The sequence below is a fragment of the Sus scrofa genome, chromosome 6 (genome assembly GCF_000003025.6).
Source record: "Sus scrofa isolate TJ Tabasco breed Duroc chromosome 6, Sscrofa11.1, whole genome shotgun sequence".
Lineage (NCBI taxonomy): Eukaryota > Metazoa > Chordata > Mammalia > Artiodactyla > Suidae > Sus > Sus scrofa.
Genome location: NC_010448.4, coordinates 122,788,578 through 122,932,756, shown reverse-complemented (window position 1 = coordinate 122,932,756; position 144,179 = coordinate 122,788,578).

Below are 144,179 nucleotides of genomic sequence, written 5' to 3'. Positions count from 1 at the left end.
AGTAGGATCTAGAATTGAATAAATTAACAGAGAACAAAGTATCAGAAACTCAACATTCTGTAGGTGTTACATGGAATGTACTACAGTGGCTGTACTCTGTAGGTTGTACTACGGTGGTCACTGAGAGTTTTTATTAAATGCAACTTGAAAAAAATGGGGTATAATTGACTTAAAAGGCAATTCCCTTCCACCTTGCTGATACTTTTACTTCCTGATAATAATCTAGCTATATTGCCTCTAACCTAGACAGAGCTCACCTTTCCCATCACGTCTTCCTTCCTCTTTAGTCACCAAACATTTCTTAATCCATGACGATGATTGGCTGGGCTTGTTAATTCAGCCCACAAGTGTTTTGCTGAAGATAAGATTCTAAGATGTGTTGTAAAACCAAGAGTATCCTTATGTTTTATGCAATAAAATCACTGATCGCCAATAGAGAGTAAACCATGTTTACCTGGGGCCTTGAGCTCTCAAAGGATTTATTCATAGCAATAATACTTACCTATAGGAAACTAGCAGTTTCTCTGCTTTGCCAACTCTGGCCAGTAATGCCCTGTGCAAATGAATTTAGAGATTTTCTCAGCTTGTGTTCATGTGCTACAAAAGGGAAATAGCCCAAATTGTACCTACTTGGGCCTGAATTATTGACTTTAGCTTTGAAGTGCAAATGAGCTGAATGAAAACATACTTAGACTGCAACACAGAAACTATTCCTACCAGTTGATTGATGGTGTATTAACTGTCTTGTAAGGAAAGTCTTGTTTTGCTATGGATTTGTAGTCTCCTTGTCCAATAATCCCACAGATGAAGGCAAACTCTACACATGGTATGAAACTAGTCAGTAGTGGTCATTTCTTAAAATTCGTTACTTTCTCTTTTTTCTAGCAATTGGAGTAGCTAGGTCTCCCATAAAATCGTTCTTTTGTGGTTTATCATTCCTGCTGCTTCTAAAGCTAGACTTACAGACTTGAGCCAGGAAAACAAACTGCTATAAACCACTTCTCTGTAGGCTAAAATCATCAGTATTTATTGTGAATGCAAACTCCTTTGGAAACATCTAATCACCATAATCCGTCTATATAAAAATAATCCCTCACTAAATGAACATGTCTGGAAGGAAAAATGAACAGAGCATTTATATGACCACACAAAATGCCATGTGCAAATTATTAAAGGGTCTTCCATATTTTGCAGCTTCAAAAAAAAATGAAGATTTAAAGATCCTGACCATGTATGATTGACTTTGGAAAATAATATTAGAATTTTTGGTAACTTCTTCAGGAAGTCATAGATATTTAAATGAATAAATATATTCTTTGTTCATCACTTTCATCTGTGCCTCCTTAAATCATGTATAATTGGGAGGCTCGGCACCAAAGTATCTCCAGGGGATCTCTCAGTGATATTAAGATAGTAGGATTTACTTCAGGGGAGGCTCCCTTTCCTTGTTTGTTGTTGTTGTTGTTCTTGTGACCAAATCCAAGGCATATGGAAGTTTCTAGAGCAAAGATTGAATCTGAGTCTCAGCTACTGCTGAAGCAATGCCAGATCTTTTAACCCATTGCACCAGGTTGGGAATCGAACCCACGCTTTCACAGAAACCTGAGCCATTGCATTAGGACTCTTAAATGACTGCACCCATTTCCCTGTTGAAAAGGGTAACAGCTAGGCAAGTTTTAAAATCTGCTGTAAAGATACCATGAACGCCTGTTTTGTAAGATTATGAAGTTTAACAATGCATTTGTTCACTTTTACGATTCATATGAGAAGAGGACTTTATGTGCATATCCTAGACACAGTGCTTAGAGTTTTTAAGAAGCAAAGGAAAGAGATTGAACAGAGGACAAATACATTTACATTAGTTTTCCATTTTGCAGGTTTCTTTGCTTTTTAGGGCCACATCTGTGGGCATATGGAAGTTCCCAGGCTAGTGGTTGAATTGGAGATGCAGCTGGCAGCCACAGCCACAGCCACAGCCACAGCAACTTGGGATCAGAGCTGCATCTGTGACCTACACCACAGCTCACAGTAATGCCAGATCCTGGATCCACTGAGTGAGAACAGGGATCAAACCCGCATCTTCATGGACACTAGTCAGATTTGTTTCTGCCTCACCACAATGGGAACTCCTCCAGTTTTCAGGGAGACAGAATTTAAAATTCCCATGAAAATTTTACTACTGATGGATCTATGTTTTTTTTTTTTAACGTAGAGATTCTTCCCTCCAGAAAAGACAATGACCTCAGAGAGTGCTTGGCTATAGATTCCAACATTGTGTCTCTCACTAATAAGACAAAAGGAGAAGGTGTAGAAGTAATGACATGTGGAGACATCTTCCAAATTCACTGTCCTTCTTCCAATAACTTTCATCACTTCCCTCACGGAATATTCAGGCATACACGTGAGCAAAGAGCAAGATTCATTGAGTTGAAATTCCTTTTGCTCACGCACAAAAAAGAACAGAACAAAGGGGTCTTGCTAGCCAACAAATGAACTAATCAGACTCCAAATAATTAGCAGGTGTCAGTTCAGTGGTGCTGAAGTTTGAATCCTTAATACAGGGGTAAAATTATCATGTGATGGGAATCAAATAAGAAAGAAGGAAAGGAGATGAACCCATTTGACTATAAAATTGTGCCTGAGCCATTTCTCCAGATTAGATAGACCTAAAATTCCACTTTTTTCAGCTTCAAAATGGTTTCAGAAGTTTTTTGTTATTATCATTGTTCAATTTCATGCGTCTCTGCACTTGAACTTCCAGCCAGGAGCAGGAGTCGAACTGCCAGAAACACTGTGAAGAAACAGTGTTTTTCATGGCATTTCCAGCCAACATTTTCAGGCCCAGGAGATTTGAAGACACATCCAAACTTTTGAGTGCTAATATAATTTGAACCTCTGAATCTTGTGAGATTTTTTTTTCTCCCTCAATCAGAACCAAATTATGAGCTAAGGAAGCAGAAGAAGGGAATAAAATTTTAGAAGTTATTTTCTGTACTGGATACAATATTTTCTGGTCTCCAAATTTCTGGTATGTCCTGTATCTTCTCTGAACATTAAATGTTATATCTGTAAAACTAATTGTGATGCATATTATCAAGAGTGACCAATGTTTCTTTTGAATGGCCTCTTTGTGAAATTTCAATCTCTATCTGAATGAGTATTCAGTTTAACAAGAAAATGCTTATGCTTAATAATTGCCATAGATCAGCTGTGTTCTATATAGAACATATTAATTTATCTCCTAATTTATCTGGAATTATAAAGGGGCAGATATTTTCCAGAAAATCAGAATCTAGTTTTACAACTCAAACATAAGCTTATTTCAATATAGTGTGATGGAGATTTTTCTAAGCTGTCTGATTTCAGAGAATGCTAAACATCATTTAACCATTTCTGGATAAATTGCAGTTATCACTCCGATTATTTCTGTGCTGTCTGGAAATATACACTTTATCTTTGGTCTGATTATTTTTAATAACCCTTTTGTTACTAACAGTAATTGCTTACAAATATCAGTATGCTGATTCAAACAAAACCTCTATCTCTGTCTTAATTTGAAACTTAAAATATGCTCTGTTGCTAATAAGTAGATAATCAAGTGCTGTATGATAAAGTTGGTAGGTGTTGAAAGAAGAGCCCAAGTATTTGCCTTATAGTGGGGGTTTTTATGACAATTAATTTGTGTTGTCAGAGGAGTTCTTTTTTCTGCTCATTCCCAGAAATGGGTTTGTATTCTCATGAGACAGAATTACTGTAAGAGTAATCTCTGTACATCTGTATTTAACATTCATCTCTAATGGATATCACTGGACACTGGTGGTACAAAAGCATATGCCTACACTTTAGAGCAAGAAAGAATTAAGCCCACATTAACAAAAGCAAAGAAGACATTTCTCTGCAGAATGTGACTGGAAGGATACTGAAATGATCATAAATAACTGCCCTGGATTCCTTGTGTATTTTTTGGTCATGAGGGTTTCAGAACAACCTCACTTGCTTAGTTTTAACCTCAGGCCTGCTCCGCATAGAATGAAGCATTGCCTTCAAATGGTTAAAACTGTCATGAAAAGATTGCAGCTTCTGGAGTCAGTGTGAGTTCAAAGGCTGTCTCAACTACTTCCTAGCTTTTGATCACATTCAAGAAATCAAATACCCATCATTAGCACTGACCGAGAATGAAACAAATTATTTTGTGCATTAAATCAGTAAACCCTATATGTAGTTTCCTATAGGTAGGATATTGTTCTAAGTTCTTTTTTTTTAAATTTTTAATTGTTATTTCCCCAACACATTTTTTTCTACTGTACAGCATGGTGACCCAATTACACATACACGTACACATTCTATTTTCTCACATTATCATGCTCCATTATACGTGACTAGATACAGTTCCCAGTACTACACAGCAGGATCTCATTGTTCTTTTTATATTTTGAGAAATTGAAGCATGTAATGGCACTATAAAGTTGGTACTACCGGCACCTACATTTCACAGCTGGAAGAATTTAGGTACAGAAGTTAATCACTTGCTAGTGCCATGTGTTTAATAACTGGGGTAGTCAAGAGTCAAGAGTCAAGAGGGTAAACACAGAGAGTGTGATTCCAGAACCTATAATCTTAACCATTCATTGATAATATAATTAGGAGAATGCTGAGTTATATTTTTTTAATGCTTAATGTTATGTTACCCAGGGAGGAAAGGAATTTCTGCTCTCTCCTATGACTTTCTAGAAGTGACTTGCTAGAAGTTTCTGTCTTGCTGGTCAACTATCTCCTTGAAAAGCCTAAGACACTAGTAACAAGGAATGGAATGCCAGCTAATAAAGATTCCAGGGCTGCTGTTGGATAGCTTGTTGCAAGGAGCACATGCTAGGAGCAGAAGAAAGACAAGTTGAAAGTGGAAGACAGGAAGAAAGAAAGGCAAATAAGTCGTGGGTATATAGTCTGAAGACAGTGCATGAAGGGGAGGCAAGAACAGTTTGGAGCAGCCCTTGAAAATGGAGATGAGGTGAGCAAGTTGGTTGGGCGTAGGGTGAGGGAATGAGTCAGCAAACGCAGTTCCCTACTAGTCAGTTTTGTCTTAACTATGATCTTGATTCATCCCAAATTGACCTTTACAATCCTTCTCTTTCCCACCTGTCATAGCACAACAATAGCAAACTCTACACTTCATGGATACCTAATTCTACCTGCTAGAGATATTTCTCAATATAAACAGTGTCTAGTTTGTGTTTGTGAAAAAAAAAAAACTACACTATATATTTACAATGAATTTAAATTTGTTTTTTGAGGAACAAGGCTATGTATAATGAAGAATTTAAACAACTTTGGCTTATGTATAAAAGATACACACATATTCTCACTGACCCTAGTTATGCATTTATTGTAAGCTAAAATAGAATAATTTATAAGAAAGTATTCTTGGAAAGATAAATAATGCTACAGTATTGGTAATGATCATCCTCTTATGTGGTCTGGACAATTCACTTCTGTATATGTAGAGGGATTCCACGCGTGCTTTAAAGGAAGTGTATCACTCTGTGAAACTAACATCTAGAACTTCACCTGACTCCCTGGGTATAAATCATGGTGCCATCACTCTGGGGAATAAAAATCGCAATTTGTAAATGCAATGCAGTGAAACATATTCCTTCCCTCTTCATCCCCATTTTGATCAAATAACTGTGAAGAACATGACAGTATAATCATGGTCACAGGACTGAGTGATCAGGAAACAAGACTTACATGTATTTCTCAGTTCTTTACCTTATTTTGTCTTCAAATCTTATTCATTTCATGATAAGTTTTTCATTTGCAGTGGGACATCAAGTAGCCAGGAATGAATGAATACAAAATAAGACACCCACATTAGAACAATGTGTATGCCAGATTCCTGGGAGAGCTATGTCTTAAAGAAATGGAAAACTCACTTAGTCTCATTTGAAACATCATTTGAAGTATTTTTTTGAACATCAAATTCACAGGAAAAGGGCCAGAGAAGCAATTGTTAAAAAGGCATTAGTCATACTGAGGCTTACATTTTGTTTATGGAAAGATTCTCTTCAGTGTTAGACATGGGCTTCAGATCGATTGTCTCTGATATTTTAAATGGCTCATTGTATATAGAGCAGCCATTCAATTTAAGATTCTTAAAACAAATGTCAAGAGTGGAAATATAGCAGTTTAATTGGAAAGTACCCTGGGCAGAAGTAGAGGATGGTGATTCAAGACCTGGATTTGCTACAAATGTACTTAAGATCTGACTTCAGTTTCTTTATGTATCAAATGTGGTTGATAAGCATGTTTTTTCTAAATATGATAGCCACTGTGAGTAAGGGCCATTGGCATCCATGAACTCTTTGTGTGATACACTAACCATGCTAAAAAACAGTAACTTGTAATTGTTATTGGCCTTAATTCCTAGAAAACAGCACAGCTATTGGCATACAGAAATTGCCAATAAATATGTATTTAACTGAGTTGAATGAAAATGTATAAATAAGAAAATTGCAAACAATTAAGGAGACAAGTCATTTACTTAAACTGCTTGGGTAAGATAACAGTTTAAATTGTGAAGTGTGACGGTCAGAATGTTTTTAAAGAAATGCAGTATCTCTGACACATTCAGTAATGGATTTAACTTTGTATCACTATATATATATATTCCAAGGAAAGTATCTTAAGAATAAATAAATTCACAGTTAAAAAAATCAAACAAATACATTGAAAATTTCTGTGTCTAAAACATATGGAAATAATTATTTGTAGTTTATTCAGACATTATTCTGAGAATTTAGACACTGAATATACTGATAAGCACTTTTTTAAATCACATCCTTTAGATTTCCTACCCCTGATTCAGAATATTAGTACATTAATTCTAAAATAATGGTAAGGCTTTCAGCTTTTCTCCATTGAGTATTATATTTGCTGTGGGTTTATCATAAATGGCTTTAATTATGCTAAGGAATGTTCCCTCTATACCCACTTTGGTAAGCGTTTTGAACATGAATGGATGTTAGACTTTGTCAAATGCTTTTTCTGCATCTATTGAGATGATCATGTTGTTTTTGACTTTTCTTTTGTTAATGTGGTGTATGACATTGATTGATTAGCCTTCCCACTAAAATCTGAAACAAGACAAGGATGTCCAATCTCACCATTTTATTCAACATAGTTTTAGAAGTCCTAGCCACAGCAATCAGACAAACAAAAGAAATAAAAAACATACAAATAGGAAGAGAAGAGATAAAACCATCACTGTATGCAGATGACATAATACTATACATAGAAAACCCTAAGGACTCACCCCAAAAGCTACCTTAACTGATCAACAATTTCAGCAGAGTAACAGGATATAAGATTAACATTCAGAAATCAGTCGTATTTCTGTATACTAACAATGAAATATTAGAAAAGGAATACAAAAATACAATATCTTTTAAAATGGCAACCCAAAAAATCAAATACCTGGGAATACACCCAACCAAGGAGGTAAAGGACTTATATGCCAAGAAGTATAAAACATTAATCAAGGAAATTAAAGAAGATGTAAAGAAATGGAAACCTATTCCATGCTCCTGTGTTGGAAAAATGAATATTGTAACAATGACCATACTACCCAAAGCAATCTACAGATTCAGTGCAATACCTATCAAATTACCCATGACATTTTTCACAGAACTAGAACAAACAATCCAAAAATCCATATGGAGCCACAAAAGACCCTGAAATGCCAAAGCAATTCTGAGGAACAAAAACCATGCAGGAGGCATAACTCTCCCAGACTTCAGGCAATATTACAAAGCCACAGTCATCAAGACAGTGTGGTACTGGTTCCAAAACAGACAGACAGACTAATGGAACAGAATAGAGAACACAGAAATAAACCCTGACACCTATGGCCAATTCATCTTTGACAAAGGAGGCAAGAACATAAAATGGGAAAAAGACAGTCTTTTCATCAAGTATTGCTGGGAAACCTGGACAGCTGCATACAAATCAATGAAACTAGAACACACCATCACACCATGCACCAAAATAAACTCAAAATGTCTGAAAGACTTAAAGATAAGACAAGACACCATCAAACTCCTGGAAGAGAACATAGGCAAAACATTCTCTGATATCAACCTTATGAATATTTTCTCAGGTCAGTCTCCCAAAGCAACAGAAATAAAAGCAAAAATAAATAAACTAATGAGACCTAATCAAACTGACAAGCTTTTGCACAACAAAGGAAACCAAGTACACAACTTACAGAATGGGAGAAAATAGTTGCAAATGATGCAAATGACAAGGGCTCAAATATATAGCAACTTATACAACTCAACAGCAAAAAATATATAGCAACTTATACAACTCAACAGCAAAAAAGCCAACAACCCAATTGAAAAATGGGCAAAAGTCTTGAATAGACATTTTTCCAAGCAAGAGGTACAGATGGTCAACGAGCACATAAAAAATGCTCAATATCACTGATTATTAGAGAAATGCAAATCAAAACTACCATGAGATTCCACCTCACACCATTCAGAATGTCCATCATTAATAAGTCCACAAATAACAAATGCTGGAGAGGGCGTGGAGAAAAGGGAAACTTCCTGCACTGTTGGTGGGAATGTAAACTGGTACAGCCACTATGGAGAACAGTATGGAGGTACCTTAGAAATATATACATAGAACTACCACATGACCCAGCAATCCCACTCTTGGATATGTATCCAGACCAAACTTTCCTTAAAAAAACACACGCAGCCACATGTGCTTTGTAGCACTATTCACAAGAGCCAAGACATGGAAACAACCCAACTGTCCATCAGCAGATGATTGGATTAGGAAGATGTGATATATATATATGTGTGTGTGTGTGTGTGTGTGTGTATACACACACACACACACACACACACAATGAAATACTACTCAGCCATAAAAAAGAATGAAATAATGCCATTTGCAGCAATATGGATGGAACTAGAGACTCTCATCCTGAGTGGAGTAAGTCAGAAAGAGAAAGAAAAATACCGTATGATATCACTTATATCTGGAATCTAATATAGGGCACAAATGAACCTTTCCATAGAATAGAAAATCATGGACTTAGAGAATAGACTTGTGCTTGCCCCGGGGGAAGGGGAGGAAGTGGGGTGGATTGGGAGTTTGGGGTTAATGGATGCAAACTATTGGCTTTGGAATGGATTAGCAATGAGATCCTGCTGTGTAGCACTGGGAACTGTATCTAGTCACTTATGATGGAGCATCATAATATGAGAAAATAGAATGTGTACATGTATGTGTAACTGGGTCACCATGCTGTACAGTAGAAAAAAATTGTTTTAGGGAAATAATTTAAAAAATTAAATTAAAAGAGCAAAAAAAATAAAAATAAATAAAATAATGGAGGAAGTGATGAGGGAGATATTTATCAGATTTCATGGAGTTCTACTTTTTTGGTCTTTTCATCAGAATTGTGGGTGCCTTATAGCAAGGAGAAAATACTAAATGAAATCAGAGGATCAAATCCCTTTTGTGGATAATATGGGAAATGTAAAAGTCAACTTCTTTCCTATCTCCTCTTCTTTTCCTATGCTCTCTGGAGACTCAAATCAGCAATCTACCTGCAGTCCAAACAAGATTAGTAGATGTCTGTGAAAAAGCTCTTTGCCTCCTTGGCTCTTGAAGAATGGCTTTAGCTGAGATAAATAGTGAGATGAATAAATTGATCCAGGTTACTTGAATCCATACCAACAGTGGCCATGATTTTGTGGGTAAACCGAGAGTTAACATAAAATTACTTCCTGATAAAATATATTACTACACTTACTAAAAGAGTTTTTATGTGCTTTGATTACTCACCATACTTTAGAGTGTTTAAGCATTCTTTGTGTTTTATTTGTTGTGACCTGGCAGCCTCAGTAATCTCAGAGTCAGTATAAATTGGTTCTATTTGAATATGGGCTGTAAATCAAAGAACCCAGGCTGCAAGGTAAGTGGAAGAGACTCCAAAGCTGCATTTTTGGTGCAAAAGTATATAAAACTGTCTAAAAGGTGAAATACTTGGGGAAATGTAGGTAACCAGGTTGACTGTTCTTATTCTAGAGCTTCTCAAGCCAAGAGAAGCATGTTATAATAAGCCTGATACCTTTTGTCAAAGCTAAATTACTCCTTCCAGAAAGGATTGGTTTTTAAAGAACTCGTGATGGTGAACAGTGTATTAGAATTATTGTTTACTTGGTCAAAAATACACTACATAATTGGATGTCTTTCTGACCTTGAAATTTTATAAACCTTATATCCTTCTGAAATGAAGGAGGTTGGTGGAAAATGATTGCAAACCAGTGCTTGGGAAACTGAAAAGCTAACAATATTGAAACTATTCTGCTCCTAAATAAGCTTGCCTAATGTTATATTTATGGCTGAATTCATAACTGAACCTTATACAATGCAATTGCCTAACTTCAAAGTTCAGATGTTACTTTATAATGGCAGAATTAATTTCCTTGATTGCTAATCCATCACACCTAAGTGTGATGCATGCGGTATCAAATGTAGGTATTTCTGCTATCATTAATTGTGGCATATTGTCACAACCGATAAGGAAATGCAGTAAGAGAAAAAGAAGAGAGGCCTGGTATTGGCAGGTTAGCCTTATTTTCCCATAAGCAATGGCAGGGACAGCCAGAGCCCTCAAAATAAAGGGAGGGGGCCCTTGCGATTTTCACAAAGAGAAAAGACAGGCATACAGAAGCATCAATCACTGGGTGAGCCTTGCTCTCCATTTGCAAGGCTGTTGTTTATTGTGAGATGATGATTGATAGAGTCTGAACAAATGCTGGGGAGAAATCACCAAAGGTGCAGGCGCTTAGGTGTGACATTTGGCCAAAGGAAATCTGCAGGGAAGAGACCAGCTGGCAAGGAGGACATTCAGAGGAAATTAACATGGATGCATTTAAAAGAAGAGCGAATAATGAACTGTAGGTTAAAAGACAAGCAAGGGAAAATGGCACTTATGGATACCAGGTAGAACATGGGCCAGAGAAGAAAGAAAATGGGAAGAAGTAGGGCAATAAAAACTAGCTGGGTAGATTTCATTTATAAAAAGGGCATCTTTTAAAGCACCCACTCTTAAAAATAGAACATTCAGTTAGGGCAAAAGATTTGAGAAAAAAATGTGGGTAAAAGCAGTAGTCCTGGAAAATTTTGTTATGAATATAGGCACAATTAGAAACAGAAAAGAGTGTGAATTATTGATATACATGTTTTTTTTTTTCCATTAAAATTAAATGACAGGAGGGTGAAGATAGGTAGCAAGTCTTGTTTGCCAGCATCAGAACCATGAGCTCTTCTTAATGCTACCTGGCAACCAGTTACTGAGAAATGTCTGTATGTTGAAGCATAGACAAACATCCATACAACTGACTTTATTTCCCTCTTTACCAGGAGATATGAGCACTGTGCCGACCAGGCTTCAGATCAAGACTTTAATAGAAGATTTACCTGAATGCTGATTAAAGAAGATCTTTCTCCATTGCAAACCCTGTTTGTTTCACACATCACCTTTCAGTTTAGTCATCTATGGCTTTTGCCAATAGCTACAATTAACTCAACTCTTCCTTGATGATCTATTTTCATTTCTCCCTTAAACATGAATCTCTCTTAAGGATCTGTTTTCCCTGGTGTCTTTTGTACATGGCTTTTCTGTCACTTATTCCTTATCTCTCTCTCTTAACTGGCCTTGTTCCATGCCTCTCTCAAAAAAAGTGGTGCCAGGTTTCTTTAACCTTTTCCATTCTTTCTTTTCTTTTTTCTATTTTTCTTCTTTCTTTCTTTCTTTTTTTTTTAATTTCTTAAATGAGAATATATGGAACCCACACAGAGAGTTAGGAACATTGAAATAGTTAAACTTGGTGCATACAGTTCTTGGCTTAACAAATATAGTTTTCATCTGTTCTCATATATTTCTTTAGATGCTGTGGTTAAAGTGGAATGATGAGGTTATTAGACAGTCTGTTATACTGACATACAATTAATGTGTTTATGTAATAAAAGAGATAGAAATAGATTATATTTTATTTCAAATCACTTTTTCTAGCACATTTCTTGCCAGTCTTTATTTTGTTGTTGGCTCTGATTTGTTCACAGCAGCACATGGAACTTGCAACTGTGATTGCTTATATATTCTTTCTGCATGGAAGGTCTCAGTTTCTGTTGTGTTGATGGGTGTTTCATGGGCAATCTTGAGAACTTTCTCTTTTTAAGTTTACTTTTTTTTCCAATTTATTGAGAATGATAGCTTTCTTAAGCAAGAGTTGGAAGACAGAAGACCAGCTTCTCTGAATATGATGTGGAAGCTCACCCATCAAGTGATGGTGAGAACAGTGAAGCAGGATTTAGGAGGTTATGTTGCCAAGTCAAGATATTTTTCTGAAAATAAATGTATTTCTACTTGACAAATTACATTTTTGACATCAGTCCCTGTCACCCATCCCTCTTGCCCCATGCTTTCATTTAGGAAAAAAGAAAATGCATATTGACCCATATTTCTCCATTGGAAAAGATAAGGGCAGAGGTCTCCGTCAGGTAGACAAGCTTCAGAAGTTTTTTTCTGCATGAACTTTAACTTCCTTTATGTGTAAACTTGGAGAAAACACTTAATCTTTTTTAAATTATAGTACAGTACGTGGTAAATAAGCACAGTGATATAATCAGCCTCCTACTAGCAGAACATGTTCTTGAGAGGATAAAATAAACACTTTCCCTGGAAGATATTTGAAAGTTAAAAAGAAAAGAAAGAAATGGAGGAAAGAAGGCTGGAAAGCAGGAAGGAAACAAAGTATGAAACTTTCAGTTGAACATAGTTAATTAAGCATCTCAAGGAGTCTCTTCTCTCTTCCAAACCCAGCTAAGCAATTGAAACAAGGAATAATTTACAAGAAGGAAGAAGTTGCAACAAAAACCGCTGAAGGGTTTCATCAGATCCCTTTTTCTCTATTTCCTATAGACCCCTCCTAGATTCTACTTTCTAACATTCCAATGAGATATGTCTATGTCCTTAAGCTCTGGCTTATAGAATAAGGGTGAAGCTATGCATTGATTCCAGACTAAATACTGAAAAGTTTTTCTTATTAGGGATGAAGTTACCAGGGACCTAATAACATAATATGAACAAGAAAGAAAATGTATTCACAATGCATTCATGGCTCAGTCATGAAGAGTTCTCACAGTATAATGTTAATAGTAAGTACAAAATTGACCTTCCACTGTGTCACGATCATATTGGAAGGTAGAGGAAAGAATGAGTATGAACGTGAGGCTTGTAAGTGTGCAAAATCCCCACCTCCAGCCACAGAGAACCAATCATCACAGCAAAATTTGCTATCAAAATATAGCAATGAAAGCAGATTATTTGAAAGTATGCACATTTAGAAAAATGTGAGTAAAAGGGAAAGAATCTGTTGAACACAGTAAAAATTAGGAACAAAGTGACACTACCACTTCTCATTATGAATCTCATACTGAGATACGACATTAAATGTTAAAATGCATTATTTTAAAGATAGGCAATGTAAGGTGAAGAAAAATATTATAGTATAAAAAAAAGATCTAAGGCATTACAGTTGAGGATAGGTTCACCAAACACTAATAATATGGTATAAGATACATTCCAACCTTGCCAAAATTAAGAAGTTAGAACATTTAAACATTCATACAATTGTCTTAATGCCAAACCACATCTCAAGATCCTAAGTTTTATTAATCCTGGCTCTGCCATAGGCTTAAATCTCACCCACGTCTCATTTATTTCTTGGAAACTCATAAAAAATTAAAAAATAATAACATTTGGGGAGGCATATTTCACCATGAATTTTGAAAACTGAAAAATGGCTTTGGGCATCCAAACTCAATGAAACTTTTTCTGCTGATTGCCTATATCTAGTGTCAAAATACTCTCAATATTTACTCACAATAAAGTTGATTAAGGAGTTTTATTTTATAGTGACTAAGGAGCCTCATGAATTCCATAAAACTCTTAACTACGTCCAATATTCTCAAGCTCCCTTTCATTTAGTTCATAGATGTTGGCATCAATTGAACAATATTCTGACCTTTTTAAAAGGGCAAATATAATACTACATCAGCTTGGTTTGCTGAACTTTAGACTCCTCTGAATTGGAGAGCATTTGGGGGCTCCTGGGTAGATTTCATATATAATGTCATGGCAGAATTAATGATTCATTTCTTATAGGAATTACAAAGCTTTCCTTTAAAAACAAGTTAAAATATATATCATTTAAGCTTGAGTATTCAGACCTATTGTTGAATCAGCAGCCCTCAGGATAAGTGGAACTAGATTTAAAAGAAAATGATTGGATCAAGAAAAATATGCAAGATCAAAGTCATATTGTTCACAATTTTAAAGAAAGAACAAGAATGGCTCTAGGCAGAAATAAAAAGTGGTTAGCACTTACCAGCAACTTCAAATGTATTTTGGGACCCTTCACTTGTTCTTCCCTCTCTGGCCAAAAATCTGTTCCCTATCACTGGCACCCCAGACTTTTTCCTACAGTGTATTTTCATGCATTGAAACTTACTCTTTAAGTATTTCCTCCCATAGCTCTTTCAGCGTTCCAAAGTGACATACAACTGTATGATAAACAGACTGATCATCACCACAATCCATATCTCATGTTTTACTGTTCACAGAATATTATCTCAGTCAATCACCACCATCAACCTGTGAAGGCTGGTGTTAATAATCTGTATATTTTGAAGTTGATGTTGGTAATGTATACACAATTGTAATAATAGTATCTGACAAAAGTGCTTAATAAATACAATTACTTTATTTTTCTCATCCTTCATGACATGGTAGGCAGAAATGAACCATGTATTTAAGAGAGAAACAATCATTTCCTCTTTTGTGCAAAGAAAATAACATGTAGTCCAAGATATATTAAAAGAGGAACCACCTTTTAAATTGGATGAAAAACAGTTTCAGTAATCATTAGTTTCTGGGTATTTATTGACACTATTGTGCAAGATACCATATGAGGTAAAGTGAGGAAGACAAAAAGAATATCTTTTTATGACCATAAGCTCTAGGCAGGGAGTCAAGGCATATCATGTAATAAACTAAATTAAAAAAATTAAGAAGTTAAAAAACAGAAGGTAACAGAATGGCATCTTTTAGTGAACACCTAAAAGATGACAGATGAGTAGAAGATAAAAATAATTGGGAATTCCGGCAGAGAACTACTGCAGTCTCAAGTGACAAGTGAAATGTCAGGTGTGCATGAAGAAGACAAAGGAAGCTTAGCAGGGGTGTGAAGCAGCTCTAAGAGGTGTGTGAACTGGAATGATGCTTATCTATGTGGCTCTAGCTCTGTTTCCAGGGAGGCCCTTGTCTGCACTGGTACACCAAAGCCAACTTTCTTTGAACTAATACTCCAGCATTTGAAGCAAGGTTATTCCCAAAGCTGGGACATACCCATCTGTGTTGATAACCTCAGAAAGTCCAAAAGCAAAGAAGTTTGATGAGTGGAAGATAAGATACCATTCTTTTACCTTCTGTTTTTAACTTTTTAATTTTTTTAATTTAGTTTATTACATGATATGCCTTGACTCCCTGCCTAGAGCTTATGGTCATAAAAAAGCTCTAAACAACAGATGGCAACTGCTGACTTGATTGTGTGAAAATACGAGCTTTTCCTAATCTATTACTGGTGGAGAGAAAGGAATCCTTGGATCAGCTGCTGTAACACCATGGAGCCAGTTTCATACTAACAATCTTCCCTATGAGGTGAAGAGATGGCCGCTGACCGCAGGGAGTTTCCATGTTAGGCTGATAAGATGAAGACCCAAAGGAAAAAAAAAATATTTTGCTACAAAGTAAGAATAAAATTGGATCTTGTTTTGTCCCCGACTAGTGTTTGATCTTGTATAAGTCCCTTTTGATCTGTATACTCATTTACAAAATGAAGGGTTGAGTGAAGTATTCCTTAGCATCCTTGATTGCCTTGTCTTTTAATAAAGGAAAGTGTGAAGTAGAGACATACAAGGAGTATTTGACTACAAAGGATAAATAAGTCAGGAATGTAAGCAGAAGGACTAAGATTCTTAGGGCTTTCTGTCATAAAAGAGGCTCAGTTTCATTTCCCCTTAAGGTAGCTAGTGAATGAGTGTATTGGGAGCTAGAAAGGCACCACTATCATCACTTCCTGCCTTGGGAATTAATTTCTGTAATTCTAGCTATTGCCTAAATTCCTCCCGATTGACTATAAGTTGCAACCACACTAGTCCTACAGGAGACCTTTTCATCTTTCACTACATTCAAACGTGCATGCAAGAAAATAGGAGAGCAGACTTATAATGAAACAATGGGAAGGCTGGATCCTTGGGAGGTAGGGAGCAGTGGCAGGCTGGAAATCAGAGATCAGCTTCCTAGAACTTACCTGTTGGTCTAGAGTTTACTCAGCTTGCCAAACTCAAATCATTAAAGAGCATTAATGTCTAATATTCCTGACTGAGAAAGAAATTAAAGTGCATTAATGTCTAATATTAATGACTGAGGAAGAAATTAAATAACAACCCAGGAAAGCCACATAGAAAGGAGACAGGAGTATCATTTGCAAAGTGACATAGCAACCAACCACCACTTTCTCCTAGTTAGAAAGCTGAGAGAAAGATAAAGTAATGAGATTTAGATCTTCAGATTGCAATTAAATGAGAATGAAGCTACCCTTTACAGATGGATTATGATTTACAATAATCTGTCTTCTCTCCCAGAATTTTATTTTGCCCCCATCTCTGATGCCTCTGTAGCATATAGTCAGTGCTCCTGAAATGCTTCTTATTCTCACTTTCATCCCAACCTCTGTTTAAAACCCTTAGCTGCCTTGGTGGCTGGCTCAAGTGTAACATAGAGTAGTAGGAACAAGTTAGCATGCCAGGTATATATTTCCTTACCTTGACATTCCCCTGCCTGATGATGACTGCCCTTTAAAACTGCAGGAGAGAAAGGACCAAGTTTTTCTGAGCATGTACTGAGTGAGTATCAAGATCTATGCAGGCACTTTAACATTTTTATTTTATTTTAAAAATAATCCTAATTTTTAAAATTATTGCTACAGATTCCTCCTCCTGAAAGAGAAGACTAGAAATGTTCAGTAATACTGATAGAGCCTAAATATTCCCATTTAGTAAAATTTTGTTATTTTTACCTTATCATTTTCTGCCCTTATGGTCCCCAGATGCTTGTGCAATGAGGATATATTGAACCACTATCCTAGCTTAGGATATCAGTTCTCAAACTCAGGCATCCTTTCAGGCATTTCCTTTTCTTCTTTTACTTACCTTTTACTATTATTATTACTATTACTCAAATAAATTTTTCACATCTGTAGTTGTATAATGATCATTCATAGGATTTCCATCCCATAACCCAAGCACATCCCCCAACCCCCCAAACTGTCTCCTCTGTAGACCATAAGTTTTTCAATGTCTGTGAGTCAGCATCTGTTCTGCAAAGAAGTTCAGTCTGTCCTTTTTTCAGATTCCACATGTCAGTGAAAGCATGACGGCATTCCCAAAGAGAGACTAAAGAGTGCAGTCCCAGATGTCTTTGAAGAGGATTCCATAACACAAATAGTGAGAAGTGATCACTGGTAATCAGTTAAGTACAATCAGGTAATCTGTAGATAAATCTACAGCCACTGCACTTGGCTCCTGAGCACTTGAGTGATGTCCCTTGTCCATATAGCTAATACTTACCCCTCTATGGATTTTATGAACTTTTCCTCCATCTCTCTCTTTTATCTGTATATCTTAACCACAGAAATATTCTTTTTTTTTTTTTAACCACAGAAATATTCTTAAAAGCCATTCAATCCATATGAAAATACATGGACTCTATGCCAAAACCTATCTAGGTGAGACAAGAAAAGCCAAAGAAATGACTTCATTTTACAGATATTACAATGTCATTTGACTAAGAAAAATATAAACCCATGAAATAGGGAGAGTCTAAAAAAGATAGTGTGGACTCAAACTCAGTTCGTGAATGATATGTTCAAGATTCTAATTAACCAAACCCATTGATTCTACAGCTTCTCTACTGATTCATGTCACATGGAAATCAGGAACACTGAGTTCATCATGGATTAGTTATATTTGTATTTATACTTGTATATTTTTATGAAAGCTGACCACTATCTAGTGGATATAAGCTCCTATCTGTAGTATTTCTGGCTATTAGCAGAACTGTGATGTTAATCTGAATTATTAATGATTTTATTTCCTTAAGGAATTGCACAAACAGATGTTCATTTATGCATTTATAAAAAGAATATCTAAAACAGACAGCCAGGAAGATCAGAAAAAGAAAAGACTTGGAATCAGGCTACTTTGCCAAGGTACAAAAAAATTGTTTCCCTTGTGATTCTGGCCTTGACTTGTCTGAGAGGAATTTTTTTACCTTTCTCAACTCTTGATATGACTATACACAGCAGAAAGAACAGTTATTGGCACATAGTGCTCAGTAAATAAAAGTTTATGGAGTGGCTGAATAAATGAATACAAATCATGCAACCTGTTTCTTTTAAGCAAATTATTCCATTACATCAACTAAATATATTCTCAAATCTCTTTACATCAAGTACTGCCAAATACTTCTAGATATCGATCCGGTTCATTTTGCCTCTCTCAAATGGACACATTCTTGGTGGTATTGTGTTTATATATTTATGTATTGATTGACTGATCCCTTTAGTTTTGTGTTGCTATTTTGTATATATTAACCTGTGATGTGCAAGGTCTTATTTCCAGTATATATTTAAGCTGAGACATGCCTGTACCAAAGTTAATCGTACATTTACTCTTTCGGGGCTTCTGTTCAGTTCCTCATCACACTTCCTTCCTTCTGTATCTCAACACGTTGTTCTCTTTATTACCTTCATCACTCTAGGGTAGAAAGAAATGTGCGTCTTCCTTGTTCAATTCAGTTTGTTGTAAATGCTATTTTTGACCATCTAATATGTGCTGTACACTGGTATGTGTGAATATAAAATAGCTATTAACACATAACATGGGCACTTCTTGCAGTTTGTTAGAGGAATAGAGATAAGTAAACATATTATTTTGATATGGTTTGGTACATGAAATCAGAAGAATCTAGAATCAGTCAAGAAAAATGATGAGTTTAAATCATGAAGTTAAACATAGTTCATTCTTCAGATAAAACTCAACCAAGATATACCAAAAACACTTATTCATAGAGGTATATGTAAATTAATTTAATGTAAAAATACTTGTTTTCAAAACCTAGGGAACATATATAAGAGATAATTGAGCACTCTTTAAGTTCTCTGAGTATCTTGGTGACCCTGACAAAAATCTTTTCATAGCTGTTCCAGAAATGGTAGCCACAATATTGGAGATGTGACACTTTGTATCTAAAGAGATGGAAATTAAAGGTGGAAACCTAGACCAATAATTCAGCCAACCCCAAGGGTCCAATAGTATCATGGACATGCTACTTGAAAGTCCTTTTCTCCTCCTTTGCAAGCAAACCAAGCTACGCAGACAATGTGTGTGATTTAAGAGTCTTTCCACACATGGCAGAGCTGAAGGGGATTTCTCCTATGGTTGCTCTCCAATCCAGGCATGAATAAACAGTGTCATGAGGCCGAAACTAACTCTCTATGAAGTTACCTAAAATATATTAGAAATAAGAAAAAATACATCATGAAGGATGGCTTCTCTCCACAAAGAGGAGACAGAAATATTTACATGGAGACATTGGATATAAGTGTGATTTTCATTTAAATATTTTCGCTAAAATATATCACAGAAATAATATAGCATTATACTCTGATTTTTTTTCAACAAATGCCCTTCAATGGGCCATATTTGAAACCATCCCAAATCTGTCTTCCTAGCCATGTCCAGAATGTGTCATGTCTGCTAGCTTGGCATCTAACGATGATTCATTGAAACGTGTTGGAAATGTGATTTGTTTGGGAATCAAATAGAAATCAGATTGGCCCCATCCCTTATATCTATATCTCTGCATATACATTTGGCTTTGACATTCATCAAATTACTCTGTCCTAACAAAGCTTTCTTGCACAAAGTAATCTCAAGTGACAGTGCATAGCAATATGTATAATATGAAAGGAGTTGAATGGCTAAGTAGTCAGCTTGACAGTATCTCTGAAATCTTTTATTGCATATATTAGAGAGTTAAACATTGCAATCTGCTTTTCCTGTGAGATCCAATAAGTAAGAAAAAGCCAGGTTTACTCAGGATTAGACTAGTTTTCCTTTGTTTTCTTGCCAAAAAAGAAAAAGTCTTGATTAGCTTATGGAAGGCAAAATTTGCATCTCTATGCTTAGAGGGGTGAAACTTTTCTGCTAGAAATCCATTTTCGAAAGGATCCTCTTGAGCTCAATATTTCATCCCATTCTTCTGCCTGCTAAATTAAAAACAACTTTATTTTCATTTCTGACTTTGTAAATGGGAATTTTATCCACTTCATGAGAATGACTCATATATGAATCACACACTTTGGGGGAACTGCTGAATCGAAAAGTCTTTGTGTATGTTGTTTGTTTATCTCATTGCAGAAAGCAGCTCTTTTCTCAACACAGTTCTCCTGGACATGTCAGCCTCCACACTCTGATAATCAGATGAATATAAATTATAACAATGTCAATAACAATGACAATAGAGAATGGAGAGGAGGCAAGAACTGCCAGTTCTCAAATGACACTGACAGTCTGTAACCATAAGTTCATTGAAGAAAATGTGTGTGTGTATATATATATATATATATACACACACATACACACATACAAACATACATACAAACAAACAAAATCTCCAATGAAATATGCCACTTCTTCATCTTAGGATGGAGTTTGTTCTTTGGGGAAACTATGATAAATTTTTTAGCATTTCTATAATTTTCTAGAATCTTGACTAATTTCCTGAAATTAATTCAAGACACTCTGATTTCTCTGTTTTTTTGTTGTTGTTGTTGTTTTTTCCTTTTTGAGAGCAAAAACAACATGGTATTCTTACATTAGTATATGAACTGCTATAACTACACCAAATCCATAATAGATTAATGTATTTAAGTTGACAATATAATATTTATGAGATATCAAGCACTGTGTTCTCTTTAACAACTACGACTCATGTGCTCTTCATAAAGCCACCATTGAGAAATATGACCATTACCCTCAAGGGAGGAAACGGGGGTGAAAAGGGCTTATGTAACCTGCTCAAGTTCACATAGGTAGGAAATAAGAAACACTCTCTGAACACAGATATTCTGGCTCCAGAGTCCATTTTCTTAACCACCCTGCTAATGCTCAGAAACTAGGAAAACATACTGAGAAATTAAAATGTAAAGAATAAGCACAGGATTAGTGAGAAACATGATCTCAGAGACTAGTATGTGATCCTCCTGAAGAGTATGTCCTCCACCAATCTTTCCCATTATTTGAAGTTATATACTAGCATTCATGGTGGAGTATTAGCCTTTTAGAGTTAAAAGACTGTTGAGAATTTACCTATTATCTTGGCAGGTAAATTGAGAACTACGTCAGCCAAACACATTGATCAAGATAAAAACAGCAAAACATTATAGAACTGGAACAATATTTTTGTGCTTTCTATTCTAGGATAAATGTCCAAAAGGAATCATGAGGGACTAAACTAAGTCTGACCAATTATTTACTTAAGTGGAACGGTTCATGTCAAGATTTTCTTTCGAATTTAATCATTCGTAAATAGTGCATACTACCAAAACAAGCTAATCATATTTTTTGAGTTAATAATAAAATGCCATGAAGACATATTTTACATGCTCTAGAATGCATGGTCCATAATAAAGAAATTCAAAAGACAATATTACTTCTAGATGGGAGCTCTGGGAAGTTATGTAAGACTTTGTCATTTTAATTCATATAGTTTGTGTCTGATAATTTTATAGGCCTTTAAGTTATAATTAAAGCTAAGCATTATAAATGACAAGGTAGAGGACAAATATTCTGAGGAGATAAAACACAAAATGACAAATTGATAAATCAATATATGTGGCCCAGATGTGAAGATAATTATCTTTCTTTTTAACTTTTTGTTTTAAACTAATTTTAGATTTATAGAAAAGTTATAAAATACTAAACAAGGTACTCGTATATGCCTCACCCAGCTACTTCTAATGTTAACACTCTACACAAATATGAACTTATCCAAACCAATTATACACTGTCAAACCATCAGTACACTATTAACAAAATTATACCTCTTTTTCATTTTCACCATTTTTTAATCTATGTTCTTCTATTTGAGGATATCACATCACATTTAGCATTTATTTATTTGTTTATTTAATTTTATTACAGTTGATTTACAATGTTCTGTCTGTTTCTGCTGTACAGCAAACAGACCCAGGCATATATGTATGTATATACATTCTTTTTCTGACATTGTAATCCATAATGTTCCATCACAAGTCACTAGATATAGTTCCCTATGCTATAGAATTTGTTACCTCCAACTGGTAACATTCCATCAATAATTCCTTTTCTTTCATATCGTTGACAATTGAGTATTGGTCAATTGTTGTGTAAAATATCCATCAACTAGGGTGTCTGATATAGGCTTACAGTTATGTTGAAGTTACGTGTTCTCAATCCCAAGGGATTTGTGATAACAGCACTTACTTTTGGTAATGTGAAAAATCATCATTCAATTTTCCTTGTCTGTATAAGTTTCTGCACTATAAAGATTCACTTTTCCTTTCTAGTTAATAAATATTGGAAGACAGATAATTTGAGAATATAGAAGCCCTATTTCTTCACAAACTTTTACCCACAAACTTTACCATACAAGTGACTTTAACGACTACAAATATTGCTCTGCTATTTTCTTGGTGTTACCTTAAATCTACTGTAAGAAGGAATTGAATAAATTCCTTGAACTTAGCTATTAAATGAATTAATATTTAATTAATTATTAAATATTATTTAATTATTTGTTTATATCAGAATGGACTCATAGTATTTATTTTATGGGTTAAAATTCAGTTCTTAATTTTTAATTTCATTGCCTAAATTGTTCCAGGTTTGACCATTAGCAGCCTCTTTAGGTTGAATCTTACTGTTTTAACAGGTGCCTATACTTCCTGAGAATTTTCTTATTTTCTGGTGCTACAAGATGCTCCATCTGGAATTTTCCCTGCCCAAGAGCTGGAATCAAACACTTCTCCAAAGAGACTTTCTTCCTTTTTATTAAAGAATAGTATTTACCAAGCAAGATCTGTACGCTAGGTGTGCTAATCGCTACTGGGGTTTCATTGCTCTAAGCCTTCTTAGGAGACAAGGATAAAAAATATATGGTTATATACTAACTTCATGCATGTGCACACATTTTTCTTTCTTCTCTTCTTTTCTTTCTTCATTTTTCTCTTTCTTCTCCTTCCTCCTTTCCTTCCTTCCTTCATTTTTCTCTCTCTTTCTATATATATGTGTGTGTATGTATATATATGCACACACACACGTGTGTATTTATCTACATAAATATACCTATATTGATAGGAATGCATACAGATATACCCACAGCTATGTCTGTATCTGTATCTATATTTGTCATTATGTGTTCAAACCAGTGCCTTGTATTCTAACACCACAGGGTTATTTTTAGCCCTTTATTTCCTTCTTGGTAACTTCTTTCTCCAACAGAGAGAAACCAGACCTTATTGTTGATGTACTTATTTTTTTAAAATTATACTCTACACATTAAATAGCTTCATGACTACTAAGCTATATTCCCATGAGAAACATATGACTAAATACACTGCTTCCTTTATATAGTAAATTTTATCTCCCTGTATGGTCTTTATCCTTAGAGTATCCAATAAGAAATTTACCTTCACCCTTCTACCCCACCCTACAACTACACTACATTTGGGTAAGATTCAATTGCATATTTGGAGACTTAAAATGGGGATGAAACATTAATTTTTCTTCTAGGAATAGCAGCTCTACAAAAAGATGTAATCAGACAGGTTTCAAGTGCTTTTCATCTGCAGTGACAATCCCTCAGCCTACTTTCCACCCCTTGCTTCCGTCTCCCTGGAGGCAACAAGTCTGTTTAGATTTGGGCATATCTTTCTTGTACTGCTGTTTAAAAATAATCAGATTCCTGTGTATATTTTATATCTCTTCCTATGTGAGGAATACTATATCATTTTATGCTTTTCTTCCACTTGCAGAAATGCTTAGAACTCACTCAATATCTGGCTCATAGAGCTATTTTTTATTCTTTATGTTAAAGAGCATGGTACTCCATTGTGTGAATATATTATAGTTTATTCACCCACTCTTTAAGATACAGCCATTTTTTTTTAGGGCCACCCCTGTGGCATATGGAAGTTCCCAGGCTAAGGGTCAAATCGGAGCTACAGCTCCCAGCCTAGACCACAGCCAGAGCAATGAGGGATCCAAGTGACCTACACCAGAGCTGACGATAATGCCTAATCCCCAACCCACTGAGCAAGTCCAGGGATGGAACCTGCATCCTTATGGATACTACAGAGATCCATTACTGCTGTGCCCCGCAGGAACTCCCTGTATGGTCATTTAGATGGGCTACAGTATTGTAACTGCAAACAATGCTGTAAGAAATAAATTATACATATTTAATATAACACATTGAGTGTGTATAATATATATCATATAATATAATTATATATTATATTATTATATGTAATATATTATATATACATACATAATTCAGAAGATATACCTAGAAGTAGGATTTCCAGGCCAAAAGGCAAATGAATATTACCAATATTTCTCCCAAATGCTGTATCAATTTGTGTACCAATTAGCCATATATTGAGCATGTATGTTTTTTCCCAACTTTGCTGACACAATGTGTTCTCTTTTTTAAAAAAAAATTTTCAGAATAATAGGTGTGAAATCATATCTCACCATTTTAAATGCATTTTTCAAGTTATAAGTAAGTATGAATATTTTATAAGTCCAAGGAACAATTTTGTCTCTATTTTTGTATTTATTTGGGTCATCTCCCTTTTTTGATTACTCTTGTGAAAAGTTTATAAATTTTATTTATCTTTACAAAGAAGCAGCTTTTACTCTCATTAATAATTTCTATTTTTTGTCTCTATTTTTATTTGTGCTCTGCTCTTCATTATTTCTTTCCTTCTAGTAATTTTGAGGGTTTGTTTTCTTATTTTTCTAATTCCTTTTGCTTTAAGGTTAGACTGTTTTTTTAATATTTTTTTTTTTTGTCTACTTAGGTAGGCTTATCATTTCTAGTAAAACTCCCTCTGACAACCACTTTTTCTGTATCCATTAGATTTTGGATCACTGTGTTTCCAGTTTCATTTGTTTCCATGTATTTTTTATCTATTCACTGATTTCTTAAGTGATGCATTTGTTGTTTAGCAGCATATTGTTTGGTCTCTATGTATTTTTTGTTGTTGTTTTTGTGATATTTTAATAGTTGACTTCTAATCTCAGTGTTTTGGTTGGAAAAAACTTGATAAGTTTCAATTTTTTTAAATTAATTGAGACTCGTTTTGTGTCCTAGCATGTGATATGTCATGGAGAATGTTCCATATGCACTTGAAAGAATGTATAATCTGCTGCTTTGAATGAAATGTTTTTTATATACACACACAAATACATAAATATATGTCTTAAATATATATAGTTAAGCCTATCTGATGTAATATGTCATTTAAGGTTAGTGTCTGGATGATCTATGTGTTGATGTAAGTAGGGTGTTAAAATCCCCTACAACTGTTATATTACTATCAAATTTTCCCTTTATGTTTGTTAATATTTGCTTTATGTACTTAGGTGCACCTATATTGAGTACATATACATTTACAATTGTTATATTTTCCTGTTGGATCAATCCCTTTATCATTATGTAATATGTAATATTTATCACTTTTATTCTTGTATCTTATTATAGTCATTGTTTTAAAGGTATTTTGTCTTATGTAAGTATTACTACTCCAGTTTTCTTTTTGTTTCTATCGGCATGAAATATTTTCAGCCCTTTTTATTCTATGTATCTTTAGATGTGAAGTGAATCTTTTTTAGGCCAATATATGTGTGGGTCTTGTTTTCATACCCATTCCGCTGCTCTCTCTTTAAATGACATCATTTAGTTAATGTACATTTAAAATACTTACTGATAGGTATGTACTTATTGCTGTTTTGTTAACTGTGTTCTCTTCTCTTGTAATTTGATGACTTATCTTTCTTGTTATTTTGAGAGTTCTTTCTCTTTGTGTGTGTGTGTGTGTGTGTGTGTGTGTGTGCGTGCACGCACGCGCACATACAGATTACTGGTTTGTGATGATCTGAGGTTCATATATTGTAATATATAAACTTTAAAATTGATTATTTAAATTTGACTTTTGAATTGATAATTTCTTAAGTTCCAATACATTCTAACAACCTGCACTTTTACACACAACCCACATGTTTAATGGTTTTGACATTGTATTTTACATCTTTTTTGTTTTGTGTAACCCTAACTACTCATTGTGGATATAGATGATTTTACACCCTTTTGTTTTTACTAGATTTATTTTATTTATTTATTTTTTGCCTTTTCCAGAGCTGCTCCTTGGCATATGGAGGTTCCCAGGCTACATCTCTAATTGGAGCTGTAGCCCACGGCCTACACCAGGGCCACAGCAACGCGGGATCCAAGCCGAGTCTGCGACCTGCACCACAGCTCACGGCCAACACTGGATCCTTAAGCCAATGAGCAAAGCCAGGGATCGAACCTGCAACCTCATGGTTCCTAGTCGGATTCGTTAACCACTGCCCCACGACGGGAACTCTGTATTTACTAGATTTGTAATGGCTGATCTACATGTAGCTTTGCCTATACCAATGAGTACAATTTCCCTTTTGTACTTTTAATATTTCCATTAGTAGTTTTTTTCTACTTAGAGAAGAACTTTTAATGTTCCTGGCAAAGCTGGTTCAGCAGGGCTGAGCTCTTTTGGCTTTTGCTTGTCTCTAAAACTACTGATTTTCCTTTCAAATATGAATAATATTTTGCCATGTATTCTTGGTTGTAATTTGGTTTTCCTTTCATCATTCTAAATGTATCATGCCACTCCATTCTGGCCTGCAATGTTTTACTTGTTGTGGTCCACATATTGATTTTAAGAGTCTCTCTTCATCTTTGCTTTTTTCTTCATTTTTTAAAAATGTATTTTTTGAGGTATAGATGATTTACAAGGTTGTGGTTCTGGAGTACAGAAAAGTGATTCAGATGTCCAAGTATTTTTATGTATATTTATTTTATATATATCTATATATATATACAATTTCCCTGTGCTATACAGTAGGAACTTGTTTTTTTTTTTTTACTGTAACTGAAGATTTATTTACCCTATATATATATATATATATAATAAATTTTTCCAAAACCTGCCACCAAAATATGCCACATTTATAGAATGCAAAGAATATCAACCCATGATTTTTTTTACTCAATGAATTTTATTACAATTATAGTTGTACAATGATCATCACAACCCAATTTTATAGCATTTCCATCCTAAATTGCCAGCCCATTCCCCAACCTCCCAAACCATCCTTTGAAAACCATAAGTTTTTCAAAGTCTGTGAGTCAGGATCTGTTCTGAAGAGTTCATTGTGTCCCCTTTTCTAGATTCTTAATGTGAGCAATAGCGTATGATATTGGTGTCACATAATAATTTCTAGGTTCATTCATGTTGCTACAAATGTTGTTATTTATTTCCTTTTAATGGATGAACAATATTTCATTGTGTATATATGTACCACATCCTCTTTATCCAGTCCTCTGTCAATGGACATTTAGGTTGTTTCCATGTCTTGGCTATTGTATATAGTGCTGCAATGAAGATTGGAGAACATGTGTCTTTTCAAGTCATGGTTTCCCCTGGATAGATTCCTAGGAGTGGGATTGCTGTATGAAATTCTAATTTTTTAGTTTCTAATTCTATTTTTAGTTTTCTGAGGCATCTCCACACTATTTTCCACAGTGGTTGCACCAATTTATATTCCCACCAACAGTGTAATAGGGTTCCCTTTTCGGCACACCCTCTCCAGCACTTACTGTTTGTAGAGTTTTTGATGATGGCCATTCTGGCTGGTGTAAGGTGATATCTCATGGGGGTTTTGATTTGCATTTCTCTAACAATTAGTGATGTTGAACATCTTTTTGGGTATTTTTTGGCCATCCATATGTCTTTGAAGAATTATCTGTTTCGATCTTCTGCCCATTTTTTGATGGTGTTGTTTGTTTTTTTGGTATTGAGCTGCAGAAAGGTGTTTCTAAATTTTGGAGATTCATCCTTTGTCAGTTGCTTCATTTGCAAATATTTTATCCCATTCCGTGGGTTGTGTTTTCATTTTATTTAGGGTTTCCTTTGCTGTGCATAAACTTTTAAGTTTAATTAAGTCCCATTTGTTTATTTTTTTATTTATTTATTTTTTGTCATTACTCTAAGAGGTGGATCTGAGAAGATGTTGCCATGGTTTATGTCAGAGAGTGTTTGACCCATATTTTCCTCTAAGAGTTTTATAGTATGTGGTCTTACATTAAGTCTTTAATCCATTTTGAGTTTATTTTTGTGTATGGTGTTAGGAAGTGTTATTATTTCATTCTTTTACATGTGGTTGTCCTGTTTTCCTAGCATCACTTATTGAAGGGGCTGCCTTTTCTCCAAAGTATATTCTTGCCTCTTTTGTCATAGATTAGTTGACTGTAGGTATGGGGGTTTAATTCTTGGTTCTCTATCCTGTTCCACTGATCTATGTTTCTGTCTTTGTGCCAATACCAAATGGTTTTGATGACTATAGCTTTGTAGTATAGTCAGAAATCAGGGATCCTGATTCCTTGGGCTCCATTTTTCTTTCCCAGCTTATCTTTGGCTATTTTGGGTCTTTTGCGTTTCCAAAAAACCTTTAAGATATTTTGTTCTAGTTCTGTCAAAAGTGTCCTTGGTAATTTGATAGCGATTGCATTTGTAGATTGCCTTAGGCAGTGTAGTCATTTTGATAATATTGACTCTTCCAATCCAAGAGCATGGTGTGTCTTTCCATCTGTTTGTGTCATCTTTGATTTCTTTCATCAGAGTCTTAAAATTTTCAGAGTACAGGAGTTTTGTCTCTTTAGGTCCATTCATTCCTGAGTATTTTATTCTTTTTCATGTGATTGTAAATGAGATTGTTTCTCCAATTTATCTTTGTGATCTTTCATGATTAGTATATAGAAATGCAGTCTATTTCTGTGTATTAATTTTTTTATACTGACTTTTCCAAATTCACTGATGAGCTCTAAGAGTTTTCTGGTAGCATCTTTAGGATTTTCTATGTATAGAATCATGTCATCTGCAAACAGATAGTTTTACTTCTTCCTCTCCAATCTGAATTCCTCTTATTTCTTTTACTTCTCTGATTGCTGTGGCTAGGACTTCCAAAACCATGTTGAATAGTAGTGTTTAGAACAGATATAGCTGTCTTTCTTGATCTCAGCAGGAATTCTTTTAGATTTTTCACCACTGAGAATGATGTCAGCTGTGGGTTTGTCATATATGGCCTTTATTTATGTTGAGGTAAATTCCCTCTATTCCCACTTTCTGGAGGGTTTTATCAGAAATGTGTGCTGAATTTTGTCAAAAGATTTTTCTTCATCTATTGAGAGAATTGTATGGTTTTTATACTTCAGTTTGTTAATGTGGAGCATTGCACTGAATGGCTTGTGAATATTGAAGAATTCTTGCATCCCTGGGATAAATCCCACTTGATCACAGATGTACAATCCTTTTAATGTATTGTTGGATTCAGTTTGCTGGTTTCGTAGAGGATTTTTTCATCTATGTTTATCAATGATTTTGACCTGTAATTTTCTTTTTTGTGGTATCTTTGTCTGGTTTTGGTATCAGGGTTATGGTGGCCACACAGAATGAGTTTGGGAGTGTTCCTTCTTCTGCAATTTTTTGGCATAGTTTCAGAAAGTAGGTGTTAACACTTCTCTAAATGTTTGACAGAATTCACCTGTGAAGACATCTGATCTGGGAATTTTGTTTGTTGTAAGTTTTTAATCACAGTTTCAATTCTAATACTTGTGATTTGTCCATTCTTCTTTTCTATAACGTCTTGGTTTAGTCTTGGAAGATTGTACTTTTCTAAGAATTTGTGCATTTCTTCTTGGTTTTCCATTTTATTGGCATATAGTTGCATGTAGTAGTAGTAGTAGTAGTAGTAGTAGTAGTGTCTTATGATCCTTTGTATTTCTGTGATATCAGTTGTAACTTCTTCTTTTTCCTTTCTAATTTTATTGCTTTGAGTCCTCTCTCTTTTTTTATTAAGTCTGGCTAAGGTTTTGTCTATTTTGTTGATCTTTTCAAAGACCTAACTTTTAGTTTCATTGTTATTTTCTATGGTTATCTTCATTTCTATTTCATTTATTTCAGCTCTGATCTTTATGATTTTTTCCTCCTACTAATTTTACATTGTCTATTCTGATCTCTCTAGTTTCTTCAGAAGTAAAGTTAGGTTGTTTATTTTAGCATTTTCTCGTTTCCTGAGGTAGGCTTGTATTGCTATAAACTTTCCTCTTAGAACCACTTTTTTGTATCCCATAGGTTTTGTAGTGTTGTGTCTTTGTTGTCATTTGCTTCTAGGTATTTTTTAATTTCCTCTTTGATTTATTCAGTGGTCCATTTGTTGCTTAGTGACATGTTGTTTAGTCTTCATGTGGTTGTGTTTTTTGCAGTTTTTTTCTTGTTGCTTTTCAGTTGTATAGCATTATTGCCAGAAAAGATGCCTGATAGAATTTCAATTTTCTTAAAATTACCAAGGCTTGATTTGTGGCCAAGAATATGATAAATCCTAGAGAATGTTCTGTGTGAACTTGAGAAGAATGCATTCTGTTGCTTTTGGATGGAATGTCCTATAAATATCTATTAAGTCTATCTGGTCTAATGCTTCCTTTAAGGCCTGTGTTACCTTGTTGATTTTCTGTCTAGATGATCTGTCCATTGCTGTAAGTGGAGTCTTAAGGACCCCTGCTATTATTGTGTTATTGTCAATTTCTCCTTTTAAGGTTGCTAGCAGTTGCCTTATATATTGAGGTGATCCTATGTCAAGTACATATATATTTACAATTGTTATGTCGTCATCTTGGATTGATACTTGAATCGTTATGAAATGTCCTTTTTGTCTCCTGTAATATTCTTTATTTTAAAGTCTGTTTCATCTTATATGAATACCGCGACTCCAGCTTTCTTTTGATTCCCCTTTGCATGGAACATTTCCTTCCATCCTCTCACTTTCAACTTGTATGTGTCACTAGAACTGAAGTGGGTCTTGTGATGATAGCATACATATGGGTCTTATTTTTTATCTATTCAGCCAGTCTATGTCTTTTAGTTGGAGCATTTTGTCCATTTACATTTAAGGCAATTATTGATATCTATGTTCTCATTGCCATTTTATTAACTGTTTGGGATTTGTTTTTATTGCTCTTTTTTTCTTCCCTTTTTCTCTTGTTCTCTTCTCTTGGTTTGATGACTATATTTAGGGTTATATTGAAGTTGCTTTTTCATATTTGTGTGTGTATCTATTATGGGTTTTTGGTTTGCAGTTGTGCTGAAGTTTTGACATAAGAGTCTCTATATATACACGATTGTTTTAAGTTGTCTGCCTCTTGATAGCAAGTTCATCTGCATTGTCCTGCATTTCAACCCTCCTCTTCTCATGACTTCTGATTTTAGTAGCACATTTGTTTGTGGATGATTTCACACCTTTACTATATGTATGTCTTTACTGGTGAGCCTTGTCATTTGTGATATTTGTGTTTCTATCCCAACTAGAGAAGTTCATTTAGTATTTGTTGTAAAGCTGGTTTAGTGTTGCTGAGTTCTCTTAGCTCTTGCTTATCTGTGACACTTTCAATTTCTCCTTCAAACCTGAATGAGAGCCTTGCTGCATAAAGCAATCTTGGTTGGAGGTTTTTTCCTTTCATCACATTAAGTATATCATGCCACTCCCTTCTGGCCTACAGAGTTTCTGCTGAAAAATTTGTCAATAACCTTACTGGGTTAACTTGTACCTTTATTTCTTTCCACCAGCTGCTTTCAATATTTTCTCTTGGTTTTTAATTTTGGTCAGTTTGATTAATATTTTCTTGGGGATTTCTTCCTTCATTTTATTTTATTTTATTATTTTTTTTAATTTTTTTTTAATTTTTTGTTATACTTGATTTACAATGTTCAGTCAATATCTGCTGTACAGTAAAGTGACCCAGTTATACATATATATACATTCTCACATTCTTTCTTCTCACATTATCCTCCATTTTCCATCACAAGTGATTAGATGTTGTAGTTTCCTGTGCTATAAAGCAGAATCTCATTGCTTATCCATTCCAAATGCAATAATTTGCATCTCCTAACCACAAACTTGTTTTGTTTTATATGGTACCTGTGCTTCCTGCATTTGAGTGAGTGATTCCTTTCCCATTTTAGGGAAGTTTCTAGCTATTATCTCTTCAATTTTTTTTCTGGACCTTTCTCTCTCTCTTTTGTTTCTGGCACCCCAATAATATGGATATTGGGGTGTTTAACATCCCAGAGTTCTCTTAGATTGTCTTCATTTCTTTTCAATCTGTTTTCTTTTCTGTTCCACATCAGTAATTTCCACTAGCCTCTCCTCCACCTCACTTATTCATTCTTTTGCCTCCCATAATCTGCTTTTGGTTGCTTCTAATGAATTCTTTATTTCAGTTATTGTATTTTTGCATTTCTGCTTGCTTAATCCTTAAATTTTGTATATCTTTGCTCAATGTTTCTATTAATTTATCAGTCTTTGCCTTCAGTTTATTTCCAATATCTTGAATAATCTTCACTATCACAAGTTAAAAGTCTTTTTCATGGAAATTGATAATCTCCAGATCACTTAGCTGTTTTTCTTTTTTTGTTTTGTTTTGTTCTCTTTTCTCTCTTACCTCATAATTCTCTGCTTTTTCATTTTTTTCATTTTGTATGGATTTTTGGTGTGGTCTTTTTGCAGACAATAGAATTGTGCCTCTCTTGCTTTTGATGTCCAGCCACCTTGTAGCTGAATTTAGTACGGAGGCTTGTATATTCTTCCTGATGTGAGGGACTGGTACATGCCCACTGTTAGGGGCAGCTGATTCTTATCCCTCTTGTGGGTGGGTCTTTGTCTCTAGATGAGATTCGAGGTGGCTTGTATCCTTGAGAGCTCTTTAGGCAACCTGTTAACACATGGGTGGGCTGTAATCCCACCTGGATTATTGTTTGGTCTGAGGCTTCCCAGCACTGATGGATGAGTCCATTTTTTTCCAAAAAGGCCATGTCTATAGGAGCACACACTGATGATTTTTCCAGAGAACTTTGCCTCCAATGTCCTACCCCCAAAATGAGCCATAGTCATCTCTGTTCTCCCAGAAGATTCTCCAAGAACTGCAGTGAGGTCTGACCCAGATTCCTATGGAGTCTTGGCTTTGCCCTGGGACCCAATGTACATGAAACCATATGCACCTTTCAATAATGGGGTCTCTATTTCTCTCAGTCCCATGGAGCTCCTGTGCATAAGCCCCACATGCCTTCAATGCCAAATGCTCTGAGGGCTCCTTCTCCCAATGCCAGATCTCAGAACTCTTACTCCCATAGGTGAGTCTCTGTGATAGAGTTACTTTCCAGTCTCTGGGCTGACTACCTGGCAGTTATGGGTAGTTGCTTATATCACGTAATTCCCCCTCCTATAATCTTGATGGGGTTGCTTATATCATGTAATTGCCCCTCCTACAATCTTGATGTGGACTCCTTTGTATTTTGGAATGGGATATCTTTTTTGATAGTTTTCAGTCTATTTGGTTGAAGGTTGTTCAGAGGTTGGTTGTAACTTTTTCCTTTGATGAGAGAAGGTGAGTGCCAGTCTTTTTACTCCACCATCTCAATCCTGTCTCCCTCCCTTCATCTTTAATTCTTGCCATTTTAATTAAAATATGCCTTGCTGTGAACATTTTATGTTGATCTTGTTAGGGACTCTGCTTCCTGGACCTAGATGTCTGTTTCTTTGCCCAGGATAAGGAAATGTTTACGTATTGTGTTTTCAAATATGTATTCTGTCTCTTTCTTTCTCTCTTCTCCCTCTGGTATTCTAATAATGGAAATGTTAGTATCCTTGATGTTGACCCCAAAGTTCTTACTCTATCCTCTTTTCTTTTTAAAATGCTTTCCCTTCAGTTTCATGGATTTCCACAACTCTATTTTTTCATGTCACTGGTCTGTAATTCTCCTGTATTATCTGAACTACTATTGATCCCTTCTAGTATATTTTCTATCTCCATAATTACATATTCAGCTATGTTTAATTCCTTATATTTTCTAACTCTTTGTTAATCTTTTTACTGTGTTCATCCATTCTTCTACTGAGTTAATTAAGCATCTTTATGATCATTATCTTGAACCCCTCATCAGGTAAATTGATTACCTCCATTCACTTATTTCTTCTTTTGGTATTTTTATCTTCTTTTATTTGGAACATATTCTGTCATTGCCTCAATATGCCTAATCTCTTTTTTTGTATGTTGGAGTATATCAATGGCATTTATCAAGCCTGATTTTATATAAGATCTATCCTAGGGGGCCCAGAAGCACACTCTCCTGTGGTTACCAAAGCCATAAAATCACATTTTCCCCTTATTGTGGGCTGCATGGGCCCTTATTTTTGGTGGGGGTGACTACTATGGGTGTGCTTATAGGTGTGGCTAGTTCCCTGACTAGTTGGCTGCCAGGCCCTGCTTTTCTTGGAGGCCACTGATCACTGGTGGGCAAGTCTGAGTACTGGGGCAGCTGGCTGGGTGGCCTGAGTCTCCTAGGGCTGGTGAAAGCCCAATGATTAGTATGGAACTCTAGGTCTTGGTACAGCTAGCTTTGAGTCACTTGGATCCTAGGAATGGTACCTGCCCACTGGTAGACACTCCACGTTCCAACTCAGCTGCATGTAGGTCTTGTTGTGCCCAGAATATGCTACAAAACAATCTTTTTGAAAATAAAATTTCCTCATTCCTTTTTTTGAAACCAGTGTGATATATTTTAGATACTTATTTTCTGCATTGCTTAGGTTTTCTTCCATATTTTTATTTCTTTTCTCTGTATTACACTCTGAAAATCTTTCACAGTTCTTTATTTCATTTCATAATTTTACACTAATCCTCTCTTCACCTGGATTTAATATGTTATTAAATTGGTCATTTAATCATATAATTTTTCTTCTTACATCAAATATCTTTGGAAAATATATTTTTAAGTTTGCTCTACCATTCCTTAGAGCTTTTACTCTTTGCTGCAAAATATTTTCAGTCTTATATTTTATGTATTTATATCCAGCAATCAATTATTTTGTAATTCTCTGAATAAATTTTTATATTTGAAGACTGTAATTTTTTGTCTATTAGATAAATTTCAGGCATTAAAAATCCCAACAAATCATGAACATTATAAATAAAAAGAAATACAAATCTATGTGCTTCAGACTAAAATTTTAAAACTAGAGAAAGAAAGATAACCTTAAAAAAAACAAAGAAACAAAAAAAGATTTTGTGCAAAAATGCAGATTTCACAATGGTAATCATGAAAAATATAAGAAGGAGGAATGAAAATTCCAATGTACTTAGAGAAAATAACTTTAACCTAGAATTCTACATCCAGGCAAAAACATTATTACTGAAACAATGAAGGATTTTTTTCAAGTATATGAAGTAGAAGTATACAGTTTCCAACTATATATCATCAGTAAATTATATAATTTAGGAACAAGAACATTTATTTTATTTTTTGGTTTTCTTTTTATAGCCACACCTGCTGCATATGGAAGTCACCAGGATAGGGGTCAATCAGAGCTGCAGCTGAGGCTTATATCACAGCCACAACTGCACAGGATATGAGCTACCTATCTGCAACCTATGTCACAGCTTGTGGCAACACTGCATCCTTAACCCTCTGAGTGAGGCCAGGGATAGAACCCTTATCTTCACAGAGATATGTCTTTAACCCACTGAGCTGCAATGGGAACTCTATGAATTTTTTAAATTTTTTCCTTAAAATTTTTTATTAGGGTATAGTTGATTTAGTGTTGAGTCAACTTCTGCTGTACAGCATAGGGACCCTGTCATACATAGCTGTACTTTATTTCTCTCATATTATCTTCCATTATGGTGTATGCCAAGAGACTAGATAAAGTTTCCTGTGCTTTAGAATAGGACCTCACTGCTTATCCATTCTAAATGTAATAGTTTGCATCTACTAACCCCAAATTCCCAGTCCATCCACTCCCTCCCCAACCCCCTGGCAATCACGAGTCTGTTCTCCATGTTTGTGAGTCTGTTTCTGTTTTGCAGATAGGTTCAGTTGTGCCATATTTTAGATTCCACATATAAGTGATATTACATGGGATATTTGTCTTTCTCTTTTTGACTTACTTCACTTAGTATGAGAATCTCAATTTGTGTCCACATTTCTTCAAATGGTATTATGTTTTCATTTTTATGGTTGAGTAGTATCCCATTGTGTATAAGCACCACTTCTTCTTAATCCAGTCATCTGTCCATGGACAGTTGTTTCCATGTTTTAGGCATTGTGAATATTGCTTTAATGAATGTCGGAGAACATGTATCTTTTTTAATTTCAGATTTGTCTAGATATACACCCAGGAATGGGATTGCTGGATCATATAATGGTTCTATATTTAGTTTTTTGAGGAATGAAGCTACTGTTTTCTATAGTGGTTTTACCAATTTATATTTCCACCAACAATGGAGGGTTCCCTTTTCTCCACACCTTCTATGGCATTTGTTATTTGTAGTCTTGTTAATGATAGTCAGTCTGAAATGTGTGAGGTGGTACTTAATTGTAGTTTTGATTTTCATTTCTCTAATAATTAGTGATTTTGAACATTTTTTCATGTGCCTACTGGCCAGTGATATATCTTCTTTGGAGGAATATATGTTTAGGTCTTCTGCCCACATTTAAATTGGTTTGTTTGTTTTTGTTTTGTTGAGTCATATGAATTGATTTTATATTTGGGAGATTAGGTCCTTGTTGGATGCACCTTTTGCAAAGATTTTCCCCATTTATGTGGATTGTCTCTTTTTTTAAATAGTTTTCTGTGGAAGGGCTTTTGAGTTTAATTAGTTTCTATTGGTATACTTTGTTTTTGATTGTCATTATTCTAGGAGGTTGATCAAATAAGATGTTGCTGTGGTTTATTTCAAAGAGCATTCTGCCTATGTTTGCCTTTAGGAATTTTATAGTATCTGTCCTAAGGTTTAGGTCTTCACTCTACTTTGAGTTTATATTTGTTTATGGCGTAGGAGAGTGTCCCAATTTTATTTTTTACATGTAGTTGTCCAGTTTTCCCAGCACCACTTATTGAAGAGACTATCTTTCCTTCATGTATATTCTTGTCTCCTTTGACATGGATTAGTTGACCATGGTTCTTTGGTTTATTTCTGGGCTTTCTATCATTTTCTATTGATCTATATTTCTAGGCGTTTTTTGTGCCAAGTCCCTACTATTTTTATGACTGTAGCTTTGCGGTATAGTCTGAGGTCAGCACACCTGATTCCTCCATTTCCACTTTTCTTTTTTAATATGCTTTGGCTATTTTGTGTCTTTTGTGTTTCCATACAACTTTTAAAATATTTTGTTCTAGTTCTGTGAAAAATGTCATTGATAATTTGATAGGCATTGCATTGAAACTGCAGATTCCCTTGGGTGGTATAGCCATTTTGACAATAATGGTTCTTTCTATCCAAGAATGTGGTGTATCTTTCCAACTGTTTTTGTAATCTTTGCTTTCTTTTGTCAGTGTGTTTTCACAGTACAGTTCTTTTGTCTCTCCTAAATATTTTACTCTTTTTGATATGGTGATAAATAGGGTAGTCTCCCTAATTTCTCTTTCTGATTTTTCATTTTTAGTATATAGAAATGCAATCAATTTCAGTGTATTAATTTTGTATCCTGCAACTTGACCAAATTCATTGGTGAGCTCTAATACTTCTGCAACTTGACCAAATTCATTGGTGAGCTCTAATACTTCTCTGGCAGTTTCATTTGGATTTTTTCTATTACATCATCTTCAGTGTTAGTTTTACCTCTTCTTTTCCAAATTATATTCCTTTTATTTCCCTTTCTTCTCTGAATGTCATGGTTAGGACTTCCAAATCTATGTTGAATAACAGTGGTGAAAGTGAATATCCTTGTCTTATTCCTGATCTTAGTGTAAATGATTTCAGATTTTCACCACTGAGAATTGTGTTAGCTGTGGATTTGTCATATATGCCTTTTATTATGTTGAGAGAAGTTCCCTCTGTGCCCACTTTCTGGAGATTTTTTTTTTTGTCAGAAATGGGTATTGAATTTTGTCAAAATATTTTTCTGAATCTCTTGAAAAGATCATATGGTTTTTACTTTTCAGTTTATTCAGGTGGCATATCTCACTGACTGATTTGTGTATATGAAGAATCTTGCATCCCTGGGATAAATCCCATTTAGTCATGGTTTATGATCTTTTTTATATACAGTTGGATTCATTTTGCTAATATTTTGTTAAGATTTTCACATATATGTTCATCAGTGATGTTGCCATGTGATTTTCTTTCTTTTTTTTGTGGTATCTGTCTGATTTTGGTATCAGAGTGATAGTGACCTCATAGATTTAGCTTGCAAGTGTTCCTTCCTTTGCAATTTTTTGGAAAAGTTTCAGAGAATAGGTGTTAACTCCTCTTTGAATGTTTGATAGAATTCAGCTCTGAAGCCATTAAGTTTTGGACTTTCATATTTTGGAAGTTTTAAAATCACATTTTATGGAGTGGGATGGACTGGGAGTCTGGGGTTAATAGATGCAAACTATTGCATTTGGAGTAGATAAGCAATGAGCTCCTGCTGCATAACACAGGAAACAATATCCAGTCACTTGTGATGGAACATGATGGAGGATAATGTGAGACAAAGAATATATGTGTGTGTGTGTTTCTGACTGAGTCACTTTGGTGTACAGTAGAAATTGTCAGAACACTGTAAATAAGTTATAATAGAAAAAAATAAAAATCATAAAATAAAAAAACATTAAAAAATAAAAATAAAATACAAATACTTAAAAAATAAATTGCATTTTCAAATTCCATACTTGTGGTGGGCCTATTCACATTTTCTATTTCTTCCTGGTTCAGTCTTTGTAGTTTGTACCTTTTTACTGCCCATCTTCTAGGTTGTCCATTTTATTGGCATATAGTTGCTTATAGTAGTCTTTTATGATTCTTTTTATTTGTATTATGTCATTTGTAACTTCACTTTAATTTCTAATGTTAATGATTTGAAACCCACCCCCCTTTGGATGAGTCTGGCTAAAGGTTTATCAACATCGTTGATCTTTTGAAAGAATCAACTTTTGATTTCATTGACCTTCTCTATTGTTTTCTTTGTCTCTATGTCATTAATTTCTTCCCTAATATTTACAATTCCTTTCCTTCTACTAAATTTGGGCTTTGTTATTCCTTCTCTAGAGGTTTTAGGGGTAAGATTGATTGTTTATTTGACCTTTTTCTTATTTCCTGAAATAAGAATATATTACTATAAACTTCCTCTCAGAACTACTTTTGCTGTATCCCATAGGTATTGGATTTTTGTATATTCATTGTCATTTGTATAGAAGTATCTTTTGACTTCCTCTTTGATTTATTCAGTAATACATTGGTTGAATATTACCACACTGTTTAGCTTCCAGGGGTCTGTGTTTTATGCTGTTTTTTTTTTTTTTTTTGGTTTCTTTTTTTTTTCCCTTTTGGTTGCTAGCCTCATAGCATTGTGATTGAAGAAAATGTTTAAAATAACTTCATTTTTTTAAATTTATCAAAACTTTATTTGTGGCCCAAGATGTGATCTATCCTAGAGAATGTTCTTTGTGCACTTGAGAAGACTTTATATTATGTTACTTCGAAATGGAATATTCTATAAATATCAGTTAAGTCTATCTGGTCTAGAGTGTCATTTAAGGCTCATTTTTCCTTGTTGATTTTCTGTCTGGATGATCTTTCCTTTGATGTAAGTGGGTGTTCAAGTTTCCCACTATTATTGTTTTGCTGTGGATGTCTCCTTTAATGGCTGTTAGCAGTTGCCTTATATATTGTGGTTCTCCTATATTTGGTGAAAATACATTTACAATTGTTATATCCTCTTCTGGGATTGAAACTTGATCATTATGTACTGCCTTTTTTTTTATCTCCTGTGACTTTCTTTATTTTAAAGACTATTTTGTCTGATATGAGTATTGCTAACCCCTGCTTTTCTTTGATTTTCATTTGCTTGTAATATCTTCTTCATACCTTTACTTTCATTAGGTACATCATGTCCTTAGGTCTGAAGTGGATATCTTGTAAACAGCACGTATATGTGTCTTGTTTTTTGTTTTTGTTTTTTTTTATTTTCCCACTGTACAGCAAGGGGATCAAAGTTATCCTTACATGTATACATTACAATTACGTTTTTTTCCCCACCCTTTGTTCTGTTGCAACATGAGTATCCAGACAAAGTTCTCAATGCTATTCAGCAGGATCTCCTTGTATATCTATTCTAGGTTGTGTCTGATAAGCCCAAGCTCCCAATCCCTCCCACTCCCTCCCCCTCCCATCAGGCAACCACAAGTCTCTTCTCCAAGTCCATGATTTTCTTTTCTAAGGAGATGTTCATTTGTGCTGGATATTAGATTCCAGTTATAAGTGATATCATATGGTATTTCTCTTTGTCTTTCTGGCTCATTTCACTCAGGATGAGAGCCTCTAGTTCCATCCGTGTTTCTGCAAATGGCATTATGTCATTTTTTTATGGCTGAGTAGTATTCCATTGTGTATATATACCACTTCTTCTGAATCCAATCATCTGTTGATGGAAATTTGGATTGTTTCCATGTCCTGGCTATTGTGAATAGGGCTGCAATGAACATGCGGCTGCATGTGTCTCTTTTAAGTAGAGTTTTGTCGGGATAGATGCCCAAGAGTGGGATTGCAGGGTCATATGGAAGTTCTATGTATAGGTTTCTAAGGTATCTCCCAACTGTTCTCCATAGTGGCTGTACCAGTTTACATTCCCACCAACAGTGCAGGAGGGTTCCCTTTTCTTCACAGCCTCTCCAGCACTTGTTATTTGTGGATTTATTAATGATGGCCATTCTGACTGGTGTGAGGTGGTATCTCATGGTAGTTTTGATTTGCATTTCTCTTATAATCAGCGATGTTGAGCATTTTTTCATGTGTTTGCTGGCCATCTGTATAGCTTCCTTGGAGAAATGTCTATTCAGGTCTTTTGCCCATTTTTCATTGGTTGATTGGCTTTTTTTGCTATTGGGTTGTATAAGTTGCTTATATATTCTAGAGATTAAGCTCTTGCCCATTGCATCATTTGAAACTATTTTCTCCCATTCTGAAAGTTGTCTTTTTGTTTTCTTTTTGGTTTCCTTTGCTGTGCAAAAGCTTTTCAGTTTGATGAGGTCCCACGGGTTTATTTTTGCTCTAATTTCTACTGCTTTGGGAGACTGACCTGAGAAAATATTCATGATGTTGATGTCAGAGAGTGTTTTGCCTATGTTTTCTTCCAGGAGTTTGATGGTGTCCTGTCGTATATTTAAGTCTTTCAGCCATTTGGAGTTTATTTTTGTGCATGGTGTGAGGGTGTGTTCTAGTTTCATTGCTTTGCATGCAGCTGTCCAAGTTTCCCAGCAATGCTTGCTGAATAGACTTTCATTTTCCCATTTTATGTTCTTGCCTCCCTTGTCAAAGATTAATTGACCATAGGTGTAGGGTTTATTTCTGGGTTCTCTATTCTGTTCCATTGGTCTGTCTGTCTGTTTTGATACCAGTACCACACTGTTTTGATGACTGTGGCTTTGTAGTATTTCTTGAAGTCTGGGAGAGTTTGTGTCTTGTTTTTAGTATCCATCCAGCCACTGTGTCTTTTAGTTGAAGCATTTAATTTATTTACATAATCAAGGATAAGTATGTACTTATTGTCCTTTTCTTAATTGTTTTGGTTTTTTTGCGGTCTTTTTCTTTTCTTCTATCTTCTTTTGTTGTCTTCCCTTGTGATTTGCTGATTATCTTTAGTGTTGTGTTTGAATTGCTTTTTCTTTTTTATGTGTATGTCCCTTACAGTTTTTTTTGGTTTGTGCTTCCCATTAGATTTTGATATAACCATCTATGTGTGTACATAATTTTTTTTGTTTGTTTTCTGGTCTCTTAATTTCAAACGTATTTTCAGTGTTCCCTCCTCATGCATGCTAGTTCTGATATCATATTTATCAATGGGTGATTTCCTACTTTTATATTATATTTGCTTTTACCAGTGAGTTTCCTAATTTGTTATTTTATCATTTCTAATTGTGGCTATTTATTTTCTGCCTAGAGAATTCCCTTTTATAGTTGTCATAAAGCTGGTTTGGAGGTGCTGAATTCTCTTAGCTTTTGCTTCTCTGAAAAGCTTTTGTCCTATCCATCAAAACTGAAGAAGAGCCTTGCTGGGTAGAGTATTTTTGGTTCTAGGTTCCTCCCCTTTAAAATCTCAATTATATCTTGCCACTCCCTTCTAGATTGCAGTTTCTGCTGAAGAATCAGCTGTTAACCTTACGAGTGTTCTCTTGTATGTTATATTTTTATTTTTCCTGTGGCTTTTAATATTTTTTCTTTGTATTTATTGTTTGTCAGTTTAATTAGAATGTGTCTTGCTGTATTTCTCCTTGAGTTTACCCTAAATGGAATTCTCTGCACGTCCTCTACTTGAGTGAATATTTCCTTTCCCATTTTTGGGAAATTTCAGCTATAATCCCTTCAAATATTTTATCTGGCCCTTTCTCTCTCTCTTCTCTTTCTAGAACCACTATGATGCAAATATTTTTATGTTTAATATTGTCCCTGAAGTCTCTCAGACTCTCATCTGGTTTTTTTTGTTTGTTTGTTTGTTTGTTTGTTTGTTTTGTCTTTTTTTGCTATTTCTTGGGCCACTCCCGAGGCATGTAGAGGTTCCCAGGCTAGAGGTCGAATCAGAGCTGTAGCTGCTGGCCTATGCCAGAGCCACAGCAACACAGGATCCAAGCTGCGTCTGCAACCTACACCACAGCTCACGGCAATGCCAGATCATTAACCCACTGAGCAAGGGCAGGGACTGAACCCTCAACCTCATGGTTCCTAGTTGGATTCGTTAACCACTGCGCCACCACGGGAACTCCTCTGTTTTTTTAAATTCTGTTTTCTTCATCATTTTTTTGTGGCAGTGATTTCCATTGTTCTGTCTTCCACCTAAATTATTTGTTCTTCTCCCTTCATTATCCTGCATTTGATACCTTCTTGTATATTTTTTACTTCAGATATTGTGCTATTTTTCTCAGTTTGCTTTTTCTGTAAATCCTCTAGGTCTTTGTTAAATATTTCTCATGACTTTTTGATGTGTGTCTCCAATCATTTCCTGATGTCTTGGATCACTTGTAATATCATCACTTTGAATTCTTTTTCAGTTAGATTGCATAGCTCCTCTTCATTTAACTGTTTTGTGTGTTTTTGTCTTGGTCCTTTATTTGAGCACTAGTTCTTTGTTGTCTTATATTGTCCACCTTTCTATATTTATCATCCCAATGACAGCAGGTATGTAGATGCAGTAGCTAGTGCCCAGTCCTGAAGTTCTCAGGGGTGGTAGCAGCTCGCATGTGCATAGAGCATATGATGGGAGAAGTATCATGCTACGTCTCCTGGAGCTGTATGCCTGATAGGGATAGGGTTTGTCAGAGAAGTGGCAATGATTCAAAGTTAATGGTATTGCTTTTGTTGCAGGGAGGCATCAATGTCTCCTGTTACCCTTTCTGCTACCAGGCAGCTCTCAGGATGATTTCCTACAAATGAAAGGTCAGCAGCTTCTCCTCCAGTTCTTCCCTTTGCCAGGGAGGCTCTCAAGTATGCTTTCTGTAGCTGTGGGGAAGGAATTTTCCACAGTCACTCCCTTGGTTTGGCCACTCTAGGGAGTACTCTAACCCTAAAGGAGGAGACTATTCACTAACTATTACTAAAAGGCTTTCTCTGTAGTTACATAACCTGTAACATTCCTATGATCTCTCCTCCTGACAGACCATTGGCAGAGTTCTCCATGCAGCTACTGTGGAGCAGAGCATGTGTCAGCAGTCCCTTCAGAGCTTCTTTTGCCAGCCAAACAATATATGCCTCTACTGTGGTATATATATATATGCCTGGATATTGGAAGAGACTGCAGAAATCTTACTATTCCCATGTTTACTCCACCTTCCTGCTGGGCCTTTTGCAGCTTCTGGGGCCATTTGCACTGTTTCTGCTGTCATTCTTCCCCCGACCAGTCCATTATCTGCTGCTGTGGCCAGATGCAGGATGCCAGCACCAGCTCTCTGAGTATGATCTCCAAAGCTTGAATTTCAGTTCCCTACCCCTGCCCACACCAGCATACAATTAAAAAGTGTGAGGCCATCACACTGGCTGTTTGTGAAGGACTGTTTCCATTTTAAATACCTCACATCATTTTCTATTTTCTCCTCCACTACTCTAAAGTTCATCTTGCGTCCCAGCTGGTCTCACTGATGGGGGCACTTCTTAGGGTGCAGGAACTTTTCCTTTTTCCAGCTCCTGCTAGGGTGAAGTCCCATCCCACTTCCTTTCTATTTTGTTCTCTTTTTCTTCTTTCTTTTGTCCTAAATAGTTTCATGAATATTTCCTTAGTATACCAGAATCCTGAGATTTCTGCCAGTGTTCAGCAAATTTTCTGTGTGAATAGTTCCAAATGTAGATGCATTCTCAATGTATTTGTGTGGGTAGGTGAGCCTCATGTCCTACTACTCTACCATCTTCTCTCTTCCTTCTACAGGAAATTTATTTTGAATGTAAATTCTGAAAAGCTATAGAGAGTGAAGAACAAAGGAAATGGTACATATGCTGTTAAATCTAAACATCATTGACTGCAAAAAAATTAAAATAATATATTTTGTGATTAAATGTGACAGAATGTTATTACACAAACCAAAATATTTAAATATGATTACAATGAAGAAAGAATAATAAAATTTGTATTACATAAAGAAGCTGATTGTTAAGGCTTTAATAAATTAAGTGCTCTAGAATAATCTTTAAAACAATAGACAGAATTCATAAAATTCAATTGCCAAAAGCAAAAGGAAATATTATAAAGAATAATTAATCTAAAAGAAAAAATATAAGAAAAATTGAAAAGACAAACCAGTAACAAAATAGGATGATTAAGTGGTAGACATAAACTCAAGTATTGTTAATGGTCATTGATTATTAAAGAAACATAAGAACCAAGTAAAAGTATCAAATTATATTTTTAAGATGTAGGTTGGTTATTTACATGATACTCATCCAAGCCATATATATACATGAGTAAGAGAGTAAAAGAGAAAGAAAGAGAGAGAGAGAGAAAGTTGAAAAATAAAAAATGGAAAATACAGACTCAATGAATCACTAAAAAAATTTAATCAGTATTGATATATTATTATCAGTCAAAATATTTTATGCTAAAAAACATTAAAGTTCAAGAGGGCTACTTTATAATAAAATATATAACAATTACATGTTAGCATATACCTACTAATATAGTACCAAAATATAAAAGGAAATATTGACATGTTTGTAGGAGATAGAAATATATTACAGTAAGAAATCCAAATAAACAATTATTAGTAATTGAGTAAATAAGTAAAATTATTACATAGGTAGAGGATTTTAACAGACTTGGTCTAATGGATATTATATATATATATGTATTTAGATACATGCATACAATACATGCACACACATGTGTGTATATATATATATGTGTGTGTGTGTGTGTTTGTGTGTAAGTATATGGATATATATTTTTTCTAGGTTTTGGTTGGAGTGTCATATACATAACATTTATGTACATACTACACACATGAGATATGTGTATATGCGTATAATGTTATCTAATGACTGGAAAGTAAATAATATTACCTATATATATGGGAATGTTGTAAGAAATCATCATATAGTCTAACAAATCAATTCTCACAATGCTGTAAGCAAATTGAAACTAAGTTAAAACTACACACTAATAATATAAAAAGAAATACATACCCACAATTTCAGTTTCTGGTTCTACACTTAAAGCCCTTGGGATTCATTATTCCCATCATTGTGACAAGAAAAAGCTGAAGAAACTGAATAGCAACAACTTTTCTTTTCCCACCCCTGAAAGAAATCTCAGGATACAAAACAAACTACTACTTCATGCTCTGGAAACAGGTCCTCCCAGAAAAATGCTTACCTAGAGGAAGTATGGCCAGATGCCCTATATAAACTTGTTAAACCCTTAACCAGCGACTTTAGTGAATTATTGGAGACTGAATGTATACTTGCCTGAGAGAAACTCCTGGGGGCTGTAATATTACTTGACCTCACACTCATCTCCTGGAAACCCACCAAGTACCATGAGGAGGATTGTCTGCCTCTGTAGGGGTAGAGGAAGAGAAGAAATAGTGAAACAAACTCCATCCGAGACTCTTCTCTCCAACAAGTACTTAATTTACAGGATGAAAGGCTTTGCTAGAGAATAAGACTACAATCTCACCAGGAGAAGGAAACTCTCTTCCATTCCCTTACTTTAACTTTTTTTTTTTTTTTTTTTTTTTTTTTTTTTTTTTTTGTCTTTTTGCGATTTCTTGGGCCGCTCCCACAGCATATGGAGTTTCCCAGGCTAGGGGTGGAATCGGAGCTGTAGCTGATGGCCTACACCAGAGCCACAGCATGTGGGATCCCAGCCATGTCTGCGACCTATACCACAGCTCATGGCAACACCGGATGACCTCAACCCACTGAGCAAGGCCAGGGATCGAACCCGCAACCTCATAGTTCCTAGTCGGATTCATTAACGACTGCGCCACGACAGGAACTCCTACTTTAGCTTTTTTAGCTCACGTAAGGGGTAAAAAAATGATTTAAAATCTTGCTAAAACAATTTAGTATAGGAAAAATGGATTCTCTTATTTTTTAATGCTAATGTGCATTTGATAACAAGAAATTTTTAAAGCTAAAGTGAGTAAAAATAAGAAATGCTAATTTAAATTGTATATGTGATCCACGATTATTAACAAAACATTAATACCCATAATTCAATAACATGTGAAGGGGAAAATTTCTGATATCCAACTTGGATGTTCTCTAGAAATGTTAGAGAAGTTTTTCTTGAGGATATCAGTTCAGATTGGGTCAGTAAACAAAATGTCCTGAAATATAGAGCCAGATAGCATGGAGTCTGTCACTTCCCTTAAGATGGTAACTTAAAAACTTCGGTGGATCAAAAAGATCATTAGCTACGAAACTAAATAAGATGCAGATTCCAGGGCTCCACTCAGAGAAATTCTTGATTTAGTGGATCTGAATGGAACAGAGAAAGATACAATTTTAACTAGTATACTGATGTTTACATTTCTCAGTGTTTTTAGGCTGTTGTGTAGAAATATAGCTGACTCTTGTGTATAGACCTCATATACTGCCAACTTACCAAACTCCAAGTATTTTTAATTTGCTATAGAGACTTTGTACTTTTTATTTAGACAACTGTATGATGCAAAATGATAACATAATATCTCTGTCTTTCTAATATCTCTAATTGTTTCTTGTCTTATTGTGCTGGGTAGTGTCCCCAGTACCATTTTGAATTAAAAGAGTGATAGATGATATGTTTGCTTTTTCCTTTATTTTAAAGTAAATGCTTTCAAATTTTTTCCCATTTAGGATAACGTTAGATTTGTATCATAGATAGCCTAAAAAACACAAATCAAAACAATACGAACAAACACAAACTCAAGGTCATTTCTAATAGTCATACTTTTCTAAATACTTGTAATCATCAATATATGATTATTTTCAGTATCTATTGTGAAAATTTTAGAGTTCCCTACTAGTAGTCATAAACAAAAAGAGATCTTTAGACCTCATTAGAAAAACTGCCTGAAGAAAATGTATTTTCTAGGAGACTCCTTAGAGTTTAGGAAGCCCCAAAATGTCTTCTAGAATCTCTTATGCCAGTTTACCAGACGTGCCTAGAAAAGTCTAATCCTTGCAGAGGACAAATATAGAAACTCAAACTGGGACTGAGCTGGCATGTAGTGCACTTTTAGGAAGGGATAGTCTATTTTCAAATGATAACTGCTTTAGGGGGCTTTGATTCTATGTGACTTGATATATATGTGTGTGTGTCTGTGTGTGTGTGTGTGTGTGTGTGTGTGTGCGTGTGCGCATTGTTTATGACTGAGACAACCTGGATCTCAGGTTGTCAGTTTGGCCCCACTGCTGGTTTGATCCCACTGAACCTCATGCTATCCTAGTTTGTTCTAACTCAATAAGAGAGAAGTAATCATATTCATCCTATTCATAGTATCATTCAACTGATTAACCTCAATAATGATTATGACAGCTCTAAATGTATAACATGCAACAGTAATTTAAACAATTTGTTTGGACAGTGGGGAGGAAGAACACTGATAAACCTGAGAAAATAGGTAAGGTGGTAGGGACTGGGGGATAGGTAATAACACAAGATCAGAGAAAGAGCAAGGTGAAGGGTACAAAGTAAGTACAAACCCAGGAACTGAGGTAAATTACACCATCTATTTTTTTTTTCCAATTTTTGTTGGCGGAATTACTGTTTCAGGAGAATTTAATTATACTCTTTACTTTATTCACACCCAGTGTCTTTCCCTATCATTCCACAGATGATCAGCTATGTGATAGGTATAACGTATGTGGACCAGATCCCTTAACAAATATAAAATACATATGGCAACCCCAATACTCAGCTTCTCAAAAATTGAATCACTGAAAATCCTGAAAGCCAGGAGTTTCAGTAAACTCACAGGCAGCTCAAACTATTTCAATGATGGAGGTATTGTCTTGGGGATTGACATGTAGCTTATAAGTATTAGGTGAAAGGGAAAAAAATTTATTAAAAAAAAGAATTAATGAAAATCTAATTAAAGTTTTATAGAAAATTTTCTCTTCAGATGGAACTGGCAATAGTCAGATCTGAAGACAAAACAGTATGAAGGGTCACAAATAAATAGCAGGATTGACCAGAGGAAAAGGTCAGTAGAGGAAAGGAAAAGGACCCTGGGCTCAGTGCCAAGCCATGGTAATCATGAGAAGCAGCTCCAATCTCTGGATTGTGGGAACACAGGGGAGATCAGGGCTGGGTGATTTACATGGTTTGTTCAGTCCATCTCCGTTCCTCCTTCCTCAACAGTTTGCACCATTTCATCCACTAGAAAGAAAATAAAATTCCCTGCTTCACATTTTTACCTGCCAGCTTTTCATTTGTCCATAACCTATCCCTCTTTGTTTGAGAGTTGCATACAATACACCTATAGATAAATAGTGGAAAAATTGTGTTGGTCCCTTTTTTCAGTCACTAATTCTTTTATCCAATACATGTTATTGAGAGTCATTATGCTAGCTGCTAAATCACACTAAACCAAGGCAGACCTGATCTCTGCTCTTCTGCTGTAAGGAATTTTTTTTAAATGCAATCAGTGAATAATGAATAATTTTCAATAATGAACCTTGTTGGAATAACTCTTTGCTCATGGTGACATTTTTCTTTGGTCAGCACAGTTACTGAACCAAACCTGGTTTGCTCACCTGCATGCAATAAAGCCAATCTACTGACTCCAGGTTTTGGTGATGGAAAGTGCAGTTTTTATTGTGAGAGCTAAACAAGGAGTTCTGGTAGCTAATTCTCAAATGCCCTGAAGTCCCCCAATGACTTTCAGGGAAAGGTGTTTAAAGACAGGTTGAGGAAGAGGATTGAGGAGTGCATGCTCAGCTAGTGGACATTAGTTGGTAGTGAGGCAATTGGGAGCCAATATCATCAACCTTTTGGTTACAACCTGCCTGGGATCTAGATGCTTGTTGTCAGTATACAGTTAACTTCCCCTCCCCCCTGGTAGGGGTTTCTGTATCTGCAAAATAGCCTTAAAGGATATGGCTCAGAATATTATTTATAGTCCTTAAGGAAAAACTAAAGGTCCTTGACTTTAATGACTAAACCATTATTATTTTGTCTTGCTTGACTGTTTTCCTTTGTTTCTGCATTTCCTAACTTCTCTAATTAAAATTATTCTTTGGAACCTGGGAAAGGCCCATAGGCTAAATTTTTTCTATAAATCTGAGGCAGGCAGAGATTTCTAATCCTGGAAAGTCCCATAGGCTCCTGCTCAAATATAGCCCCACTTCCAATCTGAGCCCCTTCTCCCTTGCTCACCTCCAACAATAGAGTACATAAAGTCATACAGCTGGTCTTCCAACCACAACCAAGAGAGGCATGAGATACAGTTTCTGATAAGAATATAAAAATATAAATATTAGAGGGTATTTTAATTTCTTAATAGGAACAAAGGAAACAAGAGGAAGCATGCTGGCTACATCTCTTTTCCCTTTCTCTGCCTTGAATGTAAAGTTATACCTTCAGATGAGTCAGTCATTATGTGATCTTAGGGCAACAAATAATTGTCAAAGTCATTGTGATCTGGATAGCAAAACAAAAAAAAAAAATAGAAAATAACTTTGCTTTTATTATCACAGCATAGGTGATCCAATACCAGCAGATTTTTTGTTTTAAAGGAAAAATAAACCTATTTCTTGATAATACTGGTAGTTGGATTTTTTATTTTATTATATCAATATAATCCTAATTGATACAATAACTTTTTTGTTGGCCACTTTCAGGATTTATGTTCTTTGAATGAGTATATTCTACTATATTTTCTTGAAAAATCAATCTCATTTCCTTATAATCTTACTTCAGACACCAATATTCCTTTTACCAACACAGCACCATATTTGCAATCATTGACTTCTTAAGGTTGAACAAAGACACTTTGCCCCTCAAAATTCATATTATTCAGGACTATATTAAAATCATAACAAACTAAACAAGTCATTATTGTTATATCTCCTTTGGGACGATCTGTGGAAATTTGGAATTGGGTCTGTCCATTTCTTAGGAATGCCCTGGAGGTGCATTTTTCTATGACACTGCCCCTAATGAGTCAACAGGAGAAATTATCTTTGGAAGTGCAAGGCAATTGAATTATGAATAAAAGATCCCTTTCCTTGTGTGTAGAGGAGAGTGAGAGGGGGGAAAAAAACCTTCACTCACTGCTCAGCTTTGTACTTATTAGTATTAGTTCCAGAGCCAGTGCTAAGTCAAGTATTTTGAGATGCCAGTCCATGAATAATAATATCATCCAAGCACAATAATTAATAGAACAGGAGAATGCTCCCTGAAGAGGAACAAGGAGAGAAAGAAGACCTTGCTTTTCAAATGCGTCTGATACAGACACTTGAACTTTGATTTCTAAAGGTGGGGGTGGGTTGAAATGAATTACATTTCATTAGCAATATGGAGGAAGACACAACCTCCAGTCTCTAGAGAAGCAGCCTTTAATTGTTAAATTCCCAGCATTCTCTGGTGGATGGCAAGGCAGATTCTCTGTCCTGATTTTGCAGAATACAGGTAGTAGCTTTTTCCAAGAAGGGTTATAATTTTCTTCTCCTGTCTGTCATAATTATTGCTGTTAGTTATTAAATTATGCAGCACTGTTCATACATAGAACACAGGGTTTTGTGGCCAAATTAGCAGCTGATAAGCACATACCTGTCTATTACCCTCTAGTACTCAACTTCCATTCTGGTTAGACAGCATCTCCAATCACGTTATCTCAACCTCAGTGCCTCATCTATAAAATGGAAAAGCACAGTAACATATGTTTTTATATTATGTGAAGAAGAGCATTCTTTGTTTTTATTCCACTTAATTACAAAATAGAACTTCAGCAGCCTGTGGAATATATGAAGAAATAAGTATTAGGTGGAGGGACTATAAAATAAAAATAAACAAAAATAAAAGTAAAAATAAATCAAAGTGGAAAATAACAAATTGGAAAGAATAAAATACACAATGTTTAAAATTGTTATTCTGAGATATGTGTACAATGAGAATTGTCAAACCTTCTGGGAAAGAGTGATAAAGGTATCTCTGAACTACTAGGAGAAAATCAGAAAATGCGAAGAGGAATATTCCACAGGATATAGAATTCACAAATGAAATAATATAGTTAGTCTACCTCTCAAGAACCTAGGAAGAATAGTGATTTCTTCACAAGATTTTACTGTGACGGTTCCAAAATATTTTTTAAGTATGATAACAGACTCTAAAATTAAAAGCAATAATAAGCAATTAGAATGTTGGAACAGAAAATTTTCAAAGTAAGCCTCTTTGGCCATAGAAAAATCTTGATCAAATACCTATAAAATCTGTATTTTTAAATAAATAACTTCTTGGTGATTCCTTGGTGGTAAATTTCACACAAACATTATTCCTCAGTAATTAAATCAAATTATTTTATGCTATGTGGATTTTAGATATAAACCTAATGAATTTTCATAAGAATTTGACAGAAAAGCTGTTTCTTTTTCAGGTTTTAGTTTCAGCTGTTCTTTTAAGATAGCTATTTAACAGTACAAGTATTCATTTTTCCACATAATTTAGAGTTGTTGACAGTAACACTGTATCACCAGGTTTTGTTTTTGTTTTTGTTTTTGTTTAGGGACACACCTGTGGCATTTGGAAGTTCCCAGAGCGACAGCTGCAGGCCTATGTCACAGCCACAGCAATGCCAGATCCAAACCACATCTGTGACCTACACCACAGCTGGTGGCAGCACAGAATCCTTAACCCACTGATCAGTGCCAGGGATTGAACCCACACCTTCATGGATATAAATTAGGTTCACTTCCAATGAGCCACAATAGGAACTCCCCATATCACCAGTTTTGATGGGAACAACTAACTAAATACTTTTTATAGCCTGACAAAGGGGAAGGAGTTAAATACTAGGATGCTCAAAATAATTACTAACTAAATGGGCAATTTAATAATGACATTTTGGTGTAGAGAATTTTGATATTTATAACAATATTATTGCTCCAAAATACATCAACCTTTATTGCTATCATTACCTAATATTTGTCACAATACAAATATTTACCCAACTAACTCACTCTCCAGCCCTGAGCTTCAAACCATCTGTCACCCTACCCAACACTGATCTACCACATAGCCTTTGTTTTTTTATTTCACGAAGCTGCTAAACCTACTTAATCCTATTTGCTCTTATTTGAACATGCCAGGACCTCTCACACCTCCTTTCCATGTGCTGTTTTCATGATTCTCTTCAGTCAAGTTGGCCACCTTTGTTAACCTGTGTGCCTGTGACTTCTTCAGTGAAGCCTCTGTCATTTCCTTGTGCTCCAGGAACATTTTGTTTATATGGCTATTAGAGCTTTTAAAATTATGCTTTATAATTTTGTGTGTATTTTATCTCCACTATACATCATGCTCTTGAATGTTAAGAAAAGTAAATATTACCTCTTTGAATTTGAAGAACAAAACAGAAACCATAAATATATAATTGTAGTTACAAGTCTTTTTATAAATATAAGAGAATGAATGAATAAATGAATGAATGGAATGAAAGTCAGTGAATTCTTTTGAAAAAATGCCAGAAACCAGCTTTCATGTAGGAAGCAGTTGAAGGTCGAGTTGGACAGATTGGCATAGGAGAAAACAAAGAGAGGTCGTTAGAGCTCCTAAAATCCTACGGTTTGTCCCTTTCACGTCTACATGTCTTAGCCTCTAACTAGGGCTCTACCTCTTTCAATGAAGGATGGTACATTTCATTTATTTAAATCACTAGACACCTAATAAGTAATAATGACTTTCATTTTAATACCAACACTTCTCCTAGTTCAGTGTGAAGAAATCCAAAGCATTGCTGGCACTCGGCAGATAGAACTACAAAGAAAATGATAACCTTCTAATGAGAATGAGTGCATATGATTAAACATAATAAAATATTTCTAGGAACAGTCAGTAAAAAAAGACACTGTAGAAAATACAGTTCGGTGATATGGTACAATAAAACATCCTGGTTCCAACCATTAACTAACTTCACTTGAAGTGAAGACATCCCCACTGGATGACTGGCCTTGAATTAGGCCATCCGTATAATGCACAGTGACATAAATTGCCATTACAAGCAAATGAACATTTACAAAGTGGGACATGGGGGAATAGTCACAAAGCTGGGAGGCTAGGCCTGAGATCTTTGTATCTATGGAGATGTTTGCATAAAAAAGACATTAGGACTATAAGGGATCATTGACACTTCTAAAAATGGATATTAACAGCAACATTGCATTTACCTGTGCTGCTATTGATTTTAACACATTCATACTCTCAAAAGAAACCACGTCATTAAAAATAATTAAATAATAATACTTGAAATTTTTGACAAGTATATATTCATCAAAATAATAATACATATTATATTTTTCATTATCAATAATTTATATTTTCATTTTAATGCCTGAAAATCATTTAACATTTATAACAAAGTATACTTAATTATTTGGGAAGATTCTGTGGATAAGTTATGTTTTTAATGGAAATATACTCTAAAATAAATCCAACTTACTCCATGTGATGCAAAGTAAATCATATATATATATATATATATATTATTTTCTCATTCTTTTCCTATACAGGTTATTATATACTATTGAATACATTTTTCCCATGACATACAGTAAATTTTTGTTACCTGTATATTGTATATATAGTAGTGTGTATATGTTACTCCCAAACTCAATTTATCCCTCCACCCCATTTCCCCCTTGATAACAATAAGTTCGATTTTGAAAGTTTTGAGTCTTTCTCTTTTTGTAAGATCTTTTGTATCATTTTTATTGTATTCCACATATTAATGATCTCATATGATACTTGTCTTTCTTTGTCTGTATTACATCATTTAGTATGATAATTTCAAGGTATATACATGTTGCTGTAATTGGCAATATTTTGTTATATTTTATGGCTGAGTAATATTCCATTACATATATGTACAATATCTTTATCCAGTCCTCTGTTAATGGACATTTAGGTTGCTTTCATGTTTTGGCTATTGTAAATAGTGCTACAATGAACATTGGGGTGCATGTGTCATTTCAAATAATGATATTATCTGGATATATGTCCAGGAGTGGGATTTCTAAGTCACATGGTAGTTCTAGATTTGGTTTGTAAGTAACCTCCGTACTGTTCCCTGTAGTGATTGTACTAACTTTTATTCCCATCAACAGTGTAGGAGAATTTCCTTTTCTCCACACCATCTCCAGCATTTATTTGTTTATAAATTTTTGATCATGGCCATTCTAACATGTGTAAGGCGATACCTCATTGTAAGCTTTGATTTCCATTTCTCTAATAATTACTGACTTGGGCATTATTTTATGTGTTTTTTGGCCATTGGTCTGGTTTCTTCAGGGAAATGTCTGTTTAGTTCTTCTGACCACTTTTTAATTGCGTTTTTTTAATATAAAGCTGTATGAGATGTTCATATAATTTGGAGATTAATTCCCTGTTGGTCTCTTTGCTTTCAAATATTTTCTCCCATTCTGTGGGCTTTTTTCATTTTGTTTATGGATTCCTTTACAGTGCAAAAACTTTTAAATTTAACTAGGTTCCATTTATTTATTTATTTATTTTTATTTCTAATACTCTTAGGAGGTGGATAAAAAAAGATATTGCTGTGACTTATGTCAGAGTGTTCTGCTTCTGTTTTCCTCTGAGTGTTTTATAGTATCTGGTTTTATGTTTAGGTCTTTAATCCATTTTGAGTTTATTTTGTCATATGATTTTTTTTTTTTTTTTTTTTTGTCTTTTTGCTATCTCTTGGGCCACTCCCACGGCATATGGAGGTTCTCAGGCTAGGGGTCGAATCGGAGCTGTAGCTGCCAGCCTACGCCAGAGCCACAGCAATGCACCATCCGAGCTGCGTCTGCAACCTACACCACAGCTCACGGCAACGCCAGATCATTAACCCACTGAGCAAGGGCAGGGACCAAAACGGCAACCTCATGGTTCCTAGTCGCGTTCATTAACCACTGCGCCATGACGGGAACTCCTGTCATATGATGTTAATAAGTGTTCTAGTTTCATTCATTTACATGTAGCTGTCCAGTTTTCCCAGCACTACTTATTGAAGAGATTACCTTTAATCCACTGTATATTCTTGCCTCCTTTGTCAATGATTAATTGACCTTAGGTGCATGGATTTATTTCTGGGCTTTCTACGCAGTTTCACTGATTTATATTTCTGTTTTTGTGCCAGTACCATACTGTTTTGATAACTGAAGATTTGTAGTATAGTCTGAAGCCAGGGAACATATTTTTTTTTTTTTCTTTCTCAAGATTGCTTTGGCTCTACAGAATCTTTTGTGTTTCCATTAAAATACATTTTTTTTCTAGTTCTGTGACAAATGTCATTCGTAATTTAATAGATATTGCACTACATCTGTATATTATCTTGGGTAGTATAGTCATTTTGATGAAATTGATTTTTCCAAGCCAAGAGCATGATATATATTTCCATTTTTTTCTGTTATCTTTAATGTCCTTCATTAGTGTCTTATAGTTTTCAGGGTATAGGTATTTTGCCTCTTTAGGTAGGCTTATTCCAAGTTTTTTTTTTTCTTTTTTTATGCAATGGTAAATGGGATCCTTGCTTTAATTTCATTTTCTTATTTTTCATTTTTAATATATAGAAATCCAAGAGATTCCTGTATCTTAATTTTGCATCCTGAAACTTTACCAAATTCATTGATAAGCTCTAGTAGTTTTCTGGTAGCATCTTTAGGGTTTTCTCTGTAGAATATCATGTCATCTGCAAAGACTGATTGTTTTACTTCTTTTCCAATTCATTTTATTTATTTTTCTTCTCTGATTGCCATAGCAAGGACTTCCAAAACCACATTGAGTGGCGAGAGTGGACATCCTTGTGTTGTTTCTGATCTTAGAGGAAATGTTTTCAACTTTTCACCACTGAGAATGATAATGGGTTTTTCTTATATGGCCTTTATTATTTTGAGGCAGGTTCCCTCTATGCCCACTTTCTGGAGAGTTTTTATCAGAAACTGGTGCTGAATTTTGTCAAAAGATTTTTCAGCATATATTAAGATGACCATATATTTTTTACCCTTCAGTTTGTTGATGTAGTGTATAATATTGATTAATGTACATATATTGAAAAATCCTTGAATCCTGGGGATGAATCCCATTTGATCATGGTTTATGATCCTTTTAATGAATACTGTATTTGATTTGTTATTATTTTATTGAGGATTTTTGCTTCTATGTTCATTAATTATATTAGACTACAGTTTTCTCTTTTTTGTAGTATCTTTGTCTAGTTTTGGTATCAAAGTGATGGTAACCTCATAGAATGAGTTTGGGAGTATTCCTTTCTCTGCAAGTTTTTGGAATAGTTTCAGAAGGATAGGTGTTTACTGTTCTCTAAATGTTTGATAAAATATGCCTGTGAAGCCATATGGTCCAGGACTTTTGTTTTATGGATGTTTTTACATTACATTTTCAATTTCAGCACTTCTTATTGACCTATTCATATTTTCTGTTTCTTCCTTACTAAGTCTTGGAACGTTGTGTCTTTCTAAGAATTTGTCTATTTCTTCCAGATTGTCCAGTTTATTGGCATATAGTTCCTTGTAATAGTCTCTTACAATCCTTTGTATTTCTGTGGTGTCATTTGTAATTCCAAAAGGAGAGAAATTTTTTTAAAACCCTCACACATATGAAATATTCCTCATGCAATTATCATATTTTGTTATTTTATATCTAAGCTTATGTAATTATCAAGATAATCTGACCAGGTATCTTTTCATATGAGGAGAACTGAGGTCAGAATGGTTTAAAAACTAACCCAAGTTCTGAGAGCTGCTATATACCTAATACAGCACTTGCACATTGGTTTTTCAGGCTTCAAACCTAATCTTCATTGCATCACTACATTATTCACTTACATATTCTAGTGAGATCAAAATGGTTTTCCTGTATGTGAACAAGGGAACTTGCATGTCATTTTTCATATCTATTCTTCTCTCCACTGCAAGACAAGTCTCGGGATGCAAAATACAGGACAAAAGAAGAGAATAAATATCAAGCCAGATGCCTCGAATTCCTATTACAATGTTTGGAAATAATACAGATTTATTCCCATGTTTACTTCCAAGCCTCTTTGAGCATCTCCATAGGAGGCATTGTTTGGAAGTTTTCCTGCAAAGTAGGTACTATCTCACAGTCCTTTACTGCTATTACTCTAGGAAGGTAAAAACAGTTAATCTAGTTGGCCAGGTATACTCTGCCTACCTCAGAGTGTGACCCAAGCATACACCATTTTCTTTTCTTTCTCTACTTTGTTTTTCCCTATCATCAGGATGTCACATGGAGGGACAATGATCCTGGGTAATTCATTCAATGTCCTGTATTACTATTTGTATCTTTCTGATAAATAAACAATTTTGTCTGGGTAAATCTGTTTCACAATTTTTATCAAATAAATCTCATCTTTTTGCAAGGTGTTTCTGTCCACCTATCCAAATCCTATCTGCCTTTTAACTCCAAGATAACATTCCAGTTACTTTTGAGACTCCAGACTACGCAGGCTACAGTCACTCTACTTTGTCGATTATGTCTTCCTGGTATTTGGAAAGTTTTACATTTTTTCTATGTTGATAACCTATTAGTCATCTAAGATTGGCATAACTAAATATCATAAACAGGATGGATTAAACAACAAAAATTAATTTTCTTACAGTTCTGAAGGCTTAAAGTCTGAGATCTGGGTACAAGTTTGGTCAAATTCTAGTGAGAACTCTTTTGCAGATGGCCACCTTAACTGAGTACTTAAGTCCCTTACTTTTCTTGTGAGGAAAACAGGTCTATCAGATAAAGGCTCTACTCTTATGACTTCATCCAACTTTAATCACCTCTTTAAAGACCTTATCATCAATAGGCATAGGGTGGGGCTTAAGCCTTCAGCATATGTGTTTGTGTGAATGGGGGTGTGTAATTCAGTCCAAGTAGATGGTTAAGGTTTCATGATTGCTTTTCTGGTATATTTTGTGGTCAAGACTTTTTTAATCCTCCTAAACCGTAAGCTCACCAAACAACACTCCTGAACTAGTTGTATAGCTATGCAATTCAGACTAAAAAAGTAGCTTCAAAATATCACAAAGTCCAACTGAAATTGTCATAATGGAGCTCATTGTTGCTAATCCTATCTCACATTCAATAAAAGTTTTTCATTGTTCTTTACTGCCAATTTTTAAAGTTAAACATATTTTTTTTTGTTCATTTCCAGCACTGCTCTGGCACTTTTACCACTTTAAGCCCATTCATAGGAGGATAGGGAGTGGCAGAATGGGAGAATGTGTATATCTATGTTACACAATCAAACACCCCTGCCTGAACAGTGTAATATAAATGCAAATAAACTGATTGACTGACAAGAGGAGTCCTTGATTAAATACTACAAGGGAATGAAACTAAAAGTTAAGTCCTATTTCTTGGAACAACAATTGATAATTCCAATAATGCTAGTCTAACCAAAAGACATGAAATGAATTCAAATTGTAATTATGATAAACTTTATAACTTTGACCTAACAAGGAAGATGAAAAAAAAAAAAAAAAAGGAAAATATGTCTCTAAACTCTCATAGGCTGCAAAGAAAATTATTCACTGAGGATAAGAGAAGAAAGCTGTCTTTCAAGACAGCACCAAAAAATACTATGCTGTCAAGGAGAACAGGAAAATATAAAACAGGAAACATTCAACACCAACTTTCATTCATACTTAAAGAGTAAGTGGGCCAAAACTAAGATCTCTGGTTCTGAGACAGAGAATGTCAATTTTCTGAAAGTGCTCTGCAAAGAAATTAAAAAGGAAGCAGATAATGTTATCAAATAATATTCCTACATCTTTGACTTAAAGACAAAGTCCCTGAATCTCCATTGTGTTCTGCAGTAGAGGGGATTTTGATTCCATATGACCCAGATCACTAAATACACTAAATATACTGCCTCACAAAAAGCAACAAAGTCTAGTCTTCATTAGGAGAGAGAGACAACTTATTAAGCATGGAGTTAGGCAAATCTCTAAGATATTTCTGCTGTCATAGAGGTGAAATGATTAACCCTTCACCCCAGACTCAAATACTGTTTGCTTTTTCTACCAATGAAATTACCCAGCAGGTAGGAGACATACTTAAGAATTCCTCACAATACCAGCCAAAAAAGAGCCACGTGAGTTTTAAGGAAGCTGCTCAATCAAATGGATTTATGAATTTCACAGTTGAGTAGACAAATAGATTTACTTAATATTTTATGATTAAAATAAACCACTGCTCTTGGTCCTTTAGTAAATTGAAGGCTTTGGTAATGCAATTTAACTGATAGTCTAGATAAACTGTTTAACCAGCATGGCCTTTCTAAGCACCGAAATTGTGATTCCTCCTGGTATAGGCACTGTTTGACAGCACCTAGAACTGAAAGAAGAAGCAGTTATTACTCTCGTGTTGCTTATTATATAGCTACAGGTAACACTATGAACCGGCCAAAGTGTAAATAACACCTTACAAAACAAATGAGTGCCCAGACCAACATGTCTTAGGAGACAATAAGAAGAAGGAAATCATTACAAGCCAGGAATGGGTGAAAAAAGTTTTAATAAAGATTAAAGAAGAGATTTAGCATGGACATTGGAGAGTGGCTTAATTATGCATAAAGAGCAGAGAGATAAACCCATGAATGATGGAGCTCAATGTAGGATAACTGTTCTGAGCATAGGATTGGCTCAGTTGGAGAAGGTTTGCATTATATAGGTTTGGAGAAAGAATGAAAATTGACAGCTATTACTAGTGTGAAGAGCATTTTAAGACTCTAAGTGAGAGTTCAGAAATCAGTGCTATAATTGAGAACTGCTAGCTTTTGAGAAGGGTACTGTCATTTTTGGGTAGTATTCAGAAGGAGGACTGGATAACTTTGCCTTACAGTGAATATATAGAGACTTGAAGGGATTGAGAACATATATTGTAAAGTTAGACACACCTTCATTTTAATATTAATCCTACTTCTTGCTAAGAAATGCTTGAAGTTATTTAATCTTCAAGGCATAGTTCCTAATACATAACACAGGGCTAGTAGTAGTTGCAATGCATTTTTGAAATGATCACTTTATTATTTCTATTCTCTCCCTATGAAATCCAGGATAATGTATAGAAATATATGATCTAGATAAATTCTTCTGTGGTCCTGGAAAATTATGTACCCTCTTCTTTGTGAGATGTTAATTTACCAATATCCTAGCATCTTCTTTAAATTGATTTAAAATAAATTTTAAAAAGATTATTGCTAAAAATATCTGTAAATTTAAAACAAATACTAGCAGGAATATTAATCACTATTTTCCTAGACATAAAATAATATTAATGGAGCTATTTCTTAATCCAGACAAGCAGTGTGCTATATTACCAGAAGAGAGGAGAGTTTCTCAATCATAGTTAAAGGCATTAGGGCTTTTGATGTCTGAATGCATTGGAGGGTAAGGAAAGACACAATGTTAAGGACAGAGATCAATAAAAAGTCCCCTGATTTCTAGTTCAAATTACTAAGGAGAGGTTCTCTATTCTTGGGTTTAACAAGTCCGTCAAATGATTTGCATGCACATTAAGTTTGAAACCATCAGACTAAAGGAAAGGTACTCAACTGATTAGTATGACTGTGCAGAGAAGTGGCCTCATAGCACAATGAGAAGGAAAAAAAAAAAAAAAAAGAAAAGAAAAGAAAGAATGATAAAAAGCAAGAAGCCAAAGAAAATTGATGCCAAGAGTCTAAATGATCAAAAATCGAACAAGGAGGTCAAGTTTGAAAAAGTGTCAAATGGACTGAGACGTCAGAATTTATAGACTGAAAAGATGTCCCTTGGCTCTAGCACACTGAGAACTGCTGTTGATTACAAGACAAAACATTCAGTGGATTGAGAGTTTAAGCCAGACAACAGCAGGCTGATGAACAATGACACTGAGACCATAAATGTCTATATATTTTAAAATTCATGCCTGTGCAAAAAAGTAGGAGGATGATAATGAGAAGGAAGGACTGAGTCAAGGGAAAGGAGATTTTGGGTTTTATTTTTTTTACCTGTTAAATTAGAAAAAATTTGAATATGGTGATATACTGAAAGAACAAAACCAAGAAAAGAAAGGTTTAAGACTCTAGGAAAGAAGATTATTATCGTTTAAAAAGAGAGGTAATGGAGCAGAGATTTTAGAAAGTTTGTCTAATAGATTGGAAGTCAAAGGACTGCAGGAAGAGATACAAAATAATTAATGTACACACACAGAAACACATACACATAAATTATGAATGGAAGATTTCCTAGCTGATGGAGACATTCTGGCCTTTCTAAGCAAATGACATGTAAGAAGTGATTTGTCCTCTGCTCCTGGCTCTCATCGCACACATGAGCCCTACTAATTTTACCCACTGCTACACTTGCCCAAAGAGTGCATGGGGAATGCATGTGAAGCTGAGAAGAGGTGTTAGAATTAAAAGGTAAGAAAAGCATAGCTCATGTTATCAGCAAAATCAGATCAATATACAGGTATGTTCACAGTTTCTAATTCTCATGTATCCTGCAATAGAGGTCAGGATTTAGTCTAATAATTTGAATAATTACATAATGCTATTTGAGGAATCCCTGAAATCATTTATATATCCCAAAATATCTCACCTACCCATATAAATTCAGGTAAAATCCTTTAAATAGATTCTGGGAAAATATTCTAAGGAATAGAAGTTGCCTCTTTCATGGCAGATTTCATTTATGCTCTTTTTTGTGTGTGTGACTCAGATTATTGGACTGGAACAAGATAACAGGTGTGGAATGTGAATTACCAAGGAAAAGTGTTGTATTGCTAGCTTCTTATGTGCCCACACCATCTCTGGGTCAGAAGTGCTACAATGTAGGCAAAGGGTTGTACATTTCTCCTGTCAGAATTGTGGCCCCTTGATTCAAGTCCTACTCTCACAGCTCCACTGGTCCCAGGGGCCATTTATCTTCAGCCAGAAAGATTGCTTTATTACCACATTCATCAATTTGTACTCTGGGCTTGAGTTAAAAGTGACTTGGAAAGACAAAACTGTTACCTTAGTAATTGAATATGAAAGTCTTATTAGGATCCACTTTCACTAATCTGATATGAAAGTCGCTAATGCAATATGACTTTAACACTGTATAAGCAACAATAAATTCTGATATGATGTGAATATTAATAAAATGCAATGGGATACTGCTAATATGTTAATGTGGTAAGATATTACTAACAAGAGATGAGGATCTTGATTGAAAAAATTAATATTACCTCGCCATAATTCTCTGATACTGCAGTCACCATGTTCCAAGATAGCCCTTGTCTAGATTTTAGGAATAAATCATTTACTTTTTGAGTCACAGGCAAATTTCAATCAGGTTATTTCAATGTCCCAAGTTAAGACCTGTTTGTGAATATGGTGAACAATTGCTGTTTCCATTATTCTTACCCCATTGTTTATATCTATTGGTTGTGTTACATAAATTATATAAAATGAAAGCTAGACAACAGATCAAACATCAATATGCACTTAACTATATTCTGGGAGGAAAATACAAGGAAAAATGGAAAGACATGGGCTCTGATTATCTCTGCACAACAGCAAGCCATCATCTCTCTGCTGTTTATTCAAATATTTCCATGGTATTATCCTTCTCTTTTTTTTTAATCCTTGCATTTTAAATTGCTTATTACTTTTTTTTTCTTTTTATGGCTGTACCTGCACCATATGGAAATTCATAGGTCAGGGTTTGAATCAGAGCTGCAGCTGGGGCCTACTCCACAGCCATGGTAACACTGGATCAGAGCCACAACCTACACTGCAGCTTGCAACATTGGACCCTTAGCCCACTGAGCAAGGCCAGGGATCAAACCCATATCCCCACAGAGACAAGGTTAAGTTCTTAACCCACTGAGCCACAACGGGGAACTTCAAGCATTTTAAATCTTTTTGAATTCTCTCCTAAAAATGTAGTATTCTGAGCTTATATCTGTTCCACAAGAAACATTCCAAAATACATTGAGGGACGATTTAGTGAACATGTCATCATAAATCAGAATATATGAATAAGCTTTATTTTGGTTTAAATTTTGACATATTTGAGTGCTTTAATTCTGCTACTGACAACATGCTTCAGAGCTTATAATGATAAATGTCAGGGTATCAGGGCTAAAAATAAATATCTAGAGAGTAGTCAAAGTTTCACTATTTGTCTCAGTCTTGGGGGGTTATGCAACTTGACCATAGATCTTACCTTTAAAGATCTAGTAAATTAAAATACACATTAGCATTACCAGTTGTAAATATGTAATTAGTGAGTTATCGCTTTATATAATGTCTAATAGCCAATAAATTGTGTAAAATCTTTTCAGTCTAAGTCTGCGAAATTTCACAGTTTAGGGTGGGTGATAAAAATGACCCATGTCTAAATTAGTTCATTTTACTAAATATTTTTTAATGAGAATAGATTCATATAAATGGACTCCATGGAGAGCTGAAAGTGAGGAGATTGGTACATAATAGGTGTATTTGGATGCTACAGATATTACTTAATGCATGATGCATAACAGGGAAGGAAAATGAATTCTAAGCCCAAAGATGTGAGTTGTTGGATAAAAAATTAAATATCGGTGATGGTGATATTTATTGTTGATACAGGGTAGATATTAAATTGGATTAACTTATAATTTAGTAAATTCTTTGGCAAATCAAATATGTTAACAACATAAATCTTCTCTATATATCTCCATATCAAAGACATTTATAACTCCAGGGTTAGGCTACAATAACAGGTAACAAATCTCAAGCACAGATCATCTGTGTACATATAGGTAATAACTACATCATGACAACAAACCTTCACATTTTATTAGCAATAGAAAAAAGATAAAGTTCACCATAGGGAAAATTTTCTAAATCATTTTTTTGTGGGAAAAAAGGGATTAAGTGGTTAATTTGATTGAGTGTATTGGTAATTACATCCATTATTACCTTGGCATTATCAGTTTCAGGTGGCCTAGAACTGACTGGAGGTTATGGCAAATTCTACCATATCAATTCTTAACATATTGTTTTACTAAGACAATGATCAAAAGTAAAAATGTAATGTCAAGTTAAATCCAGATTATAGTATCTCTTTTCTTTAAAATCTACCATTTTTAAAAATGAAAACAGCATTTTCTAAAAATATAAAACTTCCCCAGCAGAAAATGGGAGAACTCACTTGTCATTACTCTTAAAATAGCAGCTAAACAGAACAAAAGCTTCTAATGTAGGTTAGATCTCCAAAAATTGTTCCCATTCTGAAGGAATATCAATAAATCAAAATCAAAACCAAATAAATCCCTTGAGAAATTTTGTTTACACATAAATTTAAACAGAATATAAAAGAAAAAGTACCATTCTATATTTTCTATTTTTAGTTTTAGAAATAGAAGAGGGTATTAAATGGTAACATAGTATGGTTTTCACTCCCTTTTCCCTTATTACTAATTAGGAGCATCCCTTATTACTAATTTGAGCATCATTTCATATGTTTGCTTGCCATTTCAATAATCTCTATTGTAAAGTATCTATCCAATTATCCTGCCATTTTGGGGAGTTCAGACTGTGGTCCATTGTGTTAAGGACCTGGCATTGTCACTGCAGCGGCTTGGGTGTCTGATGTGTGCAAGTTCAATCCTTGACCCAGGAATTTCCGCATGCCACAGGCATTTAAAAAAAAAATTATCTTGCCATTTTCATTTTATCTCTACATAATTTCTTAATAGTTTTTGAAGATATATATACACACATATGTGCATAAGTATATATACCTATGTACATATATGTGATATAGAATTATTGTCAGTTTTATGTGCTTCTAATATCTTCCCTGACATATAACTTGAATCCCACCCATTTAATGATGTCTTTCATAAATAGACTATTTTAATGTCACTGTAGTAAAAAATGAGTCTTCTTTTGTATTTGTGCTCTTTAAATCATAATAGTTTCTTTTTCTATTTCAAGTTTACAAAGGTATTCTTCTTTATAATCTCCTAAAAGTTTTATGTCTTTCTTTGACATTTAGATATCTTACTGACCCATAGTTTATTGTGCATTGGATGAGACCGTAGTCAACTTTACATTTTGTTTCTATGTAAATATTCAACTGACTCCATAAAAAGTCATTTATTGAAATGGCTTTCCATTCCACACCATTCTGTAGTACAAACTTTGTCATTAAATTAATGTTCATATGTGCATGTTACTATTTCTAAGGTCTCTATTTTGTTCCATTTGACTGTTTATTCATTCTTGCACCAAACCATGCTGTCTTAATTACTTTAGATTTATAGTTAGCTAAATTTAAACATTCCCCTGTTATCCATAATTTTCACAACAATCTTGAAGCCTCTTGGTCATTTTAATTTCCATATATATTTTAAAATCGGATTCTCAAGTTTTTTTCAAAATCTAAGAAATTTTCATTGCAATTACCTCTACTCTTAAGACTAAGTAAAGGAAGTCTACTATTTCTACAATATTTAGAATTTCTAATCCATGAGGAAGGATGATTTCTGCATTGATTTAAGGTCTCTTTAATTTTTCTCAGTAATGTTTTACTTTCTGGTTGAAGGCTTGCATATTTTTGTTGGGTTTATTTCCAGCCTTTACTATTTCTTAATATTATTAAAACTTGTATGATTATGTTAATTTGATTATATAATATGTTTATATAATTTAAAATAAAATTTGATTACATATCGTGTGTTATATATAGAAATGAAATTATGTTTTGTATATTAGCCTTGTATCCAGCAACCTTGATAAGCTCATTTAATTCTAATAGGTGAACCACAGATTTCTCTGATTTTTTAAAACTTATACAGTAATGTTGCCCATCACTAATCATCATATAAATTCAAATCAAAACCACAATGAAATATTACCTTCAGTATGAATAACCCTCAAAAATTTAAAGGTGAAACTACAATATAAAACAGCAGTTCCACTTTTGAATATGCATCCAAGGAAAGTGAAATCAGGATATCAAAGATATATTGGCATCCCTGTGTTCATTGAAGCATTATTCATAATAACCATAGCCAGGATATGGAAACAACCTAAGTGTCTATGAACAGATGAATGGATAAAGAAGATGTGATGCACACACACACACACACATACACACACACAAATATTATTTGGCTATGAGAAGAGGGAAATGCTGTCATTTGTAACAACATGGATGAACTCTAGTAAGTCAAGCAATGAACAACGAATACTGTATGGTATCACTCATAGAGAAATCTAAAATAGCCAAAATCATATAGACAGTAGAGTGGTGATTACCAGAGGCTAAAAATGGGGAAGTGCGAGATGTTGGTTAAAGGGTACAAACTTTCATTTATAAAATGAATGCATTCTGAGGACTAATACACAGCATGGTGCTCATAGATAACAATACTGTATTATATTTGCTAAGAAATCTTAAATATTCTCACCACACACACACACATACACACACACACAATGGTAATACTCTGACGTGATGGAAGTTTTAGTTAACACTATGGTGATAATCATTTCACAATATTTAAGTGTATCAAATAAACTCATTGCTAGAAAAGGCAAAAAGCCAAAAAAATAAACTCATTGTACAATCTTAAACTTACACAATATTATATGTCATTTATACCTCAAAACATTGGGGGGAAATGAAAATATTAAAAATCCATGCAATTGACTCTATAAAATTTCCCTTAATCATTGATTTAGCTGAATCCTGCAAATCCCAATATGTAATATTTTTATTATCATTGAGCTCAACATGTTTTCTGGCATTCATTTTGAGTTATTCATATTTTTTTTGGATAGCTCAATGTATATATCTTATTTTTTAAACATATTTAATTATTTCTTTGATGTTGGTTTCCAGCTTAATTTTATCATGACAGGAAGCATATTGTGTAAAATTTCAGCCCTTTAGATTTTCTTGAGATTTGTTTTATGGATAATTTAATGTATTGAGATTTTTACCAGGAATTCTACCCATGGTGAGGTTTGCATGCCAACTGTTAATGTTTTGATCATGTAGCCTCTCATGAATGTCAAAAGCACTTCTCAAACTCTCTGCTGCTGCTTCTGAAATTGGCAAACACTTTCTCTAGTGGAAAATAGTGGTCCAAATCCTTGAATAATTTTTTTCTTTGGATTCCTGGTCTAGTGATATTTTACCACCTTGTTATTTACATATATTATAAAATATATAATTTACATATATATATTTAAATAACATGGTAGTGAAAAATCACTATAAGTGTGTATAATTTCTTGATTTTTATTTTTTCTAAATGTGAGTAATGACCCATATTACCTAGACAAATGATAATGGCTCCTTCATAGCTCCTGCTACTCCTATTATACAGTCATCACCTCCTTAACATTACATGAAACTTTCTTCAAAAAGTAGTAGTCAAGATCTTCTATGTAATGAATTCTCTTGTCTGCTGTGTCCACTCTTTTTTTTAATATCATGACACTAAGTATTTAATTTTTATTTTTTGTTTTGATCAATTATATTTTTATATCCAAGCTCTCTCAGTTCTATTTTCTTGATCCCATTTTTTTTATTAATTTTATCTCTGATACCTCCCATAAGTTGTGTCTATTATCTGTTGACTTTTTTCCCTTGGCTATAACCTATTTTATTTGTGGAAGTCAATTGGCATTCTTTCACAAATTGTAGTGAGCCCTGATTTTGTCATCACTTTTGTAGTTTAGATGCCCTGAACATCTATTACCTACATCTTTGTACCATGCTGCCTGTGATTCAGAGGTCTCACTTTGCTTTGCATTCTGAAATATATTCAGAGATTACAAAAGAAGAATAACAGACTAAACTCAATAGTAATGGTTTGGTTGCCCTTTTATTTCTCAGAAACTTCACCAGTAACTGAAGAGCTGCTCTCTCATCAGTTAGATAACTTGGACTGTATACTGCCACCTGCAGGCAGTCAGGCATGTTGCTCTGCACAGAACTATAGCTTGAGAGAGACCAGTGATCAGTGTGCCTGATAGTTCTTAACTCTGGTACCACGACTCGTCACACTGCTCTCTGCTTTTGCTGTAAGCCCACCATTCAGGGAATAACTCACCCCATGTTTCCTACATAGCCTCTTCCCCTGCCTTCCAAGAGCTGTGGCTTTTCCCCTGTCATCCTATCCTGGCTTTTCTCCTTCAAATAAGATCCCACATGGTTTCCACTCCTACACCAGTGTGTTTTGGATTTATTTAATTTTTGAATTTTTATTAATAGTTTCTACTCTTTCTATAGATGTGACGTGAGAAAAAGATTCCACAGGATAAACACAACATGTTATCTTGAAAATGCTCTCCAAACAAGAAAGATTTCAATAGGTGAAAGTAATAAGGGTTTTCAGAGTGGACCAGAATGCCTCGGAAGCATATCTGGAGAAAGTTACTATGATGAGAGACACTGAAAAGCGAGGGTCAACATTTGGAAACAAAGCACCAGGGGAATGGAGAGAAAATACTGAGTGGGAGAATTGAGAAGGTAGGAAATTTATGGTAGTAGGAGCTTTTCTGACCAAAGCCCCTATCTTACCCTTGAATGTAGGAAATACATTAACATGGCAACATGGCAAACTCTTTAAGGTTTTGTTCATTTATCACCACAGTTTTTGTTTATCTTTAGATGATGTTCAAGCTTGAGGATACAGAGATTGATAAAATTTTGTTGTTCATTATCAGAGGGAATAGTTAATAGCATGGATCACCAAAACCTGGAATGGCTGGTATAAAAAAGGCAGTGATCCTCAGCACATTTACTGACCCACATCTTTCCCTGCTATGACTGCAGGCTCCCATGAACTCTCACACATTTAAGTTTCATTCCCCAGCTAACAATTAATAGAGGTGAGTTGTGAGTTTTTACTGTCTGCAAGGCACTAAGTCAGGCATTTGAAGGATAAAAGTGAACAAATTATATGTGCCCTATATTAAAAAATATTTCAAAACAAACAAAAAAATAAACCAAAAGAAGCTTTTAGTCTTGTAGGAGAGGTAAAACACAGATACGCAAATTAAAATACAGAATAAGAGTGATAATTCTGATTAAAAAGAAAAAGAGTTTACACCACTGTTTAGAAGACAGTAATTTAATGTCTATATTGTTTCAGAATAGGAACTCTATAAGGAAAAACACCTTAAAAAAGGGCAATTACAAGGAAATATTGAATGCCTTTGGAGCATAAAAGTTTATTTACTCAAACCCAAAACTCTTTAAAGAGCACAGTATGCTAGATTGTAATGTAGTTCAGGACCCTTTCATGGAGATTCTGAAATAGCAGGCTGAATACTCCTAGTTCCATCCCTGCTTAGTTTCTAGTCTCATTATTGGGATATTTTAGTGAGGACAGTGAATCTTCGGAACAAACATTGACCCCATCCCTACTCTTCTGTTCTCCTCCTGACCACCCAAGGTGAGGGACTAAGGTGAGCATCAATCAGTTAATGCTGGGTTCCACCCAGTCTATGTCTGGGGTTTTACTTTTACTCTGCTAAGGAAAGATGAGTGAAAAGATGGAAGCAGAAGCTGTCTAATCGATATTTAGAATGGGGAGAAATTACCTAGCATGTAAGTTGTTCTAAGAGTGAAATATAAAGAGAACATGTTGCCTCTTCAGCAATGAATTTCTGGGCTGTAAGGCATGCACAAGCTTTGCTGGTAAGAGCCAAAAGAGAGCACTGTAAATTGTGGAGTTAGCATAGTAGGAGAAATCATCTCTACTTTTTTTAATCATATGTTAGAATTAAGCAGGCACATCAATTAAGAAAAATGACACAATTGAAAAGCCAAGCAAATAGATTCAAAAGAGAATTTAATGAAATAAGGTCCACTTATACCAGCAGTGCATAAATGTTCATGGTCCCAGGAATGGTAGAAATGCTTGTATTCTCCCCCAGCAAGTCTCACTTGCCCTGGCACAATAGACATTTTGCAAAATCTATAAGCACACCCAGGGATTGGTTTCTTCCATGAGCAGAAATTTCATTCACTCCTACACATCAGCCTTCTCACATGCTTCTGGTGAAATTCGTCCAAGGACATGGTCTTGGCACCAAAATTAAATTCACAAGAAACTAATTTACAATGTAAAATGACTCAAATCTAAAGTGAAACACTTCTTTGAAAGCATTTTTAAAAATTAAACCAAATTAATTATGTATACATTTTAGAATTCCTTTTTTAAATGACAACAAAAATATTTATTTTTAAAAATATGATAAAATCGGGAAACATAATCATCATCATAGATACTTAAGCATCTACAGCAGGAGAAATCTTGAGTATCTTCTAGTAAGGTTCTAATTCAGCTCCCTCAAAAGCAAATTAGAAAATTGGAGTCTGGAAAGTTTCAGAGTATTTTTCAGTTCGTTTATTTGCCCACTCTCAAGTTCTGAAGGATAAAGTTTTGCACACTAGAGGAGGTATAACAAAACAAAAATACTGGGCCAGATGAGTATTTCGACATTTCTCATTTTTATTTCCATGTGGTCTATAAATTTACCATAAAAAGCATCACCTTCTAAAGATGAAAAAAACACTTCAATAGCACATAGCTACATGGAAAATTTTGTCTGTTTCTTAACGTTCAAATAAAATGATATTTATCAAATGCCAAAAATGTATGGTCTTATAAGAACCATGAGAAACTGTGTAGCTGACCAGCAAAATTAAACTTCAGCCTCTATTCAGAGCAAATTTTTATTTGGAACTAAATTATGAGTTTACACATACTATCCTCCCCACAACTGTGTGAAGTAGATGCTCTGAGTATCCCCAATTAACCTATGAGGAAACAAAGCCTGAGATGAGGTAATATGTAAAGTCCTGGATCTAGCAGTTGATAGAAATTGATTTCGGCTACAGACTCTTAGGTCCCAGAGCCCATTTTTTACACCAAAGTACTACACAACATCCAAGAATTTGTTAAATGCCTGAAGAAAAATTGTTGACCAAGGGCAATATGATGCTGAAAACATATTTGTTCTGAAGCTGGACAATAAGACAGCAGAGGGAGGGCTGGAGTCTGAAATAAGTTTTCTTAGTAAAATTCCCAACATGTCTCTCTCACCCACAACCACAGTCATGATAAAGCTTATCTGCAGAGCAACATGCCATCTGTTCAATTAGCCTCGTGCTTACTCTTTGCATTTTCAGGCCGATAACAGGTGATTCAATGCAAACTAGGCCAATTCCTAGTAAGAGTAAGTAGGCTGCACCAGAGTAGGGCTAGTCAGAGAGGCACAGCCATGGGTTGACTTAAAATAAACTAAGTGCGGTTGCTTTGGACTAAATGTTTGTATCCCCTCCAAATTCGTATGGTGAAGTCCTAACTCCCAATAGGATTGTATTGGACTGTGAGTCCTTTGAAAGTAACCAGGTTTAGATAAGGCTGTGAGGTTGGAACCCCCAGAATGTGGGTAGCAATCTTATAAGAAGAGGAAGATATACTAGAGCCCTCTCTCCACTCTGGAAGGATACAGCCAGAAGGTAGCCATCACTGAGAAGAAAAAACTTCATTAAGAGCCAAATCAGCTGTCACCTTGACCTTTGACCTCCCAGCCTCCAGAACTGTAAAAACTAAATGTATATTGGTTAAGCCATCCATTTTATGGTATTTTTTAATTGATCATTTTTTTATTTTTTATTTTTATTTTTGTCTTTTTGCCTTTTCTAGGGCTGCTCCCATTGCATATGGAGTTCCCAGGCCAGGGGTCGAGTCGGAGGTGTAGCCCCAGCCTACACCAGAGCCACAGCAACGCTAAGATCCGAGCCTTGTCTGTGACCTACACCACAGCTCACGGCAATACCAGATCATTAACCCACTGAGCAAGGCCAGGGATCGAACCCACAACCTCATGGTTCCCAATCGGATTCGATAACCACTGTGCCACGACGGGAACTCCAAATTGATCATTTTTTTAAATTTAATTTTATTGGAATATGGTTGATTTACAATGTTGTATTACCTCTAGGTGTACAGCAAAGTGAATAAGCCATATGTGTAAATATATCCAATCTTTTTTTCTATATAGATTATTACAAACTATTGAGTAGATTTCCCTGGATTATACAGTAAATTCTCTTTATCTATCCTTTTTATATATTACTTTGTGTTTTTCCCAGCCTGCCAATTTTTCCCTCTCCCCAATGGTTTCACCTATGGTAACCATAGGATGGTTTTTGAAATTTGTAAGCTTGTTTCTGTTTTTTAAAATAAGTTTTTTGGAGTTCTCTTCATTCATGTCTTCGCAGGTTTTAAGAACCTGACTAATATCCAGGAGGCATTGCCATGAGCTGTGGTGTAGGTTGCAGATGTGACTTGGATATGGAATTGCTGTGGCTGCAGCATAGGCCAGCAGCTGTAGCTCCAATTTAATCCCTAGCTTGGGAACTTCCATATGCCACAGGTACAGCCCTAAAAAGAAAAAAAAGTAAAAAAAAATAAAATAAGTTATTTTGTATTTTTTAATAGCTGCCAAACTAAGACAGTGGTATAATTTACAAGGAATCAAGCAAAAATAATCATAGTTGAGGGTTTAATGATGTCATGAGAAAGTTTCTTATGCTTCTAGTCTGTAACAGTTGATTATATCTACCACATAAGATTTATGAAGATTAAATGAGATATGATTCTTTAAAACATCCAACTCATTATCTTCTGTAGGCTGTGCCCAGAAATATTGTTTAAATTCTTGCTCTCTGAGTGTTTTTATTTGTTTGTTTGTTTTTATGTGAAGCTTACATCCCACTTTCTTGGATACATGGAAAGGGCAAAGGGACTCATGGTCCCTGAAATCTGAGAATAATATTGGAAATAGTGTGAGGATGAGCTGGGTTGGCGTCTCCAAAGCACAGCCTTTGAAAGTCTTTTGGCAGGAGGAATTGCAAGTTTTACACTTAGGGAAGCCAAGAAGAAAATAGACATGGAAGTGAAGGAGTCAATGTTACATGTGACCATATGAGAGGAAGAGGAAAGCCGTGATCACAGGAAATGCGGCAGGCAGTAGTTTGTTAAATATGAAAAGTAACTAATTTTAGTTAGAAACTTTCTTTGGCTGCAATTGCATTCGTCTGAAAGTGGTTGTTGATTCAAAGTCAAACGTCTGTACTGTTAAAATTATTCATGATATAAAAAAAATTTACCCAAGTCTCCTGCCTACATAAATATGTATGGAAGGATGTAGGCTGTTTGTATGCACAATTGGACAGCAATGGCTAAAGCTTTTCTCTTAGAAATCTGCCATAACTACCTATTGCTGCGTCATTTTTAATAACATATTGGGCAAAAAAAGTAACATCCAAAATATGAATTCCCTCTCCCAGGACATTGCTTTAGATGGTAAAGTGGAGGAAGGGACTGACTGACAAAGTTTGGTGCAAAAGACCTTTCTACACAGGACTTCCTCCTTCTTCTAGAAAGTGCTTATAACAAATAGAATCTGTAGAGGGTAGAGGGTAATGAGAGATCTGCAAGCAGAAGTATGAGTCCATCAAAAAGCACATTGGAAAAAACACTTAGGGGCGGAGTTTCATATATCAGAAGAGCTGCCACTACAATATTTAACCTTGTTTTTCCAGAAAGTATGCTGAGAAACTCAAAAAGATAAAACAAATTGAATATTCTGTTGGCAAAATATATTTTTAACAAACTATTCAAGACTGAATGGGTGCTATGTGACTGGTGATTCTCCTGTTCTTTGAGTTATTCAAATGTCTTCCAGATATGATTTCTTAACATAGAAGCTGTAGGACCATCTTTGTTTTTTGGTAAGGAAGCCTATGGTCCAACAATTTGCCTCTGAAGGGTACCAGTGGTGTCCACACTCACTGGTTATTCTGAAGACCATTCTTCATGACAGTGAAACAAAAGCAAGCTCAGTCATTGCTAAACTCTTCGTGATGGTACATGTAAAAGCATATAAGTTTTAAGCTTCAAAATACAATTTCCCTTTTCAGTTTTAATGAAAAAAAAAAAAAAGAAAAAGCTCAGTTACCCACCTCATCAGTTCTGCTTCTTCATTCTCTGAAGGTAACCACTATTCTGAAGTTAATATCTCTAACTCTATCACTGTCTATATATTATCATGTATACTTTTATATTTCTCCTTCATATGTATATTTTTATAAATGATACAGAGAACTGTTTTGTTTGTTTTGAAAATGTATGTAAACTTTCAACTGATTTTATTCAAAATTATGTTTATGTTAATGATGGCCATTCTGACTGGTGTGAGGTGGTACCTCCTTGTAGTTTTAATTTGCATTTCTCTAATAATTAGTGATATTGAGCATTTTTTCATATGCCTGTTGGCCATCCATATGTCTTCTTTGGATAAATGACTGTTTAGGTCTTCTGCCCATTTTTCAATTGAGTTGTTTATTTTTGTTGTTGTTGAATTGCATGAGTTGTTTGTGTATTTTGGATATTAGGCCCTTTTCTGTTGCATCATTGCCAAAGATTTTCTCCTATTCTGTGCTTTGTCTTTTCATCTGTTTAGTGGTTTCCTTTGCTGTGCAAGAGCTTTGAGTTTGATTAAGTACCATTGTTTATGGTCATTATTCGAGGAGGGGATCAAAGAAGATGTTGCTGTGGTTTATATCAAAGAGAGTTCTGCATATATTTTCCTCTCTAAGTTTTATAGTGTCTGACCTTATATTTAAGTCTTTAATTCATTTTGAGTTTATTTTTCTATAAGGTGTTAGATAGTGTTCTACTTTAATTCTTTTGCATGTAGCTTTCAACAAAGGGAGTGGCTACAGAGGGGTGCCTGCCCTCCCAGTTATAGAGAGATATCCCTGGAACCTCTGTCTCAAATGGAGGGACTGCAGGATTAACTGCTGATATTGCTAACCATAGGAAACTGTCCTGAGATTTCCCTGGAAGCAAGAAGAATCAGTGAAGCCAGTCCTGACCTCTATCCACCACCAATAAAGCAATCCTGTGAACACTGAACCACTACCCAAGATTCACAGGGACCCCATGCATAAACAATCACCTGGGTTTCAAGGAAGGTAATATAATACCACCACTCCCATCACATGCTCTAGAAACTCATGAGCCACTAACACCTCTGTGAACTTCAAGACAAGGCAACAGTCACAGCATCTACATACCTGTCTTCAAGGGGACAATAAATATATAAAGTTAAACATTATGAGATGATAAATAAATAAGCTTCATACAAGGAAACAAGAAAAAAACACACAAAAACTACTAAATGAAGAGGAGATATGAAATCTACCTGAAAAAGAATTCAGAGTGATGATAGCAAAGATGATCCAAGACCTTGAAAAAAAGATGGAGACACAGAGAAGTTATGAGAAATTTAACAAAGAGCTAGAAGACCTAAAGAACAGGCAAACTAAGATGGATAGCACAATATCTGAAATGAAGAATACACTAGAAGGAATCAATAGCAGGATAATGGAGGCAGAACAAATAAGTGACATAGAAGACATAGTGGTGGAGATCACTGTCACAGGGAAAAAAAAAAAAAAGAGAGAAAATGATGAACTGAGGAGAGCCTAAGAGATCTCTAGGACAACATTAAATGTACCTACATTCACATCATAGGGGTTCCAGAAAGAGAAGAGAGAGAAAAAGGGCCAGACAAAATATTTGAAGAGATTATAGATGAAATTTTCCCTAATATGTGAAAGGAGACCCTCACTCAAGTCAAGGAAGCCCAGAGGATCCTGCATAGGGTAAACACAAAGAGAAACACAGAAAGACATGTACTAATCAAACTGACAAAAAATTAAATACAAAGAAAAAATATTAAAAGCAACAAGGGAAAACCAACAAATAACATACAAGGAGACCCACATAAGGATAAAATCCAATCTTTCAGCAGAGACTTTGCAAGCTAGAAGGGAGTTGCAAGATATATTTCAGGTGATGAGTGGGATAAACCTAGAACCAAGAATATTATACCCAGCAAGGCTCTCATTCAGATTTGAAGGAGAGATCAAAAGCTTCTCAAACAAAAGCTAAAAGAATTCAGCAACTCAAAAGGAGCTCTACAGCAGCTACTAAAGGAATTTCTTTAAACAGAAAGGAAAAAGCTACAATAAGAAACAAGAAAATTTCAAAAGATAAAAATCAGTGTTAAAGATAAACATAATATAAAGGTAGAAAATACTCATTGGCAAAAATGATATCAAAACTAGCAGACATGAGAAGATGAGAAGACAAATCCAGAACGTCAAAAATGCGTTCAAAAATAAGAGAACTACAAACCAAAATAATAAGTACAATAGACACACACATAAAAAGAAAAGCCATCCAAACACAACAATAAACATAGTCAGCAATCCACAAGAGAAGACAACCAAAGAAGGAGAAAGAAAAAAAAAAAAAAGACCCAATGTAACAATTCAAAGCAATTAACAAAATGGCAATTGGTATATACTTACCCATAATTATGCTGAATATAAATGGATTAAATGATCCAACCAAAAGACACAGACTGGCTGAATGAATACAAAAACAATACCCATATGTATGCTGTTTACAAGATACCCACGTAGGACACAAGGACACATACAGACTGAAAGAGAAAGTATGGAAGAAGATCTTACATACAAATGAAAATCAAAAGAAACCAGGAGTAGCAATATTCATATCAGACAAAATAAACTTTAAAATAAAGAAAATCACAAGAGACAGAGAATGACGCTACCTATAATTAAAGGATAAATCCAAGAAAAAGAAATAACAATGGTAAATACATATGCAACTAACATAGGAGCACCTCAATATACAAGGTAACTGCTGACAGCCATAAAAGGAGAAATCAACCATACCACAATAATAGTGGGGGATTTTAAAACCCCATTTACATTGAGAGACGGATCATCCAGACAGAGAATCAATAAGGAAACACAGGCCTTAAAATACACTAGGTAGAGTTAAATGATAATTATAGAACATTCCATCCCAAAGCAACAGAATATACATTCTTCTCAAATGAACATGGAACATTGTCCAGGATAGATCATATTTTGGGCCACAGATCAAGCCTTGGTAAATTTTAAAAAGTTGAAATTATCCCATGAATTTTCTCTGACAACAATGCTAAGAGACTAGAAGGCAATTACAAGGAAAAAAAAACCAGCAAAAATCACAAATTCCTGGAAGCAAACAATATGCTTCTGAACAACTGATGGATCATTGACAACAAAGATACAGAAACCCAACAGCTATGGAACACAGCAAAAGCAGTTCTGAGAGGGAAGATTATAGCAATACAATCTTACCTCAAGAAAGAAGAAAAATTTCATATAAACAATCTGACCTTGCATCTCATTAGAGAAGGAAGAGCAGAAAAAGCCAAAAAAATATAGCAGAAGGAAAGAAATCATAAAGATCACAGCAGAAATAAATGAAATAGATACAAAGAAAACTATGGAGATCAATGAAACCAAAAGTTTGTTCTTTGAAAAGATCAACAAAATTGATAAACTTTTAGCCAGACTCTTAAGAAAGAGGGCTAAAATCAAGAAAATTATAAATGCAAAAGGAGAAATTAAAACTGACTCTGCAGAAATACAAAGGATCATAAGAGACTACTATAAGCAACCATACACCAATAAAATGGACAACCTAGATGAAATGGACAGATTCTTACAAAGGTAGAACCTACCAAGTCTGAACCAGGAAGAAACTGAAAATATGAACAGACAGGAAGAAATTGAAAATATGAACAGACCAATCACAAGTACCAAAATTGAATATGAGATTAAAAATATTCCAAAAAACAAAAGTCCAAGACCTGATGGCTACATAGGTGAATTCTATAAAACAGTTAACACCTATTCTTCTGAAACTCTTTCAACAACTAACAGAGGAAGAAACACACTCAAGCTCATTCTATGAGGCCACCATCACACTGACACCAAAACCAGACAAAGATATCACAAAAAAGAAAATTACAGACCAATATCACTGATGAATATAGACGTAAAAATCCTCAACAAAATACTAACAAAAAGAATCCAAGTAGATATTAAAAGGATCATACACCATGATAAAGTAGGATTTATCCCAGGGATGCAAGGATTCTTCAATATCCACAAATCTATCAATGTGATATCAACAAACTGAAGAATAAAACAATATGATCATCTCAATAGATGCAAAAAAGCCTTTTAACAAAATTTGACACCCTTTTGGATTAAAAAAAAAAAAAAAAAAAAAAAAAAAACCTCCAGAGAGTGGGGATAGAGGGAACATATACCAAAATAACAAAAAGCATATATGAAAAACCCACAGCTACCATCATTCTCAATTGCGAAAAATTGAAAACATTCCCACTAAGATCAGGAACAACACAAGGAGGTCCACTTTCACCACTATTATTCAACATAGTTTTGGAAGTTCTAGCCACAGCAATCGGAGAAGAGAAAGAAATACAAGGAATGCAGATTGGAAAAGAAGGAGTAAACCTATCACTGTTTGTAGATGATAGGATACTATACATAGAAATACCTAAAGACAGCACCAGAAAACTGTTGTAACCCATCAGTGAATTTGGCAAAATTGTAGGCTACCAAATTAATACACAGAAATCAATTTAATTTCTTTATACTAATAATGAAAGCTCAAAAAGAGAAATCAGAGAAACTATCCCATTTACAATCACATCAAAGTTAATAAAATACCTAGGAATAAACCAGCCTTAAGGGACAGAAGACCTATACTCTGAAAACTATAAAATGTTGATGAAAGAAATCAAAGAAGACAAAAACAAATGGAAAGATATACCATGTTCTTGGACTGGAAGAATCAATATTGTCAAAATGACTATACTACCCGAGGCAATTTACAGATTCAATGAATTCCCTATCAAAGTACATAAGAAATTCTTCACAGAACTAAAACAGAATATTTTAAAATTTGTATGGAAATGCAAGAGACCCTGAATAGCCAAAGCAGTATTGAAAAAGAAAAATTAAAATGGAGGAATCAAGCTTCCTGATTTTAGACAATGCTGCAAAACTATAGTCATCAAAAGAATATGGTACTGGCACAAAGCCAGAAATACAGATCAAAGGAGCAGGATAGAAAGCACAGATGTAAACCTAAGTACCTATTGGCAACTAACCTATGACAAAGGAGGATAGGACATATAGTGGTAGAAAGATAGCCTCTTTAATAAATGATGCTGGGAAATTTTATTTTTTTTAATTTTTGTATTTTAAAGCATCTGAATGGGATTTTTCACATTAATTTGTAATGCCTCCTTTGTGGCATAATAAGTTTCCAATTTATATGCAGTTATACTTTTACACTCTCTATTCTTTTCTACTAATTACTTAGCAAACTCTTTACATAACTATTGCTTTGGAATAAGTCTTTGTGGGTTAAGCCCCCATTATATTTCTACTTTTTCAACTATTGTTTCAATTATTGTTTGTCCTTTCCTTTTTCAAGTAAATTCTATGTTTATCTTGTCAGATACTGTTGAAAGAGTGTTTTGGAGTTTTGATGGAAATTGTATGCTACTTATGGATTAATATATGTGAGACTCTCCAAATTTGCCATGTTAATTCTCCATTAATGAACCTAGACTATATCTGATAATTTCATACTCTTTTATTTTCTTTAATTGTTTAATTTCTTTAAAATTGTTTTGTGTATATATATATATATGATTGATTTTGAGGTACTTTATAGAATCAATTGCAGTAAATTATCTAATTATCATTAGTATATGGGTACACCAGAAATTTGTCTTATATTTAGTAGTGTATTTTGGCTTCCATTATTATACTGAATTCTCCTATTAGTTATAGAAAATGCCTATATATTGAATATTCTATCCAGCAATTATAACGTGCATAAATAATATGTCATTATATCATTTTGTCCTCAAGTTAATTATAAATTTTACCTTACTTACAACTCTGTTTTTTTGTATTAGGCAAGTCTTCCATTCAAATGAATAGAAATGCTGTATACTTAAATTATTTCCACCAATTCAAAAACTGCTTGATACAAATCATCCATGTTTTCATCTATTTTCAATCTGATGACTTATAAATTCCTTAGAGAATGATATCAAAAATCTTCATATTTAATTTTTGATTTTTCCTTACATTTGTTAGGTTTTATTTTATTTATTTATTACTTTTTAGGGGCACACCTATGACATATGGAAGTTCCCAGGCTAGGGGTCTAATTGGAGCTGCATCTGCCAGCCTACCCCACAGCTCACAGCAACCCTGGATCCCTGACGGCAGGGATAGACCCTGCATGCTCATGGATACTAGTCGGGTTCACTACCACTGAGCCATAACAGGAACGCCCATATTTGTCAGTTTTTAATCAATTTGTTTTGAAATTCTGTTGTTCAAGATTGTAATATTCTTCTTATGATATGAATGTCTTAGAAATATTTAATGATCATTCTTAACCTTAACAATGCTTTTTTTTTCTTTTATTACAAAGTATTAAGGTTGATACTAAGAAAGTTACACCAGGAGTTCCCATCGTGGCTCAGTGGTTAACGAATCTGACTAGGAACTATGAGGTTGTGGGTTCGATCCCTGGCCTTGTTTGGTGGGTTAAGGATCCAGAGTTGCTGTGAGCTGTGGTGTAGGTCGCAGACATGGCTCAGATCCCGTGTTGCCATGGCTGTGGTGTAGGCCAGCAGCTACAGCTCCGATTCAACCCCTAGCCTGGGAACCTCCATATGCCATGGGAGTGGCTCAAGAAAAGGCAAAAAGACAAAAAAAAAAAAAAAAGGAAAGTTACACCAAGATTTATTTTGGCCAGTATTTACCAATTTAAACCTTTTGGATTATTTTAATTTAAAATTTTGTCTTATGTTTTACATTTCACTTATGTAAATAGCATGAAGAAAATTCTTCCTTGGGTTGTAGCAGGAAGGCTCTAGTTTTGTTTTAGAAAATATCAGTTTTTATTCCTCATTTATTTCAGGCCTATGTTAACATCTTGTCTTTCTGTAGGTAGATTAAAATCCAATACCCTGGCACTCTTAGCCTCACTAGTTTCTCTTTGCTTTGGTAAAGTGCTTATTTCTCTTTCTTACAAACTTGGCCATGTGTTAAGTTTCTTTTGGTCATATTTCGTTTCATTTCGTCTGACAGACATAGAGTGGGAGGATGTCAGCCGTATTTTAGTCCACCATTTGCTATAAACTGACAACTCCAGTTCCATTCTGAAATCATACATAGCCTTTTAAAGTTTACTGACCACCTATAGTTAGATTTGTTGCCTGAAGATTAGTCACTGGGTTAACAAAGAGCAAATAAAATGCTATTGTACCTGATAGCATTTTCATACTGTAAGTTTTTTTTGCTTGTTTTTTTTGTTTTGTTTATTTTTTACAACCATACCTGTGACATATGGACAGGCTAGGGGTTGAATTGGAACTGCAGCTGCAAGCCTATGCCACAGCAGTAGCAATGCTGGATCCAAGCTGCATCTATGACCTATGCTGCACCTTGTGGGCAATGCTGAATTCTTAACCCACTGAGTGTGGTTAGGGAACAAACCCACATCCTCAGAGACACTATGTCAGGTTCTTAAACCACTGAGACACAACAGGAACTCCTAAGATTATTTTCTTACATGTACTCTACTTAATACTGGGAAGCAAAGAAGTTATTATCTATCCTATTTTATGAAAGAAAACATGGAAACTTAAAGAGGTGGACTGGGAGTTCCCTTCATGGCTCAGCAGTAAACAATCCCTACTAGCATCCATGAGGATGTGGGTTCAATACCTGGCCTTGCTCAGTGGGTTAAGGATCTTGCATTGCCTTGAGCTGTGATGTAGGTCACAGACATAGCTCGGATTCTGTGTTGCTATGGTTGTGGCATAGGCCTGTAGGTTTAGCTCCCATTAGATCCCTTGCCTGGGAACCTCCATGTGCCATGGGTGTGGCCCTAAAAAGGCAAAAGACGAAAAAAAAAAAAAAAAAAAAAGACTGAACCAAGGGTCTGACTGGAGGCCATGATGTAATGGAAGGCTGGCCTGGAAAAAAAAAACAAAAAACTCTCGATCCAGTGGGATACCCCTCCCACTTAGAAGAAGTGTTTTAGCTGTTACAGTGTACTTACTTAAAGCTTAATGTTTATTGAACTTTATTGAATAGTTTAGCTTCATTTATTTGGGAGACTTTCAAAGTAAATGCATTTTTAAGGCATGCAGAAATAATATAAAGTTTAAACTTTTAAAAAAACTCATTAAAACCTCATAGTGTTTCCATTCCAATCATTAAGTAGTTTAAGAAAATATGAACAACAAAAATAAGATTAATATTTATCATCAGTAACATGCTTTTAACTTTTTTTAAGATTTTAATTTGAAATATTTACTGTTACCATACCAATCTTTGTTTACCAAGAAGTCAATCAGTCACTAAAAAATTCCACTCAGGTTAATTGAACTCACCCTGTTCAGTTTCCTGAGGTAAATTTTGAGGATATATAAAGATGAACAAATTATGACCACTGCCTTCCAGAAAAATATATCAATATAATTTATATTATAGATATCATATAGGTAAACATATTACCACTAAGCTTTATAGTTAAAAAATTATTTAAAGATAGATAAAATATCCTGTGTCCATTGAAGAGAAATCAAAATACTACTCAGATGGAAATGGGTGGGTTTCTATGAGAGGTTATGATTGAACCATCGTTCTCTTTCCTTAAGTGCTGAATGAATTGGTGATGCCCTTGTATGACATGGGTTAACCAAGGATTCAGAGGATGTTAAAAATAGCTTAGACAAAATTTAAGGTCTTCTGACTACTAGTACAGTACATCTAAGAAGACTCTTGTCAACACATTAGAAAATAATGCAATATATAAATATTTAGAAAATTCCTCAGGAAACATGTACATTTAATTTAAGATGATACAGTTTAGCCATTATATTTCTGAGTTTTCAGCAACAGGCAGAAGAATCACCTTGAAATGCCTTTAGTAACAAAACATGTAAGTCATTGAAATCACATTCTAATTAAATAAGCTTAACAACCAGTATCCATCTTAATTGTAATATGAAGATGACGAAGTACGTGGCCTCAATGGCGGTTATGTAACTGAGACTTTTCGTTGTGTGCTGGAGTTGTACACTCTAGCTCCAGAATGTGGATATCAGTTTTCTTCCCAACTCCACATGCATATGCAGTTTGTCGTATTGAAATCAGCCGTGGTAGGAGTATTTACACCATGAACATCAGCAAAAGCTACAAATGAGAGATGTTTGTTTTATTTATTCATTTCTTTAGAACAGGACATTACTTGGCTTTTTATCCCTTCAATAAAATAAAAAAAAAAAAATGAAATCAAGTCACCCTACAAGACCAGTAGGAGAATAGTCTGAAGATCTATTTTCTTAGTTCTGTGGTACTATGGATGGACCAAATCACCAGCATAATCAAAAGTAGCAAACAAACGCCATCAGAGGTTTTCCCATACCCAGCCAGGGCAAAAATGTAATTAGTAAAAAATGCTAGGCAAGAGCATTGTGTGACCAGAACTATTCAATCAGAAAGTGCTGATTGAACATATATAAGCACAATCAAAGCCTTTATTTAAATAGGGGTTACAGTCCTAATAAAACACAAAGGGAAGTAGGGGCATAGGCCTCCTCGACAGGTAATGAAAGAAAAAATTAAACTCATCCAATTACATCTGGGGAAAAATCCATTACCTGTAACAGAGAGAGGACTGCCCCAGGAAAATTCAGATGCAAAACTAATAATGAAGGCACACTGTCCTTTCAACAGATTCTAAATGAGCTCTAATTTTCTTATATCCACCATTCCCAAACTATATAAATTTCAACTAAGCAGAAAAAAGTGACATGCTAGCACAATTGTTATTCCAAACAGGCCCAGCTGCTTGCTCACCTTAATTAGACCTAATCCCAAAAGGGAGCCAATCTTTCCTTATTTTCTTCTATGAGCTCACCTGATTTCCCTCAACTTTTCTTTTCTAATAGATTTTGCAGTAACCTTTCAAGCAACTGTCATTTTAGATACTCTCTCAGGAATCACAATTGCTCTAGTTCCTTTGCCAAACAGAACTTGAGCCCATGAAGCACAGAGAAGGATAAAATTGGGGTGCTAATCTGAAAGACAAGGTGTCTGTAAGGAAAAGTTGAACTTGCTTGACCTTCCATTGAACCCCATGAGCTTGTGTATATGTGTATATATATGTAGATAGATAGATATGTGTGAGTATACATGTTCACATATGTGCACAAGCACACCCCCCAAATATAAACATATATATATATGTATATGTATGTATATATTTGTGTCCATATTTGGAATTCTAGAATGACAGAGCCTGGTGGAGCAATGAGATCATCTTGTTATGCCCTCTATTGAACTGCTTCTGAAATGGCTTTAAATAAAACAGCGAAAAATAAATATTAAAGGCTCAATCTTTTTCTGACAGCTGAGGTGGTCTTATGAATTGTAAAAGTAGTTAACCCTCCCAAAAGTTATCCTGTGTGCCAATCCTGCTGCTGCCAGTGATTGCCATGCTTGTTGAGCATTAAACTCCATGAAAACGTGTCTCCACAAACTGCTTTTTTGTCTCATGTGATCATTACAAATAGGAAGTGTCCCTTAAGTATTGGTAAAATTGATTTGTCTTCAAGGAATAGAAACAACGCTGCATTGGATATTAGATCTAGAAGAGATATGTATGGGATACCCTCATAGAGAGAGAGGAGTTTGTTCAAGGTCCCTAGGCACCAAATCAACCCAGTAAAGACATATTGGAAAACAGTGTGGACCATATGATATGTTTTGTTCTGTAAGCTGTATAGGAAGTACAAAATGGAGCCCTACTCTCAAAACAATAGAATTTTCGAGGGAAAAGATGGGACTAAATTTATACTACAAAACAAAGTACATAGTAAATAACGTGCTCTCCACTGAAGGAGAAGTTCTAATGACGAGGAACTCAGGGAAGGAGTAGATGCCAGGCAGCTGCAAACACTACAGAATTCTACACAGAGAAGATACAGTTGAATAAAAACTTTGAAGGCTGAGCAGTATTTGAGAAACATCTATGAAGAGAAATAGGCAAGACATTATAAGGTAACCCAATAAACCCTCCAAGTATCTGCATTAGCATGGAGTATTCCAGAAAAGAGAAAGACCTTCACAAAGCTTTTCTGAGCTTTTCCTCTGGTCACCATCCAGTCTGCACTGATCTCTCAACTAAAAGCTGATAGCACTTATTGCTCTTCTGATTTATATTCCTATATTGCCATTCAAATCTTGAATCTTTATTCAACATTTCATGCATATATATCATGTCTTCCCAAATAGCAGCAAACTCCTGAGGGCAAGAGCGGCATATCGTATTCTTTATGTTCCCTACAAATGCATTATGCATTCCACATATCCTCCAATGCATTAAATAAGTAGAAATATAAATATAAGCCGCATTGATTAAAGAGTGAACACCAAGAGATAAAGGAAGAGAAAATTCAGAGAAGGGGATGGAAAGAAAGAAAGAAAAGGGTTTTGTTGTGCAGTGAATGACATGAAATTAGAATCTACAATCCAGACAAAGAAAAGTTTCTTCCTTTACTCTCCATAAAGGCCTTTACTGGCCCTCATCTAATAGATTAGCAATAAACTTATTCACCACCCAAGATATGAGTCCAGTTGCACAGTGTCTATTTTGAAAGAACAGTGTGACAAATTAGATATAAGTAATTATACACTAAGAGGAAAAGAAGATAATTAAAAATGAATCTAACAGTAGGAAGCACTTTCTTGCCCTACCCCAACACACATATTTTTAGTGAAGACTCATATTTGCTTCTTTTTTTGCTGTGTTAGTGGAAGGTTTTTATTAAAGAAAACAAAGTAAGTTCAAAGATTAAAACAGTCAATGCCAGATGCCTCCCAGATAGCTATTTTTACAAAAGTAGAGTCACATTTGTGCAAATACCTCTATTCTAGTCCCATTAAAAAGATCCTCAAAAACAAAACCACGTGAACTTATTTTCATGTCTTTTATTTTTATTTTTCCTTCTCCTAGTGTTTCTTTTCTGGGTGTGCAGTGATAACATTCCATCAGTTTCACCTCTACAAAGACAGAACTTCAGTTTGGGCAAGTGTAACTATTCCCAGAGTAAGTTGCCAGACAGGCATTCGCTCAAATTAGCTTTACAAAAAAGTTGTCACATCTGTGTATGTGGGATGTCTTTGGAGTGTAGAAAGAAAGCAAGCAGAGAAATTTATTCTTTCAAAAATCTGCCACTGCAAATTCCTGCTTCCCATTCTCATATTTTTGCTGTTTTAAAAAAAGAGATGAGAGGCAGTATGTACTTACGGCAGTGGGTAAAAAAGTTAAGAAACAGAAAGAGGCAGACAGACAGAAAGAGAAACTGGTGTTTTCCTAAGATTCACTGGAAAAAACACCCTGCTATCTGACAGTGCAAAATAACAGAGCACAACTTCCCTCTCCCCTCATCAAAAGGCTTTGGAAGGCAGATGTAGTACTCTTAGAGACACCCACCAGAAAGGAAGGGGGACAGGAGCAACAGTTGGGCCACTCATGCATATTCATGACATTTACTACCCAGAGCTTCCTGATTTTAAACTAGCAAATGAACATCTAGGACACACACTGCTCCATCGTTTTCAGGATTGATACAGAGACACAACCACTTACTGATAATTCATTTCTGATCTTAGGATCAGGAACATGAAAGCAATACAAAAACTTAGGAAAAGAAGACAATTGTCAGGACCCATTCATGTCATTTCCCCAGCCTTCCCATGTGTACATGTCAAGAGATAGTTGGTCCTGGAGTTCCTGTCCTGGCTCAGTGGTTAATGAATCCGACTAGGAACCGTGAGTTTGCAGGTTCCATCCCTGGCCTTGCTCAGTGGGCTAAGGATCTGGCGTTGCTGTGAACTGTGTTGCAGGTTACAAACATGGCTCGGATCTCATGGTGCTGTGGCTCTGGTGTAGACTGGCGGCTACAGCTCTGATTAGAACCCTAGCCTGGGAACCTCCATATGCAGTGAGTGCGGCCCTAGAAAAGACAAAAAAAGACCAAAAAAAAAAAAGAGAGAGAGAGAGAGATAATTGGTCTTTTCTTAGATGCACTAATGGCAGACATGATGTCTGCATTTAAAATGCATTTAGTTAGTCTAGTTGGAAAGACCAAAAGCAATGGAACAATAGGTGTACATACCAAATTATCTATAGAATATGCTAAATTAGCAAACGTAGATGGATGAGATCACGATTATCTTCCAAAAAGGAATTATCACCTTCCCCATTCTCCAATACTAATGTTTAAACAATAGCAATAACAACAAAACATCCTATTCTTAGATTTCTTAGTGGTCCGATAGCCCTGTCTTATATGATTTAGTGGACCGTCTTATCCAAAATTCACGGGAAGACTTATTTATTCATTAATCATTGAATGAGCAACTTTTACATTCAAGGCTGTGAAATAAACACTTTGTGGAGTACATGATATACAAAATACAGTTCTACTGTCATGGAGCTGAAAGTCTGGAGAATTCCCTCTCTCTTTCATTTCTTGATGGGTTGGAATGAAAGCATCTGAAAGGAGACTTGAAAAGTAGTTTGACACTGACTCTTACCCTACTGCCCCCTCTCTTTACAGCAAAGTAGAAATATGCCTCCTGCAATGCTAGAAAAAACTTCCTCACTCTTAAACGTATCTCACTTAACAAAGATTTGAGTTGTACTACACTGCTTTAATATAATTTCCTTAAGAAGTTTTTCCTAACTCCCAGACGTTATCATGCTGCTGTATTATTCATTTTCATAACACCCTGCATTTTCTCTTTATTACTCCATTGTAATTTAAAAACATCAGTCATTATTTGTTAAAAGGACAGGTACCCTACTACTTTGTAAACTCTTTAAGAGCATAGACTTCATTTTCTTCACTCCCCTGTTCCTAGCACTGAGAGCTCTAAGCATGCTTCTTCCTCAACAAGTACTAGTAGAAACTTTGTACTTGTTGAATACTAAGAGAAAAGCTAAAAAAGATGTGTATGCAATTAGTTTAGCAATTGTGATAGGGTGGTAATTCTAAGATGCCCCTTAAAGTGCATTATCAGTCAATGTTTTTGGAGTCTTAATTGCACTAAGCATTAGGGCAAAATAAGCAAACTTTCCTGAGGTGTTCTTAAAGACCACAAATTCTAAAAATGGGGTTCCAAGTTTCTAGAATATAGACATCTCCAAATAGGCTGCGTTCACATGCACTTATGATTTGCCTTCTAGAGCCACATTTCTTCTTTTGAATGACCTACTTATTATTGTTGGTAGAATGTTTAGATTCTTCCCTAAATCTCACATTTACAAATATGGAAATCAAGATTCTGAGATTATAAGAGTATTTCCTAAAGAGAAGTGCTGATAATAGTGCTGATAACCTGTGTCAGGCTGTAACAGGTTGAAACCAAAACATAAGTTTGTGAGATCTTATCAGTCTCTGGATTCTCAGGCACATGGTATTGCTACAGTCACTTATTTTCTTAAGGGCAAATGGGATCAGCAAATGGAGAACACCTTTGAGATGTGTTCCCTGACAGCTAACTTTTTTTCTTCCTCAACTCACCTTATTTCCTTCTCTTCCAAGTTTATATTATTGTTTATAGGTCGCCCCCCCCAATAAAAATTTACATTTCAAGAAGGAAAGACTGTATGACAATATATCAAAAAAAAAAAAGATTAACACCTTCAAGTAAGCTTTGCCTAACCACAGAGAAATATTAGGTCTTTGGAATATCCCAAGAGGTCATTCAATCAAAATATTCAATTCATTTGAGAATGAGGAGCCCGTCAGCAAACAAAAAACATTATTTGAAACTTACAATTGGCCGTTACGTTTTCTGTTTAGTTTTATTAGATTTTATGTTTAAAATTATCTTGTTTAAACAAGACGGATATTTAGAAGCTTAAAGAAGTTCTTAATTTCTGAGAAGCCTTTAATTTTAGGATACAGGTCTCATATTTTAATGCAAAAAAAATTACTTTTGTAAAGGCAATGTTTGTCTCTTACATTCAATATTGCATTCAGAACCTAATGAGGATAGATCATGGAATTCATCTTATTTGAAAGGCTCAACACGAGAAAGAGATATTTGATCTGATTTTTCTTTTAACTTTACTTATTTATTTATCGTTTTGTTTGTTTGTTTGTTTTTCTAGTGCTGCACCCACAGCATATGAAGGTTCCCAGGCTAGGGTCCAATTGGAGCGGTAGCCACTGGCCTATGCCAAGCCATAGCAACACCAGATCCAAGCTGCCTCTGACCTACACCACAGCTCATGGCAATGCCAGATCCTTAACCCACTGAGCAAGGTCAGGGATGAAACCCACAACCTCATGGCTCTTAGTCAGATTTGTTTCCTCTGTGCCACAATGGGAACTCCTGATTTTTTAACTTTTTTATTATAATTTGCTAATAATTCAGGAAGTAGCCTTCCCATTAAGTCAACAAATACTTGAGTGTCATCATAGACACTGTGTTTCTAGTCTCTTTGCATGAACTGCAGGGGTGCCTAAAACTAAGTCTGACAAGTTTTTCCATAAATATTAGAAGGCCATTGTGCATATGCATTTCCCCTTTACTCCAATTATTTTATTTTTATTTACTTCTAAGCTTTGGTTAGCTGCCTCAGATCTTTAGTGTAACCAGGTGAATATCCATTTTTGGATATATAAAATTAATGACCAAACACTTCAGATTTTCCAGAGACAATCTCAGTTTAAAATATTCTGCCCCATTTTTTCCCTACAAGGTATCAAAATATCTATGGCAGGCCACTATTTTATAAATAATTAAATGATTCATGACAGTAACTGTATGTATTAAAATTTACATTAGTTTCTTGATAAAAGAAGTCACAAAAAATGAGGGATTATAGGCCAAAAACTGGTCTTACTTTTTCATAAAAAAATAAGACCTTGCTAGAATGTACTGTGTATATTAACTGTAAGCAGAAAACCTTCTACCTGAGGCTGGATCTAAAGTCCATTTATGTGCTTTCTGGGATGCTCTTTTGATAAAGTCAAAGCCTAAATACTGCTGTTCTATCCAGAGAAAAACTGCTGAAATACCTACCTTTACAGTAGTGTATTTTTAATTTTTTCCAATATATTCAAGTCTTTAAAAGTCTAACTCTTGATGTTTATATGTTTAGGGGAATTTTTATGTAAATAGCTTCACAGATTATGAAAAATAAATCTGTAGTCAGATCACACATTCTGTCTTTGGGATCCTTAAAACACTGCCATTTTCTTTGTTCATAAAATCAAAAAGATAGATACATTTTTACACTACCTTTTCTGAAGAAAACAGTTTTCTAGAAGACAAAAACTGTAATAGCAAGAGCGAGGAAACAGATATGGGAACAGAAATGGAAAGATACTTGCCTTCTCTTCTGTACCAACCTGCTGAGGGAAAAATGGGATTATTTTCTTGTTTTCTACTTAAAAGAAAATGTGAGAGCAACATCCAGTGGGCAAGGTAGTCAGTCACATTATCCAAAAACACTTGAATAAATCTCTGCATTTCCCTTCGATTTTCTTTTTTAATTTTATTGGAGTAGAGCTAACTTGAAATGTGCAAGTTTCAGGTGTACAGCAATGTGAATCAGTTATACATATACATATATCCATTTCTTTTTAGATTCCTTTCCCATATAGTTCACTATAGAGCGCTGAGTAGATTTCCATATGCTATACAACACATCCTTGTTACTTATCTATTTTATAAATAGTAGCTTGTTTATAAACAGGTTATGTATTGCAACCTCCCAATTTACCCCTCCCTGAAATGTTTCCCCCTTGGTATCTGTAAATTTGGTTTGGGAATCTTTCCCTTCAACTTTATTTATTTTATGCTTAAGGAGTTTTTATTATTTTTATCTTTGTTTTAGTGATTACCAGTAATGTTTTGTACTTTGATTTTGTGTGTATGTGTATTTTCCAGATGTGACATTGCACAGAACTTGGCCTTAAGTTCTACTAGAAGATAGGCACATTTTAATAAAGTTTACAACCGTATAGGTAACAATGTAATCAAAATATTGAAAAAATAAGAAAATAAATCCCCTGATAAACTATCTATAAAGACCAAAATTATTAGATCAATTTTAATCAAATATTGTTCTTTATTTCTTTAAATATGTAGTTTTTAGTAAGTAACCAAACTGAATATGGGAGGAAAAAAAAAAACTGCATTTGTGCTGTTTGCCTTTTGAAGAAGAAAGCCTGCAGTTTTTGATTTGTATAAATTTTCAAACCTCAGTATTAGATGCAGCAGAAGCCAAGGCGGCAATATGTCCAATGTACCCAAGATGAAACGCATTAGAAACCCATAAAACCTGCACAGTGTCAATTTTGTTTAAATTATCACCCTTCAGCATCCAAACTATCTGCTGTACTTAGCGTCACAAAATAGGGTAAGATTTTTATTTCCCTGTGACTCAATGCAACTTTTATTTTGTGCTATGTTCTCACATTTCAAGTAAATTGTGTTAGCCATAGGGGGAAGTTTCTGAGAATCAAAGAGAAATGTATGTTTCATAATCATTACTGGAGAATAGGAGGAAGCATTATGGAGTTGAAGAGCCCTGCCTTGTCTGAGAGTTCATAAAATCAGGGTTCTAATTCTAGTTCTCCAATAACATAGGTATTGGGCTTGTTTTGAGAAAATATCCTCACTCCTTGAAGGCATCAGAATTCTTACTAAGTTAATGGGGGGGTAAATTTGTTATCACATGGAACTTTCAGTTCTAATCTTCTATGATATAAATGTCTGCTAACTGGGAGGAAGGAGGGAAACTCTTTCTGGAAATTACTATTTTTTAAATTTTTTTCACTCTCCTCTTCCAAAAATGATTTCTAACAAAACCAACATTTTATATTATGTTTTACATAATTTATGATATTTTGCAGTGATTTTTTTCCCCACGTTGTAAAATATACATGTTTTGGGAACCGCCATTTAACCTTATTTCATCATTTATATTTTGATGCATTAACAATTATAGCACATACTGATGTAACTAATTAAATAAAAGTAAACTTGTACAAAGTTTCATTATTAGTATAATTGATTTGTAACACAGTAATACAGCCATATCTATTATTTTGTTGACAAATTAAGTGAAAATATTTCTTATTTTATTGTGATACTGATACTGATAATTTCTCATTTCTAGGAAAAATAATCTTGCATTTCTCAGAGAAAGATTTCAAATTAATGCATTTAATATATTCATTGTTGCTGTTGTGGTTAAATATTTAATTGAAAAAGAATAATTTATAGTGCCTAATTGCATTTTCCAAGATCAATTGTATAAAATTAGTACTGGAAACAGACTGGAAACAAATTAAAAAGTCCTTCCAGTTTGGGCCACTGGATTCACATAGTACCTAGAAGAACTTTTGGGTGATAGAAGTTCTATTCCAACAGGCAGATCAGGGAGGTTAGGACAAGAATGACATTTTTCCTATCACTGTGGAATGAACACTGTCTTCAGCACATCAGCTAATGAAGTCAAGTAGGCATTTCCATCCAATGAGTGTATACAGTGGGGAGAAATGGCAGGTAGAACAACTATCCCTGGTGAAATTTATGGCCAATGAAGTTGTTCCTCAGCCATCATAAACATTTAAATCCCAGGTCATTAGGAAAGTTGGACAAATGTGGGAGAGACCAGGAAGTCTCCATGGAGGTAGTGTGCATAAAGACACTGACCATAAAATCTGAATTTCAGTCTCTGCTCTTGATATTGCCTTCTTGTATAATCTTAGGAAACAGATTGGCTTAGAGATAAATAGAAACCTACATTTAGAATATATCTTGCTTATTTTTCAAATCAGAAGTTGTTAGATACTCAATAAATATTGATGAAGTTCAAGTTGTTGATTTCTACTTCATGCATGAAAAACAAATTCAATCTCCTTTCAGTTTTTATTCACTGTACCATTACAAATATCTCTAGGACTCAGGTATAATCCATTGGAACAGGCCCCATAGAATAAAGCTCAAGAAGGGGCCCCTAATTTTCTTTAAAATTAGTCTCCAAACTCTTCCTATTACATTTGATTTAAATGCACCTGAGTTGTAAAAATAACCAGACCTGGGTAAATCTTAAAATGAATCCTTCGTTACAAGGAAATAACATTCCTATAAATGGGCATGGGTGGTTCAAATCGTCTTAGGGGATGAAGGATAAATCATTTTTACTCTCAAATTTTGTTTGGCACAAAAAAGTTTGCTTAAATATATAAAGAAAGTATGCACTTGTATAGGTTCTAGTATTAACAGAATTTTGAAAGAAATATTTGTCACCCCTTTAAAAAGTTAATAATTCTATCATTTAATATTTACTGAAAAAACAAATTATGTATCAGACTTTCTGAAGCACTCAGTGTTTAGTGAAGGATTTTAAAAACTATCTGAAATGAAAAGGATATGTCTCTCATCTTGAAATTCAAATCTTATAGTGGCATGTGGAAAGCAAGGCTAGGACACACACAAAGTTTAATGGTAAGCAACAGCAAAGTCAGGTATTGACTATGTCATGAGACAATATAAAATTAATTAATAGTAGCTTTGACAACAAGTACTGTAGGGAGCATAGGAAAATGAGATCACTGTGGGCTAAAATTATCAGGAAAGAGTCCAAGGAGGAGATAATTTAATAAAGTATTGAAGGATATGTAGTTTTGTTTTTGTTTTTTTTTTCTTGGCCATACTTGTGGCATGTAGAAGTTCCCAGGTCAGGGATGGAACCCGAGGAGCCACAGCAGCAACTCAAGCCATTGTAGTGACAATGCTAGACCTTTAACCCACTGAGCCACAAGAGAACTGCAAAGATATGTAGCATTTAATAAACAGATATTTATAGAAAATGATCTCTGGGAGAGGGAAAAAATATAAGCATGAAGGTATGAAAATGTAGACATAATCAAGAGACAGTAAAGAGATAAGTGTTTATTTAGTGAATGTACAATTTATTCCAAAGATAATAGAACCTTAGAATAAGATAGTAAAAATAACCATACCCATTTGATTTTATATTCCTCAGCTTTTAGGCTGCATGCCACCAAAACATACCCTATTGGTTGCTGACTCAGTATCCTTGGGCCCTTCTCCTAGACCAGTGAACCCTCAACAGTGTTTGATCATCCACACAGTTCAGTTTAGGGAAAGCTGACCATAATCCTATCCCTCCTGTCAGTGATGGACTCAGGCTTTCAGGATTGAGCCAATAAGCACATGGTGTTCCCATGCATGGTAATACAGAGAAAAGACACTTGACTGAAGTTATACTTATCAGACTGAAGGGGAAATTCAATTCTAAAATGTATGTAAGAGTAGGATTTTTTCCTCTTCTCAATTTAATGTTAAGACATTGTTGTAGTCCTTTTTTTGGTGATTATATAATGACTATATATTACATACATATGTACATATATATGGTGAAAGCAAATTTCAATATAAAACTAACACAAAATGCAGCAGAACTGAAGGCATCAAACAAAACAGAAATATGGACCCTGGTTGGTCTTTAGGTTTTCAGTTACCTAAGCTTGTATACCACCTTATGCTATTTTGAGTTGAGTCTTTTACTAATTTTAGACTAAACCATGCCATGTATAAAGCCACATTTTTTTTTAAGAAATTTTATTTGAACTACCACTGTCAGTAAATTAGACTGAAGTGAAAAGTGTCTCATCCCTGTGGTTTAATCATAACAGCAGGAGAGTAGGCAGAGCTTTTCTAAAACTACATTTTTAAGAAACTATGAAAAACTACACTTTAAGTCAACAAGGAAATCAATTAGGAAATAAAAAAAATACAAACTGACAAATTTTCATAGAATATTGCAGTCTCCCTATCCTATATTAATTGAACTCTATTCATAGGATTGCCTGATCTCTACAACTGACACAGGTTCAATGACGTTTCTTCTCTCTTTTTTTTTTTTTTTGCTATTTCTTGGGCCTCTCCCGCGGCATATGGAGGTTCCCAGGCTAGGGGTCCAATCAGAGCTGTAGCCACCAGCCTACGCCAGAGCCACAGCAACGTGGGATCTGAGCCGCGTCTGCAACCTACACCACAGCTCACGGCAACGCCAGATCGTTAACCCACTGAGCAAGGGCAGGGACCGAACCCGCAACCTCATGGTTCCTAGTCGGATTCGTTAGCCACTGCGCCACGACGGGAACTCCCAATGACTTTCCTTACCTTCTGTGTAGAAGTCTGCTCTGTATTCTAAGCCTTGGACAATTGACCTGGGTTTTAATGTAGAGTCATCTTTTTTGACTCATGTGGATATGAAAGATCTTCCCCTTAATTTGATACAAGTGAGACATAGTTATTGAACTGCTTAGACAGTTTCATAAAATCTACCACAGGTAAACACAGCTTTGGGTTAAGCTAAGAATTCAACTGGTGACACATTGATTCTGACTATTCAATTCATGATTGAAACATATGCATGGCTCTCTAATATCCTAGTGGCTTTAACAGCACAGTCTATTTCCTGCTCAAATTACACACCAAGAATAGATCTCTTGCTGCAGGTTGCTTCAGATCCCATTGGGTTCTGAGTACTTCCTTTCCAGGAACAAGAGGGCCTATGAAACCCCACAGTGTCTTTCAGAGCTTCTACTCAGTGGTAGTATATGTCATTTCTGGCCACATTTTATGGCCCTAAGCTAGATTTATGGCCAATACCAGTGATACAAGTTCTGTTAAAGTAATGCAAGCAGGAATGCATAATCTTCTCGCTGGAAGGCAATAGGAAGAGTCAAAACAGTAATATAGTCAGCTATAAGTAGTCTATTATTCTTTTTATTATCATTGGACGCCTACACTGTTTCGGTCTGCAAATTGGGGCTGGGACTAAAACTATGTGAAAGACTTGCCTTCATTCCTCAAGGTGCTCAACATTTAGCTTTATGATTAGCCACATATCTACAGGAAAAAAAAAGTTGGTTTAGGGAAAATTGTACAAGCTTTAACTATAGATGTTGTTAAGTATGCTATAGTTGATTATTGCTCAAAATATACCAATTGTCATTATTCTTTATTGAATTATTCATTGTATTCATTAGTGAATATTGAGGTTTGACACCTTGATTGCTATTATTAATAAATAAATTAGAAAAAACTCCTAGGAGTCCTTTCTCAATTAAATTTCCTTTGTTTTTAATTATTGATGATTAATAGCTCAGAAAGTGATTGACAGGTATCCAAACCTCAGCAAGTTAGAGCTTTTTTTATATATTGTAAATATGTCAGTTAACCTTAAGTATTCTTGAGCAGGAGTTCCCTGATAGCTCAGCAGGTTAAGGATCTGGCTTTGTCACTGCTGTGGCTTGGGTTCTTGCTGTGCCTCTGGTCCAATTCTTCGCCTGGGAACCTCTGCACGCCACAGGCATGGCAAAATAAGTAAATAAATAAATAAATAAATATTAAAATATCCTTGGGAATAAAATTAACTCCAGGATTAATAATCATGCAGAGTGTACACAATTCCAATTGTTGAGTTCCTCTGCCACAGAAGGTATTCTAGCTTCTGTTCCAAAGTTGAGTTAAACTTAATCAGGGGTATCAGTGACCTACATTGACATTATCTGAGACTTATGAGATGGTATAACAGTACTGGCTGGTAACTTAATCTAACAAGGCTTAGTGCTTCAAATCAGTAAACTGAGAGTTTCAAGCACACAGTAACAGAAAAGCAGACCAGCTCTTGGGCTATACTTTTAGTCTATTGCATGAAGTCTCTCCACATAGTTTGAGAAAATGCTTTTGTTCCCTGTTGTCAGCTCCTGACTCTCCCTGCTCTCCCTACCAAGTGCATCTACTGAAAAACTATTATTTAACCAATCTCAAAAATAATTACGGGGGGTTCCCTTCATGGCTCAGTGTTAACAAACCCCACTAGTATCCATGAGGATGTAGATCTGTTCCCTGGTTTCGCTCAGAACGTTAAGGATCTGGCATTGCCGTGAGCTGTGCCGTAGGTTTGCAGACAAGGCTGGGATCCCGTGTTGCTATGGTGTAGGCCTCCAGCTGCAGGTCCGATTGGACACCTAACTTGGGAACTTCCATATACAATGGGTGCAGCCCTAAAAAGACTAAATACATAAATAAAAAGGAGAATATATATTTCATAAACTTTTCTTACCCTTTAGTGAGAGAAAAAAATGATAATCTGCTATTTCCGTTCCTTGCTTCTGGAGATGCTGGGGTATACTCCCTGAAATGCATGCCTAAGTTTGCATTTGGCTGCACATTCTGCCTTCTCAGGAGCCTCTATCTGTGACTCTCAAACCCACACCAGCTAGCAATTCACTACTGTCAGAACTTGGCCCTAAGCCAAGACAGCATGTCCTGTATCTTGAAATAACCTGTGTTACTGTTTTTACTTTTCTTTTGTTTTGGGCTGAATGTTGAAATAACCCTATTTTTCCCTTGGCAGGTGGGTATAGAAGAAAAGGTAAGTATACAGGTATCTCTCCATTTCTGTTCCCATCTCTGTTTCCGCTACAGTTTTTGTCTTCTAGTAAATGTTATATTTTCTCCAGAATAGGTAGTGTAAAAATGTATCTATCCTTTTGATTTTATGAACAAAGAAAATGATGAAGTTACAATTTGTGGACCACAAGTACCTGTCTCTTATGCCTGTGAAGTCTTCTGGTATAGAATTCCAAAGCTCATCATATTTTCTTGTGTGACATATTTCATCTACATCCTCAAGTTCTTCTTTAAAATAGAACACAAAGAAGAGGGCAGATTAAAGGAAAGCATGACAAATGCCCTTTGGGTTTGTGATTTTAGGAAAGCAAGTGCCCTGGCTGGAGACCAGACAAAGAGCAGTAATATGACCAGATAAAGAGGCTTTGTCAGAGCACATTAAGGGACACTATAGTCGCTAAACTCTCATAAAGAAAACAAATAGGACAGGGATGCTACAGACTTGGACTTGCTTTCTGCATCAGACTATCAAGTGTGTTTCAAGCTGAAAAGATTCCAGCTGGGCCATAAAAGCTTTCGCTTCCATCAGGTGAGCCATCCGTGCTGCTGATGTAGGGCCCAACACTTTTACATGCAAGCACACTCGCACGAAGTTCAAGCGGATAAGAAGGGAAAGGAAACAAACAACAAAACTTGTTTATCGGATTCAAGTTGAACCATCTGTTGTTAATGATTAGATCTTCGGTTTCCAATTTTCGTTTGAATGTTATTGCTCATTTCTTAGTGGGGCACTGAGCTGCTGCTTTCTCCTGTTTGTGGATTCTAAGTAAAATACAACTTAGATTGAAAGCCTGTTGGAGAAAGAAATCATGCTTAATAATGTCTGGCAGATTCTCCTTTTGCCCTGAAGGAAAATGCAAGGGCCCAGGTCAGGAAGGAGGTCAAGCCTTGGCTCACCATGACATTCAAGTCATGGATGCACTCAGTTTGCACTGCTGAAAAATGGATATTGTAGTTTCTGAATTCCCAGGATCTGAGGGTAAATAAAGATTAACTACTATTTTCCATTCACTTTAGAAGAGGGATTCAACTTCAATGCAAAGCTTATGAAACTCAATTCAGGTTTCCTCTATGGTAATAAACAGATTGTTGGGATAAATGCTTCTTTCCTGGAGGGTTTTATGTCTCTGTAATTATGGTTTTGGGGAGTATTTTAAATCACCATTTTTCATAGATTCTTTTCACCACTTGGAATTGGTTGTATTGATTGCAGGTAATTATAATTGTATTTGTCGTTCTGCATCATCTATATATAAGAGATGTGTGAAACTACATGATCTAAGATCTTGAAAATAATTAGTGCAAAAGGAATCTGTGTGGAGATGTGTATGATGTTGTGTACATATCTGACTTAAGTGCCTCCAAATAATGCATTTTTCTCTCTTTTCTTATATGTGTATGATATTCATATATGTTTATGATATATCTAAGTATATATGTGCATATATATGTATACATACACACAACTATATAGATATATATTTAATGTGAAAAATGATGCTCTAAATTTGTCATATCATATTTGCCCCCTTCTTATATTTTTTTCCTTCACAGAGATAATATTAAATGCAGAATGTCCAAGAGAACTACTAGTTACTAGTCTGGGTATTTTAAGAATGTTAACATATTTTTAAAAAAACAAGCCAACAGTAAAATTATCCTGATCTATCTTGGAACTAGGTCCCTTAATCAAGTCAGCCAAACTGGATATAGTAAAGAGCACATAAATATTCAATAAAGAATTTGTAGGTGAAATGTTATAGTAGACAAATTCTAAATTTCAACACCAAATTCTAAGATTCCATCATTTTGGTTCTTCCATGATTCAAATATTTACACTTCTGTGTCAGAGATATCTGATAGAAGTAGTAAAATACTGAGACATTGACTTTTAAGTATTTGCTAACTCAATGAGGAGGCAAAAGCAAGTGAATTGAAAACAGCACCAAATACTAGCAGAAAACAATAGTGAAAGTGTTGTGAGATAGCTAGAATCCCCAGCCTAATGGAAGATGTGTGCAAACCGCTGCAGATGTTTGGGATAGCAATCAGACTAAAGCGAGGAAGTGAGGGATGCTTCCTAGAGGATATGAGAAGGGAACTAGGTCTCAAAGATCAAATAGAATGGATGGGCCAGGGAAGAAGACATGCCTGCAAAGTCTCTTAGTTATGGAAATCCAGTCCAGTGCAGTTTTGAGAGATGGACTATTTCACCTAATCATCACTAAGCTGCTGACTCAGGTTGGTATCCATATACTTCTCTAGTAAGTCTATATTCCCACTTTCCTCAAATGCCATTTGATAACTCCATCTGTTTCCTCAAACTTTTATACTCTTCTGTTCTTACTCTAAATGAATTACACAGTGTCTGAGCCATTCACGTTTCTTTTTTTTCTGTGTTTAAATTCAGAATTTGTGTCATGAGTTCCCACATTTCCACAGGATACCCTGCTGTCCACACTCCCATACCTATTATATTTCCTAACACTCAACATTGCCCTTACAGAGATGAGTTGTGCAATTGTAGGTGAATGGACTGTTCTTGTTCCCAAGAATCTTTAGGGTCTTTAGAAGTCAATGAAACTGCCTAGTGAATGAATGCGTACCTAGTAGCATAAGCTGACTTTCATTCACTTGGGTGAATCATCTTTTAAGATTCACTAAACAAGGGCTGAGCTCATTTTCTGTATTTCTGGAAAACCTTTCTACAAGGATCCCCTACTGGCAGAATTGTGAATGGAGTCTGAAAGTGAAGGTAGACTCAAAGCAACTTTAACCTTCTCTTTACAGAAAGAGATGAGTAAAGAACAGATAGGCGTAGGGGTGAGGATCTCCACCATCACTATGGGCTAATAGAACATGTATGTGTAGAACATGTATGTGTGTGTGTGTGTGTGTGTGTGTGTGTGTGTGTGTGTGTTTAAGGAGCTAGGTTTTAAGTTATACTTTGGCATGGTACCAAATCACAACTTTGAAGAAAGTTACAGAGTGTTTCAGAAATTAGATTCCCTCAAACCACCAAAGCAGACAAAGAATAACTGGCATACAAAAAGGCATATAACATCAATAAGATTTTATGGGAGAAAAGAAAAAACACTGCTCTCTTATACATACATGCACACACTTTATACATACTTGAAATAATACAGTTAAAAATAAATGCAAGTTAACGTAGAGAGAAAAATGGACCTACTACATACAAATTAATCGACTTGACTCATATTTCTCTATTAAAATATCCATTAATAGCAGTTGTAATCAACTGATGTACTGCTTTGCATACACACTCATCTGATCACCCATATAAATTCATTTTAATTGTGAGTTTCACAGTCCTCCCCTCCTTAAGGTACTATGAGTACTGTCGGTATTGGTATGTATGTACTCACAGTGCATTTCTCTACTCATCTCTCCTTCCAGCTAAAGACTGAAAGGAGGCGCAAGTGAGTCCTGTAAAAGGACCTGCAAGAGTAGAAACCATCCTACCCTTCCCTTGACCTTGGAGAGAAAATCTAGACTCCCAGCCAACCTAGAATTACTTCCCCCTCCTTCCTTGTGCCCCCACATCCGCCCCTGAAAGAATTCAGTTTACTTACTTTCTGAGATTTAACAATGGGCAGGTGAGATTCAAAATGTTTATGCTCCAAGCGAGAGAACCTTTTTCATTGTTTGCCAATCTGTGTCAGATTTAATCTAGATCTGTAAACACCAGTACATTTTCGATTCTGATGCAATTTCCTTAAATTTACTCTACAGAGGAGGTTTGTTATTGTTGTTGTTGTTTTTTTTACCCTGTTTTCTCGCTCTCCTTTTTTTTTTTTTTTTCTTTTTCTTTTATCTTTTTTCTTTTTGGTAATCTAAGAGTGAAAAAAAAAATCCCTGAACCAATTGGTTAATCGATTAACAAATTAAGTGCTAAATAATGGATTGGACCCTGTCAGCATGGTGACAGGGTGCCCAGAATAAAATATGTCTCTACAATCCTTCTTTGAACACATGCCTAACAAAGCAACACTTGCTGTTCCTAACTAGTTTACACAAATGCCTAGAAACCAAATAGAAAAAACATGGGCTGATAATATTTTATCATTCATACAAGCTGAACAGAAATGGGCATTACATTGAGAAATGAACAAAACTCGTTTTCTTTTGAATTAAATTTTAATGTAGCAGAACTTTACATGATCCTTTGAACATAAATAAATGCAAGGAGACAACAAAATAGTTTCCACTGTTAATTATACCATTTATATTGAACATGGTGTAAAAGTACACAAGAAATAATGTTACTAAGTAGACAAAAAAAAATTAGAGTGAAAGGGATTGGAGAAGGGAGGGGAGGATGACAGATCCATATAATGAAGTTTGTGTTATGTAAGAATTATCCTCTGCAATGTTTCAAGTCTTGGTTATTTACTTAAAGGCTTTTAGTCTGCAATAATGATGATATGAATAATCATCAGAAGCCAAAGCTGTAGCTTAGAAACCTAGTCAGAAAGGATGTAATATGGAAAAAAGAAGCAACTGGATATTAAAAGGAGGACATTTAGGACTGCTCTTTACTGATAATATTCACGCAAGTCCTTCAAAGAATATCACAGAGGAGAACAACACTCTCCATTCATTTGGGGTTGTTCAGACTGATGGTTTTGAGGGATACTTGTGGATTTAGGCTGGAAGAAATTTTCAAATTACTGGCATGGACAGTTTCCTCAGACTCTGGGTTTTCAAGCAGTGTTCACATACTACAAAAATCATCTGACTGTTGGAGAATTAGGTTGTGAAGCAGATGATTGTCTTCAGTGACCAGAAATAACTTTAAAAATATTCTTCTATTTATTAGGCTTGACCCATTTTTATACCAAAAGAATTATTGAATACTTTATACACTGCTTTATGCTCTGTGTGTATCTTTGGGGCTAGGGGAAGAGTTTGGGGTGGTCCAAGATATTAAGGCTCACATTACCCATAGAATCATGCGGAATATATTAGGAAATACAATAAATAGATTTACTGGAGTTCCCTGGTGTCTCAGCCAGTTAAGGATCGGGCATTGTCACTGCTGTGACACAGGTTCAATCCCTGGCCTGGGAGCTTCCTTATGCTTCATGAGAGACAAAAAAAGGATAAATAGATATAAAGTAATCATAAAAAAGTCCAAAATAGTATAAGCATTTGATTTTAATATTGGTTTGAACTTGGTATTGGTAGAGTGTGTAAGTAGAAAGTGAACAAGTTTTGGAATTAAAAGGTTTAGAATTAAATATTAGTTCTCAGTAATTGTGTTTCTACTGAGAACAATTAGATTGCCTTGACAATATTTTGTAGTGCAGTCAAAAGTAGTAGGGTGCTGATAAGAAATTACAAAATTACCAGACAGAATTTGGGGGGCTGGATAGCTGAACCTGGCATTTAGAGTCTCTCTTCCATCAAAGGCATTTCCTAGGTCCAGAAAAAAATGACAAAAAAGTTGAGAGGTGGAGCTAAACTTTGGACAGCCTCTCAGGATAACAAAAAGCAGGATGTGTGTGTGTGTGTGTGTGTGTAAGAGACAAAACTAATGTAACGAGAATCTGATCAAAAAAAGAAGACACCAATAACCAATATCAGGAATAAAACAGAGAACATCAGTACAGATTCCAGAAACATTGAAATGATAATATGAAAATATTACAAATGCATTTATGCCAATACATTTTAAAATTTACATAAAGTGGAAAAAAAAACATAGAACAACAAAACTCATCCAAATGGATACAAGAACTATTTTAAGAAAACTCAAAGCCTAAATTGCTTCATGACTTAATTCTACCAAACACTTAATGAAGAAATAATGTCTAAAGTCTTAATGAGATTAAAAAAACCACTACCCTAAAGGAAAAAATGATAAATGAAATCAAAAGTTATTATTAGAAGATTTAAAAAAGGTAAGCCTTTTCATCATTGCACAAAAGATGACACAATTGAAGAAGTTCTTGATTTCAGAAAAGATTTAAAAATCTAGGTCTATATCCTACAAATCAAGAGGAACAATACTAACCACCTAAAAGAAAGGTTAGCTAGGGATTTAAATTGATATTTCAAAAAAGAGACCATAGAAAGTAGAAAAAAATTTCAACCTCACCAATGTCAGAAATGATAGTTAAATAAAAATGAGATACTGCAACCCTCTAATACCTAAAACTGAAAATAATATCAATATGAAATATTAGCAAGGAACTGTTGCATAGGGGCCTCTCCTACAGCGCTAGTGGGAGTAAAAATATCTACAACCCTTTGTCAAACTCTTTGGCATCATCTAGGAATGATGCAAATACACATTTTCTGCTACTTGGCAATTCCACTGCTAGGTATAAACCCAGCAGAAATCTGTGCATATTTAAAACACATCAGAAAAAAATGTTTGGAGCAGCTTTTGAACAGAAAAAAAGTCCATACATCCTTTAGTGGTAAAATGGAATGAAACATTGTGATAAAGTCATGCAATGGAATAATAGGGAGCACAGAAAATAAATGAACAATATATGTCTAGCAATATGGATGAACCTCACCAATATGTTAAGGTAAAAATGCCAGACATAAAATAGTCCATGTTGCAAGATATGATGCATGTGATTGTCAAAATATAAGAATATAGATCTTAACTGTTATATTTACTTATTTATGCTTATATGTTAAAATGATAAGGAAAATAACTATGTAACATCCAGCAAATGACAGCTTTGGAAGAGGAGATGTGCAGTGATTGAGAGAGATGGGTGGCTTTTTCTGATATGAGTACTGTTCTATTTCTTGACTTGATCTTTGTAGTGGTTACATAGGTGTTTATATTGTGAAAAATCTATCATATGTGGATAAAACTATCCATGCTTTTAATTACTTTCTGTGTTATAATTCATAATATACACACACATTTAAAGCAAGTATACATTTGTTGGACTTCCTATTGTGGCTCAGGGGAAAATAATCTGACTGGTAACCATGAGGTGGTAGGATCGATCCCTGACCTTGCTCTGTTGGTTAAGGATCTGGCATTGCTGTGAGCTGTGGTATATGTTGCAGACGTGGCTCAGATCCTGGGGTGCTGTGGCTGTGGCATAGGCCAGTAACTGTAGCTCTAATTAGACCCCCTAGCCTGGGAACCTCCATATGCCACAGATTTGGCCCTAAAAAGCAAATATATATATATATATATATAAAATATTATATATATATGTATATTATATATATATTATATATATGTATATATATGTATATTATATATATATATTTCTTTTTAAAAAAAAAAAGCTCTATATAGTGGAAGGCTTAATGAGCCTTGGAATAGTCCTACACAATATGATGAGGAGTTCCCCTTATAGCTCACCAGTTTAAGGACTCAATGTTGTCTTTATGAGGATAGAGGTTCAATACCTGGCCGCACTCAGTGGGTTAAGGATCAAGCATTGCTGTTAAGCTGTGCTGTAGTCTGCAGCTGCAGGTCTGATTTGATCCCTGGTCTGGGAAGTTCCATATGCCACAGGTGTGACCCTAAAAAGAAAAACAGTTGTGGTAATAAGGTCTACCCACCCTGGGTCTCTGGGATAAGTGAATGACATAATTACCTGACCAGGCAAATCACTCAAATGCTTATAAAAATAGGTCTTCAAAAGGTGAAAAAATTCTTCACATTTGTGAAAATAAAAGGGAAGAAGAGATAAGTTACATGCTAGAAGATAGAGAAGATATAGATTTCTTTTATTGGGTTTTAAAATCTAGTTAATACAGTCTAATACATCATTGGATGAACATCTTTCAAGAGTGTATGAATGAAGATTCCTCTATTGGGTAGAAATGTATCCAAAAGATTATCAAAATATTTCATGAGGAAAATAATGTTCATAGGAACATGAATCTGCCCAACCATTCTAATATAACAATCTAAAAGTAGAAAATTTTGGTCTAGGGTCTTTATTATTTAGCAATGAGTCAGCTAAAAAAAAAAAGAAAAGAAAAAAGAAAGAAAGGCTAAAATTTGGATTTTATCCATTTATCCTTATCTCCACTCTTTATCTTACATTCTACATCCAATCTATCAGAAAATTCTTTGGCATTACCTTTAAAATATGTCTTGGATTCAACCATTTCCCCTACTTCCACTCTTCTCTAATACTAATATTTTATTTTAATGCTTCAGTAATTACTCTTTGCATATTTTTTGTTCTCTTGGCTCCTACAGTCCAGTTTTCATACAATGGGCAAAGTTACACTTCAAAAACAGAACTCAGAACTGGTCCATTCTCCTCTGAAAAAAATGTCTAAGGGGACAATGCCAAGATCCTTCCAGAAGTCTACAAGGACCTGGGTCATTACTCCTACAGCTTTCTACCTCTCACTTTTCTCTCTCACAGGCTGGGATTTATTCTTCTTTCAAGAGCCTAACCCACTGTTCCACTTGGGCCTTCTCACCTATTGCTAACCTCCTTGGATTTTCTTCTTTTGATATCTGTATCGCACATTTCCTCATTTTCTTAGGTCTCTGATATGGCCACTGTGACCACCCTATCTAAAATACCCATGTCACTTTTATCTCACCCTGCCTCCCTTGACCCAACATATTCTAACCACCAGGTACTTTCTGCATTTATTTTCTCAACTAGGTATTTTCTGCCCCCAAGACAGTAGGATTATTTTTTCTTTTGTCCTCTGCATTAATGTTCCAATGCCTAAAAAATAGTACCGAGAATGTGGCTTTTGTCCCCCACAATGTGTTGAATGAATGAATGTCAACTGGATTTCAAGTTCTGCATGAGAACTCTATTAGCAATTCATTTGAAAATCCATCTTATCCTCAATTCAAACTCTGCTACATTATTACATCAGATGCATAATTCCAGATTTATTTAATTCAGCTCAAGTCACCCCATATCTACTCTTTATACACATGCACACACACACACACTCTCTCTCTCTCTCTCTATCACACACACACACAGACACAGACAGAAAGGAAAAATCTGCCTTTACCTAACCAGAATGCAGATTTCTACTCCAAAGCAGTAATACCTAGGTAAGGTCTCAAAATGATAATAGCTATTCAAGCAGATATTGCTGTCTCAAGGAGTGACCACTTAATGAATCACCACTACCAATGGGGTCAATGAGGCCAGTCCCAGATGTGTCATGTTATTTCAAACTCATCCACAAATGAGCACATTAATATTAACTGGCAGATTGCACAATTTTATATTTATGTAAAACTGATTTGGGGAAACTACACGACTGGGAGGTGTTATGAAAGTGTCTGCAGCCTGGCCTCCTGCAAGTCAAGCCATTTTGAGGTCATTACTTACATGATATTAGAGAATCTGATTTTCAACTTTCTTTCTCCAACAAAAATTTTTTTTTTTATAATAAAGCAATGCTGACATTGCGCTTCAGGAAATTTAGTTGATAAGCAGCTCCCAGACAATTCAAAATCATTTCAGTAAGTGGAGACACATTCCTAGGATACAACTGTTCTAGTCATACCTACTGATGTGCTTCTTAAACATTACCTTTTCTGGAATTAGAAGGTATAGTATTTCTTGATTGGAGTAGTTATTCTGGAGACATCTTAGCATGTCTGTTCAATAAACATTACGAGAAACTCTGTTGACAACTTCGCAACTTAGCACATGAAACATCCTCTGACACTATATTCTGAATCTCACCCATGAAACTCCCCTCACTTTTGCCAAAAAATGACTTGTTCCTCTCTGAATCTGTTTCTAAATTCAATGAAGCACCCAGATCAGCACCTCTTCCAACAAGTCTGCTTCCAACAAATTTCTTCTTACCTTCTAGCTTCCTGTCTTCCTTTTATCTCTCTTCCTTTCTCTCTTTTTTAATACATCTTTTCTCCCCTTCATTCATTGCCATTACACCTTTCTCTTCTTTATTTTTCCCATGTTTTCCACTATGGCAATAAAGAAATATATAGCAATACACTTGAAATAGTAATATGCTAGTAAAAAAAAAAAAATCAGCTTCCAGGAAAGAGAAATGATACGATTTTTTTTTTTTTTTTGGTTACCCCACAGAATATGGAGTTCCTAGGCCAGTGTCATGACTGAAGCTGCAGCTGTGGTGATGCTGGATCCTTAACCCACTGTGCCAGGGGATAGAACCTGTGTCCCATGGCTCCCAAGATGCCATGGATCCCATTGAGCCACAGCGGGAATTCCAAACCACATAGCTGTTATGACCAAGGTCAAATTTGACTTTGAGATATCTTAGAACTAAGGTAAATATGAAAAAAAATATTTTAAAATCACTCATCATCTTATCATCAATGAGACACATTTAAACATTGGTACATGTGTTTCAAGTATAAAACTTTATATAGCCGATAAGGTAATAGCTAAAGCTATGCACACATGTTTTTTAACCTATGGGGATGGGAGGTAAACTGTGGGTTTGGGATTACCAAAAGGGGATGGTATGGTTACCAAAGGGGATGGGAGGTGAACTATGGGTTTGGGATTGGCATACATACGCTAATGTATATGGAACAATTGGCCAGTTGGGCTTGCTGTATTAAGCACAGAGAACTTGTCCGTATATTTTGTGATGATCAAAAAAAAAAAAAAAAAAGATCTGAAAAAGAATGGATGTGTTTTCAAGTATAACTGAATCACTTTTTTGTGCAGCAGAAATTATCACAACCTTGTAAATCAACTACTTCAATAAAACTTAAAAAAATACTTGTCGATTTTAAAGAATGTTCACTATGGTTTTATGGAGCAAAGTGGTAGATACTGTCAATGGCAATAAATTTTTGAAGACCCAAATCCTGTTAATCATTTTTCTTTAGGGCTAGGGTTCTCACCTGGGGGACTAAAAAGAATTTCATGGGGAGAATTTCTAAAACAGGTTTCAGGACTCTGATTTAGATCTTACTGAATCACAACCTTCAGGATGGCTCAAATAATTTCAAATATCTCTCTGGAGTTTTTGAAGAGACACTCAATAGGGTAGTTATAAAAGACATTTTGCTCCAGCTGCCTTAGAGTTTGAAAATATGGAAAAAAAAACTTGCATTTATATTAAGGTGTGTGATGTTCTATTTGCTTTTCAAATGCCTTAGTCTCCAACATTTCTTACGTGCACCCCTATCAATAAAACAGCTTGGTGGTAGTTCCCATTGTGGTTCAGCAGAAATGAATCCGACTAGTATCCATGAGGACACAGGTTCAATCCCTGGCCTTGCTCAGTGGGTTAAGGATCCAGCAATGCTGTGAGCTGGGGAGTATGTCTCAGACATGGCTCGGGGGATCTGGTGTTGCTGTGGTTGTGGTGTAGGCTGGCAGCTACAGCTCTGATTTGACCAGTAGCTTGGGAAGCTCCATATGCTGCAGGTGCAGCCCTAAAAAAGACAAAAATAAAATAAAATTTAATAAAACAACTTGGCCTGAAGGATGCCATGATGTGTATGCTGAAGCCTCAGTGGCGCTCGCTTAATGTGGCAATGACGGTGGGTATGGAGAAGGAGGCATACATAATCCCTGACCCAATCTCTGTCATGGGTTTGCTTTGGGAGGCATCCCATCCTCACCCAAACCCTTCATTTCATAGTTGAGAAAACTTGGCTCCTAGATATTCTAGGACATACCCAAAGTCAAAAGATTCAATAATAGCAGAGACAGGACAATCCCCACGAAATCGGATTCTCAGCACAGCGTCCTTGTCATTGCTCCACACTGTCACTCTGAGCACCTTTACTCAGTGCCTTTCTCTTAGGTTTCACCAGAAACCCTGCTGTCTCTGGAGGTGCAGTATTAGCTGCCTTCTGTGACCACCTCCCTTTGTTTCTTTTATGCTCCTGCTCTCTGAACACCCTGAGAGAAAAATATGTATTTGTTCTCCTCATTTTGCATTTGTTTCTCGACTTCATTCAACTCTGCCAGTGTGATCCCTGCTGCTATCTGTGAGGGGCTTTCTTCTTCCCAACATTTAAAATATCTTTGTATAACTCAGAGAGCCATGCAAAATTTCTCTATTGAAATTCAAAACCCAACCAAGCTGACCTCATTTCGAAATAAGACCAAATCTCAAGCCATTGAAGAGTTTTTATTCAAACCACCCTTTTACAGATTTTTATTTATTTATACAAAAATAGTTTTTCCTGTGGACATTTTGTAGCTGCATGAGGGATTTTAGAGTGTTGATGGGAAAGGGGCTTGGAAAGTCCTGTATTTGCATGTCATTTCAGAGCTTCAGAACCCTTCCTCAAGAGTCATCCCCCCTAACAAGAGCCTGGTATGGGTACTGGGCACATCTTATAACTCAGATGTTCCCCCTCAATTTGGCTATTAAGTTTTTCAAGAGGAATAAAGTGAGTTTTTCAAGGTCTCCATATTGTTAAATAAGCACATACATTTTACCCATGTGCAAATTCACACAGACTCACAGCAAATACTATTTCTAATGAAAGGTATAGCCTCAGTATAACATCATGTATCTTGGGCTGATCTCTTACTAGGTTAGCTTTCTATGACTCTCAGTCCACCTGAGTAATTCACCAAGTAGCACTCTGGTGTTAAGTTCTAGAAGGAGAAAAATTAATGGTAGAAAACCAAGACAAGAAATAGTAGGTTTTTTTTTCTTTTTCTTTTTCTTTCTTTTTTTTTTTTTTTATGGCAGCACATGCAGAATATGGGAATAGGGGTCCAATCACAGTTGCAGCTGCCAGCCTATGCCACAGCCACAGCAACACAGGATCTGAGCCATATCTTTGATATACACCACAGCTTTAGGCAATGCCAGAACCCACTGCACAAAGCCAGGGATCGAACCTGCAGACACTATGTTGGGTTCTTAACCTGCTGAACCACAACAGGAGCTCCAGGAGTACTAAGTTTTAAGCTGCTTATTCTAACAGAATTTCAGTGATGTTTGTATTCACTCTTTCCTTGAATGATGAAGGGGAGTGAAACTGCTGCAAGAATGGGAACCCCTTCCAGGGCCCAAGCGTGGGCTCTGGTTTAACACTCAGAAATGAAGTGTCCAAAGAGACACACATGCTGACAGAACAAAAGACTATTGGGAAGGGGTACCTGGGTGGAAAGAAGCAGAGTAAGTGAGCTCAGGAGAACTGCTCTGCCTTATGGCTCAGAGTCTCAGGTTTTATGGGAATGGGGTTAGTACCTGGGATGTCACTGGCCAGTCATCTTGCTCAGCCCATACTTGGTCTAGCTCAGTGTCCCTCTTGGTTGTAGCCAAGATTCCAGCAATAAAGATTCTGGGAGGTTAGTCATCTTCTCCCTCCTATCGGCTCCTCTGAAATCTTCCTGATTACTCTTCATTTGTTCCTTATCAGGTCCTCCTATTATGAGACAACTCCTTTAAGCGGCTAATATTCTGCCTGGCCAAGGTGGGCAGTTTCAGTCTATTGTTTGATAACAAAACATCTTTCCCTAAGTCCCTGTTGGGACTTCTACAACTCGTTGTGTAACTATCCTACTCCATCCTATCACAAGCACCTTAATTTTACTGATGTTAAGTCTTCCATTGTTTTTTGGGAGAATTCATATCCAGAGTTCTCTCTTTTATGTATATTGATTATATTGTATAGTGATAAGGACCCTCCCAGAACAAAGGGAAGGCAATGTGTCATAACTAGCTTCTGTGTGCATGAGTAACTCTGCAGCAGCAAGACATAATCAGTAGCCATGTGCATCTTTGGAACATAGATCATCTAACCAGAATTTACAGAATATATATTATCTTATAAGGAGGATAAAGGGAATAAAGGGTAAAAGGAAAAAACTGTGGATGGTATATAAGACAGCACCCCACTGTGTTCTGGGCTCAGCTTTTCGATATGAATTCACTGAGACAGTGCCAGCATGAATAAACACTGCTTCCTGGCAAATAGCCTCAGTGTCCCATCTCTGTGTATGAGAATCCTACAACATTTCTTTGGGGCTTGTACAGGGTTCAGAGACAGTGTTTTCACCTCCCTTGTCACTGGGCTGCCACCCTGGGATGCCAGGAGAGGTGACCTTGCCTGGCACCAGCGGACAGATTAATCTGTAGGGGGCTAGCCCTCCCAGTGTGCCAGGGTGAGGATCCCAGGAGCACAATGGAACCCAGTGAGGCCCAGGAACCAGCCAAGGGAGTGCCACACATCAAACTGATAAGAACCCAGGTTTGGTAAGTCTACCCCTAAGAGGCAGAAGTGGAGCCTCATCACCTCCCAGTGTTGCCTGAATAGTCTCACAGGAGACGAAACTGTGACTCTAAGGTACTGAGTGGTGGATTGGAGATTTTGTATGAATGTGAGTGAATGAGATGGACATTCAACTCAACCGAGGGCTGAAGCAAGTGTGGAGTCTTGATCCAAGGTTCCATGGAGATCTTCATATGGCTTATGATAACTCTCTTTGGAGAGATCCTGATGTTGGGATTTGTATACCAACACTAAGAGGCACCTAAAATATCTCCACAAGGAGAGTGGCTGGTGATGGATGAAGCAATTTTATACTGCTGCCCTTTCCCTTCTTGTGTGTGACTGTCATCTTTTAGGGGGAAGAAATGGGTGGCAAACAGAGTAAACATACTCCCTTCAAGTGTATGATAAAAAATTTCAAGTGGGGATATTCAGGAGATTACAGTATTAAGTTGACTCACAGAAAACTCTGGAAATTTTGTGAGATCGATTGGCCTTCATTCAGGTTTGGTTGGCCCTCCAGGGTGTCACTAGATAAAGAACTATTAACAAAGAATTGAGACTTGTTGTGGGGGACCCAGGCCACCCTGACCAATTCCCTTACATTGACTGCTGGCAAGACACAGTCCTCTTGGCCACCTTGGCTGAAAGCCTGTCTGGAAGAAAACTGTAAAATCATGATGGCCCAAATGATGGATCCCTCAAAATGCTGATCAGAACCTGAGAAGTCCATTCTGTCTGGGGAGCCAGAGGAAGTTCCCCTGCCTTATGCACCACTGTATCCCCCACCACTGCTGGCACTCCCCTCACCTACTGCAGCCAAAACCTCCCCAGAGGCTGCCCACACCCCTTAAGCCACCCCTTCCACAAAGCTGCCTGAGATGCCCCTGACCATAGTCACTCTGGAGCCACCAGTTTAACACCGTATACTCAGGCTAAGGTGCCAGGAGGACCCTATTGGCAGTCCCCATCCTCAGAGGCATGAAGGTGGTTTACCAATGCTACTAAAAAAAATGGTGTCCCCTCTACTATGATCAGGATGGTCAGATACAAGGGGGCCAATATGCTTTCATATATCAGCCTTTTACTACCACTGATCTCCTGAATTGGAAGAACCATACTCCCTCACGCACTGAGAAAACTCAGGCTATGATTGATCTAATGCAATCCATCATCCAGGCCCATAAACCCACCTGGACTGATTGCTGCCAACTACTCTTGACTCTATTCAGCACTGAAGAGCACTGCTGAATTACTCAGGCCACTTTAAAATGGTTGGGAGAAACATGGCCTGGAAGGGACAGTAAATGCACAGGCTTACACCTAGGACAAGTTCCCCAAGAAAAATTTTCAGTGGGACCCTAATGATGCCCGGGGATTTCAAATGTTTGGTACCACCAAGAGGCTCTTTGAAGTGACCTAATGCAGAGAGGGAGAAAGGCTATGAAATGAACAAAACCTCAGAAGTGCTCCAGGGACCTGAAGAGAGCCCAAGGTAATTTTATGAGAAGATTTGCCAAGCATTCTGGCTTTATACACCCTTCAACCCAGAAGCTACCTAGAATCAATGGACAGTTAACACAGCCATGTTGGCCAGGCCCAGGGAGACATCTGACCTAAGCTACAAAAGTTAGAGGGCTTTGCTGGACTGAATGCCAGCCAACCGTTGGAGGTTACAAGGAAGGTATTTGTCAACCAAGACCACAATGAGAAGCAGACTGCACAATGAAAAAAGAAGGTACATCTGCTTTGCTGCCACTGTGGTGGAGATTGGGACATTCCTGGAGAAGTGCCCCACTGAGCCAGGGCCAAGGTCAGAGAAGGAATCAACAAGAGAGACCTCTTCGCCCTGAGATGAGATTGGGATGAAATCTATGTGCTCACTACCACCAAGAAGGTGACTGGAAGAACGAGTGCTGCCACCCCAGACTTCTGTCAGAGGGGAGGGACCGGGTGAGTCAAGGATGGTACAAGCCAGTGCAATGATCATATGAGGCCCCTGAAGACATTTTGTTTGTCTAGCTGCCATGGGAAACTATGAGGAAGACTAGGACAGACCGGGCTCCATTTTTTTAGGCTCCCAGGAGCCCATGGTCCAAATGACCATAGGGGGCTGGTCCATTGACTTTATGGTAGACACCATAGCAGAACATTCTGTGTGACCCAACCTGTGGGCCCCCTCTTGCAAAGACAAGCTACTATTGTGGGAGCCACTGATGACTGAACCTCAATGATGCAATTTAGGCAGCATGAAGTCATTCACAAATTCCTATACCTGCCTGACTGTCCTGTATCTTTGATGGGTTGGGACTTATTTGGAAATCTGCAGGCCCAGATATCTTTCAACTCCCATGGCCAAGCAACCCTGACCTTAGGGAAATCAGGAAAAACGTCATGACTCTCACCATCCCCCAAGGAGAAGCGTGGCACATCTACAGTCTTATAGAGAGGCCATGGTAGGGACTGAATGTCACCCCTGGAGTATAGAGTGTTGGAAGGGCCCTATTTAAAAATATAGTTGTGGACTTGACCGAACTTCCCCAAGTCTGAGGCTTTAAATATCTGTTAGCCTTTGTGTGTACTTTCTCAGGCTGGGTAAATGCATTCCCTACTCTCACAGAGAAGGCACATGAAGTGGCCTGATTTCTCCTAAATTAAATCATTCCCCAATTTGGAATCCCAATCACCATAGAATCAGATAATGGGCCAGCATTCATGGCTAAAGTGGTGCAATTAGTGGAAAAGTGATTGAAGATCACCTGGAAGTTACACATGGCATATCATCCCCAGAGCTCCAGGAAGACGGTGCAAATGAACCAAACTCTACAATTGCAACCAAGTAAACTGTGTCAGGAGACCCACCTACACTGGGACCAACTGTTGCCAGTTGCTCTGTTAAGGATTAGGTCCATCTCTACTAGACATACAGAGTTTTCACCTTATGAAATGCTTAATGGATGCCCTCCTCCCATTATCAGGGGCATATTAAGGGATCTAAAAGAATTTGGCAACATTACCCTGAGACAGAAGATGTAAGCTCTTTGCTCAACCCTAACCACTATACACCATTAGTTAGAGAATGGTTACCTATGAGCTTAACCACAGACACCCACCCATTTAAACCAGGAGATGCTATATGAGTAAAAGAGCAGAACATCCAACCCTTAAAGCCCCCTCTGGAGGGGTTTATTCACTGTCATTTTATCCACTGCCTCTGCAGTGAAGGTAGTCAAGGTGGTCCTTTGGATTCACTACAGTAGAGTAAAACCGGCTTCCCAAGGCTGGGAATGCACTTCTGATCCATCAACACCATGCAAGCTGATCATCTGGAGGAAGCAGATTGAGATTGAAATCCCAGAGATCCTAGAAGACTGTGGCCCTGCTTTATTCACTCCAGAACTGACTAATCTATGCATGATGGAAGCTTGAGGATAAATAGACTGGTTTTGTTTTCTATTTTGGTTCTCTTACTGTGATGCTCTGTCACCCATTGTCCCTGTCTTTTGTTGTGATCTTCTCCCTAATCTTCCCCATAGGGTTGGCAGAAGCCACTCTGGCCAAGTGGAAATGTGACAAAAGGCCTGGCATGAGATTGATGTAGACATCAAATGGTGGGACCTGGGTGGACTATACTGGATATGTAGGAGAACAACATATACTGAACTTCCCTCAAACTGGTCAGGATCTTATATGTTGGGATCTATTTGTCCATCCTTCTTCCTGCTCCCACTTACCAGAGGGGAACACTTGGGAGTCCAAGATGTGAGGACTGGGAGATGCAGATAAAATGGCATACCCTACAAATTAACAACTGGAAGGATGAAAAATGGCTCCCTGAACAGATAATCTGTTACTATGGTCCAGCCACCTGGGCATAGGATGGATCTTATAGATATCGTACTCCCATCTAAATGTTAAAATGCATCATCAGGTTACAGGCGGTTGTTGAAAATTTATTTGTGGAGTGGTTTTCAGCTTTTGGGGGATTCAAAACTCTCATAGGTGTTGTGTTTTTAATTTTGGGGGATTGCCTGATCCTACCCTTTCTACCCCCCTTAGTTATAAGGTCTGTCTCCAGCCTAACTGAGGCCATGGTGGAAAGAAAACACCACACATGTAATGATGTTATGGAAATATAAACCCCTAAATAAGATGATGTTCTTTGACCCCAAAGCGGGGAGGGTCCAAGCATCAAAGCGGGGGTTGTGGTCAAGACCCCCCCCAGAACAAAGGGAAGGCAACCTGGCATAACCAGCATCTGTGTGCACATGCATATCTCTGCTGCAGCAAAACATAATCAGGATCCATGTGCAGAATTTACAGAATGTACGTTATCTTATAAGGGGGACAAAGGGACCAAAGGGTAAAAGAAAAAAAAAAAAACAAAGGGTATACAAGATAGTGCCCCACTGCTTTCTGGGCTCAGCCTTTTTGGATATGAAGCCACTGAGCCAGTGCCAGCATGAATAAATGGCAAATATCCTCAGTGTCCTGTCTCTCTGTATGAGAATCGTACTATATATATATATATATATACACACATATATACTACAATATATACTATATATATACACAATATATACTATATATACACTATATATACACATACAGATACTACATATACACATACACATATATACTATATATACATAATATATATATCTATATATATACAATATATATATCAATAGGTATATATCTATAGTTTATATTTGTATGTTTACCACCTTACTTGGAGTCTAAGAATAGAACAATTAAAAAAAAACTTTAGCTTTTCCAATCAAATTATATATATATATATATATTTTTTTTTTCTTTTTAGGTCTGCATCTGTGGCATATGGAGGTTCCCAGTCTAGAGGCTGAATTGGAGCTACAGCTGCCAGCCTATACCATGGCCATAGCAATGCCAGATCCGAGCCAATCTGTGACCTATTCAACAGCTCACAGCAATGCTGAATCCTTAACCTACTGAGTGAAGCCAGGGATCAAAACACAACCTCATGGTTCTTTGTGGGATTCATTTCCCCTGTACCACAAAGGGAACTCCCAAATTGGATTTTAGAATTAGGAAAATCAACTTGAGTAAGCAATAAGATTCAGTTGAAATTAATAGGATGGAGTAGGATAGTTGCATGGGTGGTGGTTGTGGGGTCCCCGTCGGGGGGCATAGATGGAGAAGAGGACCTGGAGAACTTTGGGAGATTACTGTAAGTTAATACTTGCTCAAGAAAGCCATCAGAACAAGGCAGGATTGGTTGACTAGTGGAGACACTAGGTGTGCCTCAGGTCACTGGGTGGGGGATGGGATGAGGCCTACGTTCGGATTCAGACCAAGGGCAGGAGTTTGAAGACCACCCTTCAGCTGATTTGAATAAGCACCATGACAGTCCTACTTTGTGGGGTCAAATACTCTCCTACCAGATACCAAGGGAGAGCTACTACTCAAAGAAAGAGGAAGAGGTGGTCTTTTCCCACCCCCACTTCCCTTGGATTGTAAAAGTTTAGCCCACCTAGTCCTCAGGGAAGAGCCTCCTTGCCTGCTACTTGTATCTCTCATAATTGCCGTATCTTAATAAATGTATTCCTTACCTATCACTTTGTCTCTCACTGAGTTCATTCTGTGCTGAGGCACAAAGAACTTGAAACTCAGTAAGTCCAGATATCAGGTGAGTGATTCTAATTTAAAACCTTGGGTTGAAGTCCCAATCTGGGATCTGGCGAGGTTCAAGTCATAAGTTCTGTCAGTTTCAAATTGTTAAGTAAATCCAGGGCTAGGAGATCTAAGATAAACTATCCCTGTTCATAGTGGAGTTATATGAGATTACAGACTATGAAAAATAAATTATCATAGGCTAGAAAAGGAAGAAAGAGAAATGGCAGATCTAATGCACTGAGAGAAACATAAGTGATAGAGAAATCGCTTGGCACATAGTAGGTACTTAATTAATATGTTGATTTGCAACATAAATGTCAGTAGTTATACCTTTTTCGTAGTCTTATGTATATTACAAAAGTGAACTCTAGTGATCCTAAGACAGCTGTTTCAAAAATGTGATTCAATGGAGTTCCCGTCGTGGCGCAGTGTTAACGAATCAGACTAGGAACCATGAGGTTGAGGGTTCGATACCTGGCCTTGCTCAGTGGGTTAAGGATCCGGCGTTGCTGTGAGCTGTGGTGTAGGTCACAGATGTGGCTCGGATTTGGTGTTGCTGTGGCTCCGGCGTAGGCCAGTGGCTACAGCTCCAATTGGACCCCTAGCCTGGGAACCTCCATATGCTGCGGGAGCAGCCCAATAAATGGCAAAAAGACAAAAAAAAAAAAAAAATGTGATTCCCACCTTGCCTTATTTAATATTTCTAAAACTGGTCTTGAAACTGAGCAGGACCCTGTGGATTCCTGGGCACAAAAGCCTTCCTCCTATGTTTCTTATTTTTGGGAAATAGGCCTCACTCAGCCTCCATGACTTCTCTGAGTTCCAAAGGGTAGGTTCAAACAGTTGCTAATCAGGAAAGGGAGGGGGTGCAGAGACAAGGGAGGAGCAGTCAAGAAACAATAGGACAGCTTTGGGGCAAGGTCCTGGTTCCTCTTCAGGGAATATAGATAACATGAACTTTGAGCTCTTCTGCAAAACTAAAACCCCCAACAGATGTAAGATGTTAATTGATAAAGCATTCATTCCTTAAAGAAGGAGGACCACCAGAACCAGGCCCAGGGCCACTAAACACCTGCTTTGATGAAGAATGAAGGCTGGCATCTATAGTCATCCTTATCTGCAGCCCTATTTTCCACTCCCAAACTGTGAAACCACTTCCTATTCTCTCCCAAAGGAGTTCATGGTCTTCAGGGCATTAGCCTGCTGTGATCCCCTTTGCCTGACAAAGCAGTAACAGCTATTTTCTCTTTCACCCAGAACTCTGTCTCTGTCTTTCTATTTGGCACTGGCGGAAAAAGGTCAAATTTCAGCAATAGTCTTTGTATTAACAAATTTTCTTACTCCTCCTGTTCACATAATCATGGCCAGATCAACCTGAGTGTGGGAGCTCCAGGGCTATATTTCTGTCCACTCAGGCAGGGTGACACACAATTCTTGAAGGCTGGTCACTAGAAATTATTATTTTTTAAATGTACCACCAAAACATCATAAAAAATTATGTATTGAAAAATAGACATTAAAGATGATTAAATATATAAAATAGGTATTGAAAATATCCATATGGTGACAAAAATAGGTTATAAAATAGCATCAAATTTTAAACAGAATGGGGTGTTTTGTGATAAGATCAGACTTACTAAAGGGGTAATATCAAACTCATTTAAAAAATCAGTTAGAGTTCCCATTGTGGCCCAGCGGGTTAAGGACCTGAAGTTGTCTCTGTGAGGATGTGGGTTCAATCCCTGGCCTCGCTCAGTGGGTTAAGAATCTAGCATTGCCATAAGCTGTGGGGTAGGTTGCAGATGAGGCTCAGATCCAGTGTTGGCATGGCCGTGGCATAAGCCCCAGGTACAGCTCTGATCTGACCCCCGGCCCAAGAATTTCCATATGCAGCAGGTGTGGTAAAAAGTAAAAAAAAAAACAAGTTAAAACATTGGAATATAAAGTAAATGTACATAACATTCCAAATTGATGTGCATTTTGTATTTAAATTAGTCCTCTATCTGCTTAAAACCACTTCCTCTGTCCTTATATATGCAACAATAATTATATCTTTATATTGCTCTTAAAGGGTATCAGAAACAAGGACAAATAGAAAAAAAAAAAAGCTGTAAAAATGCCATGACAATGTCCTTTTAAATTATGTAAACCCCGTTTATGTAATAGTGTCACTGAACAAATAATCAGTTGGTTGAGGAAGATTAGTGGCTGTAATTATTTATTCATTTTAATGTTTGTTATTAAGCCTTCCTTTTGCTATTTGTGGCCATTATATAATGAAAGATCAATACAAAGAAGATGAGAAAGTGTGGAGATGATGGTTAATTATCAGAAAAGAGAAAGGTAGGTAGATGCCTAGCCTGTTGATAATCCCACTCTTCATCTCACAAATGTTTCTGTAGTTAATATTTCCTTGGCTGGAAACAATACAGAAAGATATGCAGCTGTCCTGTTCCCTTCTCAGTAAGTCAAGCATCTTTCTTAGCATCAGAGTGGGGTTTATGAGGCCATCTATCTGTCCTGTTTGCTGCTGTACACCAAAGCATAGCACCATTTGTAATAGGCACTTGAAAATATTTGCTGAATGAATAATAAATGAACTAGAAACATTTTGGGAAGTGTCATATCCAAACTAAAAGACTTGACATTCACATTAGCCTTTTAAATGCCCTGAGAAGGCCTGCAGTAAAGGATTCTGCTTGTTTTGTGTAAACTTGATGGTACCAAATGATGTTTTCTGCAGTTTATTGGTTGCACTTTGGGGAAATATGTTGGGAAATAATTCTGAGACAATTTTTCTAATTGTGGTATGATATTATTATTATTTTCATTTCCTAAAGAAATGCTTTACCATCAGTATACATGTATATTTTCCAACAAGAAAAATTACTGTCCTAACTGGCATGTTTAGGATATCACTAGTTATCTGTTTAGCGATGCTATAAAACTAGGCCTTTTCCAAGTGCTTTAGATATTGCCCTTACTATTCATATGTCTTCTCTCCTCTATTAACCTGGAACAGTGCTATGGCATACCCTTCTTCTTAGAAAAGGGTATACCTGGGGGGGCATGTTTTCAAATTTTGAGATCATTTTTGGGCACACACACATACATACAGACACTAAAAACAACAAAAAAGAAACTCATCTTTTCGTATGATCACTGGAAACACACTGTATCAATCATAAAGTCAGAGCATCTATTCTACTCATAGGTATTTGTTCATGTAGCTCTTATATAACACCCACTATCCAGGTGTCTCTTTTTGTCTTTTTTTATTTATTTTTTTAAATTATTATTTCTTGGGCCGCTCCCGCAGCATATGGAGGTTCCCAGGCTAGGGGTCGAATCGGAGCTGTAGCTGCCAGCCTACGCCAGAGCCACAGCAACACAGGATCCAAGCCGCGTCTGCAACCTACCCCACAGCTCACGGCAACGCCGGATGGTTAACCCACTGAGCAAGGGCAGGGATCGAACCTGCAACCTCATGGTTCCTAGTCTGATTTGTTAACCGCTGCGCCACAACGGGAACTCCCGGTGTCTCTTTTTGAAAGTAGGTGTCTTATCCATACTATCTGCCTATAGCGACTAAAACTGATTATCTCTGGACATCTGCTTTATGAGGTAAGTTTATTTTCTTTTACATGTTTCTGTTTTCTGCTCCACAATTAGCATTTACTCTTCTAAATAATAATAAAAATGAACATTTTATATATTTATCTGTATAGTAAATTAAAATTGTATATTTAGGGTTGTCCACACACTGTATATGGTAAAAAGAGGGCACAATGACTTCATCCTAAAAGGCAGGTACTGCAATTCTTTTCCAGTTCTCTTCATTTATCCTTCCTGAGTAACCCTGCTCAAAATCCCTAACATCAAGATAAAAAGAGACCAGTACCTTTTCAAAACCCAGTTGGATATTTCAAGTCCCAGGGGAAAATAATTTGAAGATCTTTAAAAAGCATGTCTCAATTTTTAAAAAGTGTTATTTTAAAAAAGATTTAAATTACTTTAAAATCTCTTAATGAGTCTTTTTAGCAAGATTGAGGGCCTAGATGAGATTCTGTGATCGGAAATTCACTGAGGCCTCAAACTGCCCTGATGTGTGATGGTGATTTTACTCAGGAGAACTATCTGCCTCAGGATTAAAGAAGAGTGATGAGTCATCCATTGTGAGCAAGGTCTAGAGACATAAACCTTAGGAAAAAGCAAAAAAAAAAAAAAAAAAAAAATTTCTTTTATGGCTGCACCTGTGGCATATAAAAGTTCCCAGGCCAGGGGTCAAATCAGAGTTGCATTTGTGACCTCTGCTGCACCCACAGGATCTTTATTTAACCCACTGAGTGAGGCCAGGGATTGAACCCACAACCTCTCAGAGAGAGCATTGGGGCCTTAACCTGATGAGACATAACAGGAACTCCAATGTTTCCATGTTAATTGTCTCTTAAACAATGGAATTCAATGATAGGTCCCATCCCATATAATTTGTGAGCATTAGGTAATATAATTTAGGCAAAGTTCTTAATGTAGCATCTGTCACATTCTTACCACTTTAAAATATTTATATACAGATTGTTGAACATTTTATTTCTCAGTGATATAATGAAGATGATCAGACTTTTTAAATGATAAGAGATGAGACTGTCAGCCTAAATAATTGGTCAGAATAATGTTCAAAATATTCATTGCATTGTAGTAGGTATAAAAAAACTAAATATCTGATTTACTGATTAGTGACATTTGTTTTCTTGCTGGATTCTTCAGTCAATATTTTAAGAGATCATTTCCATTTCATTCTAAAACTATAGAGACATCACTTTAATCTAATAAGCCCATCTGCCTAATACAGAACAGTTATTTTTTAGATCATATATATATTTTGTTTCTTGTGTTCTGTAATTTGAATTTTTATTTTGATTTGAGAACTAAGACTAAAGTTTTATTTATTTTTATTTTATTCCCCCCTTATACATTCGGGGGAATCCTACTGGAACACCTCACCCTGCTGCAAATGAACCAGTGTTATGTAACATCACCAGACTTCCTCTTCTTCAGGTCAGGTTGCTCTATCTGACAGTCTTTAACTGTTAGAATCCTCTCGGGCAATGGTCAGCTGCTTTGGGTCACATACTGGCAAGATGTCTTAAATGGAATTATCTTCCACACATTAACTTTAGCCAAGGAAAACTCATACAATTTTGCCAAGCTAAATAGTAACAATTTTGTCAAGCACTTATGACTTGAACTTAGCTAGAACCCAGATTAGGACTTGAACCCATGGTTTTAAAATTAGGATCACTCACCTGGTGTCTGGACTTACCAAGGTTCAGTATCTTTTTGTCTCAGCACAGGAGTAATTCAGCATGAGACACAGTGATAGGCAAGAAATAGATTTATTAAGATAAGATGATTGTGAGAGATGCAAGCAGGCAGTCAAGGAGGCTCTTCCCTGAGGATTAGGTGGAATACATTTTTTACAATCCAAGAGAAGTGGGGAGAGGAAAAAGACCTCCTCTTCTCTTTCTTTGAGTAGTAGCGCCTCCTTGGTACATGGTAAGGGAGTATTTGACCCTATAAGGTCAAACTAGGACTGTCATGGTGCTTATTCAAATCAGCAGAAGGGTGGTCCTTAAACTCCTGCCATTGGTCCTAAGGGTAATGACCTGAGGCATATCTTATGATTTTATTTGTGGTCAGCCTGCTTCATTCTAAAGGCTTTCTTAAGCAATTATTAACTTATGGTGGTTTTTGAAATCTTCCTATGTTTCCCTCTCTATCTATGGTCTTCTATTGGGACTTTTACAACTGTAACTATCCTACTCTGTCCCTATCAGTAGGACTATGGACTATTTACTGACCCTTTCTCTCCCTTCTGTCCTCTGCAATTTTATTTTTTCCCTATTCAAACAGTCAAAGATGACCCAGTTTACACATATGTCCCACAGGGTAAAAAGAAAAAGAAGCCTCTACTTCTTGTGTGCTGTTCTAATGATTTTCTCTGACCCCCTTGAGCACCATTCTCAGTTTCAGTAAGGTAGATGCATGCCCTTCCCTTTCCGTTTATTCAGTATAGAGACAGAAGGATCACACATGCTCTCCCTTACTCACATGGTAGGCAATCCACACCTCCTCCCTTGCTCACAGGCTGAGGAAGAAGAGGGGAAGAAGTGTGATGTGGTGAGTTGACTTTGTTCTTCTAAATAAGGTCTAGGGAACTTTCCAACTTAATGTTACATGATATTTTGACAGTTTTCTTGAAGACATTAGCTTATTCTAGGACAATTAAAAAAAAGCCCCACTCAACTTCCTAATGATCACTAACTAAATAAATAAGCAAATATAACATCGTATACATAAATAGACATATATAAGAACACCTATACATAAGTGTGTGTGTATATATATATACATATATATATTTTTTTTTTACAGAAGAGAGTTTTGCTTTGAGCCCTTATGACTATTGAACTCTCCTTATAATTTTCAAATATAAAGAGTGAATAAAATCAAAAGCATAGGTTAGTAGTTAGAATTTATATAACGCTCATATTTGTGAAGTGCTTTAGAATAAATCAAACCTTAATCCCCATAACAGCCTTGGGAGAGAGGTTCAACTATTAACCCCTTCATAAATGAGGAAACAGAGACCCGGAAATGTTGCAGGACATGTTATGCAGATGATTGGTGGCTGCCACTGATTAAAGCACAAGCACCCTGACTTAGACAGTTGTTGTTCATCCTTTGGGCCCTAAAGAATGAGATTTCTTAATAAACCTATGAGTCATGGAGAAGAGGCACAGACTGACTATGATTTTACTAGGCTGTTTCCACTGCATCTCATTGATGGCTTAAATCATCTTAGTGCTGCTGAACCCTTTTCAACAATAAAATAAAAAGTGTATTAAGTGCTAAATTCTCTCCATAACTGATATTTATCATTGACTGCAAGTTTATGGAAGTTGTCAACTTCGTATACCAACTTATGTGAAGGCAATCTAGCCTCTGTAGGTAGATGAATTGATGTAGTCAGAAATGATGTGGATAAAATTATCAAATTTACCAATCTTTTGGAGCTGAGGCTGTATTTGTCAGTTTTTATACTCCAGAACCCTCTCCCTACAAAACTCCAGAGTTGAAGCATTTATCATTCTCACTTTCAGACATTGTTACCTAGATACCTTAGTTTTAGTTACAAGCTTGAGATCATCATAGCAACCAATTAGAATTTATATTGCTAAGATAGGTTGCAGAGAAAGGAGAAAGGATATCACTCATTTTTATGTGATCTCAATGGAGAAAGGATAAGGTGCTGATTCCACTGTCCAAACTCCTATTGACTTCTCCCATCTGAATTTTTATTCACATTTGTCTTTTCCAGGAGTAAACTACATGATGGCAAATCACTTATGATATGTATAATAAATTCTACTGTTGCTAATAATGCCCTGAAAAAGTGAGAAGAAGGAGTGAAACAATTATATTTTCTGGCATCTGGCCTATTGTCAGATCTGGGTTTCAAAATCTAAGCCTTCAATTTACACTTTCTCAAGTTCTTCAGCATCAAATTACATACCTTCTTCTTGCTTTTTAACAGACTTTATAACTAGTTCCACAAATCATTGTTGTTTGTATTTTAGCTGCATTTTAACCTCCTCACTTTAAATTGTGAGTAATCTAAGAAACATAGGAAGAGTATAGGTCATTTATGTCCAAGTTTCAGCTCTAACGCTGACTAGCAATGGAGCTTCTGGCAATTGCCACCCTCCTTGCCTCATATCTAAAACAAGTTAGTATCTTGGGATCAAGATAGGGTGAATGCTAATTAAAACTTAGCTCTCTGGCCTACTCTTTTAAAAACATAGTAATTTTAAATAAAGTGTCTTAATATATTTGTGCCTTTGAGCCTATGTGTGTGTTTTCTACACTGAATACATTGTTCCCTTTCAAAACTCTAATTCTTGGAAAACCTTCCGTATTAAAGAGGGTTGGAAATGATACCTAAATGCTTCTAATATGGCTGCTTATAGCAAAGACTAGAGCCCTTGCCACAAAGCACCTTTGATTTCATTGACATGTGGATATCTGTAATATCACTGATGGCCAATGAGATTTGGCCCTTCTTGGGCACCTTGTTTCCAAGAACAACAGAAAATCGTCATAAGTAGCACAACTCCTTGCCAGGTTCAACCTGAAACAATTCAGTACCCTTTGGAGTTAATGAAATAGACTAAGAAACTATTACTCTGAAAAGCTAAGTGTCTATTTAGTTTGGATAAATTGGATAAAGAATTAAAATTCCCTTTCTATCCAATTTGTTGTACACAGTTTTAATGGCAAATAAAGGCTAAAAGCTGGATTTGTGGACCATAGAGGAGATGGAGCAAACTTTTTGGTCTGGTCTGTTTGATTTCAGTCTGTTTCGACAAATCAAGTAAGAGAATTAGTCAAACAAGTTGACGAATTATTTAAATAAAGCTTGGTTCATGTCTTAGCTATTCCAAATGGATATTCCCAACAAATCACCACTTACAAAACCCACACCAGCCAGAGTTGTCTCTTTGTCAATCACGAGCATGCATAGCTTTGTCCCCAAAGTCCCCTCCATAATTTCACTCTAAACTCTAAAGTCAGGAGTTCCCATTGTGGTGCAGCAGAAATGAATACAACTAGGAACCATGAGGTTGCTGGTTAAATCCCTGGCCTCACTCAGTGGGTTAGGAATTGGTATTGCCATGAGCTGTGGTATAGATCACAGACACAGCTTGGATCTGGCATTGCCATGACTGTGGCCTAGGCCAGCAGCTAAGGCTCCGATTGTACCCCTAGCCTGGGAACCTCCATATGCCTTAGGTACAGCTCCAAAAAGGCAAAAGACAAAGTAAATAAATAAATAAATAAAACTTTAAAGTCAGCTCCAGCTTCCATGCCTCTTGCATCCACTCTCTGCCCCACTCCACTTCACTGTCTTTAATGGGATCATGATATGTGATGACAAAGGGGAATATTTGTTAAATGATTGTTAATGTCAAACAATGCCAGTAATAAAAATAATTAAATAAAACTTAAGCTTATTTGGGCTTAATTGAGCAGTCTTCACTGTTATTTTGCTGGATAATTTCTTTTTGTTTTGCTTCTTTAATGTAGACAAAATCTCAAGACTTTCCCATTCAATATATGAACACAATGATGTGCCTTTTCTCCAGAACAGTCAATTTCAAAGGTGAAGTAGTGGAAAAACTGAGTTCCTGTTGTGGCACAATGGAAACAAATCCGACTAGTAGCCATGGTTGCAGGTTTGATCTCTGGCCTCTCTCAGCGGGTTAAGCATTTGGCATTGCCGTGAGCTATGGCATAGTTCTCAAACACATCTCAGATGCCAGATTGCTGTGGCTATGGTGCAGGCCAAGGGCTACAGCTCCAATTAGACCCCTAGCCTGGGAACCTCCATATGCAGTGGGTGCAGCCCTAAAAAACAAAAACAAACAAACAAAAAGAATAGGATAGAAATAGTGGAAAAAGCATAAAATACTCATCTCTATGAAAAACTTTATATGAAAAGTTTTAAAAGAACTTTAAGGAATTTCCCTTGTGATGCAGTCGGTTAAATACTTGGCATTGCCATAGCTGTGGCTCAGGTTGAAACTGTGGTATATGTTTGATCCCTAGCCTGGGCATTTCCACATACCACAGGGTAGAGCTAAAAATAAAATAAAAAAACTTGAAAATTATTATTCTTAACATTATCTTAGACTATTATAGATAAAAATAAATACTTTTAAATGTTAGATTTTTCTGAGAGTTTCTTCCTTGTAATAAATTATTTATATTAAATAGTGCTCTTCTTTTCTATAGGCCAACTTTTTTGATTCTACAACAATTCATTCCCTCCAAACCTCCAGGGGGAAAATATGATGTTATTGTGTTTTAAACTCATAAAAGAATGGAAAGTGTTATCTGCCTATGAAAATCCTCCAAAACCTATTATAAAATCAGATCTATGCAAATTATTTAAATAGAATCTAGAGAATCAAATACATATTTTAGTGCCTACAATGCAAAGTTGAATGGACTAGACATTGTGAAATATACAAATACATAAACCACACAGTCCTTTCTCTTGAGACCCAATAAATCATTTGGGATATAGGACCTAAATAGGTGAATAGTTAAACAGCACTAAGAGATTAAAATACTTATAAATGTCATAGAGGACAATTTGACTTTAAGGCTTAAAGAACAAGACACTATGGGCCTAAAATAGATGCAAGTTCAGAAGTGGGGAGAATGGTTTCAGATGGAAAGTGTTCAATTCATTCATCCTTTACAAGAGTCTCTTAAAATTGTACCATGTACTTCCTTGGGAAGAACTTTGTGGAAGAGAAAGGATTGGCATCTGGCCTCCTGGAATGTGTACTATACATGCTACTAGTTTGGAATGTTTTGTACTGGTATTTTTAGAAACCTAAATAATGCAATAATGGTGATGATCATAACTACAGTTTACAAAAGCCAAATGTTAGGCAAAATGGTCTATATACATCATTTTCTTTAACCTTTGTATCCACATTTTGTGGTTAGTATTGTTAATTTTGACCTCCTAAGAGAAGGAAATGGTGTCAGCACAGTTTTCTAGTAATAGATCCATGAGCTTAAAACATGTGTGCATCATGTCAAATTCTGTACTTTCAACCTTGGCGCTCTGGAGTTTCCAGATCTAGATTATGAACTCTGTTAAGGCAGAGACAATGCCTTCTGTGTCACCATAAGCATCAGAGTGACTCAATTTGAGTCTAACAATTGTCTTATATGAATACATTTATCATTAGTTAACTCAGAAATAATTGAGTTTTAAGAAACCATATTTCAAGCATACCTGAGTTAGGTTCATGACTTACCAAACTAGAGATGTTCTTTTTAGCCGAGTGAATTAGAGAGTTGGCTGGCACTATAGAAACTTACAGCCTGGGTCCTGACCTTTGTTCCAACCCATCTTTTTAGATTTATATACCCCATGCTTTTTTCATCCATATAATGAAGGGGATAGTAATGCCTACTGATTATGTTATTGTGAGGATTAAATGAGAAAATCTACATCATGCTCCTAGAACTCTGCCTGATCAAAATATTAACCATCATCATCATCATTCTGTGGACTTCAGAGATATTCACATAAATTCTGTAATGGATGCATTTAATAGTTCATCATCATCTGTTCTTCCCTAAATATTCTATGTAGAATAAATGTCCAGAAATGACAAGGCAAGGTTTGTTGGAAGACCCGGGAATAAAATCACCAGTCATATAAAACAAAACAAAGTTTTCAAAACAGTGCTGAACAACATCTCAGAATCTATGCCTGGGATCAATTCCACTCTTGGTGAATCTGACATAAAGATTAGAGATGAAAATAGATTCTCCTGTTGTTGAACTTCCTCAAAGCATTTGAGATTAGAACTCCTTCTAAAGTTTTCTTAGTGTAAAAAGGCGGTAAGTACTTTAATTGGTTTTATGAGGGGTGCAGTAAGGAAGGAGGGCTTCAAATATGTAGTGAGAGAGGCTCTCTCAAGCACCTGTATTTCATGTATTAATTACCACTGTGTACCAGGCTCCTTACCCTTTGTTATCTTGAACCTTCCAAACAACCACATTCTACAACACATCCTTAATCTGGGAAGGACAGCTTTTTTATATGGCAACGTTTTCAGAAAGCTAGTCAAAGTCCCACTCATCACATCCCTGAAACCTCACCACCTAATCGTCATTCTTCGGAGTCTTGACAGCTTTTCTGTGTCCATGTGCACACACAGCTCCATACTAGATTAGGAACACTGGGTTACAGAGTACAATGGAAAGGGATCTGAAAAGGCAGCCCTGGGACCTGGGTTCTAGTCTGGGTAACACCACCCTGACTATGATACTTTTGTCAAACAACATACCTATGCTGGTGTTCAGAACATAGTAGATGGTCGATAAATGATAATATCAATAGCCAAGACATGGAAACGACCTAAATGTCCATAGATAGGTGAATAGATTAAGAAGACACATATACAACAGAATTCTAGTTAGTCCTAAAAAATAATAAAATGATGCCTTTTGCAGCAAAATAGATGCAACTAGATATTCTCATACTAAGTGAAGTAAGTCAGAAAGAGAAATCCCATATGATATGTGTATAGTTATATGAGGAATCTAAAATATGATACAATCGAACCTATCTATGAAACAGAAACATATTCATAGACAAGGAGAACAGATTTGTAGTTGTTAAGGGGGAAGGATTGAGTAGGGTTTTTTTTTTGTTTGTTTTTTGTTTTTTTTATTTTCCCACTGTACAGCAAGGGGATCAGGTTATCCTTACATGTATACATTACAATTACATTTTTCCCCCAGCCTTTCTTCTGTTGCAACATGAGTATCTAGACAAAGTTCTCAATGCTACTCAGCAGGATCTCCTTGTATATCTATTCTAAGTTGTGTCTGATAAGCCCAAACTCCCGATCCCTCCCACTCCCTTCCACTCCCTCCCCCTCCCATCAGGCAGCCACAAGTCTCTTCTCCAAGTCCATGATTTTCTTTTCTAAGGAGATGTTCATTTGTGCTGGATATTAGATTCCAGTTATAAGTGATATCCTATGGTATTTCTCTTTGTCTTTCTGGCTCATTTCACTCAGTATGAGATTCTCTAGCTCCATCCATGTTGTTGCAAATGGCATTATGTCATTATTTTTTATGGCTGAGTAGTATTCCATTGTGTATATACTCCACTTCTTCCAAATCCAATCATCTGTTGATGGACATTTGGGTTGTTTCCATGTCCTGGCTATTGTGAATAGTGCTGCAATGAACATGCGGGTGCATGTGTCTCTTTTAAGTAGAGTTTTGTCGGGATAGATGCCCAAGAGTGGGATTGCAGGGTCATATGGAAGTTCTATGTATAGGTTTCTAAGGTATCTCCCAACTGTTCTCCATAGTGGCTGTACCAGTTTACATTCCCACCAACAGTGCAGGAGGGTTCCCTTTTCTCCACAGCCCCTCCAGCACTTGTTATTTGTGGATTTATTAATGATGGCCATTCTGACTGGTGTGAGGTGGTATCTCACGGTAGTTTTGATTTGCATTACCCTTATAATCAGCGATGTTGAGCATTTTTTCATGTGTTTGCTGGCCATCTGTATATCTTCTTTGGAGAAATGTCTATTCAGGTCTTTTGCCCATTTTTCCATTGGTTGATTGGATTTTTGCTGTTGGGTTGTATAAGTTGTTTATATATGCTAGGGATTAAGCCCTTGTCCATTGCATCATTTGAAACTATTTTCTCCCATTCTGAAAGTTGTCTTTTTGTTTTCTTTTGGGTTTCCTTTGCTGTGCAAAAGCTTTTCAGTTTGATGAGGTCCCATGGGTTTATTTTTGCTCTAATTTCTATTGCTTTGGGAGACTGACCTGAGAAAATATTCATGATGTTGAGGTCAGAGAGTGTTTTGCCTATGTTTTCTTCTAGGAGTTTGATGGTGTCCTGTCGTATATTTAAGTCTTTCAGCCATTTGGAGTTTATTTTTGTGCATGGTGTAAGGGTGTGTTCTAATTTCATTGCTTTGCATGCAGCTGTCCAGGTTTCCCAGAAATGCTTGCTGAATAGACTTTCTTTTCCCCATTTTATGTTCTTGCCTCCCTTGTCAAAGATTAATTGACCATAGGTGTAGGGTTTATTTCCGGATTCTCTATTCTGTTCCATTGGTCTATCTGTCTGTTTTGGTACCAGTACCACACTGTTTTGATGACTGTGGCTTTGTAGTATTTCTTGAAGTCTGGGAGAGTTATGCCTCCTGCTTGGTTTTTGTTTCTCAGGATTGCTTTGGCGATTCTGGGTCTTTTGTTGTTCCATATAAATGTTTGGATTGTTTGTTTTAGTTCTGTGAAAAATGTCATGGGTAATTTGATAGGGATTGCATTGAATCTGTAGATTGCTTTGGGTAGTATGGCCATTTTTACAATATTGATTTTTCCAATCCATGAACATGGAATATCTTTCCATTTCTTTACATCTTCTTTGATTTCTTTGATTAAAGTTTTATAGTTCTTGGCATATAGGACCTTTACCTCCTTGGTCAGGTGTATTCCGAGGTATTTGATTTTGTGAGGTGCAATTTTAAAAGGTATCAGATTTTTTTATTCCTTTTCTAATATTTCATTGCTGGCGTACAGAAATGTGACTGACTTCTGAATGTTAATCTTATATCCTGCTACTTTGCTGAATTTATTAATCAGTTCAACTAGTTTTTGGGTTGAGTCCTTAGGGTTTTCTATGTATGGTATCATGTCATCTGCATACAGTGGCAGTTTGATCTCTTCTCTTCCTATCTGGATGCATTTTATTTCTTTTGTTTGTCTAATTGCTGTGGCTAGGACTTCCAAAACTATGTTGAATAGCAGTGGTGAGAGTGGGCATCCCTGTCTTGTTCCAGATTTGAGTGAGAAGGCTTTCAGCTTTTCCCCATTGAGGATTATATTTGCTGTGGGTTTATCATAAATGGCTTTGATTATATTCAGGAATGTTCCCTCTATACCCACTTTGGCGAGAGTCTTGATCATGAATGGATGTTGAACTTTGTCAAATGCTTTTTCTGCGTCTATTGAGATGATCATATGATTTTTGACTTTTCTTTTGTTAATGTGGTGTATGATGCTGATTGATTTGCATATGTTGAACCATCCTTGTGAACCTGGGATGAACCCAACCTGGTCATGGTGTATAATTTTTTTGATATGTTGTTGGATTCAGTTGGCTAAGATTTTGTTGAGAATTTTTGCATCTATATTCATCAATGATATTGGCTGATAGTTTTCTTTTTTGGTGGTATCTCTGTCTGGTTTTGGAATGAGGGTGATGGTGGCCTCATAGAATGTCTTTGGGAGTATTCCTTCTCCTTCAACCTTTTGAAAGAGTTTAAGGAGGATGGGCACCAATTCCTCTTTATATGTTTGATAGAATTCACCTGTGAAGCCATCTGGTCCTGGACTTTTATTTGTAGGGAGTGATTTTATGACCTCTTCAATTTCGTTTCTAGTGATCGGTCTGTTCAGTTGGTCTGTTTCTACTTGATTCAGTTTTGGCAGGCTGTAAGATTCTAGAAAATTGTCCATTTCTTCCAGGTTGTCAAACTTGTTGCCATATAGTTGTTCATAGTATTCTCTTATGGTTTTTTGTATTTCTGCTGTATCCATTGTGATTTCTTTTTCATTTATAATTTTGGTTATTTGGGTTCTTTCTCTCCTCTTTTTAGTGAGTCTGGCCAGGGGTTTGTCAATTTTGTTCACCTTTTCAAAGAACCAGCTCTTGGTTTTATTAATTTTCTCTATTGTTTTTTGAATCTCTATTTTATTGATTTCTTCTTTGATCTTTATAATTTCCTTCCTTCTGCTGACTTTAGGCCTTTTTTGTTCTTCTTTTTCTAATTCATTTAGGTGGAGGGTTAAGTTGTCAATTTGGGATCTTTCTTCTTTTTTGAGAAAGGCCTGTATTGCTATAAATTTCCCTCTGAGCACTGCATTCGCAGCATCCCACAGATTTTGAGAGGTTGTGTCTTCATTATCATTTGTTTCAAGGTAGTTTTTAATTTCCTTCTTGATTTCCTCATTGACCCATTGGTTTTTTAGTAGCATGTTGTTTAGTCTCCATGTAGTAGGTTTTTTCTCTTTCCTTTTCCCATGGTTGATTTCTAATTTCATGGCATTGTGGTCAGAGTAGATACTTGAGATAATTTCTATGCTCCTCAATTTATTGAGGTTAGCTTTGTGTCCCAATATGTGGTTGATTCTTGAGAATGTTCCATGAGCATGTGAGAAGAATGTGTATTCTGCTTTTTTTGGATGTTGTGTCCTGAAGATATCAATTAAGTCTAACTTTTCTATTGTTTCCTTTAGGATCTCTGTTGCTTTATTGGTTTTCTGTCTAGAGGATCTGTCCATTGATGTGAGGGGGGTATTTAGGTCTCCTACTATGATTGTATTCTCATCAATATCTCCCTTTATGTCTGTTAATATTTGTTGTATGTATCTGGGTGCTCCTGTATTTGGGGCATATATGTTGACAATAGTAACATCCTCTCCTTGGATGGATCCCTTAATCATTAAGTAGTGTCCTTCTTTGTCTTTCCTTATGTCTTTTGTTTTAAAGTCTATTTTGTCTGATATGCGTGTTGTGACTCCTGCTTTTCTGTCATGTTTATTGGTGTGAAATATTTTTCCCCACCCTTTCACTTTCAATCTATATGTATCTTTTGTCCTAAGGTGAGTTTCTTGTAGGTAGCATATTGAAGGTTTTTGCCTTTGTATCCACTCAGCCACTCTGTGTCTTTTGATTGGGGCATTCAGTCCATTGACATTTAAGATGATAATTGATAGATGATTATTTATTTCCATTTAAACCTCGTGTTCCAGTTGATTCTGTGGATCTCCATTCCTCCTTTATTTATTTATTTATTTATTTTTTGTTGGATGATCTCCTGTTATTATCTGCTTGAGTGTAATTTTTTTTCATTTTTTTGCAAATGCAATATTTGGTTTTGGCTTGTGGTTGCCCTGTTTTTTAAGTATGCTAACCCCTTCCCATAATTGTGTGTTTTAGCCTGATGGTCCTGTAAGTTCAAACACTTCATTACTATATTAAAATTAAGAAGAGAAACCTACGAACAAACAGAAAGGGTTATTTACTTCTTAACATCCCTTGCCCACATTTTATGGTTTTGATGACACTTTTTTCTTTTTTTGTTTTTAATTTTATTTTGTTTGAAGCATGTTCATGATTAAATCTGTATGCTGGCTTATTTGAGTGACTGCTCTCTGATTGCAGTTTCCTCAGTCCTAGTTCTTCCTCTTCTTCTTTTTTTTTTTTCTTTTCTTTTTTCTTTCCTTTCCTTCCTTTCTTTTTGGTTTAGAGAAGCCCTTTCAATATTTCCTTTAACCTGGGTTTTGTGTTGCTGTATTCTTTTAGTTTTTGTTTGTTGGAAAAAATTTTTATTTCCCCTTCTATTTTAAATGATATTCTTGCTGGATAGAGTATTCTAGGTTGCATATTTTTTTCCTTTTAGCACTTTAAATATCTCTTGCCATTCCCTCCTGGCCTGTAGTGTTTCTGTAGAGAATTCAGCTGATATTCTTATGGGGGTTCCCTTGTAGGTAACATTCTGTTTTTCTCTTGCTGCCTTGAGGATCCTCTCTTTATCACTAACTTTTGCCATTTTTATTATGATGTGTCTTGGTGTGGGTCTGTTTGGGTTCAGTTTGTTTGGGGCCCTCTGTGCTTCTTGTATCTTGAATCCAGTATCCTTTAGATTTGGGAAGTTTCCAGCGATAATTTCTTCAAATATATTTTCCATCCCCTTATCTTTTTCCACTCCTTCTGGAATTCCTATTATGCGTAGATTGGGCTGCTTTATATTATCCCATAGGTCTCTTATATTGCTTTCCAGTTTTTTGATTCAGTTTTCTGTCTCTTGACCGGATTGAGTGATTTCCATTATTCTATCTTCCATATCAGTGATTCGTTCTTCTGCATTATTCATTCTGGTTTTTACTGCCCTTAGTTCAGTTTGCATCTCTGCAAATGAATGTTCTAGTTTTTCTTGGCTCCTCCTTATATTTTCTAGTTCCTTTCTGAGGGTATCTGCATTACTGTTCATATCTTCTCTTAATTCCTTCAGTATTTTCACTGTTTCTCTTTTGAACTCCAGGTCTGTCTGACTGCAGAGATCTGTTTCACTGTTGACTGTTTTGGGTGAGTTCTCCTGTTGGTTTAACTGGGGGTGGTTTCTCAGCTTCTTCATCTTGCTTGTTGTTTTCTTTTTCCTGAGGGAGTTGTACTCTCCGTGACCGGGCAGTGTTTGCCTTGTCACTGCCGTGGAATATTTCCTGAGGGCTGGCATTGTTGGTCAATCTTTTTTGAGGCAGTGTGGTCAATCTTTTTTGAGGCAGTGTGGCTTTTCTGGAGTGTTGATGGGGCTAACAGTGTTTCTTTGAAGCAAAGGAGGACTTCCTGAGGGCAGACAGGACTGGGAGGTCCACCCCACGATGGTAGCAGATTTCACTTGGTCATGCAGAGCTTGCTCTGGTGTTTTTAGGCTGTGGGGTCCTTGCAGGGGATTGGCGGTGTTGGGCAGCTGTTTCTCAGGACTGCAGCACCCCCTGGGGGCTGGAGCAGTTATCTGGGTCACTGAGAACCTAAGAGGCTCTTCCCTAGGGCAGCCCAACTCAGAAGGACGGCCTGAGAATGTAGGCGGATCTTTTCACAGTCTGGCCAAGCTTGTTGCAGCTTTTCTGGGCTGCAGGGGCTCTTCTAGGGGGCTGGTGGTGCTGAGCAGCTATTCCGTGGGAGTGGGGCACCCCCTAGGGGCTTTGGCGGGTAGCAGGGCCACTGGAAACCCAAGCGGCTCCTCCCCAGGGCAGCCTGACTCAGACTGTCTGAGATCTTTTCCGGGCTCGGCCAAGCTTGTTGCAGCTTTTCTGGGCTGCAGGGGGTCCTGCCTGGAGCTGGCAGTCCTATGCAGCTGGTCCACTAGGGCATCCCCTGGGGGCTTGGGCGGGTAGCAGGGCCATTGGAGACCCAAGAGGCTCCTCCCCGGGGCAGCCTGACTCAGAAAAACCGTCCAAGAATTAGGCAGATCTATTCACTGCCTGGCTAGGCTTGTTCTAGCTTTTCTGGGCTGCAGGCCTTTTCTCGGGGGCTGGTGATGTTTGGTGCTACTCTGCGGAAGTGTAGCCCCTCCAAAGGGCAAGCAGGCCTGTGCAGGGACAGCCCCTGCGGTGGTAGGCTTCAGGCAATTGTTGAGGCCAGCCCTCCTGGATGGCAGGCAGCCCCAGGTCTGGTGAGAGCGTAGGGGGTGGCAGGGATGGGGGGAGGGGATGCACTGGGAAGCACAGCTTTCAGCTAGCTAGTGGGCCTGTAAGCTTGCTGTGGCATGGGGGGTATTCTATGGGGACCCACCCCTTCTTCTCTCCCCTCCCCAGCACAGGCGCAGACCAGGCTCTTCTCCCAGGTTCCCTCTGATGCAGCTTTCCACTTCCCCGCCCCTAGAGTATTGCTCCCTTCCTCTGCGACAGCTTTGTTTTCTAGTCTCCCAGGCAGTCTCTGCCTCGTAAAATGGTTTCTAGACCTCCCAAGCAGTTTCCACTCCACCCCGCCCCCCCAGCCCGGGGACTAACCTCTGGAGCCTAGGTGTCGGTGCCCAGCCCCCACCCAGGCGTCCCCCGGCCCTTTCTCGGGGACTAACCTTCAGAGGCGAGGTCTCGGTGCCCAGTCCCCACCCAGGCGTCCCCTGGCCCTTTCTTGGGGACTAACCTTGGGAGGCGAGGTCTCAGTGTCCAGCCCCCACCCAGGCGTCCCCCGGCCCTTTCTTGGGGGCTACCTCTGGAGCCGTGGATTCGGTGCCCAGCCCCCACCCAGGCGTCTCAATTTTTGGTGACTGTGCCCGTAGTTCAGATGGTCCGTTCGGTTCTTGATCGGCTTTTCCGTACTCCAACTTACTGCTACACTCTTCTCTGCATCTGGAGATTCCTCCAGTTTGTTTGATATTTCCCCCATGTAGGTGACTTTCCAAGGTGTGGAATCCCTTTCTCCTCCGCAGTTCCCTTTCAGGAGCGCCCGTCCCGCTCGGATTTACCTTCTCTCACTCTCCTCTTTTCTCCCGTTCTGCCCAGTAATGTCACGAACTTCTTGCCGTTATTGGAGTTTAGGTTCTTCTGCCAGCGATTGGTTGCTGTTCTGTGCGAGTCATTTATTCTGTAGATGTGCTTTTTTTGTTGTGTTTGTGGGAGAGGGCGAGCGTGTCCCCCTACTCCTCCGCCATCTTGTCCCCAGAATAGCTGAGTAGGGTTTTGAGGTTAGCAGATGTAGCTATTATACATGGAGGGGATAAACAACAAGGTCCTACTGTATAGCACGGAGAATTACATTCAATATCTTATGGTAAACCATAATGGAAAATAATATTTTAAAGAGTGTATATGTCTATATATGTATAGAAATCATATACATATATGTGTATATAAATCACTTTTCTGTATAGCAGAAAGTAATACAGCACTGTAAATCAACTATACTCCAATTACAAAATAAAGTTTTTTGTATGTGTTTTAGAATGAATGTATATATGTATGTATGTGTATATATATATTCTTGTGTTTAGCACTTCTTTTCCTTTTTAAAATCTTAAAAGTAGCTTAGAGTGTTTTCTCCCTTTTGGTCTTATTCATTTTGAATTGTTTTTGAATAATTCTATATTATTCAAGATGAAATGGGAGGAAGTCAGAGTCAGCTTCTGTTTCAATAGCCTTGTCATTCAATCTGCAGAGACAATTTTGGCATGGAAATCTCCAAATGAAAACTCAAGATCTATTCAACTTCCCGTCTCTTTCTAAGTCTATATTTTTTACCCACCCTAAAGTGCAATTCTTAAAAAAACTAGAAAAAAAGTGATCAAATTACTTCAATGTTTATAAAACTGAAAATAGATTGAGAAAATTCATCATTTCATCAAGCTATAGAAATATAGATTCATTTATCTTGATCAACAAATTAATCATATATCAAAATGTTCTGTTTGACTCCTAGTGGATTCTTAGGCTTAGCTTTTGTTTTCTGAGGTGAAAAGTGTGAAGGGAGGGAAAGAAGCCAGTAGTCATTGACCACCTGTGCCAGAAAATGTATTTGTGGATAACTGTGGTCCATGGGCAATTTTGGAAGGATATGATAAGCCTATGACAACAAGAGTCAATTTTCTCTGGTCCGCCTCAGTGTACACTCAGAGGAATTTCAAATTTCCTCCCTTAAATCCACTCCAGTTATTTCTGAGAACTCCTGATGAGTGGCCAACATGTATTGACATGCCTGGTCTTCTGGGTGAGCACCTCGACTTTTGCCAACTCCGCTTTACCCCCTTAGGCTCTGTTGTCTTGGTCCCCTCCTCTACTTCTGGCCACCTCTTCACAACAAGAATTCTGATTATTCTAAGCCCTTTATCTCTACCAGTGATACAGTCTCCCTCTTGTCATCACTTTCCCTCCTGATATGCTCCTTCCATCACTCATCTCTTATATGCTCAATAACTTTAATAAGAGGATTATTTATTTCTTCAGCATCTTCTTTGACTCCTAGCTTTCCCTCATATCCTGCATCCTACCGATTAGCCAATCTTACCAACTATGACTTTAAATACATTTGTATCACAATTATTTACTCAAATCATCATCATCACAATTCTGTCCCAAGTCACCATTGTCTGTTTCCAACCACTATAATAGTCTAAACAGGCATCTCTCTGTTTGATGACTAAAATAATCCCCAGTGGATAATTTTCCAATCTATTTTTATCCACATGCACAACATGGATACTAATTTTTTAAAACACAAATGTGATTATGCCGTGCTTTCCCTTAAATCCTTTTAGTGATTCCCTGTTATTTTTTGAGGCTAGAGTTCAAATGTTTTGCCACTTTCTTTCCTTCCAGCTTTATCTCTCATCACAATCTTATCACACTGATCACTTATTAGCTATACTAAAATTCTTTACATTGCCTACAAGATGCTATGTTCTCTCTACATTTTTGTACTGGTGTACATTTTCTTTCTCTGTCTAGAATAGCCTTCACTGTAGACTGTCTCCTACTATCTTTAGGTTTCATCTAAAACTAAGTTACTTTAGGAAAGTGCTCCACACCCACTGTCCACCCCAAAACCCGCATGAGATGTGCTTCCTATATATTCCCACAGCACCCTGTATATCCATTAGCATTACCTACACAATGCTGTTATCAACCATTTATATGGCTTTTCCCCCACTGCCCCAGTAGTATAAAGTAATGAGGCTGGGGTCAGCCAAAATATCTTGCAAGTGCCTGGCCTATGAAGGATGCTTAGCTGATATCGGAAGAATAAGGGAGCAATGGAAAGTTATGGCATCTGCTGATAAGGCTGCCAGTACTTCTCCCAGTGGTCATAATGCTCCCAAGGAGGAGAATAATGCCACTTAGGTCAGCAGTGGGGACACAGATGCCCAGGGCTGAATGTGTAACATCTGCAGAGCAGTTTGTGTCCCCAACCATTGCAGTAGACACTGACCTGGGAATATGTTCAATTATCTGGCACATGTTAGACCCTACTCAGAAGACTTTAGTTAAACAGAACTTTTAAGCTTTATCACCCTGTTTGCTCATCTCCTTAACATTCAGATATAAACCAGTAGGATCTGAAATAGAGAACAGCAAAATGGCAGATGTAGAATGATTAATTTGCAGATCATTTCTTCTCTTAGAGATCCTTGTACCCTCTCTTGAAGGCCCCGTGCTTGTTTTCCTAAAGTGAATCTCTACTATGTGATAACAAGTCTCAAAAGGAAATAAATGCTTACTCCTTTTTAAGCAACTATGTTCCTTTCTAATCCTCTGGAGAAATCTAAGGGTGAAAACAGATGAACTCAAACTAAGCTTGTGGTACATACATTACAAATCTTTTGAGTCATGTTCTATAGTCCATCTTATAGACAGGGAAAATGAAGGCTCTGGACATAGCTGCATTCCTTGACGTCATTCTTATACTTCATAGTGCCTTGCTTCTAAAGTGAAACAGAGACGTTTCAGGCTATGAACTAATATTTTGCAGTAGAACGTAAAGACTAGTAGGGAAAGTTTGGGGTACTTATATATAAGTTTCCTATCTGCCTCTAACAAGCTCTGTGGCATTTAGCAAACATCTCAGTGAGCCCCTTTTCCTCCTTTATAAAATAATCTGATTCAATTATTTAATGGCTGAATCCCTTCAGATCTCTCTCCTCAAAGATGTAACAATCTACTGAGAGAGGTAAGGATTAGCAAAACAAACAAACAAACAAAAAAAAAACCAAGCAATAACAATATATCATAAAATTAAGGGCTGATATAAGCTTGCAGAGCTAAACCTACAAAGAAATCTAAGATAAGGGTAACTATCATAAAAATAAAAAATTAGAACAAATGAGTGCTGCATCAGCCTTGAATGAAACATAAAATAAAAAGGCACAGAATCTGTAGTGATTTAGTAAATATCTAAAATAAACCTATGTTTTAGCCATTGGAGTCTAATTTGGCCAAGACCCAAAGAAAAGTGGTTAGCATAAATAACAATAAAGTAGGTTGTAATCTATTAAAACAAAAGATTTAGTTTAAAGATTTAACATAAGGCCCCAGTCCTTAAATTAGCAAACATTCACTTATCAGGAAACTCAGCTACACAGAGTGAGTTAAATCTGTGGACTTTGAATAGTGACAGCTTTACTGTAATAATAATAACTACAGTACCAGCAAAGGAAAAGACAGATGGACTCAACTTCTAGGCCTTACCATCACTCCTCTTGATTACTTTTGCTTATTTTGAGCATCGACAAAATGGTGTGGCTGTTATCATAGATCTTTGCATAGAATTGATTCAAGCATGTGTTCAAACAAGCCCGCTTCTGTGTAATTCATTTATATCACTGGCTCATACCTGCCTTTTCTTCCCTTCCTTCGATCTTACATATCTCCAAGATGAGCATTTATCTTACTTTGCTCTCCTGTTCCTCTTCTGTTGTCAGTCTAGCAGGTGTTCTTTTCAGATTGCTTTCATTCTTCATTATTCATTTTGGGTCCCTTTCTACTTTTGTGTCCATTTTTATCCTTCCCTTCCCTTCTTATGCACCTCAGATTCCAGAGCCATCCATTTGTCAAAAATGTTTGGTGCTATTTGTTTGTGGTTATTTCCCCCTTAAACTAGGGCTTAGCAAATCCACCTGGCAAGCTCTTTCTTCTTTCTAAGGGAAGAAAAGCTCTCTAAGCTTAGGAGAAGTTAGAAATCAGGCCTGACATTTTTCTTCACATCTGCTCCAGGCCTGATCTAGCCATCCCTCTTCAGGGGCTCTGTTTTGTTCCGGATGACATCATCACTTATATTTTTTCCAGCAATAAATTTAGTTGGTCCCAATTTGCCTGTTCCCAAAGTTCAGAGGTTTAGACAACTATAGGTTTATTGAACATCCAGCAAATTGTTAATGCTGAGAAAAGCACAGAACTATTTAAAAATGTGTGCATATACATTTCTTTATACATTTTCCAGGGCTGCTCATGGAGAGACTGTTATAGAGAATCACTCCTACCTTTTCAAAGTGATTCACAGCCCACAGCTGGCTCTGGCTCATTTGATGATCTAACAAAACAGGCTGTTTCAGCATCTTTGGCAGGAAGGCATGGCCTATCAGAATTAGAGAGTGGCCAGTGACACTGTCTAGGCATGGGAGGGACAAAAGCTTCAGAATCAAAAAAGGCTCCTGATTCGATACATTAAAAAAAAAATGTCATCCACATTTTAGAGACTTCTGATACATCACATTGCCAAGGAGATGAAGAAAGTCCTTATTTAAGAAAAAGAAAAAGGTATATATGGTTAAATATATACCTATCTGTGTGTGTGCATGTGTATGTGTGTGTGAATGATTTGTATATATTTTTAAATTAGAAAATAATTATTTAATGTGCTATGGGATTTAGAGAAATCAATGCTTTGTAATAAGAAACACAATGTGTGTCAGTAAAGATGCCCTCTTATTAGAGCCGAACAGGGAGCCTTAAAATAGCAGCAACCTGGACCTCAAACTAAAAAGGGTTTGTGTGCTGCAGCATTTCCAAAACCTGTCCTTTCATCAAATTCTAATTGAGAATTTTATTTTTCAGTTTAGTCAAATACTCTAATAGCACTCCCAGCTCATAGACATTTTTTTGCATTCTGACCTGAATGTATGCAGCAACATGAACCAACTGACAAAAAAATTCTTTCCATTTGAATGTAAAGATTTCCAATTCATTTTCTTCTGTAGTTGTAAGTAAACATTCTGAGGTGGGGGAAAGTGTGTATACATTGTCTGATTCCGAACTTTGCTTTTTATTATTCAGGGATTTCTGGAGGGTATATATAACAATATCTACAATTCTGGACACTTTCTATTTCTTCATACTTCTGTTAACAATTGATTCTGTAGATTTAAAAAAATGTTCGAGGCATCACTCTATCTTATCCAATATTTCTTTAGCTTCAACTTCACAATCCTGTACTTTTTTTTTTTTTTAATTTTCTGTCTTCTTTAAAGGAGCAGCTGGGTACTCCACTTTTTAACATTTTCACAATTCTTTGAAAAAGTGTCTAACTTAATATCATGAGGAAGTATATATAAACTTTTTTGAAATAACACACAGATATTTATCTACTACTATCTAGAAGAGTTTTCTCATGATTTTTTTCATTGAGGTAGTCAACAAAACAAATGCTTTATCACTGTTCAATACAACGCCAGATTGCTTAGCAAAACTATATCAGATATTCGAACAAAATTTTATTAAAACATTATGGAATGATCATTCTTTCCT